Here is a 138057-nt window from a genome sequence, read left to right on the forward strand (position 1 = left end):
CAGCCCAGAAGCAAATGTGCAATAAGGTAGCAAAGGGGTGGGGGGACAGGATGGGGACACAGTGCTTGGCTGGCTGATTGGGGACAGCACTACCCTTACTCCAGGCCCAGGAGCTGAAGGAGCACAGAGCAACTCCAGGCACGATCCACACATGCTTCACTTTGATTTCTTTTAAGTTTATTTTCCTCCTCTTTTATTTTTTATGAGATTATTTTCCTTAAATTGCTTGTTGAGAAAGAAGCTGCTACACTGGGGGGAGGGGGGGACCTGTTTCACAGGGGAGTGTGATGGTCTTTCAGGGTGGGAGGAGTGGGTTTTGTACAGAGGAAGGCACAGGTAGCTGGTGGTAGGCTGCCTGCCTGTATGTATGTGTACATATGCACATATACACTTAGTAGTACCTGTACATTGAATTCATACACACGTATACATGCCCATACACACAGTGCAGATGGTGTGCTTAAAAGCACCTTGGTGAGAATGGGCATATGTATAGCATATATTTTTACATGTACTATATCTAGATGTGTGTAAAAGTGTGTGTAAAAATATATACCCTGTGTGTAATCAGATGACTATTTTTTCCTTATCTCCCTGCTCTCTGGGTAGAGGAAGGATTGCTACATATTTTTTAGCTCATTTTTCCCCTTTGTAGGTCTCCTTTTCAGCCTGGCTTCTTGAAGCCACATCTGCCACCGCCAAATTCTTTGCCACCCCCTCCAAAAAGCAGAGCGTTTGGCCTCATTCTGAGTGATTCTGGTGGGGTTTGGGGTGTTTTTTCCTTTGCTTGAAGGAGTTGGGAGATTGTGTGTTACTTTCATGGGGGTAGAATCCCAGAGATGAAGTCTGAATCCCAACAAGGGTATTGGTGATCCAGAAGGCAAAAAGTAAAGGGAAATTGTGAATGATGGCTGAGTTACCACTATATACTGTAAACTGTTGTCCATGCACAGATGCTCTTAGAGATTTACTCTCAAATGTGAAATTGGGTTTAATGTAACTCAAATCCTGCATTGGTTTTGATGGTTGTGGGTAGAGATACTGATGTGTTGGGTTGCACTGTTGTAAAGATGCTGTTTTAGAGATCTCTAGCATTGAAATGGGGACACAAAGGAAAAGGGTGGTTGGTTTGTTTGTCCTTATTTACTCCTCCAACCGTGTCTGAGGCTGCTGTGGGGGGAGCTGGCCTGGAAGGCTGGTTTTTCTGGGGCTCATTTTGTTTCCTGCTACCTTGGAGGAGGAGAACTCGCAGCAGCAAGGGCAGCTGGCTGACTTACCATACAAACCACAATAAATAAACAGATGCAGTCTGACTTTACAGCGCCTGCTGGTCTCTCTCCCTCTTTATTCCCAGTGGGGTGTGTGGTGCTGGGCTGCAATGGGCTGGGGAGGGTGACTATATATATTTATTTAATCTTGACAGCTTTATAAATGTACATATATATATTAAAATATCTACAAATATAGATGTATATGTCTGAAAATGATGTGTTTATACATATTCATAAATCTTTATATAGATAATTTTCTATATATAAATATATATAGATATAAATATATATATATATCTATATATGTATATATAGATGTAAATATAAATATATCTATATTTATATATATATATAAAACTCTATTTCTACTCTTCTGGGTCCTGAGGCGGCAGCAGCCAATCACGGGAGAGCCTGACCGCACGTGATTGTCCAGAAGAGTTCTCAGCCAATCAGAGCTGCGTGACGTTTAACAAAATGGCTGCTCCCTGCTATAAGATGGCGGGTGAAACAAAATGGCTGCGCCCAGTGTAGAGAAGGGGTGGGCCTTCTGTGTTAAATGCACTTCCGGGTAAGCCAGTAGGCGGGGCGGCTGGTGCGAGCAGCCAATCACAGCAGGCTGTGTGACTGCTGTGGCAAATGGGATGTGTGCGTGCTGGGAGTGGGCGGGGTTTGCGGTGGGGGCGGGCCTCAGCTGCGTGAGGCGGGGCCGCTGCTGTGCCGGCGGTGGGCCAGGGCGGAGCGAGCAGCGAGCAGGGCGGGGCCGGGTCCCGGTGCCTCCCCCGTTGGTGCCCGCAGCTCCCCCCAGGCTCCAGCGGCTGAGCCTGCGCTGGGCACCCCTGGCGAGGGCTGGGCTGGCAGAGCCCCCGTGTTGTGTGAGGGCAGCACAAGGAGAGGTGTCCCTGGTGCAGGGGGAGCTGTGTGCTGTGAGGGACTCTTCATTAGGGACTGCAGTGACAGGACAAAGGGGTAACCGGTTCAAACTGAAACAGGGGAGGTTTAGCTTGGCTATAGGGAAGAAGTTCTTTACTGTGAGGGTGCTGAGGCACTGGAATGGGTTGCCCAGGGAGGTTGTGAATGCTCCATCCCTGGCAGTGTTCAAGGCCAGGTTGGATGAAGCCTTGGGTGACATGGTTTAGTGTGAGGTGTCCCTGCCCATGGCAGGGGGTTGGAACTGGGTGATCTTCAGGTCCTTTCCAACCCTGACTATTCTATGATTCTATGTCCCTGTCCGAGGCTGCCTGCTCCGTGCTGCTGCCTCTGCTCAGCTCCGCGCTGCAGCCCAGAGCGGAAGGCTCTGTGTGAAGAACCAGCCCTCACACTCCCAGTGCACACAAGGGTCTCCCTCAGCCCTGAGCCCAGTTCTGCCGCAGTGCCTGTGCTGCCCATATCCTCTGGGTCTCTGCCTCTGCCCACCTCCCAGGCTCCAGCCCCAGCAAGCGGTAAAGGAAACCCCACTGACATTGCTTCTTTCTTCCCTTTCCAAGGGGCTGCTTGTCTCATTTCCCCAGGGCTGGCCAGGAGGAGAGGAGACACAAGCACATCAGCCCTCTGCTGCTGCCAGATGCTCCCTGGCTCCGGCTCAGATGCTGTGGGAAGCGGACACATCACATCCCATCAGGCCAACTGATGGAGCACTGGCCTCGCTTCTTCCACACCCAGCACGTTGCTCAGGCCCCTGGAGCAGCTTTGCCCAATGTCAGGAGCTGGTGGTAAGGGAGGAACAAGTGAAGCCAGCGCAGATGACACAGTCCAGGCTCACACACGGCTCGTACTTAAAAAACAAGAAACAAACTAGAAAACTTTTATTTGACAACGGAAGAACAAACAAGGTATTTACAGCAGTTTTGTTTTGCTCCGTACGTTTCATTCCAACAACCCCTGCCCTCCCCTCGTGTTCTGGTCCATCTCCAGGTCCATGGCCCAGGCAGAGCTGTAGCACTCCTGCCCTCGGGGAGGAAACTGCTTTGGTTCGACTGGGGCAAAGTTAATGGGAGGAGACCAAAAAGCCTCTCTGGGGGGAGGAAACTGACCTGCGGGGGGGGGGGGGGGGACTACCTACAAATAAGGGAGGGAGGCCTAAAATTCAGGAAGGAGGCAGAGAGCAAAGGCTGGGCATAAAATGCAGCTGGGGGAGAGGAGGAAGGGGATGTTCACAGCCACCCCATGAGCATCCTCTGCCCATGCCAGTGCCGGAGCCACCCCTGTGCAGCTCAGGGGCACCCAGCCTGTGACACAGCACTGGCACAAACCTCCTGCAGCCCCAGCAGCACTCGGGGGCTCCTCTCCCCATCACCTTCTCTCTGAAGGGAAGGGCAACACCAGCCACTAGAACCAGTGCTGCTCCCTTCCAAGCCCCATCACCCGGCAGGGCGCTGCTCCCCCAGCACCTCTGGCTCCAACCACTGCAGAGCACCAGGTCCTCTGGACGTTATTCACCCTAACCATGCAACTCAACAGTCAGGCTAATTTCCTAGGATTAGTGTTTCTCAGGGTAGATAACATAGGTGTGCACCGCTCTTTAACTTACATTTTGCAGTGAAACAGCAACAGTCGGTGCCAGGACCAGCGCAGCACCCAGGCTGTTGGTCAGCAATGCCCAGGCAGGGGCACAGGCAGCTCCCAGCAGGGACCAGCTTGTCACTAGAGGTCCCCAGCAGCGCGCAGCCACCAGCCCTGGAGAGCAAGAGCAGGAGGAAGGGCACAGCGAGCAACAGGCCTCATCCCTCCGCTTCCCAGAGCACTTGGTGGATGAGGCAGCTCTGTTTGCTGGGAGCCCATAGGCTGCAGGCTGTGAGTGCTGCACTAACAGGTCACCACACAGGCCCCTGCCCACAACATGCCTCTTCCCACACTAGTTTTTAACCAAAAAACGAGAAAAATCAAGAAGTTGGATATAAAGTTTTCACAGTCTCAGCTTCACATCCACCCCCAGCAGCCGCCTGCACTCAGCACCGCGCAGGCTCCGCACCGTGCTCTCTGTTCCAGGGCACAACACTGAGCAGGAACTGGAGAGGAACACGGGGGGGGCTGTGGAAATGCTGAAGAGAAGAAACAAAAACGTAATAAAAATCATATAATAAATCACAATTAAAGGGAAAATGTTTCAAAAAAAATGCTAAACAGCACCATCGAGATTTCTACTGGCAGCATCTAAACAAAAAAAAGGAGGGTCCCACGTTTTCCATGTGGAAAAACCACCACAGGCTCCAGGTTTCCAGTTCAACTGTGCTTTGCCCCTCTCTGGGCAAGGCAGGGCTCTGCCAGCACAAGGTACCAGGAGGGCCCTCTACAAACAAAGAGGAAATAAAAGGGGGGGGGGGGAAGAGATGAGAGATTTGGGAGGAAAAGCTTTTCATCCACAGTCCTTAAAACAGACACCAACTTTAAAACAAACATCAATTCTCTCTTTCTCTCCCTGAAGAAGCGGCGTTGGACCCTGGTTTACAGGGCAGAGAAAAAGAAGTCAGCAGGTTTCCCAAGGGGAGCTCCACAGTAACCTCCGTGGCGGCAGGGAGAGGTCAGTAAAGCTGCAAAGGACTTTTCACAGCGGCCACATCCTCCCAAGGGCAGCAGAAGGGAGCCATGGCACAGCCCCTCCTCTCCCCGTCTTGCCTGGCACGGACACCAGAACCCCACAAAAGGCAGGAATCCTCTTCCATGACGAGCTGGTCAGGGGGTGCAGGCAGGCGGGTGGCACCGGGGGGGGGTCAGGCACCCCAAGGACCTGGCCATGGGGTTATTTGGAGAGGGCGGCTGCGGGGGGCTCAGTCTGGGGTGAGAGGGGCAGCTGCCCCCCCTGCCGCTGCGACTCCAGCTCGGCTGCCTTCTGCAGTGCCACCTCCACCAGCAGCTGGAAGCTGCTGAAGTCGTCCCCGAAGAGCTCGGGGGGTGTGGGGGGGGGCGTGTTGAAGAGTCCGCTGGTGGGGCTGGCGGCCTCGGCGCGGGCCAGCAGGGTCATGGTGCTGCCGGGGGCTCCCAGCGCTGCCTTGGGCACAGGGTCCGGCTCCGCTCGCTGCGGCCCGGGCGGCTTCTCCCAGTCGGGGCTGTGGGCGCTCACCACGGTGAGGCTGCTGCCCAGCGCCTGGGCAGGGTGGCACAGTACCTGCGGGCACACGGACATGGACAGCACCTTGGAGGCCCCCGCGGCAGTCACGGGGGGCACCACCAGCACCCCGGAGCCGGCAGCAGCCCCCCGTGGCAGAGCCATGTCGCCAGCTTTGCCCCCTCGGCGGGAGATGGTGAACTGGTTTGGGTCCTTCCCGTCCTTGCGCAGCATGTCGGGGAGCAGCCGCCGCCGCGCGTTGATGAACCAGTTGCAGATCTGCGAGGAGAGAAGGGCACAGCACTGTCAGTACTGGTAGCCAAAGCCTCCCCAGACCCAGCAAGCAGCTCCCACACTGGGTCTGCCCCCCCCCAGCCCTGCACCTCCTTCCCGTGGGGCTCTGCAGAAGCAGAGCTGCTCCAGGCAGGGCTTGCCCAGGCACACACGGAAACCCCAACGCCGGCTGCTTCCTGCCTAGCACCACCAGCCCCTTCCTCTCTGCAGCCCCATCCATGCTGCCTGTGGCACAACGCTCCCCCTGAGCCCTGCCGGCACACCCTGGCAGGGACCATGCATGGTGCCAGCGCCCGACACCACCACTGGCACCTTCTCATCGTGCCAGTATCAAACAGAGTCTTGGCAGTTCTGGGGCTGAGCCACCCCATGATCCACAGCAAGGCTGCACCCTGGAGCTGTGCAGCCCACTTCCCCAGGCAAGGATGGGCTCAGTGCTGACACCCCAAAGTCCCAGCAGCTGACAGTGCTCAGCCTTGTGCAGATGAAGCGGGGTGCAGCCTCCAGCACCTACCTGAGGGTCCCTCCTGCCCCCCAGCCAGAGGCTGGGGCACTGCACAGAGCCAGCGTGGAGCCCAACAGCATCCAGCAGGTGTTTGTTCCGGGGGGGTTTTCCCCATCTCCAGGTGCCAGCCTGGATGGGAGCACTGAGGTTGCACAGAGCAGACAGACAGCAGCATGGATGGAAAACCCTAAACCCCATCAGTTCACAGAGCTGCAGCCCCCCATCCCCTAAGGGGGCGGCAGGGATTGCGGCAGTACATCCACACCTTCCCGTGCCTCCTGCCAACGACGCTACAGCCAACTTTAAACCTCTTCCAAACATCTGCACACCAAAGAGGAAGCCCTTCAGAAACGCAGCAGCCGTGTATTCAGCCTCGGCCATGTCTTGTTTCAGCATCTTTCTATAAAATGCTACATTAAAATAACTGCTTTCTTCGTAGAAAACAATTAGAAGAGAATAAATCAGGGGGAAAAATGACTGATCTTTGCTAAATCAACAGCTATGGAAAATATTTCCCCCAGGGAGAGAGAACTCACCACAACGTCGATCACAGCAAGATCCCAGTTGTTCTTTGTCTTTGAGACAGTATTTGTCATTTAACACCCTCACATACACCCATCTCACCCCCTTTTCACTTCCAAACCCTCCCTTGCGAGCCTTAGCTGGGTCCCCATGACATAATCTTGTGATCCCATGGCCATCAATCGCTGTAATTCCCAACCAGAGGGCTGGACTTCCAACAAAAACCCCAAACAGCAGCGAGAAGCTCCTAAAGTCCTGTGGGGCCTCAACATCTCCTTCCAGCTTTCAGCTCCCTCTGGAGAAGGCAGCACAGAGATGGGCACAGGCACCAGTGACACCGCATGGATCAACCTCGGCTTTGAAGCAAGAAGCCTTTTGCTTCATTCCAAGCCTGGCCATCGCTTGGCCCCACCACAAGCACACCCTGGGCTGTCACTCTGGACAGTGTCTGCCTCCACCACCACCACCACCACAGAGAGCAGCATCCTGTCTGCAGGGAGGAAGAGCCCATCCCTACAGGAGGGCACAGCTTGGAAAGCTGCTGTTGTCTGGGAAGCCTCACCAGGAGCAGGCACTGCTTTTGTACCTCCCCACTTTCTGCCCTGGAGATCTGGGGGTGCTGCGCTCCCGATCCCTGGTGCCAGCACCCGGCTCCAGCTCCCTGGATACACAACTGAACAACCAGGGGTGCGTGGCCCATGGCAGCAGCAGAGCCCCGTGCTCAAGAGCCTCCTGGAGGTGTTGGATCAGCACTGATGGATCAAACCCTGCAGCCAAAGCGTGTCCCATGCCTCCACCCAAGAGGCTTCCCCTCCCAGATGGAGCAGCCCCACTGCAGCCTGTGGGGTCACCCCAGACTGACACAAACCCCAGTGGGAAATGGGCCTGGAGGGGACCCCCAGCCTGGGGGGCACTGGGGCAGCCTCTGCAGGGACAAAAAGCCAGTACACGGCAAAGCCCCACCTCAAAACAGGCCCATGTGCCTGCAGCATCCTCCATGGACCCAAACCGCTCAGGACATAAACACCTGCAGTCCCACTGACAGAAGCCTGTGGGTAAACCTCTGTATACCAGAGGCCATATATCTGGGTTTGTCCTGTCCGCACCAGCCCCGATCCATGACAATCCCAGACTCCTGCAGCCCCAAACCCATTGCTGTGCTCTGCCTCGAGCCCTCCCAGGACCAGCACCTCAGAGCAGCTCAGACATGAACCTGGTGCAAAGCCAGGACTTAAATAATCCATTAAAATGAAAAGAAAGTTAGCCTTGGCCAGGAAGATGGAAACTGCACATGGCCACTGCCCACACACTGGTGTCTGCCTGGCCAGGGCCATGCTGAGCTGCAGGGAAAGAAGCCAGAGCTGCAAACCCACTGCCCCTTGCCTGCTGCCCTGCACACAAGAGCTGTTTCCTACCCTGCTGTCACAACCGGAGCATCTCCCTCCCTGTCAGGAAGGCTGCTGGTGTTCCCATGGATCAGCGGGACAGGCAGCTCTTCCTGACACCCTAAGAGCAGGCAGAGTGAAAGCCAAAGGTAAAAGGAAAAGCACTGCTCATCCCCACTGCTCCTGGCTGGGCATCCATCACAGCACCCCAAGAACATCAACCCACAACCAGGAGCAGGGCAGGGGGACTCCTGCCCCAGAGCCCTCAGCTGGGCTGGGGTTTCCTTAATACACCTGGTGTAACTGGGGGCAACTGGGCCAGGGTTTCCTTAATACACCTGGTGTAACTGGGGGCAGCTGGGCCAGCCAGTCCTTGGTGCTGCAAATGCCCACCCTAGGGTGGTTGTTCCCTGCCCAGCGATGTGTGCAGAGGGGCAGTAGCCCTGGCCCCTTTATGGGGGGTGTCCAGGGGAAGAGGATAAAGCAGCCCCCCCAAAGCCCTCCCACCCGTAGTGGCTGTCACTAACAGAGTACTGCTGAGTTGGTCCCCATCCCACTCTATCCATCTTCTGGTCACCAAAAAGCTCTGCTCCAGCACTGCCATGAAACTGGTCTCCAGGGCTCAGACTGCTTCCCAAAAGGATGCTGCCATGTGCAGGTTCCTTTGCTCCCCTGCGTTCCCTCCCTTGCCTCCTCACTGCCCTTCAGAGGAAAGCGATTCCAGCATCCCTAATCCTTTGGGATCTTCAGCAGGGCTCTCACAGTCCGACCCTTCCCAAGCACCGTGGCACAGGACCCAGCAGCACCCCCAAGACGTGGGCACTGGTTCCTACCTGCAGCACAGAGAGGCTGGTCTGCCCCGAGAGGCTGAGCTTCTCCTGCTCCGAGGGGTAGGCATTGAAGCGGTGCTCGTACAGCCAATCCCGGAGGATCTTCACTGACTCCTTGGGGAGGTTGCCCCTTCTCTTCCTCTTGTTGGGCTGCGAGGGGTCGGGGGACGTGGCGCTGTCGTCCTCGCCGAGGTCACTGTCCGACATGGTGGAGCTGCCCGCAGACCTCTCCTGCTTAACGCCTGCCCAGGGGAGGAACCAACAGCGGGCATCAGGCTGGGAGTGCGGGGGGGGCACAGCCACAGACCCCCCCGCACCTCGAACATGGGGGGGCGGCTCCTTGCCCAGCTTTGGAGTGATGCAGATGAGCCCCCGAGGGGGGAAGAGTTAAAGGCACCGCTGAGCACCCCCCCCCCCCCGCTCTTTGCGGGGCTCGGGGGAGCCGACAACAAACGGAACATTGGGGGGGGGGGGCTCCAAGTAACTCAATCTCGGCCGGAGGAAGAGGCCGGAGCCACTGCGGGGGGAAGGCACCACGCGGGGTCATTGTGCGGCCTCCCCGCGCCGCTGTCACCGCCGGGCCCCCCGCAACAGGTACCGACACAAAGCGGGGGAGCGGCGAGCGCGGCCCCGGCACCCCCCCCCCCCAATCCCGGAGCCGGAGCCCCCCCCGCGGCCCCACAAACTGCACCCACACCGGGGCCGGTCGGAAGGGGCGCGGGGAGGGAACAAAACCCCCGAGCGCGCCCGGCCGCGGCTCCCGCAAACTTTTCACTTCGGGGGCGGCTCCCGGCCCGGCCCTGCCCGCACAAAGGCGTCGGGACCGCGCCGTGCCCGCACCCCCAGCCCGGCTCTGCTCCCGGTGGGTTCGGCTCCGTTCGGCCCGGCCCGGAGCCCCTCGGCTCCGCTCGGCTCCGCCGCGCCGCAGCCCGGCCGGGACTCCATGTTTGCCGCCCGCCCCGCTGCGCTCTTACCCCCGGGCCGCCGCCGCCGCCGCCTCGGCCCTTGCATGGGCCGCCCCGGGGTCGCGCCGCCGCCGCCGCTCCGGTGCCCGGTGCCGGGGGTGCAGCGGGGCCCTCCCGCGGCCGCGGGGCGGGCGGCAGAGGCGCAGCGAAAAGTTTTGGGTGGGCGGCGGTGACAGATGCCGAGACAGAGCTCCCTTTGTTCCCGAGGAGGCAGGAACTCGGCCGGGCCCCCCGCCCCCGGCCCCGGCCCGCCCGCCCCCGGCTGTCACCGCCGCCGCACCGGGCAGCGGCACCCGCGCCCCCGCCCCGTCGGCACACGGGAAGGGAGCTGGCGGCAGCCCCGCGGAGGGACACGGTGTCCAGGGAGGAGGGGACCCCCAGCACAGCACCCGCTGGACGGGGCTGCACAGGGCAACCCAACAGGGAGACCTGAACAGGGAGACCTGAACAGGGACATTCAACCAGGGGCACCCTAACAGGGACCCCTGAACATGGACACCCTAACAGGGACACCCGAACAGGAACACCTGAACAGGGAAACATGAACAGGGACACCCGAACAGGGACATCCACACTGGGACACCCATGGGACACCCAAACAGGGACACTCAACCAGAGACACCGGAACAGGGACACCTGAACAGGAACACCTGAACAGGGACACCAGAACAGGGACACCTGAAGAAGGAACACCTGAACAGGAACACCTGAACAGGGACATTGAACAGGGACACCCATGGGACACCCGAACAGGGACACTCAAGTGGGGACACCAGAACAGGGCCACCCACACAGAACACCCAGACAGGAACACCCAAATGGGACACCTCCAGACACCTCACAGGACATCCACCTGGGACACCTGCATGGAACACGTGTACAGGGACACCCGCACAGGGACACCTGAACAGGGACACCAACCCAGGGCACCCGCACAGGGACCTGCACCCATGGGTATCCCACAAGGCACCACACAAGCCCCTTCTTTCCCCCGGCTGTGTTAATGCTGACCCCAGTACCTGAGCACAGAGGGGTTACTGGTGTCTGCGGGCAGGCACTGGTTGCAGGGCCAGGCCCTCAGTGCCATGGGTTAGTGGCGGCCTTGGCAGTGCTGGGGATGGTTGGACTCAATGATCTTAAAGCTCTTTTCCAGCCTGGTTGATTCCATGGTTCTGTGACAACCTCAGAGACCTCAGAGCACTGAGGCATCACCGGTGCTCCCTTTCTGATGTAGTAAATAGGAAACCACTGCTCAGCACATCACTGCTGCCATCAAAGAGGAAGGTGTTTCAAAGCCAGGGTGATGATCCCATGAGTCATGCATGGACAAGGCAGGCTGGTCCCCTCCAGCCTCTGCAATGGAGATGACTCTGACCAGCAGCATCCCAGCAAGGAGACCTCCCCTTTAGGGATATCCATTCCCCCAATCCCTGAGGATTCCCACACTCATCCTCACCAAAGCCAAGCACAGCATCCCCAGGGACCTTTGTACAACCCAAGTGCCTCAGGTCCTGCCCTTCTCCAGGCAGAGCCTGTTTGCAGCTCTCCCCTCCCAGGCCGTCCTCACAGGCCATGCTGCAGCTCCCTTCCCTCCCCTTATCATGGGTATCCCTTTGGGTATGGAGAGTGGCTGCAAAAAACCCTCTATGGTAGGGGTTTGGCCCATCCAAAGCAGAATGTGTGGAGCAGTACGGGATTAAATAGCAAGGAAAACAAGAGAATTCCTTCAAGCATTTTAGTTGCTGCTAAACCTTCACTCTCCTGAGTGAAACTGTACCCCCAAATTGCCACTGCTCTGTTAATGCAAGCGTGGTGTGGGGCCAGCCGTGCAAATCTGCCCTTCCAGCAGCCTTTGGGAAAGGCTGTACCAAGTCTTGTGTCCAACGGAGACACCAGGGAAACGGTCCCTGAGCTCAAATACCTGCCCTGGGCTGCAAATGCCTGCAGATACAGGCAGCTGGGAAAACCCCACTGGGTGCCTGAATCCTGGGACAAACCCAGCCTGGAGCAGGAGCCATGGAGCCAGGGGTGAGGGGCCAGGGCCTGCCTTCACTAAGGGCTTATGCAGGGCCCATTGACATTATAATGCTGTTAAACTTCAGCGATTTGAAAGACAATCGGGCAGCGAGAGCCTCAGGAGGGATGCTGGAAACCCCAGGCAGCCTCCCAGGGCACTGACCTGTCCCAAGCAGGAGCCCCTGCTCCCTTTGCTCACCCTCAGATACTTAATCTGGGTTTGGTGCCCACCAAGCCCATCCCACTCCCAACACTGGGAGAATCCGGTCACACAAACTGGTCCTTTGGGGTCAGTCCTGTGCTGAGCATCATTCCTGGATGGAGACCGTTTGCCCACAGCACAGCAGAGTCCTTGCAGAAGCTGGAGGCCCTTTCCCACACCATTGGGTTTATCTCCAGCATCACCCCATGTGCCCCAAAGTGAGTCATTCACTTTGGTGTGTGTCCCGAGGAAGGGGGCTTTTCAAAAGCATCCTGTCCTGTGGCAGCCTTCAGGGCTGGGACATAGCTCTGGAAGTGGGAGAACTGTGGGTTATTCCCTGATGCAGCAGGGAATTAGGAAGGAGCCTGGAGGTGAGCTCGTTTGGGGCTGTTGCTGCAGTTCCCAAACCCACCCCCAGTTCCCCCCGGGAGCACAGCACCAGCCACACGCAGTACATCTCCATATCACACCCATCAGGTTTTATACACCGCTTCGGCCTCCCAAACCCCTCAGATCACAGGCTCTAAGGCCACAAAACAGGCAGGGAGGAGGAAACAAAGTGGAGGAACCATGAAGAAAGGGAGTGCAGGAGGAGAGGGGAGAGGTGCTTTCTCTCTGTGCTATGGTCCTGAGATGGGGATCGCTCAGGCTGGGTCCAGCCAGAATCCCCACAGGCCAGCGCTCGCCTCGGATGCTCACCCCAGGGACCAGCAGCTCGGTGGCTTCGAGGGGGGGGTCACAGCCAGGCTGGGGGTCCCAGCGGAGCGAGCCTGTGGGTGGGAATGGTGCTGGGGGTCCAGGGCTGATGAGTGGGCACACAGCGGTGCAGTGATGGGAGCGATTCTCCTCCAAGCGTGACCCGATGGGGGGTGCTGGTCCTGGGAGGTGCTTCCCATGGGGGGAGCCTGCTGTGGGGCAGCAAAGGGGAGCCGAGGGGCAGTGGGGGTGTGCGCAGGAGGGGGCAGAGGTGAGGCTCTAATCGTCCTTGTCCTTGGCTCCGTGCTTCAGGATACGGGTGAACTCCACGTAGTTGAAGTTGCCCTTCTTGTCGATGGGCGCCTCGCGGTACATCTCATCCACCTCCTCGTCCGTGAACCTGTCTCCCATGGTGGTCAGCAGCTCCCGCAGATGGTCCTCGTGAATGAAGCCTGCAGGGATGGCACAGGGTGGTGTTAGCAAGGGGACACTGGGGGAGTGCTGAGCCAAAGACACCGCTGCGCATCTCCCACCCCGGAGCTGCTTGGGGCCCATCCCAAAGGCTTTGGCCCCAGCCCTCACCATGGGGCTGTGCAGGCAGTGCCCGTACCTGATGCCTCCTCATCGAAGCAGGCGAAGGCGTTGCGGATGACGTCCTCTGGGTCGGTGCCATTCAGCTTCTCCCCAAACATGGTGAGGAACATGGTGAAGTTGATGGGTCCTGGCGCCTCGCTCATCATGCCCTCCAGGTACTCGTCGGTGGGGTTCTTCCCTGCCAGACACAGGCAGAGGTGTGGGTGCAGCGTCCCCTCTCCCCCCAGCACCCATCCCGAGGCCATGCACCCAGCTGGGGTGGTTTTCATTGCAAATGAATCTGTTGGTGCATGTCCACCCACCCCACCTGCAAGGGAGGGGGTTTCTGCAGTGCCCAGTGCTCCGCACTCAGCACCTCTCCCCATGGAATCAACCAGCCTGGATCAAGACAGCCACTTGAATCAAGCTCTGCCAGGCTCAGCCTTGATGGAGCTGCAGGAATTCATCTGGGGGTTGCCAGGAACTAACCCCATGGCTTTGTCCCATTCCCCTTGTGCTGACACCCAGCACCAGCAGAGGAGAGGGGCAGCTCTGCTCCTGCCGCAGCTGCACCGGGGATGGTTCAACCTCCTCTGCTTGCCCCCAGCGCACGGCCCCTTTGCTCCCATTGCTGCAGCCCAGCAGGAGGAGGGCGCGGGGCCAGGCAGGACCCCCAGAACAGGTTTGGCTGCCGGGTCAATCATTGACAGCCCCCCCTGAGCGCCGCAGGCAGCGGGAGCTGGGAGCAGGGCCTGCAGCCAAGGAGAAGGGCTCGGATGGGGAGTGCGGCCGGACCTGCGAGTCCCAACCGGCCCAGTTATCCCTGGGGCAGGGACCAGCCCCTTCTGCTGGGAGCAATGGGAGGGCTTTGTCCCAGAGGGGATGCTCAGGGATGAGGCTATTCAAACACTCCATAGCTGGGGCTGGTGGTTGCTCATAGCAAAGCTTCTCCACCCCCGAGGGTCCCTTCCCTTCTAGCACTCACAATGAACCAAGCTGCAGCCCTTGGGTGTCTCCACAAACACCTCCAGTCAACTGCTGCCAGCAGAGAAATCCCTTTTCCTCCTCCCACCCCAGGTTTGCAGCCGGCACTAGGCTGGCCCAAAACAGGTGTGTGCCTCAATGCACCCCACCAAAGGCAGGCTTCAACACTGGGTCACCAGCAGCAATCCCCACGTCCCCCCGGGGGGCCGGGGCACACGTGGGGCAGGGTCTCCTCACCGAGGGAAGCCAGCATGTCGTGCAGGTCCTCCTTGTCGATGAAGCCGTCGCGGTTCTGGTCGATCATGTTAAAGGCTTCCTTGAACTCCTGGATCTGGGACTGGTCGAACATGGCGAAGACATTGGAGGTGGCGCGCTGCGGGCGCTTCTTGGTGGTCTTGGCTTTGGCGCGTTTGCTGGACATCCTGGCGGCAGGGGGGGCACCTGCGGGCAGGGCAGGACACACACGAGTGAGTGGTGGCAGGGTCGGACCGGACAGAGCTCGCTGCCTGCACCGTCACCCCACCAGACTGCTTCCTGCCGGTCCCCTTTGCACCCCATGCACAGGGAGAGATGCCAAGCCCAGCACCCAGCATCCCCCCACTGCCATCAGTGCCGGGGAGCCATGGGGATGGGCAGAGCTTAGCAATGCTCCCCCCCCATAAGGCATCCCCTCCTCTGTCAGGGCTCTCCCAGCTCAGCTCCTGGGCTGAAGGGCTCCCCAGCATCCTTCATTTCACTGTGCAGAGCAGCCCGCAGCCACCTCCCCGGGAGGTGGGCTCAGCACCGCACCCAGCACCCAGCGGGAAGGGGTTATCTGCTCCGGGCACATTCCTTACATTCCACTGCCTCCCTTCCCCCTCCATCCATAATCCTCCGTCCATCCATCCCACCATCCATCCCACCTCCGACACTGCTGGCTTCAGCCCAGCCAAAGGCTCCCTCCTGCTGCAGTGCCCAGTGAGCCCCATGCTCTGCCCAGGGACCCACTGGAGGGCCCCGACATAGGGGGTGAGCAATGGGGTGGGCAGTGGGGTGAGCAGTGGGCTCCTGGGGGGGCAGCAGTGGGACCGTGGGTGCTGAGGGCTGGTACTGCTGTCCATTATAGGTAATGAACACCACGGGAAAGGACCAGCCCAGAGGGGCAGTGGGATGGACAGACCATTGGGACACAGCTGGGGCAATGACTGAACAGCGGGAATGACAAAGGGACCACTGGGATCCCAAACATCAGCAAGGCAGGACTATGGCAGGAAAACCTGGACTGGGGAGTCCTGCCCCCAGCCCGTGCTGAGCCCATTCCCACCCTGAGATGGTACCCAGGTTCCTTCACAGCCTCTGAACAGGGTTTGGTGACATCCCCCACGCTGCCAGGCTGAGGGAAGCAGCCACCATTTCAGGCACCCTGGGCCATGGATGCTGGGCCCCAAATGGGATCCTTATGAGGTGCTCAGCACCTCCAGCAACCACTGATGCTGCCTGAGAGAGGATGCTCAGACCTCTCCCAGGTGAACCCTGCCTGGCACAGGGATGCTGATGGCTGTTCCCATACAGCCCCAAGAGGAAGCAGGGGCAGGGTCAGCCCAGGGGAGCGATGCTGCTCAGAGCCCTCATGTTCCTACTGCAGCCACTGCTCCCTCATAGCCCCGTGCCTCAGTTTCCCCATCTGGGTCAGCATCAGCCTGGGGAGCAGCTCTTGGAGGGCAATGTTAAATTAATGGAGTATGAATGAGCCCAGGGTGCTCCTGCTCTGTGCCCTGTGCCTGGGTTCCTGCCTTCTCCGCAGGGGACAGGAGCCACATTGCATTGAATGAAGAGCACAAAGCAACACCCGCAGTGAGCTGCATGCCAGCAGCAGGTCTGGCTGCTCTGTGTGTGCTAAGCCGGGATCCACTTCCCAGCTGGATCCTTAATGCTGATGGACCCAAGGGACCGCAGGGCTTGGAGAGCATCCCTCCAGCGGGACCCCAGCATGGGACAGGCTGGGGCAGAGCAAGCAGCCTCCTGAGATTCCTGAGATCTCCATCTGAGATTCCCACTCAACACCCAGATCGCTTCATGCCTGGCCATGATGCCCTGCATCTGGGATGAGCTCAGCTGGGCCAAGCGGCGCAGCCACCAAGCCTTGGGCTTCCTCCTTGGCAAGAAGGAAACCCACAGAGACTGGTCCTGGTCTTGCCACCTCCTGCTAAAGAGCCACTCGTCCCAGTGCTGCTTCCACCCAGCAGGCAGCAGACCCAAGGACATTAGCACTGGGTCAGACCACAGCCAGCCTCTGTGACCTCTGCCTCCTGCACCACTGGGCTTGTGCCTTCTCCCTGCCCAAGAGAAGCTGTGGCCACCCGGGTTGTGCTGCTCAGGGGTGCTCCTCTGGAGCTGGCTATGCAGGAGGCTCCTCCAGCAGTGCTCGCAGGGTGCTGGCAGGGGGCTGGCAGGGTGCTGGCAGGGTGCTGGCAGGGGGGCTGGCAGGGTGCTGGCAGGGGGCTGGCAGGGGGCTGGCAGGGGGCTGGCAGGGGGCTGGCAGGGGGGCTGGCACCACGCGGGGCTGCCCTGCAGTCTCCAGCACAGCCGGAGAGGGACCTCATCTGCTCACAGCTCCTCTCCACCACAAGCTCCTGGCAGAGATCTCGTGATGTGCATCCGCTGGCACTGGAGCCAATGAGTGGGTTCCATGTGTGGATGGGAAGGAGCAGGGCAGCACCAGGAGCCAGGGACAAGTGTGCAGTAACCCCAGGACAGATTAATCCCAACCCTCCCTCAGCTCCTGCCTCACACCAGAGACCCGGTGGGGCTTGGTCCTGAGCATTCAGAACTAGCTCCTTCCCACCACATTCAGTGAACAAGGACCCCACCGTGCCCATGAGGCACCAGCAAACCCCCAGAGCACAGCTTCGGGGGTCACCACGAGAAGACCCTGCACAGACACCATCCATCACCGTGAAACAGACCCAGCACCCAGCACCCTTCTGGTGCCCGGTGGGGCTGGGAGACAGGACCCCGCAGCAGCCGGTCCTCAGCACAACGTGCCCTGCGCTGTTGATTCCCAAGGGAATTACAGGGCTCACCTCAGTGGGGACCTGGTCGCAGCGCCTCAGAGGGGGAGGTGACCACAAACTCCTCCTACAGCCGCACGGAGCCTGCCAGAGGCGAGGGGAAAAAAATGAAGTGAGAGGAGAAACGCGACCATCTTTGGTCAGCTCTGGCGCCGGTTGTTGACACTCGGCATGTTCCGCTCCAGGAATGCTGCTCCGGACGCCGCCTTCTCCCGCACATCCGTGTTTTAGAGCCCCTCTGGCTTTTATCACAGCCCTAACGTTTGGTACCGAAAGGGCACGCAGGGAGGGAAGCCAAAAGAAGCTCAAGTTTTCATGGCCAAGGCTAAACACACACAACGTTCCTCCGTGTGTAAGGCTGAAGGGAACCAGCTAAGTAAAGCTTTCCTGCCTTACAACAGTTGATTGCCTGCAGTTGCTCGCAGGTCACTGGGAGATCTATGGAGCATCACGCATACAGCTGGATCTTGGCTCTGGCCATCGGCAAATAAGACTTGGGGGGAAAAGCAGTGTTCCAGACAGGAACAGCTCTCCCAGACCGGAGGAGGGTGAAGCCCCGGGCGCAGGATCTGCTCCTGCAGCACCAGGCACGTCCCCGCTCCAAGTCACTGCAGACGGTAACGGAGCGCTTTGCTCAGGACCGATCCTCGCCTCCCCTGGCTGGGACATCCCTGCCGGGCTCCCCGGGCAGGAGGGGGACGCCCCGGGGCTTCTCCTGCCACCGCCTCGCCCCACTCCTTCTTCCTCCGTTCCCTCCGGGGCAGCCGCTCCAAGTTCACCCCGCTCCATCCCTCCCGGTCCCTCCATCTGCTCCCGCTTCCATCCCGCCCCATCGGCTCTGCCTCGGCTCCATCCCTCCCGGTCGCTCCCCCCGCGCTGCCGCTGCCCGTGGCCGCTCGGCTCCGGTCCCGCACTGGAAGGGGAGCCGCGGGTCCGGTCCGCGGCGGAGCCGCCTCACCTGAGCCGAAGCGCGATGCTGCGGGGCGGCCGGCGCTGCTCTGCCGGGACCCGGCCCGCGGAGCGGCCCTAGGGCGGGCAGCGGGGCCCGGGGCGGTGCCGCCCGCCCCGTCCCGGCCCGTCCCGGCCCATACAAGGCAGAAGAATGCGGCGGGGCCGGGCGGCGGGACGGACCCCGGCCGGTGCTCCCGGCCTTATATAGACGAACGGGCAGCGGGAGCGCCCCACGCGTGTCCGCGGGGAGATGCGCAGCGCGGGGCTGCCCCGAGGGGCTGGGAACCGGCGTGTCCCGGGGTCCCCGAGGGCGAATTCCGGCCCCCAGCCCGGTGGCACCGGGGATGCTGTGTGATGCAGAGCGGGGGCACCCATGGGTGATGCCGGCCATGGGGCCAGGGGTGATGGTTCATCCTGGGCCATGTCCCTGCCAGCGGCGGGGGGAGAGGCTCTGAGGTCATCCAATGGCTGCACCCAGGCAAGCCACAGGCCAGGGGTCCAGTGGGATAATGCTGCACAGGGAATGGTGGCCAATGGGTGCTGAGCCCTGCTCTGCCTGCAGCTGCAAGCCCACAGAAGGACCCAGTGAAACAGCCCCGTGAAAGCTCTCTAGAAAGCAGTTTGGAAGGAGAACAGCCAGGGGCCTGCCCCGCTCCACATCTGGGGTCTGGAGCTCCCACCCCACACCTGAGGCAGGAAGGGCACTGCTCCCGAGACTCCTCAGGTCTCTCTTATGTTTCCTTCCCATCAGCAGCCCTGTGCCACAACCCAGTCCTGCAGCCACCTCCTGATCCTGTGGGCTGCCCACTGGGAGAGCGGTGCCTCCCAGGCATCATCCCAAGTTTACCTTTGGTTCATGGGAACCCATGAGGCTGGGGCCAGAATTCAGCCTGCAGAGGAGCAGGGAACGGGAGAGGGAGACACCAGGAGTGTTTTGGAGACACACCCCCTGCCCACCCCGTGCTGGAGGAATCGCTCCTGATGTGGTTTTCCATGAGGAATTCAGCTGTTCTAAGCTGACCACTGCTCTTGTGAGGCAACAGTATTGAAACCCAGTCGTTAGGACTCCACGTGTGATCATTTCATTCGCATACACTTCCAAGAGCATGACTCCTGTGATGTTTGCCTGCTGCAGTGTCTCGGATAACAAGAAGCTGCAGTGCTCTGCAGAACCGTGGTGTGCTTTAAAGGCTGCCCTGCTCCAAAGGCCCCAGTCCTGCAGCCCATCCCCGGAAGGAGCGATGGAGAGATGCAAACGCACAGCGACAGGTTCCGAGCAGAGAGCGAAGCACGACAGAGATCTGCAGTCAGCACAGCCAGAGAGCAGGGGAAGCTGTGCCCAGGGAAGGGACCTTAAAGCTCCTCCAGCTCCAACCCCTGTCACAGGCAGGGACCCCTTCCACTGGAGCAGCTGCTCCAAGCCCCTGTGTCCAGCCTGGCCTTGAACACTGCCAGGGATGGGGCAGCCACAGCTTCTCTGGGCACCCTGTGCCAGCGCCTCAGCACCCTCACAGGGAAGAGCTTCTGGGCTCGCCCATCAGCTCCGCGTCCCTCTCGTGTTGCTGTCCCAGAGCCGGACCCGGCGCTCCCCGGCGGCCGCAGGAACGGGGTCCGTGTCCGGGCTCAGCGACAGACACGGGCCCGTTCCGCCCCGCGGGCGCCGCTGCGCACCCACCGGTACCGAGGTCGCTGCTCGGTACCTGCGCTCCCGGCTGACCCCTCTCGGCTGCCGTAGCGGGGCGCGGCGCTCGCCGCTGTCACGTGTGACGCCGCACGCCGCCGCCGCCGCCGCGATTGGCGGAGCGGGAGGCGCGGGCGGGTGACGCCGCTCGGTGGCCGCTTCCGGGAGCGGCGGCGGCGGCGGGGCCGGGCTCGGGTCCGGTTCCGGTTGCTGTCGGGACGATGAGCGGCGCCCGGCGCAGGGAGGAGCCGCCGTACGCGCAGCAGCACGCGGTGGCCAACGGCGGCGCGGCCGCGCGCGGCTCCGTGTGGGGCAAGGCGCTGCGGAGCGACTCCGCGTGGCACGACAAGGTGGGGGTGGGGCTGCCGGGGGGGGGGCACCGGGCACCGGGAGCTGCGCGGGGAGCAGGCGCTGGGAGCGGGGCTGGCGCCTCGCCCCGGCCAGGGGGAGCGGGGGTGCCCGGCTCCGTGCGTGCGGTGGGGCCGGGGCAGGGTACGGGGCTGTCCCTGCCGCGTTCCTGCGCTGGATCCGCTGGTGCTGGAGCAGAGAGCGCGTCCTTCCCGAGGGCGGCTGTGGCCCCTCGGCTGTGGCTCACAGCAGCCCTGGCTCTGCTCTGCCCCGGGGGTGTGAGCCGAAGGAAGCACAGGCCGTGTTCGTACTGGGGTACTCGCGGCTCCGTTTGGACCGAACTTCTGTAGGATTGGGTAGAATTATACTTGGTGTAATTAAAACCAGAAGTATCTACTGTGAGAGGTACGTGTGCAGATCCCGCTGAGCTGTCAGCTCCGAAGGGATGGGATGGCAGCAAGAACAGGTCCACTGTTACAGTGTGATGGCATAGGTCTGCTCTGGCAGAGGACTAACCTCCCGACAGTTGTTTAGCTGTTGTTTGGCTTCCCTTGGCCTCAGCATCTTGTGTGTCTTTTGGTTTCCACACAAGTTATGTGTGTGCTCAGCCTCCTGTTTGTCAGCAAAGCTTCCAGGTTTGCCACAGACTCCCTGGAGGGTTTAGCACTGGTGAAGTCTTTCCTGTGCATTCCTCCCCTGTGCTTTAATGCTCCTGGTCAGTGCCTCTTCAGCACCCACCCAGAGTGCTCCAAGCTCCTGCAGCACCTCAGGGATGTCCACTCCCTGGTTTGCTGTCTGTGCCTTTCACTGGGGAGAAGATTCGTTCCCTGCGCTTCCTTCAGGGGCAGGCATGGATCTGTGTCGCTTTTCCTCATCAGCTGCTCCTGTGCTTGCCCTCATCCCCTTCTGACAAACTGGGCAGGGTTTTCAGTGTGAGCAGGGCTGTGGCAGTGTTTTGATGCAGCAGGATGTGAACTGAAGGCTAAAATGGCTGAGAAATGTAGTCACGGAGAGAAGTGGCCATATCTGACATGGATTCTAGGCTTCCACGTGGAGGCAAACAACTGCGTGCATCCCGCAGTAAAACCACAGCGGTGTTGGGGCTGTGCTGGGCAATCCTTGGGGAGGAAAAAGGATGTGAGCAGAAGTGAACTTTAACACGTGAGTCAGCACTGCCCAGCTGTGTGCTTAGAGCTGTGTGGGCCCTGTGCACAGACAGCACTGACAGCTTCACTGCTGCTCTGACAGACAGCGCTGGTAACACGTGTGAGAGCTGGTTTGTGATCTGGAGCTGGCTGCTGGGAGCGTTTGCCCCTGGCACGGGGAGGGCCTGGGGCACTGAGAGTGGCTGTAACACTCTTAAAAGCATCAAGAGGTCTTTGAACTTCTATTGCAGTGAACTGTTACAGAACTGGATCTTTACTTAAGCTGGGGCCTGGATGCGTGTTGCCTGTGCAGTTGGCCCGTTGGAGGACAAAGCTGTATACTTAATTTGGAAGCAGGGAATCCAGCGTGTGATGCCATAAGCTGCTTTTGTCTGCTCTGAGGAGAATATCTTCTGCTTGAAATGGAAAACTAAGTGTTCAGTAAATTTTCACTGTTAATTGCATGATGCTTAAAAAAAATGATACAAAGTAAATGCCAAAATCTTTCTTGTGCTTTATCTCCTCAGGACGAGTTTTTAGATGTGATCTACTGGTTCCGGCAGATCATTGCAGTTATTTTGGGAATCATCTGGGGAGTAGTTCCACTGAAGGGATTCGTGGGAATAGCAGTGTAAGGTTTATTTCCTTTTCTGTCTCATGTACTTTCCCACATTTGGACTTGACTTTGTGTCTGGTTTAAAGCTGTGCTATAAACAACAGGCTGCCAAATGCAGTCTGAGAGCCAGCGGTGCGTTCCAGGCTGTTATTTGTCATGAAATTCATACAAATCAGAACTTGTCTTTGTCTGCCTCTTTCTCTCCTCAGCCTGATGAATGCTTTTTAGGATTACTATTGATGTTCTTATTTTATTATTATTAAAGGGAGTAGGGTTAGAAGAAGGGAATGAGAGGTTCAGTTGAGTTATGAAGTGGCCTGTTCCTTTATGTGTGAGCCAGGGCTATGAGTATGGTGCCTGCCCTTGGAGGGGAAGGTGTGGTAGTCATCCTCTCTGAGTCAGGAGCCCTCCTCAGAGAGGGGGGTCTGTAAGTAGACAAAGAGGGGCAGCTTCTCTTTGGTAAAGAAAAGGTTTCTCCCAAACACAAAGACCGCAGGTAGCGAGCGGATGAAGCAGCACCACTGGCAGTGCTCCTGCAGCTCCTTTCTAGGCAGTGCCTGGAGAGGCAAAAGCTCCCCACTGAGACATGGGATTCAGGTCACCTCCCTGCTGGTGTCCAGAGGCTGCAGTGAGCAGAAATGAAACTGGTTGACTCAAAAGCCTCTGGAGGGACACCAGTGATGGGAAACACGGCCCTGCTCTGGGGTGTTTCCTTCTGCAAGTATCTCTGCCTAGTCAAGGTCTCCTGGTCAAGCTTGCAACCTCACAGCTTTTCTTAGGCAAAATGGGCTCGTCTTCTTGTCCCTGCTCCTGAGTGTCCTGGCTGGGGTAAGAAAGGGGAGGGAGTAGCATCAAGTGTCTGAGAGGGGGAGAAGAAAAAGTTTGAAGTTTAGGGAAGAGGGGCTGTGAAGCAGGGATGCTCCAACAGGAACTCCATAGCTACGTGCAAACAGTTAACTCTAAAGTGCTCCCAGTAACAAATGCAAATAGCTGAGAAGCATTGTTCTTACTTAGTCATCCATTAATTCACAAGGCACCTAAGCCAATTCCTGTGCTAAAAGTGAATGAGAAATAGAAGTGATTTGGTATAAGTGGAAAAGCTAAAAGCTTCCAGAGCTGTGTGGGTGCTTTCTCTGTGGTGTGCAGTCACGTAGCTGCTTGCAGCTTGCTGCCACTCACCCAGCTGGTGTGTGTGTCTTCCTGTATTGCCCTTCCTACCCAGCCTGCTTTCCAGGGAATGTACCTGTCACTCCCCAGGTTACCCCAGTCCTAAGCTGAAGCCAGATGTGTCTTAAGGACAAACAGGAGCTCATGGGTTTTCTCTCTGTTGCAGTGTAACTGTTGGCACAGCCTAGAGACTGCTGAGTTGTCTCACATTGAACCAGAGAGCTTTGCTCTAAGAGTGCTGTCGAGCCTTCCCTGGCTCCCTGAGTCACTGCATTTGGCCATGGGACACTAATGGTGACACATTGAGCATGGAGGCTAACAGTTTTCCCTCTTAGCAGCCTCAAAATCAAATAGGACATGCAAAGAAATAGGATCCTGTGTGGGAGCAGGACTGCTGCTGATCTGCAGGATAGGGAAACCTGCAGGGTTTGCAGATCTGCTGATGCTTCCAGCTTTTAACTGCTGGGGCTGGAGCCTTACTAAGAGTAGGTTGTGCCCTGTGAGGTGAACTTCATCCATACCTGGTGTGCCCTGACAAGCTGCTCCCAAGGTGCTCTTTTAAGGAAGAGGACTGAGCTGCCTGGGAAGTGTTGCAGGAAGAGTGTTCCTCTTTGTTTCCTCTCTGCTGAGGATGAAAGATGCTTCAGTGCTACTTTGCTATATGGCATATTGGTTTCATGTGTCCTGTATCACCAAATGATGGTTCCTAATCTCTTTCTTACAGATTCTGCCTGATCAATGCTGGTGTTCTGTACCTCTACTTCAGCAGCTTCCAGCAGATAGATGAGGAGGAGTATGGTGGGACGTGGGAGCTCACAAAGGAAGGATTCATGACATCTTTTGCACTGTTTCTGGTAATGCCTCTTGATTTCTTTGATTAGTGATTTGTATTGGTACACTTCCTGAGGGAAAAGACCTGGAAGAAGAGCAGGTGAGGAGCTGATAGAAGAGAGATGTGCTCACATCACCTTGTAAGTGAAGTTGATTGGGAAAGCAAATGCCACAATCTGATGGCTGCTGGCAAAGAAATACAGTATCCTGGGACACATCTGTAGGAGACGATGTAGGAATGGGCAGCTATACTTCTGCGTCTACCACTTAACTTGTATGTCTCCCCAGCCTGCTGGAGTCTTGTCTAGTTATGCCCAAACTGATGCTTTGGGTGTCTTTGTTTTTCCCTTACCCCCTCCATGAGTTTGAATACAGTCAGTGCTTGATTTGGGGGTGTTTCTAGATCACTAGAGGGATTCTGGTGGGACGTTAATGTGGAGACACCCTAAAGACAAGCAAGCTGAATGCCACTGTTTGTGGTGCGTGGTGGTGCTAACATCTCTTAGACCATCTCAAAGCTGGAATTCAGTCCCCAGTCCTCTATTGAGCACACAGGCTTTCTTTCTGCATCTGAATCCTCTCCAGAGGCATCGAAATAACCTTCACTTCCTTTCCTCTCCACAGGTTGTTTGGATAATCTTCTATACTGCCATCCACTATGATTGACACAGTCTGCAGCCTGTTAAATCAGCGTCAGTAAATCAAGAAGGTTTTAATAACTCATAGTCTTTAGTGGACTGGTGGGAAGGTGGGGGAAGTCAGATCACCTCCTTTCTGTACCAGCAGTCTGATTAGCCTGGAAGAGCCCCAACTCTTCTACTGGAGAAGTCCGTCTCCGTTTTATATACCCATTAATTGTTGGAACTCTTATAAAGCCATTGGAATTTTTGGAAGTGGTTCAAGACTGTTCAAATTTGGAACTTTCTGTGACTCTAGCCAGTAACTCTATCAAACTCCTCTGTACTGAAGGTTGAGTCTGTTAATTTAATGTATGTATGCCCTTCTGTTTGAAGTCTCATGAAGTCCAGACATGTCTTCCATTGTTGTCCTTTAGACAAACACTTTTTACAAAGCAGTGGTAGGATGTGTGTGAGGAAGGCCCTGGCAGCATCCAGGATGGGAGTCGTGTGGCCGTCCTTAGCATGGTTTTATAGTGTTCAGATCTGATCTGATTAAGCAGACAGTGTTGTTGCTGTTTCTAATACTTCTTTGTTTACTTGCAAATTGGTTGGTGACCAGAATTTTTAAATGGTCTTTGCTGAAGACAAGTTTTTAAGTCATTTTGCTCCAAAGAATTGGGATTCATTTGGTTGACAAAGGTGTATTCGGGAGGGTTAGAAACTCCGCTGCATTCTGCTAGCCTGACTGCTGAGCTGCCATCACATACCTCAGAGCTTAGTGGTCTTGAAGGACTGTCATTCTGGAGATGCCCTTTTAAACGTTAAGCATTTAAATTCCCTTTTATTTTTTAAACTCTTGAATTCAGCTGCTCCTTGTTATTAAATGCAGGAGGCTAAGACACAACTGAGGCAGCTATTATCTTAAATGCAGAATTACTAACTCGCAAACTGGGCATGGTGCATAGCCCGTGGTTTGGGAGGCAATCACCTCAGAGCTCAGTCCTGCCCTGGTCATGCCCTTTTTGTGCATCAAAGGGGGAGTCTCTGCTTTAAGATATTTTTAAGGCGGTGTCTTTCAGAAATAGCTCTTGGGAAACACGCACAGTCCTTCTTCTCGTCAGAGGACCTTGTAGTCTCGTTGCCATGTGGTCCTTGCTTTTCTAAACAACAAGCTCAGGCACCCCAAAAGCATCCCGACCTACAGCTGCCTTATAGTGAGGAGTTGATAGTTTTAGTGTGCTCTTGCTGAAAGTCTGCATTGCTTCCTCGCTGGTGGAAGTCCAGCAGCCTGGTTCTCGTGTGAGCATGCAAAGCCAGGGATCTAAATCTCTTTAAGTGCTGAGCTAGGATTCCAGAAGCACCCAGTGGTGAGGACTCCATTCTTACCAGGGAAAATGCTGTCTGTTCTCAGTGGAAAAAGCACACCTGAGGTCCTTGGGATGCCAAGGGAAGAGTGCAATAGCAGACAGCTTCTGCTACTTGTAAGTTGCCAATTGAAGTGATCTCAAATAAGAACTTCTATACTTTCTCCTCCCCATCCCCAAACTTACTCAATCTTTTAATCTGATACTTTCTTTTCCTCTTCTTTCAGCTGAAAGCATTAATTTCCCACATTGATTACCTGCTAGTTCTAGGTCACCCTTTCCTACTGGCATCCGTTTGCATCTTAGCTGCTCACAGCCATCACTAAAGTCACTGTATACTTGAAATGCTCTAATAAATGTTGCCTGTTAATCCACTGTGCAGCTTCTGTATCCTCTGGTCTTCAAAGCTGTGTAAAATGGTGGGAGTGGGGGATTCCTTTAAGAGTTTGGGTTTTGGTAAATAAACCAGCAGCAATTTGGGATTCTCAGGTCTCCTGTGCTGCAGGCTTGAGTCGTGCACTTCTAGAAGGGGCCAGAAGCATGGGTAGTGGGAGAAGTTGCTAATGCTTAGCCCCATGCTTTAGTGGGTGATTAAGCAGGTTAAGCCAAGCGTTGCCTCTGAGCTGTTCTCCTTCAGCAGCTGTTCCTGCCCTGTGACAGGCAACCATGGCAGAGCCGCTGCTGCGCTGCAGAGTGCCCACGTCTGGTCGGGAGCAGGGCTTTAAGCACTGCTGTAAAACGTGCAGAACAAGTGTTGCTTACCTGCCCCTTTGCTTTATGCCTCACTTGCCTGCAGTCCCAGCAGCCAACTTACTTGGTCTTTACAGTTCTAGTGGCTGGAAGCTGAGGCGGAACCTGAGTTGGGAAGGATCATGACTGTGTGGAACATACATTGGTCTCTGGATCTCCTCAAGGTTCCTGGTGAGTTAGTGATAGCTGCCAGCTTTTATTCTCTTAAGGTTTCTGTTTTAGGGGGGAGGGAAGCACGTATCCTCAGTGCTGACCACCAAGAGAACTAAAGCTATGGCATTAGGTTAATTTCTTTGGAGGCAGCCCATAGAGTGGGGCTGAACATTTAAGGGTGATGAGCACCATAAAAACAAGGGGGGTTTGCAGAAACTTGAGAGACTGATACAGGGATGGTCCAGCAGAACATGAAGCTGTAGGAGCTGGTGCTGCTCACAGGAGGAGAAGCAGGGGACTTGACTCACTTGAGGCTGAGAAAGTAGGACATGTACCCCTCAGGTGACTTCACCAGAGCCAAAAAGCCCAGAACTGAATGCGCTCCAACTCCCATCACACCAGATGTCCAGGATACAGCAGGGCAGAGGATGGGTTTTTTGGCAGCCAAGCGCCTGTGCTAAGCTGAGTGGGAGAGGCCAATGTCAGTGCAGGGGAGGTAATGGGCACAAACCTGATGGATTTTGTTCAGCCCCAAATGGAAGGACTTCTTCCACCCCCCAGGGATTTTACTGGGGTTTCTGGGTCAGCCTCGGGAAGGAGCATAGCAGGGTTTGGTTTCAGAACTGCCCATGCAAACCAGGACTCCCTCGCTGGGTGTATTTCAATCAAAGCTTGCCATAGGGGCAGATGGCCGTGCACAAGGGATCCACGTTGGAAGGTTGGCCAGGAGAGGGGACACACCAGGCTGATGGTGTCCCGGTGGGTGCCGGATGCACTCCGTGCCCGTGGAACTGGTGGAACGGCAGCGAGTGCTGCCTGCTGACAGAGCCTGGCGTGAGCCCCGGCTCCCGGTGCGGACACCGCTGCTTCCCGGTACGGACACCGCTGCTTCCCGGTACGGACACCGCTGCTTCCCGGTACGGACACCGCTGCTTCCCGGTACGGACATCACTGCTTCCCGGTACGGACACCGCTGCTTCCCGGTGCGGACACCGCCGCTTCCCGGTACGGACACCGCTGCTTCCCGGTGCGGACACCGCTGCTTCCCGGTGCGGACACCGCTGCTTCCCGGTACGGACACCACTGCTTCCCGGTACGGACACCGCTGCTTCCCGGTACGGACACCGCTGCTTCCTGGCCCGGCTCTGCCCCAGCGCACGGACGTGGGACCCGCGGAGCTGCCCCAGGACCGGAGCCCGCCCGGTGCAGCCGCGCCCGCCGCGGGGAGGAGCCGCGGGCCCGGCCCCTTCCGGCGGCGGCAGCGGCGGCCATGGCGGTGCCGGCGGCGGCCGAGGCGGGGGGAGGCCGGCAGCGGGCCCTGGCCGCCGGCTCGCCCGTGGACTACATGAGCATCACGAGCTTCCCCCGCCTGCCCGAGGAGGACGCGGCCGACGGCAGCCTCCGCGCACGGAAGGAGGAGGACGCGTTCCTGGGCGAGCAGGACACGGGTGAGGGGCGGAGGCCGAGCCCGCCCGCGGCCCCGCATTGCCCCCGGCCCCCCCCGGGCTCCGCTCCGCCCGCGGCCCCTGCCCGCCCCTCGGGGGTCCCTGTCCCTGGCTCCCGAGGCCCCCCCGGCCCCTCGGTCCCGGTGCGGGGCAGGGCACGGAGGCACCGGATCGGCGGTCCCCGGGAGCACGGCTCTGGTCCTGCAGGGAGCCTCTGCCTCCTTGGAGGCGATCGCTGCCTTCTCAGTACGGGAACCGGTTCTGTCCCCCAGGTCGTGGTTCTCCCAGCAGTGCTGCCCTTAACCCCCCGCTCCATGACCCACGGGCAGGTCTCTGCCTCACCCCACACCCCGTGTCCTTCACCCTGTGGCACTGGGTGACGTTCCCAGTGCCCGTTCTTACCCCGCACCATCGGGTGCTGCTGGGTGAAGCCGCACATGCAGGTTTGCAGGAACAGCCCTTTGTAAAGCACGAGGTCCCTCCATATGGAGCACGAGCAGGGTTTGGTGTGGTTGGGCTGTGCAGGTGTCTGTGGAGCTGCTGCTCTGCATCCATGTGGAAGCTCATGTTCATTGACGCTGTGTGTACATCGCAGAAGCCGCCCGTGCTTCTTCATGTCATGGTATCCACCAGTGCGGCCAGCAGGGAGGGACCCCAGACCTTTGGTTTCTACTGCCCAGAAGAGGAAAGGAAGAAGCCCCTGTTGTGCAGTTCCTGATGGGGACAGACCCCACATCACGGTGCCTGCCAGAGCCTGCTCCTGGCTGACTCCATCAGTCCTGTCCCCAGACGACCTCCCTGCTGTCCCCATGCAGCACCAGTGGTCACAGAGATAAGTGACTTGCCCAGGGCCACTGGGCTGTCTGTGGCAGAGAACAAAGGGACTTTTGCACGGGTGGGAGAGTCCTCTCCCATGGTTGCTCCCTGGACATTGATGTCCCCTCATGCTATTCTGGCCTGTCACAGCGCTGCGGGAGCAGAGCAGTGGGATCGTGTCCTGGAGGGGTTGTGTGGAGGAGCCCAGCTCACTCCTCATTGCTTCTGCACCCACCAAGGGTGCCAGGGGCTGTATGTGACATCCCTGTGCACCCCAGCTCATCACCCCCAGCCAGGCCCCCCACTCTGCCCAGCTCACTTGGATCAGATGTGCCGGTGAGGGGCTCTGTGTGTACTCGGAGGTGCAGTTTGGGAAAGCTGAGGCTTTCCCAGTCATGCTCCTAAATCACTGCAGCATGAATGAGACTAAACTCACTGTGTGGGGATTCCCTGGCTGCAGGGGATTTGCTGCTGGTTGCAGCATCACTGAAATTCAAACTATGTCCCTGCCTGGCCCAGGAGAGCTGCACCCCAAAGGTCTCTGTAATGTCCTGGTAAGGACAGGGCTGCCTTAGCATGGTAGGGTGATGGGGATGCAGGGTTTCCTGCTCCCTTAACCCAAAGCCAGGACACATCTCCTGTGTGGATGTTTCCCGTCTTCCACTCAGTGTTCCTCTTGCTCTTCTTCCCACCACAGATGTTCAGGGCACTGCAGACACCACTGGCTCTTGGCAGGACCCAGAGAATTGATCCAGGAGCTCTGGGTGATGCCCTGAGCTGTTTGATTACATTTGGTGCCCGGCAGGGCAGGTCCCTGCTCCACATGCCCAGCAGCTCCATGCACAGGCAGGGCACGCTCAGCCAGCACCTTCCCTGCCACAAAGGCAGCAGCTGAGATTCAAGGCATCTTTCCAAGTAAAAGAGAGACTTTCCCATCCTGCTGAGCATTGTTCGCTGTCGGGTGGATGCCCAGCAAACCCTGCCCCATTGCCTGTGCCTTCTTGGAGCTGCAAGCGACTTGATTCCAGAGTGGTCCTCATCCGCTGGAGGAAGCATGAAATTAAAGCAGAGCCTTCCCTGCTGTCAGAGCAGGTGGACACCCCGAGCTCTCCGGTTTGCAGGTTTGCTCCTCCCTGCCCTCCCCTTCTTCTTCAGCAGAGGTATTTGTTCCCTGCGCTCAGGCCGTGTGTTTTGCTTCACCTCTGTCCTGCTCCGGTGCTTTAGCTCAAGCATAGCTCCAGATAAGGCTGCTGGATTCTCTCTTACGTCTTCTTAATTTCCTCTTCTGCACTACTGCTGCATTTCAGAGACCTCTTTGCAAGTCAGTGCTGTGTTAAGCATCCCCCCAAACAGAGCAGTAACTGTGTGCCCATCCCTGAAGACTCATGAATGGACTGAAATGGAGCAAAATTCAGGGGGGGTTGTCCCTCTTAATCTCCAGGGAAGTCAGTTTGGAATAACTAGAGCTAAAGGAAAGGAACAGTAAAATGACCTAAAGCAGCATATGAACCAGAAAGTCTCTTGAGAGCTGGGATCAATAGGGAAGGTAATAGCCTTGCTGGAAGGGGCACGGTGTCACCTTAGTGCTGGGTAAACACTGCAATAAGAGCTCCGTGTTGCTCAATAACTAACACTTGTTTTCTCCCTGCTGCCCACAAAGACCCGGACTCCTTCCTGAAGTCTGCGCGGCTCCAGCGCCTGCCCTCATCCTCATCCGAGATGGGAAGCCAGGACGTGTCTCCTCTCCAGGAGACCAGCAAGGACCCTTTCTCTGGAGACTGCAGCTGCCGGCAGGACGGGCTGACCGTCATCATCACCGCCTGCCTGACCTTCGCCACGGGTGTCACGGTGGCCCTCATCATGCAGATCTACTTTGGGGACCCTCAGGTAAGACACAGCAGTGGCTTTGTGGCTGGGCTTTGTCTCTGGAAACAGGAGGAGCTTCCTGACGTTCCTCCTTGCCAGCAGTTTAGGTGAGCCCCTGGATGCTGATGCTGCAATCCCACCCCGCACTGTCTTGAAAGAGTTTTGCTGTGGCTGGGGATGTGCTTGGAGAGGCAAGTGGGGCTCTTTGTGCCTGCCCCAGGCTGTGCTGGGCAGGTCTGGGGGTGCTGCCAGGGGGAACCAGGCAGCCCAGTTGCTGTGGCTCCAGCTGTGGTTTGAGGCAGATGTGGATGCTCACTGAAAGCAATCCCTACTTAAGCAGAAGGCGTCTTTCATATATCTGCACTTGGAGAGAGTTTTATGGATCTCTATGTCCAGGCTCACCTCTGGAAGGATCCTTCCAGGACTGAGCAGGGGAATAGCTGAAAACAGAGAGGAACCTGCTGATCTGTCCCCCAGACCAGTACTAGATTGCAGGGCAAAGGCAGCATGGCCATGGGGTCATACCTGTGATTGCATTAACCCTGGTGCTGGCACCAGTGAAGAATGAGAGCAAGCTGTGGTATGGGGGGCATGCTGCATTCTTTGCATCTGTATTCCTGTTTCCAGTGACCGCACTGCTGCAGTGCACTGGCAGCACACTGTCACCTACTGCTCTTGAGGATTAGCCCAGCCCCACTCTGGGGTTGTGGAGGATAGGGTGAGATATGGCCTACCAGGTTAGCCTGACTGTTGAAAGCTGGCTGAGCTGATGTCCACAGCTGGTGCAGGGATGTGCCAAGGACCACATTACTCTCACTGGCGTTTGGGGGCACCTTGAAATGCACATCAGCCACAGGCCTCAGGCTTCAGGTCTCACAGAGCTGAAGATCGGGGTGTCCCCGCTCCCCTGCCCAGGCACTGCTCTCCTCTCCCGGCAGATATTCCACCGTGGTGCTGTGGTGACGGATGCTGCGCGCTGCACGGCGCTGGGCATAGAGGTGCTCAACACACAGGGCTCCTCAGTAGATGCAGCCATTGCCTCAGCCCTCTGCGCGGGAGTCGTGAACCCCCACACGTCAGGGATTGGTGGGTAAGTGTTGGTCACTCACTCTTGTGCCCGTGGTTGTCCTCAAGCAGGTGGGCTCCCCACCAGCTGAGATGTGCCTTCATGGTGGCCCAAGTACCAACACATGGGACCATGTCTCTGATATCAGGTAGTGGCACTGGTCCTGTGCACCCAGTTAACAGCAAGGGACAGAGACACCCAGGGAGGGAATTGCTGCATCTGCCTTAGTGGCAGATAAAACAAGTTCAGGCTCAAGGGGGTTGAAAAAGTGACCACAGGATGCCAGGTCCCAGTGGGACTGTGCCAGGAGCTTGCAACACCCGGGCTCAGTCCCAGTGCTTTCAGTGACTGAGCTCTGCTCCTGCTGCAGCAGGAGGCTAGGATCCGAGCCTGGCTCTGAGCAGCAGCCATAGGAGGTGTGGTGGTGAGGGGTGGCCTCATCCCAGCCCTTATTCCCAGGGTTGGCATCCACATGAGCCTGGTGCTCTCAGCTCTGCAGGAGGTCTCAGGAGCATTGCATAAAGCACTGCCATCTGATAGCTTCTCCAGGCTGTGCCACCGATCGCTGTTGTAAATCAAAACCCTGCTTTGTTGCAAAACTGCTTGGATTAAGAAAGAAAATCCCAGGTAGTTGCAGCCTGGCAGTAGAACAGGGCCAGGGGCCCTCTGGCCAGTCTGGCAGGGACTGATCCAGCCTTGCTGCATGCTCAGCATGGGGGCTGCCTGCTTCCTGCACCAGCCCTGGCTCTGTTGTCCTGGCTGCTCCTTGGGGAAGGGCAGCAGCATTTCCCGGCACCACTGCCCAGTCCTGGGTCACTGCTGAGCCTGGTGACCTGCCCCATCACACTGAGACTGGACCCAGCCCTAGAGGCATCCCTGCTCTTCATTTTGGCTTTGTCCTGTGGCAAGGACAGCCAGTGCTGTGCCGTGACCCCCATCTTGCTGCAGGGGTGGGGTGATGCTGGTCCATGACATCAGGAAGAACAGGAGCTGGGTGATCGACTTCCGTGAGGTGGCTCCCCTGGGCATCCCGCTGGAAGAGGACCTGCAGAAGGACACCAAGGTGAGGATCAGTGACCCTGTGGCCAAACCCTGTAGGGCTGTAGCTGGCTGATGTCTACAGCTCTTCTCTCTCCACTACTCTTAGGCCAATGGGGAGATGACGGGCAAAGTATCTGATAGATCCCAGGTCCTATAGACATGGAGAATCTAGAGAAAATGCTTCTTTGGCATGTCCCTCAGCAATGGGGAGCTGGGAGAATAAGCATTCCAGGAAGGAGCACAATCCTATGTCATTCTGCTGAGTTGTTTCTCCAAACTGGGTTGAGACCAGGAGTGAATTTGCCTCTTTCCTTCTAAAAACTTTCATTCCTAATATGCTGTACTGCTGCAGACCACTTCCCCAGTCCTAGAGACCATGCAGACACTCCCAATGTCAACATAAATTGTGTCTCCTCGACTTGCAACTGGGGACCGTGTCCTCGGGAAAGGAGATTATTCTTCCTTTTTGTCCTTCCCATTGAACAGCCAGGTCTGCTCGTCGGGGTGCCAGGCATGCTACAAGGAATGCACCAGGCGCACCAGTTACATGGGAGGTAAGAATGAGGCTGGCATGGGAGGACTGTCCTCATGCTGCATAGGCTGTGCCCTGGGGTCCCTGTGGGGAGCTGGAAGCACACAAACCCTTGTCATCAGACCCTGTTCTTTGTCCTTTCTCCTTTGGCAGACTCCCATGGTCCAAGCTGCTGGGTCTTGTGGCTGGTGTCGCCCAGGATGGGTTTAATGTCACACATGATTTGGGTGAGTATCTAATGGGGAGCCAAGGGTGACTGCTCAGCACAGGGGAGCACACTGGCCACTGCTCTTGGGTGCAAGGCAGCTGGGGATGTAGATGGCTATTCAGGGGGAATCACGGCTCCTTGGACCTGGAGATGGATGGTGTTGGGAGCTATGGTCTGTGAGGGAGAGTTTGGCAGAAGCAAGACTGGAGCCCTTTCCTAGGGCTGGTCAGGGTCAGGTCAGAGCAGTCTGTGCTGGGCAACTGCCCAGGGACCGCCAGGAAGGGCACTGGGTTTCTTTGGTATCCTTCCCAGCTCTAATGGGTGTGTGATCCAGCCTCCCTCTAGTTGTGGAACAGGGCAAGAGCAGCAGCAGGTCTCCAGCATCCCCGTCAGGCACGGTGATTCCATGTCCCCTGTGCATCCCTGCACCCTGCCTTTTCTGGATGTCCTTCCCCTTCTCGCCTGCAGCCAAAGCCGTAAGTGAGCTGAAGGACCTGAACCACTCTGACAAGTTCCGGGAGATCTTCCTGCCGGATGGGCAGCCCCTGCTGCCCGGGATGTTCATCAGGCGCCTGGACCTCGCTGCTGTCTTGGAGCTGCTGGGAGCACAAGGGGTGTCTGCTTTCTACAGTGGGAACTTGACCCAGGAGATAATCTCTGAGGTGAGCCCTGTTTGCCTCTGCCTCTGCCCCAGACCTCACAGCACAGCCTGGGTCAAGGTGACAACCTGGGGATAGGCCATAGCCAAGTGTCAGCACAGTGACTGGGACTAAGGTGTGGAGCCTCCTTTTCCTTTCCTGCTCCCGCTGCTGCAGTGGTTTAAGAGGCACACGGGTCACTTCCACAGCCCGCAGTGAAACCTCTTATTTCCTCTGTAACCAGGACAGACTGGTTTTTCAGAGAAAAAGGATGTCTCAATTTCAAGCCCCCTCTGTGCTGTTTTAGGGGTTTTAGCCTCTTCAGGCTGGTTTTAGCCTTTTCCCCATAATGAGGGGTGCCCCATGGTTGAGAAGCAAATGTGTGTTAATGGGACTGTAAGGTACAAACTCCAAGAATATGGTTTAAAAAGAAAACTGTGAGCCTTGTGAGCAGAGCATCAGCCAGGCTTGGCCCCACTTCAACTCCTGTGGTTAGAGGTGCTCTTGGAAAAATAGCAACAACCAAGTACTTATACTGGTAAAACAAACCCAAACAACTTTCATACCTGTGGAGCTGCAGTCAGGGTGGTTGGTGGCACCAGTTCTCCCTACCAATGTGCTTCAAGTGATGCACCTTTGACATGTCAGTAATCTGGAATGGGTTCATTCAGTGCAGGCCTTGGATATTTGTGAGTTCCCTGTTTGGAAATTTGCTGTGGTTCACCCGGACCACAGCAGAGGTGGAGAACCAGGAATGGGAAAAGTGGAATGGAAATCAGGAATGCACCAAGCTCATGGTGCATCCCCGCTGCTAAACCTGCTTTATCACCCCATTCCACTGACTGAAGGGTGCTGCAGGGAAGCACAAACTCTCTGTGGAGGAGGAAACCCCAGGGTTGAACGCTGAAGCTCCTGGCCATCTCTGGGATCAGGTGCACAATTCCAGCTTTGGTTGCAGAGCAGAGCAAAGAGCTGGCTTCCCACAGTGTTCATAGCTCCAAGAAAGGGAGGGCATTGATGTGGTGAGATCAAGTAAAGCTCCAAAACACCCTGCCCTTTGTTTCCAGCCTGTGGCAGGAAGGCACTGGTTCAAGAATGTGCTCTCTGGGGAATTTGAGATGGTGTCTGCAGTGTGTGGCTGACCAGAGCTTCTCCCCTTTCCGTGTCATCAGGCTTTTCCTGCTCCACTCCCTGCTGCTTTGCTGCTTTTCCATTGTCTGAGCTCCATGGAGCCTTGGGTTCGGCCTGGCCTGTTCTCTGGGACTGCTTTAGGAAGCAGGCAGGGATCCTGAGTAGGGGATGCATCTTACTTTGCAGCTTTTGGGTGGTTTGATGTGTTGTCTATGTTGTCCCAACATAGAATCATAGAATGGTTTGGGCTGGAAGGGACCTTAAAGATCAGCAAGCTCCAGCCCCCTTGTATTGGCTTTCCTGCTCCAGTGATTCATCCATTTCTGCCAGAGAAGGAGTTTTCTTGCCAAGTTAGCTGCCTAGTTTAGGAACCAGAGCATGCACAGGTTCTTTGTTCTTGCCCATTTTTAGATGGAAATCCAGAGGACTCATATCAGCAACTCACCCCAGCAGAGCCTCTCACAGGTTGTGTGGCTTCTCCTGGGTGGAAGGAAAGAGTTGGCCCATTGTTCTGCTGCCAGAACAGGCATTCACCTGGGCCAGCACAAGGAGCACAGAAAACCTGAGCCCAGCTTTCTCAGTGTGCTCTGCTTTGCTCTCCTATGCAGGTCCACAACTACGGAGGAGTCTTGGTGGAGGAAGACTTCAGCAATTACAGTGTCACAGTGGAGAATCCTGTCCACACAGTCTATCGAGGTACACACCTCACCCATGGCCATGCAATTCCAGCTACAAGTTTGCTTTATCTGGCATCATTGGTGGTGACAGTGTTTAAGCAGAGGCACTGAGGTGTCTGCAGGGAGTTTTCTGTTCTTGCCTGCTGACACTGATGGTCTTAGGCAGCTCAGGAGGTTTTCAGTACTTTGAAATGAGCCTGGTTTTCCTTATAGAGACCAATGGTATCTTGATACTTTTAGAGTGTAAAGATGCAACATGATCATATATGGATGCAGTGTCTAGATAGAAGCTGGACCCAAGGCTAGTGGCTACATCTGAAGACAGTTCCCAAAGCTGTCATTCTTTTCTAGAAATCCCTGTATTTACTCTCCTTACAGATATAAACGTTGCAAACCCATTTTACCTCCATTCTTCCATACTGTGGTTCAGAAATCAAGCAGCCAACCAGCAAGAACTGAATTTCGGACTGAAAAAAAGCATTCCCAATTTGGTCTTCCTTCATCCATCCATAAAGAAACAGAAAGCTACAAGAACGTTTTGGGAAATGCTTTTCAAATCATGTTGCTTTCCATCATTTCCCCTCAGATTTGGAAAGATTTCCCTGTCCTCAAGGACACTAGCTTGTGGGAAAGTTATCACTGGACAGTATCTGACTAAAGCAGCTTCATTCTTCTCCTTTTTCCTTCACAGGTCATCTTGTTTTCAGTCCCCCGCCTCCACATGCAGGTCCTGCACTGCTCACAGCACTGAACATCCTCGAGGGCTTTAACATCACCAGTCAAGTACCCAGGGGGAATATCTTGCACTGGATGGCAGAGGTAGGAGGAGGTTCAACATTTGGCTGAATTCCTTGTGCTGCTAGAGAATACTTGATTTATTCCTTGGTTGTACAAAAATGTTTGTAGGTAATTCCCAGAGGAGAATGAGCAAATAGACTGCTAAGGTGTAAATCTGAGCTGTGCTGCTGCCTCAGGTAGGTGCAGACGCTGGAGCCTCCTCTTCAGCTGAGCTCTTTCTTGCTTATGCAGAGCTTTTTCAGAAGAACAGACTGTGGCTTTTGGCCCTTTCTTGTACGCAGTCGTCTCTTCAGAATGGCCCCGCAGCAGCTGAGCCTGGTCCCATCTGTTTCCTTCACCTCCTATCTCCAGTGGCCCTGGCCATACCAGAGCACTGCTGGGGCTCTTCAGGGGGTCAGCAGTGTGGCAATGACAAGGAAAACTGACCCAACACTTTCTGTATCTTTTAAATCTCTTCATTTTAGCCTACCTTATGATCTCAGTGGTCCAGATCATTTTTCCAGGTTTTAGAGCTGTCAGCCCTATCAAAACATTGCAGCTTCCTGGGAAGTCCAGCAAGTGCTCCGTTTCCTGCTCTGTAAGCAGAGCTGTGTTCTTAGATGCTTAACTGATCCAGAGCTGGGTCTTGTGAGGTGGGAATTTTAAGCAAGGATGTAACCACATCCCTGTAGCAGTCAGGTGCTTGGAAGTTACCACCTCTCAGCAGCAATGCAGCAACTGGAGGTGTTACATGCTGTAACTGCCTGTGCAGAGGCAGAGTAATAACTTGACTCACACAAGTTATTTTTGAGTTATATTCTAGAAGCTTTGAACGAATCTGTGTGCTCTGCATTCGCACCAGGCCAAGAGTTTCACCCCTTGGTTACGCAGCTGAGGGACAGCAACCTCCAAATAAAGGGGCAGTGACTTCAGAAGATGTGTAACCGCAATTACTGGGGACCACATGGCTGAACACGTGCCTGAGATTAAGACAGTCCAAGATGTCCTTAACCTGTGCCTATGGAGTGAACATGGTCTGCTTATTTCAGTGGAGCTCTTTCTTGGCCACCAAGCCTCTTGTACATCCTCTGCATGGCATGGTGGTCAGGAGGCTGTTTCCTGGAAAAGGCACCTTCTCCAGAAGTTAATCATGTTCTACACTGTACCTCAGAAGATAAATGTTGATGCTTCAGGAGAAGCTGTTGATGTGTGGCACATACCAAAGCAGAAGTCACGTGTAGCTAGTGACCTGCAGGGTAATGTACTGTCTTGAATCTTGAATGACAATGGCATGAGCTGCAAGCTGAAAGTCTAGTGCATTTCTGCTAGGCACAGGCTGGCTAGATTGAAGAGAACATTTCCTCTCGTGGCTGTCCTCTGGCTATGCACTGTAAAACCAGGGCTGGATAAACTGTCTTTTGAAATTGCATCTTCCCATTTTTAATAGACTGGCTTAGGCAGGATTCTGCATGTATGAGTCACCAGACCCCTTCCTCTTCACACCATCATTCCCTTCAGTGTGCTGGGACTAACGCTTTCTCTTCACACACTTCTGATGACTTACAACTAGGAACATGGGTAGCAGCTTATGAGCAGAATAGCTTGTTTCTGCTCAATGGTGGTGCTGTGCCAGCAGAGCTTCTGGCCAGAGGCAACAGTGATACCTCTTCCTGTTTGAAGTATCAAAAATTACATTTCCAGGGCCACCTAAACTTTTTTTCCCTTTTCTTTGTTCTTTTTTCTTTCTTTCCTTCTTTCTGTGTTCAATTTAGACATTAAAAATAGCCCTGAGCCTAGCTGGCAACCTGGGAGACCCGTCTGATGATGTGTCCATCACTCACGCTGCAGAAAGCATGATGAGGTAGGTCTGAGGCTAAGGGGCATGGTACAGTGGGAAGGTGTGTGGTTTGGATATCATTCCTGGATTTGCTCTTTGGAGTGCACAAGGAAACCTGATTTTTCCTACCTATTTTACTGAGGACAGGTCAGTCCTTTAGTATCCTTGTAGGGTTCACACTTCCACAAGGATCACAGCTGATGCCACAGGGCTCTGGGGACAGATTGTGGGATGTCCTCACACAGATGTTTCCTGGAGTCAGCATGATCCTGAGGGTTCCTCCTAGTTTCTCTAATGTTCCTTCTCAGCAGGTTGGACCAACAGCTGTCCATGTGGTCCTGACCACACAAACAGTTTCTGGCTCTCCCTTCTCACCATGGGCTTGGTGCCTTTGCAGCACCAAGAGGCCAGGCCAGGCCTGCTGCTTCAGCCCAGGCTCCCACATCAGAGCCAGGTTTAGCCACAGTTGGTGGCCAAAGCTGAACTGGATTTATCCTCCTTCTGAGGGACTGCATTCAGCTGGGTGCTGCCACCCCTTGTCCTTCAGGGAGGAGTTTACCCTGTAGACAGAGCAGGGAGGTCCATGGCATTGCCTCTCCATGCAAACAGTTCTCTTGTCTCCTTCTATTGGGTGAACCAGAGGAGCTCCTTGCCCTCAGTGCCAGCCCTCTGAGGGAGACACCACCAATAGATGGGTAGATGTACGCCAAGAGACGCTCAGCTTCCTAAGCTCATTCCTTGCTTTCTTCTTTCTCTCCCTCCCTGCTGAAGTAAATTGGAAGCTAATTCCCTGCGCCAGCTGGTTAACGACTCGCAGTCCTTCTCATCTGATGTCTATGTGCCTCACTTCTCCATGGAGAGTGGACCTGCTGCTAGCCAGGTCCTTGTCATGGGACCTGATGACTTCATTGTTGCAGTTGTAAGGTAAAGGATTTTCTTCTTCCCTCTGTAATGTGCTCAGAGGGTGGGAGCAGGGAGAAGAAAGCAGGTTCAGCAGGGCAGAATTGGACCGGACCTGGAGCTACTGGTCTGCTCTGTCCCTGTTAGTCCTGCAGCAGCAGAAATGGGGAACATGGGGTGGAGGTGTGTGAGCTGGTGCTGCTGTGCCCTGTGTAATCCTGCAGCCCTCTCACAGTGAAATGTGTCTGGATTGGCCTGAATCTGATCCTGGAGAAGAGGTGGTGGCCAGATTTGAGGACTGATGAGGGCATGGGGACAGATCCATCACCTAGAGGGGAGTCATTAAACACAGAGAGGGACAGAGCTGCTATCACCCACATGGTTCCTGCTCCTAAGTACATTGAGACTTTCACTCCTCCCAGCTAGCCAGTCCTAAAGACCTACTGAACTTGGCTTTGTCAAGCCAAGATGGGACAGAAAATCAGAGCCCTGAAAGCCTTGAGGTGAACAAAAACCCCTGGGAGGACTTTGATGAGATTTCTTCCTATTTCTTTTCAGTTCTTTGAATCGTCCCTTTGGCAGTGGAATAATGACACCCTCTGGAGTCCTCCTGAACAGCCAGATGTTGGACTTCTCCTGGCAAAATAAAACAATGAACCACTCCATTCCTAGGCCGGTAATGAATAACATGACACATTCTTTATTTGAGCTGTCTGTACTGGGTTTTATTTCAATGTTATTCTCATCTCCAGAACAGGAAGGCTATTTAATGCCTTATTAATAACTGAGAGACAACAGTCTGTAGAAAGCTCCTAATTTTTCATTATATGAGCTCCTGAAACAGAGGCAACAGAAGGCTTTGTGTGTATCAGTTGTCATTTATAACGCTGTTGTACCAAACAACGTTGTACATCTCATCTGCCTATTTTTCTTGCAGTCCAGATGCAATTTAGAGCAGCCGCCCTTTTCTGTGCACTCAGATTAAGGACTCCTTTTATACCTTGGGTCTCTGCATGTTTAAAAGTAACAGAGAGCAGAAAAAAGTCTTCAGGTCTTGGAAGGAAACAATTACAGACCAGTACTGGTGGCTTCCAGTGCTGCCTTCTTGTTTCTCCTTGCCATGTGTTGTAAAACCATCCCACTTTGCTGGGTTGGTACTTCAGAAGTGGGTGAATGGTTCCATATACCTTCTGGAAGAGATGTGGCATGAAACAGGACAAATCCTGTTAACATTAGAGAGCATTGATGTCAGTGAGGATGTCAGCCTAGAAAAAACACGCAACTGCAATCCTGGCTGCAGCATAAAGTGAACCTGCACAGCTTGAGCAAAACTTCAGTTGACTTGTTGAAGATTTTTGGTGTGTCCTTTCTTCAACTGCAGCAAAATCTCATTCAGCCTCGGAAACGGCCCCTGTCTTTCCTGTTGCCCACCATCGTGAGGCCATCCGAGGGGATGTGTGGGACATACCTGTGTCTGGGAGCCAACAACGGGGACAGAGCCTTGAGCAGCATCGTTCAGGTCAGTGCTGCGCAGGGCCCTCCTCTCTTGCACCTTTCCTGATGGCACCACTCATAGTTGTAGAGTAAAAGCATCTTGGCAAAACCTGTAAGTTTGTGGTGTTCTAATACCTGTTCAAAGCTCGTCTTAAGGATCATTATGGGAAAAAAGGAGCATTTTGTATTCAGAGAATTGCAGGAGACTCGCAGCCCTTTAAGCCCTTTTCCCTGTGAAAAGCTCCTTTTAGTGCACTCCCAACTGAATTCCTCCCTGCTCAGCACTTCTATAAACTGGGCAACTCCTCCTAATTTCTGATTTGTAATGAGGTGAAGTTCTTGCCAATAGCTTGATTGCGTGCACAGCAGCAATGGGTTGCTAAAAAGAAAGGCACAACAAGAATGGCTCCCATTTTCCTTACCTCTTGGAAGGCATTATTCCCAGCAAAACTAAAGCCAACCATTGCTTCCTAATGCTTTGTGTGGAGAAGTCACGTGTTGAGCTTTTGGCTGCAACAAACACGTATTTAGAGATTACATCATGTTCCAGACACACAACTCTCCTAATTTAGCAGGAAGTCTGTGACAAAAAGCCCATGCAATCCTCAAAAGCTACCACGTGTCCACCAGCAATATACAGCCCATATCTCAGGGGCCTCTTCATATGTGCAGAACCCTGTATTAGTTCATGCAGTTTGGTAACAGTTCCTAATCTTCCTTACCTGGTGCATCTGCAGATGCTGGAGTCACCAGTTAAGGGGCTGCTTAGGAAGTTGACTTCTCTTTTCATTACTGTTTTTATGATTGAGGATCTTTTATTCTCTTTCAGGTTTTGGTAAATGTTTTAACATTTAACAAGAATCTGAGTGAAAGTTTGTCACTTGGTCGCCTTCACCCCCAGCTTCAGTCCAACACCTTGCAGGTTGACAGTGAGTATGGACACTGGCTGGGTTGTCTTTAGAAAAGGTGCAGGATTTTCTTAGCACAGTGCTGTGGAAGTGGGACAGCCCAGGGCACTGCTCACCCTGTTCCAGGGTACCCAGGGTGTGCGGAGGGTTTTGGGGAAGACAGACAGCAACAACCAAGCTTCTTCAAAGCTTGGGGCACTTGCTGAGCCATGTCTCTCCCTCTTGTCTTGGGAATGCTCCCTGGCTCCTCCAATACCTCCTGTCCAGATGCTTTCTGGTGCTTCTCCCCAGCCTCTTCTCTGTCCCAGCTCACCTCCTCATAGCACCCTTATCCTGTCCTTAAAACCTTTTTGCAGTCTGGTGGCATTGGGGGTATCCAAATAAATGGGATTGCAAGCACAGCTTCATCCAGATAGGTACTGAAGCTAGCAGCAGATCTTCCTGCACTGCCATAAATGATACCCTTTCGCTTTCCAGTCCCTGTTCCTTAACTCCACCAGCTGGGGAGCAGGCAAAGCTTATGGCAGGGCTTGTAGCTTTACAGTGCTGGAAGTGCAGCTGACACTTTGGAGACTGTACTGCCAGCTCTTGTCCTTGTTGGTAAAAGTCTTGGCCTAATTGGTGTTTTTCAAAAAGCCCAATATCTCACCAGAGTGAACCATAAATGAAATTCCATTCTCATTTCACACAAAGTAGCCAAATTTTCTAGGCCTTCCTGTTTCAGAGGAACATCTGAAAAAGTCTGTCAAATGTAACCTGCAGACTTGGAAACCAGAATGTAATTAAAACAAATGCAAACCTCCTGAAGGTTCTCATTTGTGGGTTTGGACATTTTGCATCAACAAGATAAATGTTAAAACACATCTGCAGTGTGTATAGCTTAAATAACGGTGGTGTGCCTGTTTTGTCCAGCTGCATCCCAGCTTCATGTCCTCAGGCACTTCCATTCATGCAGAAATTACAAAACATCAAATAAACAACATAAGAACAGGAAAGCTTTTCCAGCCACCTAAGGTAGGTGGCTGGAAGATGAAGAGATATGTGAAAGGGAAGTTGGAAGGCCTATCACAAAGTCAGTCATTTGGCAGTGTTTTACTGTTGTTTGTTTTGAACTGCCTTGCATCTTATTTTGACTAAAAAGTGTTAATACTATGATTTGTAACTAAGCTCTTAAGAGCAGGGACTGCCTCTTCTGTATGAAGAGTAACTACAATAGGTGCCAACAACATATTTTCCCCATTTTCCAAAGAGGAGGATCTTCCACATCTTTAAAGGGTCTTCTGGATCCTCTCATTTCCCCCACCACACAGAGCACTGCCCAGCTCTGAGCAGCCTGTGGGTGATGCTCACCCATCTGGGACATCCTCTGAGGAGGCTGCAGGCAGCTTCCTTCATCCTGCAGAATCCAACAGGGTTAGAACAAAGCTTTGCCTCAAAGGCAACAGTGGTTTCAGTTACAAACTCCTCTTAAAATCCCTACAGGTGGGTTTCCTGAAGAAGATATTGAACTTCTTGTAGCCAGGGGCCATCAAGTGGATAAAGTCAAAGTGCTCTCCCTAGTTCACGGGGCCAGGAGAACCAACAGTTTCATCATTGGCCTGAAGGATCCCAGGAGTGTGGATGCTGCCGGAGCCACGATATTGTAGCACCTCCCAGACAACATTCACTGAACAAGGCTGAGACAAACCAACCCACATGATGTGCATGTTCTGAAACGGCCCCTTCCCCACCTGGGCTGGGAGCTACACACACACACTGCTGAGTACTTTCTGCATTCCCTACCCAGGATGGCACTAGAGGGGGTATAGCACCAACATACAGCACTTCGACTACTTCTATGGTTTTCTTTTTTAATGATTTGGATGGCAAACAGCCCAGTCCTTGTCACAGCAATGCAGGAACACACGTTTCTTTCAGCAGAGTCTTGCTAATAATACCAGGCTTTTCAAAAGCCCAATTCTAGCCAGCATCTGAATTTTAGTGAGCAACAACATCAGCGAAGGAAATGAGACCTGATGATGGTATTGTCATCTTCATCTCCCTGTCTTTCCCAAGGTCATTCTTTGCCTCTCGTGGTTTAGCCTATAGTTAATACAGGCTAATGTAGTGTTTATAGGTGCCTGTAGCTGGAATATTGAGGAGTCCTTTAATGCTCTATGGGCCAGCTGGTTTTCACCAGCAGGCAGCCTCCTGTGTTACTTCCTGTTCTCACATCCCAGCATACCTTGAATTTTGACAGTAACTATTTTGAATCAAGTCGCTGTGCAGAGTCACTTCAGTCTGGTTTTGTAACCAGAGCAGTGATTTTAAGTATCTTAACAACTTGTGGGCCCCCCAGTATTTTTCTTATAGAGGATCAAGCCTCCTCCATGGTGAATTTAAGCTTAGTGGTAATGGGCTTAGTTCTCTTAGATATGTTTTGGAGACATCTTAGCAGTAAGTACTGCACAGACCTGTAAAAATCAAAAGACCATGGAGTGAAAGCCACACAGAGTTTGGAGAGGTTCAGGGCTTTCCTTACACTGCCTTGTCTCAATCTGCCCTGAAAGCCTGAATGGTGTAATCCCTATGGAGAGGCTTGGGATTTTCTGCTTACTAAATTCATGCCTGTAAGTCAGCTCCGTACTTTGATACTGGTGCCTCTATTGGAAAAGCTCAAGAGAGTGAGAGAAAAGGTACAAACCAAACACTACTGAGAGAATTTTCTGTCCACAGCATGTAGTGCAAAACACAAGAATACTTCTGCATTTCTTGTCTGAAATAGAGTGAGGAAATAATACCACATCTGACAGCTGAACTGCTTTGTTCATCCACATTTGGACATTTCCTTCTTTTTTTACTAGCAAGTCAGAGACAAGTGGCACTAAATTCCGGAATTTTATCATTTTCTGTGGTCTAAAATTTTATTATGTCCTTCATGGTGCAAATGCATATATATGTATTTATGTCTGCTTATGGTTATCTTGGTCTCTCATTCGATGATTACACCTCCTCCTGAGGGAGCCCATAGCACCCATCAGTTTGTACCACACTTCCTGACACTTGTTGCCATTTGACATGGGCAGTGTGTGGGTCACTTTGAGGCAGTCAGAGCACTGTGACAGATAACTGGACTAATTGCACCTGCCAGCTGAGGATCTCAAAGCATCTTACGTGAAGCCCTGCACGTTGCACCGAGGGAGGACAGAGATGCTTTTATGCTCCACTGAAGTGCAGCCACCCGTGAGAAGAGCACAGCAGCAGATGAGATCAATGGTATTTTCTGTTACAAATGAATCAGTGGCCTCAGCTGAGATAGGGGGAAGTACAGTGTTGTCTTTGGGAAATTGCCTTCTATACCACCACACTGCCCGTGGGGCAAGACAAGACCTTCTTCACTATAGGGACATCAAATCTGTTTGGCTTTCTGTCATCAGCACTAGAGTTGGTCATTGCCTGAAGCTGTAATGTTCATGAAACTTCATGTGTCTTGGAGCAGAGCTCTTCAGGTTTCATGGGAAGGGAAGGATGCAGTTTTGTACATTGAATCTCACTGGTGGAGATCTGGGGGTTTCTGGTACAGTACAGCAGTGATCTGTCCCCCGGGCAGGGAGGTTTGCTGTGCACAAATAGGTGGTCAAGTCATCATCACTGCAGTACTTTCCACAGAGCCTCAAGAAACACTTTGAAAGATAAAATTCCTCCTTATTAACTGAATTCACCAACTCACTCCTGATACAGGAATCTGTGTATTCATCTGGGAGTTAAAGACACTGGCCTTGATTCAAAAGGGCACTTACATGCCCCAAGGAACAATTTCACAGCAATTATTGAGAACCTTGAAATAAAGTGTTTTCCAAAGTTCTCTGCTGGGTCATGGCCTATGTGGCAAAAAAGAGGAATTGGAAGATGGACTTGGGCCCCTAGGTCATGGCTGAGAGAGGTAAAAATATTTTGAATGAATTCCCATTTTCTCAGTTTAAAAACAGCATCAGTATAGCACAGATGTATTTGATACAGAAACCTGTAATCTGCTAATTGGCTCAGTGTCTCTGATACTTTGCGTCCATCTGTTGTGATGAGATCTGATGGGTTTAAAGTGAGGTACCAAGAAATACCTGATTATACTGTAAAGGTGAGCCTAACATTGTGAAATAAAAGGCCATATTCTGGAGACACGTGTGCGCACAGTAACTGTGTTGATTTCAGCCTGGCTATTGCAGTGTGAGTTCAGTTTGCCAGTATTCTCACAAAGACTCGATGCCATTCATGAGCACAGGTAACAAGCAAAGCTTTGCTCGATACTGCTGCTCCCTTGGTTGCATCCAGCACTGAGTGCTGTGTATAAATGCCTAAAGGGGAGGAAGCACTGCCATCCTGCAGTGGTGGGGATGAGGATGCTCTGGCCCCTCGGTTGTGCCATTCAGGTTGAGGTCCTCAGTCTCCAGGGATGACAACCACTGTCCCACACCTCTGCTGCAGCTCTGCCATTGTCTCTCTGGGGGTTCTCTCAGCTGGGGGGGCACATTCAAAAGCACCTGTTCAGCATCAGCCAGGCTGCCAGGGGAGCTGGACCCTTCGGTGGCTGCTGGGACACTCTGGCTGGACCATCTTGGAGCCTCCTTCCACAACCCAGCAGGCTGCCATGGACTCATCCCAGACGCTGATGTGTTGGAGAGAAACGGGAGTCAGGCCTTGGTAAACACCGTTGAGAGGAAACACATCAAAACCACTGACGATTTTGTAAGGCTTTGGAAAGGATCAGGTGGTGTGGGAAGAGCTCCTGTAGCACCCAGATATTTCCCTCACGGCAGTTTCAGAAAGCTCTTCCATACTTCAGCAACAGACATCCACACGCTAGCCAGAGCAAGGAGAGCTCTGACGGGCAGAGCTAGGGTTTGGAGTGGCAGGGGACTAAAAGTGTGCAGAGGGCAGGAGAGCCCATGGGGTCGGAGCGCTGGAGCACCACAATGCACTGCCCAGGAAGGGCCCTCCAGTGGCCACAACATTTTCAGCTGCAGTTCAACAAAATCCCGGATCAGAAGTGATTGTGACTGCAATGCAACAGGTCGCCCCTCCTTTGCTGTAAGTGAGCTTTGTCCCAGTATTAGAGGAGAACTTACTTGTTTGAGTCATTGTATAATACTTGAGTTTGGAAAACCCTGAAGCTAATCATGAGTCTACCAACTTTTCTGTACGATACCTTCCTTTTGAACATGCTGTCATATGAAAATGCACATAAATATAACCACAGTTTTGGTTTCCCAATCTCAGACGCCTTTCTCTGTTCTGTTTGTGGACGATGAAGCAGCTCAAACAGTTCTCTGTGTGTTGCACACAGCCCTCCTTCTCTTTGAGTGATATTGCATTAGGGTGTCATTTGTTTTGCAGCAAAGCTTCAGAATCAAAACCAAATCAAATCGGGGTCTGCTTATGGAGGGGCTCCACAAACACAGACTGACGGGATAGATTGATCCCCCCAAATCTCATCTTGATCACGGTGTACAAAGGCCCTCAAGACCTAGAAATGTTACACAGGATGGACCCGGGCTCTGTGGGGAAACCCCGAAGGATGACCTTGCAAAACACACACAGCAGCTGGTGGGAAACACGGGGATTTTCTGGAAGCCACACTCGGATCTAACTGTGCCAGAATGGGAAACACAGGAGGCTTTTGGTGAAGGCAGGCAGAGGAGGAAGCTGAATGCAGCTTGGTACAGAAAGGTCTCCTGAAACAGATGAAAGCATGAAGGGAAGGAGGAGGGAAAGGTAATTCTCAGGTACTGAAGAGCTATTCTCTAGGCTTCCTGTGTTTCCAGTCTGTTTCTGATGGGAGCAGGTTAAGGCCGAGTGGGGAATATCCACACTGATGCAGACAGAAACTCCCCGACAGACAGTTGGATATGGGGAATGTTCCTCATTACCACCCCTGCGACTGACACCCTGTCACCTCCTCTGACCCCTCTGCGGGTCTCCTGGGGTCTGGGGAAGGGCTTTTCTCCATCCATAATGCAACAGGGAGGTGTTGGCAAGAGGGTCCCTGCCCCAGAAACTGGTAAAGAGCAGGAAAAGGCACCAAGGGAATGATCCTTTGGTGAAGAGAAGCTCAGTGCTCATCTGCCAGCAGGGAGCTTTAGAGCTGCAAATGCAGAGGAAACACGCAATCTGCTCACAGCTTCTCACACACCAACAGCATTTAATCATTAAGGTAAGTCATATACTAACCATGATGTTCATCGTTTTGGGTCCTTTTGTGGAATGCATTGCTACAGCAGTTTGCAAAAGGAGATGTGTGTGTGGTGAGCTATAGTGACAAATGAGCTGGGGATCATCCTATTGACAAGGTTTTACAGAATAAAACCCCATTTTCCTCTTTCCGCGTTGTTCATCCCACAGTGATCTGGGATGAGCACCCAGTTTGGCTGGGAGGGCTGGAGCCACCAGAACTGACCCATAAGGTATTTCTGCAGGACCAAAGCCTTTATTTTCCTCACAAAGGACTCCTGGTTCTCTTACGAGCCTGAAGCAGGCATTGCCATGTGTTTGCTGTCCTTAACCACTGCCAGGTAACAGGTTTCTGCCTAAAGCAGAGAGGAAAACAGACATTTGTGCAGTGGCACCGCCTTTGTACGCTCATTTATTGCTTCTTGTATTAATAAAGGCTTGTGGGAAGAGGGGAGCCGAGGGCTCAGTGCTCTGTTCTGGGAGGACCCCCCGTGTGCCGAGGGGTCTCTAGGCAGCAAGCACTGCCCACTGGGCCTGTGTGGTAACCAGGTAAATAGGCTTTTAATTAAAGCCCAGTACTGAGGCTGTGTCCGGTCCCTCTGCGGCTTCTTTCCCCCCTCCCCAGCGCAACACAAAGTGCAGTCCAATTCATGCCTCCTTACGAAGCCCGAGCCCTCCTTCCAGAGTTCCTCTGGTAAAACTCCTCTGAATTACGAACCTCTTTCCCCAGCAATTCCCTATAAACGCTTTAATTACTGTTTTGTGCGGAACTCGTCCAGGAAACGCTCTTCATTCGCCTCGGAAGCGCCCGCTCGCCCCGCAGCCCCTGGGGCTCTCCTCAGGCGGCAGGACCGGCCGGACCGCGCTCCCACCGTGCGGGAAGGAGGGTCCAGCGGGGCCGCTCCCGGGGCGGGCCCAAGGGGCGCTCCCCGCCGGGGGGCTGCGCTGCTCCGGTACCGGGAGCCGGTGCCCGGGTACGGGCTCACACCGACCGCTCCCCCCCCCCCCCCCCCCCCGCCCCTCACGGCTCCCCGGCTCCGCGCGCTCGGACGCAGGCGCGCGCGGGCGGCGCGGGTCACGTGCCGCGGCGGCGGAGGGAGGCGGCGGCGGAGCGGCGCTGGGTGTCCCGGTGTCCCCGGGCCGAGCGCGACACCCCCCCCCTCCCCCCGCTCCGCTCCCCTCCCGCCCCGCTCCTGCCCGTCCGCGACACCGACCCCGAGGGCCCCGCTGGCCGAGGCGGCCCCGCTCTCCTCGCGGCGGCCGTGGCGGAGGCGGCGGCGGCACCAACAGCGGCGGCGGCGGCAGCGCCAGGTGAGGGCGGGGCGGGCTCTCGGCAGGGCCTTTCCGCCGGCCCAGGGGGCGCGGGGACCCGGCGGCGGCGGCGGGCGTGACACGAACAGAGGGGCGGAAGCGGCACCCGGCGGAGCCGGGGCTGGCGGCGGCCCGGGCACCAAGCAGGCCGGGCGGCGCGGCGGGAAGGGGCAGCCGGGCCTGGCCGGGGAGCGGAGCGGGCTCGGGCCGGGATGCGAGGCCGCGAGGAGCTGGGGGCTGCTGGGGCCCGTGGGGAGCGTGTCAGCGGGCAGCGGGGGCCGAGGCCTGGGCCCCAGTGCCCGGTGAGCCCGCCCGGCCGCGGCCTGCAGCCTGCCCCCTGCTGCTGGACGGAGCTGCCCCGCCGAGGGCTGTGGGACCGGTCCCGGCTCCCCCTGAGGTTGGATCGCGGCCTCTGCCGCGACCTGTTAGAGCCGGAGACAGGCCCGCGGTCGAGGAGAGGGGCGCTGGGCCGCCGTGCTGAGGGCAGCGCTCGGTTCCCGGGGAGGGCAGCGCTGCCGGGCCGGCCGCGGGCAGGCACCGGGGGCCTGTCAGCAGCGGGAGCGGCTTTGGGCTTAGGACACTGTTTCTGATTGTAGTTTCTCAGCCCTGACCTCACGCGGGCGTTTGACGTCTTTGTACGATGTCAGCGACAACGCGTTGACGTTTCCCTGAAGCCAGGCTTTTGTTTGAGTTCCTCGGTGGCTCTAACGCAGCCGGAGGAAGGCTGCGCACGTCGTTCCTTCGGCTTGATTTCTGCACCTACTTCTAGAGCCCCTCGGGGTTCCGATTCCTTCAGGGAGTGGGAAGCCAGGAGCTTTTCTGTCGCTACCTCGGTGTGGTTCTGAAAGCTGCGAGCTGTAGCGTCGTGGTGAGCTTTGTCTGTTCAGAACCCCTCGGCTTCCGCACACGCACGCCTGTGTTCGTGCCCCGAGCTGAGAACTGCACCAAATCCTGTCTCATTTGAATTTTATTAGAGGACAACCAGTGCCTCGTTGGTGTTTGTAGTTAATGTGTGTCGTAGGCTTTCTGGCTGGTTCCTTAGCTAATGCATCTTCCAGTGTTTCCGTATGAGAAAACAAGCTCAAGAGAACACACTTTGCGTTTTCATAAAAGGTCGCCAAGCACAATAACCACAATTTTTTGGCTTTAGCAGCTCTTTTCCAGTTACAGGAAGTGTTCCTGGCTTTTCTGTGTGTCTGGTGGGGAGAGAAACAAAGGTCTCAAGGCACATGTCCAGAGTGGCTGCATTGACAAGCCTCAGGATTAAGGGAGCTACCTGCAAGAAATCTGGAGAAGGATTTTGGCAAGGGCCTGTAGGGACAGGACAAGGGGGAATGGCTTTAACCTGCCAGAGGGAAGATTTAGGTTAGATATTATTAAGAAATTCTTTACTGTGAGGGTGCTGAGGCGCTGGCACAGGGTGCCCAGAGAAGCTGTGGCTGCCCCATCCCTGGCAGTGCTCAAGGCCAGGCTGGACACAGGGGCTTGGAACAATCTACTCTAGTGGAAGGGGTCCCTGTCCGTGACAGGGGATTGAAACTGGATGAGCTTTAAGGTCATTTCTGTTCTCTGTTTCTGTGGTTCTACAGTGATCCATCATGGTGTTTGCTGGCAATTCATGTATTCCTCAAATATTCCTTGAGCCATATGGCCTCCTGTGAGAGTTAACTGCCTTTACCAGGAAGGCTTTCACAGTAGTGCTGTATCTTGACTCTTCTGCGAGAAGAAACAAAATCACTGTGGGTGAGGCTGCACACAAATCTGATCCTCTATTGGGAAATGACATTTTTGAGTATTTTGGACCTATGGAAAGGTATTCCATTAGGTCTCAGATTTTGGCTGGGAGAGCTCCCAGCAGTGCTCTCCTACCACTGTCTCCAGAAAGCCTGTTCTTCCGTAGGGCTTAGAGGGAGCCATGGTTTACAACAGGCTTCCAACTGATGCAGTAATTTTACATTATTCTAGTAAAAGAATAGGTGTTTCCTTGAAGTGAAAACCAGCTCTGTGTGTGGAAACTTGAGAAATGCAGCCTTCCCCTGAGCGTCACTAAATTGTCGTTGTTTTCACTTTTCAGTGGCAATAATTTCATATTTTCTGATACCATATTGATGGAAGCTGTAGTTACAGCCAAGTTACATAGACATACTAAATTGGTTTGTGGTGGCAGGGGGGTGCTGCTAAAGATGTTGAAGAGTTTTTGTGGCTGTGTCGGTTTGCATTGCCGACAGTGAGATTTTATAGGTTGCTTGTGTACCTCTGATGGGCAGGAGGCATGAGGGGTGTCTGATTCAGAGTCATAGAATCACAGACTGGGTTGGAAGGGACCTTAAAGCTCATTCAGTTTCAATCCCCTGCCACAGGCAGGGACCCCTTCCACTGGAGCAGCTGCTCCAAGCCCCTGTGTCCAGCCTGGCCTTGAACACTGCCAGGGATGGGGCAGCCACAGCTTCTCTGGGCACCCTATGCCAGCGCCTCAGCACCCTCACAATAAAGAATTTCTTAATAATATCTAACCTAAATCTTCCCTCTGGCAGGTTAAAGCCATTCCCCTTGGCCTGTCCCTACAGGCCCTTGCCCAAAGCCCCTCTCCAGGTTTCCTGTAGCTCCTTTAGGCACTGGAGCTACTTTAAGGTCTCCCCTTTATGAGCCTTCTCTTCTCCAGGCTGAACCAGCCCAGCTCGCAGCCTGCCTCCAGAGCATCTCCCTGGCCTCCTCTAGACTTGCTTGAGTAGGTCCACATCTTTCTTGTATTGGGAGCCCTAGAGCCAAATGCAGCCCGCCTGGTGGAGTCTTCTGAGAGCAGAATAAAGGAGAAGAATCCCTTCCCTTAACCTGCTGGGTCATGGGGTCTCTGTGATAAATACCAGTGCTGTGGTGTAAGGAAGGTGCAGTGAGGAGAATGCCTGGTGGTGTGCAGACCATTGACCAGCAGGACTTAACCACATGTATTGCAAATACTGTGTTCAAGCATAAACTTGTTCCCTAATGCTGGGCCAGAGCAGAAGTAATGGGAGAGCATGTGTTGTACTGGGAGAAGTTAAGCAGCAAAAGTGGAAGGAGAAATAATCCTACATGACATGGACTTGAGGCAGGGAAGATGCATCCTCAAACTCCAGGTGAGATGTTTTCCACGTGTCATCCAGGTGACCAACTTGCCTTTACTTTGCTGGAACTGGATACTGTATGTTTTGTCTTGACATTGCCATGATGTCCCTTCCAGAGCAGATCACTGATGTTCTTGAGCAGGACCTGAACATTTTGGCCATGTAGTCAGTGTGTTCCTTAGTTCATATATACTGATTGTTGAAGGATTGACATAAGCTGGTGTTTGAAACTTACCTAGTTTCTTGTCCTATGTGTAGTGTCCTGGCTAATCAGAAGGAAAGAAAAAGTCTTTCCAGTGATGCTGTTGCAGTTGAAAGTGCATCTGAGTTTTGGATTACACAGGAGGATAATAGTGAAAGTTTTCCAGAGGCCTTGGAGCCTGGGATTTCTCTCAGTCCATTGGGTATTGGGGGGTCATTTTTCACCCAGTGTGTACTCTGTCACTGGGGCTGTCAACAGCATCCTGCCTGTGCTCTGAATAACTGATCAAAAATGGCTATTGTCCTAGTTAAAAATAGAAGGAAGAAGTGAATTCTGTCACGTATCTTTTGTAGCCTTGAGGTTGTGCCACAGTAAAGAACCCTTCCTTATGTTCTTGGGGAAAAAAGAAAGGCAACCAGTGCTTGTCACGGTGGGTCTGGTCTCGTGTGATGGGGGGATGCATGCAGGGGACACCACAGCTTGTGAAAGCTGTTGTCTTTTGGTAACCAAGAGGACAGTTGCTGCTTCTCCAGCTAGAATGAGTGTTCTTGGAGCATAGCCCTACACGGGGATTGGGATCAGATCTGTACAAAACTTGAAAAGTTGGAATAATGAATGGTGCCTTGTCTAAAGTAATTTGTCAACATGTCAACTGCTAATCTGGGACAAGGAATTGCTTATACTGAGTTGCTTATGTGGGAGCCTGAGCATTAGGTTTGATGGAGGAAAGGGGATTGATTTAGTTATTCCCACCAAAAGATGCACGCAATTGAATTTTCCAAGTCCTATACATATCATTTTAATGTTATAATTTTTGTTCTCTTAAAACTCAAGCTGATCCAAAGGGTTGCACATCTGGTGTGAGATTGGGTTTCCCATCATGGTTTCTGGATAGCACTTACAAAGATTGGACTAAGCCTCCGTCTGCTCATACATGTGTGTAGGCGCATGCTCGCAAGCCTCCCTCCTTGCTGGATGACACAAGGAAAACATGAGGAGTTATTTCTGCCTTGCTTCCTGATAAATTCAAAGGTTTAGTGTCCGTAGTGACATATTTTTTCGCTGCAGTGAATGGAGAGCACGTGAGAGGTGAGATCCAAGGGTTGTATTGGCAATTCTGGCAGGTCTCCTTCCCAGAGAACTTGAGGAGCAAGAAGGTGGAGTTCTTGGGACTATGGCTGTAGGAACAGAACCTCCCAAGGCAAAACCTGGCAAAAAAAGCCAGGTCTTCTAGTGAGGCTCAGTTAACAGTAGTACTGGACAAGAAATGGCACCTCATGTTCTGGCTGCAGCACTGGAAAGTGTTCCTTCCTGGGGTTTTGAGGGTGCTCTTCCCACCCCTGCAAGCACGCATTGCTGTCTAGTTCTGTTGCATCCTAGTTTTACCAGAAGGTGCAATGTTGATCAGTGATTAAGAGCAGCAGGGGCAATAAGTAACACTTTTGAAATGTGATTCTTCCAAAAGCCCAGAGCAGCACAAAATAAGCTGCATGTTTTTATGGAATCAGGAAACTCTCAGAACAAGCGTGATTTTTAGCAAAAGCTATACCTGCTTGTGTTACATGAAGATGTTGTGGTCAGGGGAAACAGTTTCATTATCGGGTGTCGAACACCAAAGGAATTACTTTTAAGCTGTTTGTTTTAGCTTAAATATTCATATTTTAACATCTAAAGATTTTTTTAATTGTATTGAAATTTCCTAGTCTTTTATTACCAATAAGAGAAATAACTGCAGAAAACAAGCAGTGCAATTTCTCAGACAAACCGCAGTTCAGAACTAATAATCACAAGAACACCTGGGCTGGTTGTAGGAGCATTTCTGAAGCTCAGGGAGAGAACTTGGTGGTGATGGAGTGCCTGTGGGGCATGCCCAGCAAGGTTTGGTAGTGGTTAAGTTCAGCTTCAAATGAAAACCTTGTTGCAACACAAACAATGAATTGATTGCTTCTCAAAAAGGAGTTTTCTCAGCCTTTAGAAGGCGAGATAAAACAGAGTTTCCTGTCAAGATGCATCTGATTTCAAGTAGTATCTCATTTTACTTGTTCACTGATTGCATTGAGGGGTCTTTGTGAAAGGTTACATACTGTGAAGCTCTATGTAGTACTCGTCTGTTACCAGCTATGGTGTATTGCTTCCAAATGGAAATATCCTTAACACATGAAATTAACAATTCAGCTGATGATTGGTCAAATTTTACACCCTGTAGGCTACAGCTTCCAAAAACTGCTGATTTCAAGGTAACTTGTGACATGGGGAGAAGGCTGGTGGCCTTCTGGTGTTGATATCTGGGCTGCTGCAAGTGGGGGTTTCTCCATTGCTAGCAGGGCTGCAGTTGAAGCTCATTCTGGAGTTACCATCTTGCTTTTTAAAGTAACCCTGATGATCTTGTCAGCCAAATTCTGTTGAAATAAAAATTAATGGCTCAGTGGAGACGTGTCCATTGCAGCTTGGCAGAAGTTGTGGGGTTTCAACAAACCAGTATTCCTCTAAACCTGCTGTCAAAATACATCAAGATACCACTGCAAAAGGTCATGTGCATTACAAACTGTAATTTTCTCCTTGTCGGATATACTTGGCTTTAGGTGTTTTGTGCTTGAGGGCATTTTGAAGGTCTCTATCAGATAACTTACTGTAATGAGAGTTGCAGTTAATGTACTAATGTTGATTAGTTATTTCCCTTAACCAGGTTTGGTATTGTCACATAGGTGGAGACAAGCAGCAGCTTGTTGTTCTTTCCCATAGCCTGGGCTTACCATCCTGTTTCTTCCTGGAGCTTGCTAGGGCTGCCTGCCTCTTATCTGGAGCCAGTGGATGTCCACAGAGCATCACTGTGGTGAGGGTACTCACCTCCACTTCTCTCTCGGAATGGAGATTTGGAGGAACACATCCCCCCTCAGTTCCTTGCACCAAAGAGTTCAGATGGTTTTTGCCTCCAGTTAATCACCCTTCAGTAAGACTTGCCTCTTAGCCCAGCCTTGCCAGGGCACGGATGATTTGAATGGGGCTGAGTTCTGTCAGCTTTGAGGCCTTCTTTTAAGCAGCTTTTACTGGGCAAGTAAGGACTGTCCTTTGGCATGAGCTCTTAACACAGCTTTGGAGGCAACCAGCCAGTTGTTACATGACTCAGTTTTAGGCTGTCTAAAATAGTCTGTGGAACATCATTTTATAAAAAGGGTGAAAAAATAGAAGTAATGCAGTATCTGCTATGAAATGTGATTTTCCACATAAAATCATTTTGTAAATGATATTAACATTTCAGATTCTGGGTTTTGGTTTTGCTTGTCCGCTCTGTGTCTGGTCATGGTGTTTAGGCAGGTTTATCTGCTGCTGCAAACAGCAAATCTGCTGCTTATGATTAAGCTGCTCGTATCTTCCACTTGGTACTATGCTTTATACCGCTTTTTGAATTAGAGTGCCTGTTTAGAAATACAAGAAGATACCAGAGATTGAAAAGTCGTAAATGGCTACTAAAAGAGCTGCAAAGCATATATAAGCATATATGACCTGATTTGCTGTGAGTGCTGCTTCCGTCCCTTCAAGTTGTTGGACTGGTGGAAGTGCAGAGGCTGTGGCACAGTGCTAAGGCTTTTAAAGTGATTTTACTTTGTTGTCTAGATAGAAGATAGCAAATTTCTGCTCCATCTTTGAGTCTTTTTCCCTCTTCTGCTTCCCCAGTTTGATTTTGGGTAGTTCCCTTCCCCACTAAGGAGCAGGCTGGCACATTAGCAGTAAAATTGCTTGAAAACCAGAGATGTTACTAGAACTCCTGTTGATTTGAGGGGCGGTGTTTTGTTTTCACTTCAGCCATTAGCTTTACTGCTGCGTTTTCATTACCCTGAGTGGTTTGAGTGCAACTTGATGAGACTGTGAACAGGAGCAGGTTCTGGGGCTGGGTTCAGCTCGCTTTGTTGGCCACCTACAATAAAAATGTCTGTCTGAGATGGTTTTGCGTGCTCATAACGTGTTTCTTGGAGGGAGCTTAACCTGAGCCGCTTTAGGCGCCCACTTAAGATGAGCTGAAGTGCATCCTAGTTGTGACAGCTTCTCTTTTCTGAAGATTAATTCAATCTAGAAGAGTTTATCTTGACTTAAAGGAATACATTATGGTAGATAAAACTTGGCCTGTTTAGAAGATTAAAATGTCATTTCTAGCCAAAGGGAGTATTCCATCTTTTGCCTGTCATGAAAGCTTGATTTTTCCAGATCCTCAGTTTTTGCTGTTAATATTTGAATATAGTAACATGTACTAAGCAGAGAGTTGGATTTGGTGCAAAACTTCATCTTAAAAATCATTTGTGATATTTAATGATATTCAGTATTTTTGTTACTTTATGTCATTTTCTGATGAAAAGTGATGGTTTTCTTTCAGGATTACATTTCTGGGAGTTGCTGTTCAACCATGTTCGCCAGTCTGGAATTACCTGAAGACCTGTTGCATGCCACGAAGTACTGAAGCTGTGGTTTTCTTTTGGTAGGTAAGATAAGCATATGATGTATCTGAATAGCTCTTGTTCTGTGTATAATCTCCTCCCAACTGTCCTGCTAATAGGTCCTGGCCTCTAATGTTTGTGTGTGTTTGAAGGGCTGGCTCCAGACTTCTCAGTCTGCCATAGGGGGTTACGGGCATTTGCCACAGCTAAGACTATGTTTCATGGTGTTATCCCCCTTTAATGCCAATATTTGGAGTTCCAGATTACTAAGTTTTGTCAGAGGAAATTTTACTGCATGTTTAAGTTTATTTTTAGATGTTACCATAGATTGGTTTGGGTTGGAAAGGACCTTAAAGATCATCTAGTTCAACCCCTTACCATGGGCAGGGAGTATTCTTTTGTATTCTAACAGAGATTCTTAACCTTATTTAATCTCCTTGTGTAACAATGTGACACGAATGGAGAATGTCTTTAAAAGTCTTTTGGGTGTATTTTTGCCCAAAACAATTAGTCATTTTAGTCTTCGTGTCATAGAACGGTTGTGTGTTTATAAATTTATTCCTTTGTCAGGTGTAACTAGGACCCCCAGGCTAGGCAACAAAGCAATTGAAACAGTTGTATTAGGACAATACACCTGGGAAATTATGTTGTCACTGCTATCAAAGGCTTTTTCTTCTCACTGTCAGTTCTGGACTCTCCAAGGGACTTGACTGCAGTCTCATCTCTAGGCTGTTTTTGCATTCTCTCCCCTGTTGCAGCTCTAAATACTGGCCAGTGTGAGGATGAGGACCTTGCTCAGTGCTAACTCCTGCCATTTGCTAGTGAAGGACATCAGCCCATCCTTCCTTCTGCTCTCACCCTTTCCAGTGTTTTATGTGATTTTGAAGAGTACCTTTTCAGGCATAGAGCAGGATTTTAGTACTTTTTATCTAATTGGGCTCCCTGCATATTTGTTTTGAGAGGGTGCATGTTTTAGTGTGACATCAGTTGTGAAAGTGTTTGTTCTGAGTTGCTTGAAATGCATAAACAGCTGGTAAATCAATAGGCTGTGTCACAGAAAACCTCTGACAAGCTGTTACACCAAGCCTTGTTTTGCTTTACTCTCTTTGTGTAGTGCAATGGTTAGAAGAAAGCAACACAAAAGTTATCAAGTTCTGTGTAAGAAACAAATGGACGTAACCTAATGTTTGGATCAGTTGAGTGGAACTTGGAATGGGGATACCAAGACACCTGTTTGATTTTTCCCTTTCTTTGTCTTTTTTAACCCCAGAGACCAGCACTTCCATGTGGTGGTGCTGACACTCCAGAGCCTGCTGGCTTTCCCATGTTCAGCTGCTCCCCAGCTAGTGACAACTGGACATTACAGAATTTGCCTTAATCCTGTCTCTCGCAGGGACTTGACAGGATTTTCCAAGTATTGCTGATCACATGGCACTGGATTTGCTGTGCAGGCTTCCTTTTCCTGTAGGGCTGTTGGTGGGGACAACACATGGCATGACACATGGCTTCTGGGTTCCCTGTGGGGTGTGCTGGGACCCAGCTGTCTATCAGCACGGACCTGGGCTGTAGCATTGTTGTTTCCTACATGAATTCTTCCTTGGGGGAGTATCCATAGAATCATTGAATGGTGCAAGACATGTAAGAATTCATCTTGCGCATTTTAGTTGGTCTAAACCCAACTAAATTAGTTGGGTTTATCTATATACCAAGTGTACCTGGGAGCTCCAGGGTCCCAAAGCCCAGAACGGGCCTGATGTCCTTTGGTTTGGACACTCTGATCTTCATGAGCTGCCCCTGCCACCCCCTGCCCCCATATAATAGTGCAGGTGCATTCTGGTTGCTGATCTGTTACCTGGCTTCTTATCACCACCTTTCTGCCTTCAGTAATGTATTTTTAATATTAGGCTATACTGAACAAGACCAACTTTATATAATAAACAGGCATAACTTTTCCTGCTGCCATAGCCTGCCCCAGACCAGGTTCATGGGCAGGCGGTTGCCACGTGGTAGCACTGGGTTTGCTCTGGGTTTCCAGAAGTGGCTGTGTAATGGGAAATACTAAGTTGGAAACTCTAAAGCAAGAGGGTCCAGAGGCAGGAAGGAGGCCACACGTGTTTTGTGAATGGAGGATGATGTTCAGAGACCTGTTTGTGCTGCCACATGAGCATGAGTGCTCAAGTGCATGAAATGTGCTGTTATGCAGATCAATTTGAGTATGGTTCTTACTCTTCAGGGGTACTCTACATCCCCCTGGGGGTGCATCTAGTTCACAGGAACTGTTAATCAACCAGAGTTTTACCTGTGTGTGCTTCTGCTAATGGCTTTCTGTGTTTATGTGGAAGAGTGTTGAGCAGAGGTACACGCTGATTATGGTCATTCGCTGGCTCCTGATTTATGGAAGTCAACCCTAGAAGCAGGAGATTAGAGAATTAGTTAGGGCGAGGGATGCAGCTGGGATTCATCTGGTTTCAGATGGATGGCGTGCTGTGCTCTGCCTGAGGAGGAAGCTTTCACAAATCATTATTTGCTCCTGTCATACTTGAGATAAATTACACCTGAGTATAGGAAGAGACTAAACTGTGTGTGTTTGAGAGGGAGAGAGGGAGGATGGATGCAAGAGAGACCCTTAGTATCATATGAATGAAAAATGCAAAGGTAGCTGTAGTAACGTGTTCTTGTCCAGAAAGGAAAATTTAAAGCTCAATCTTGGAGGTTTTTTTCCCCTTAACTCAAGCTTTTTCTGCACTTCTGTGATTTCCTAAGTCAAGTGAAACAAGACCTGTGGTCCTTTGGGATTTAGTAAGCTCTGTTTTAATAGTGGTCAGGAAAGGCCATAATGTCAATAAATCCTGACAGATTTTGTCATGTTGGGGTGAGGTTGGTGGAATGTGGTCTAAGCTGCAGCATTTTCATGGAGTCTTTAAAACTATGGTTTAAGCAGTCTGGGTGACTTCTGCTCTTTCACAGAGATGGATCCTTCAGAAACTTCTGTTCAGAAAAAGATTTGAAATGTTTGTCTTCTTACAGAGAAATCGGTATTTCTTTGGTGTCAGGGATTGTCAGGAGTCCTCGTGTTTCTTGCTGCAGGTGGAACATCCCATCCCCTCTAAGTAGTTGTGCTTTCTCAATAGGTAAGAGCCTGGAGCTCTTAGGTGTTGGAACACATGGAGCTGAGATTTCTCTCCATGAAAATCTTACTCAGGATTTTTCAGATAAATAGTTTTCTATGGAATTTTCTTCAAAATACAGTGCTTGTGTTTCACAGGGTGCAGAATAGTTGTGTCATTAAAAAGACTGTGTAGGACTCCCAGCATCTTTCTGTCTGAAGTCAGTGTATGTGTAATGAATGATGTAAGAATGCAGGAGAAGGGATTCTCTCCTGGCTGGTGTAAAGCCAGTTTTGGTTTGGTAAGGAAATGCCCTGTCCAAAAAATTAGTTTGAAAATCAATTAAAACAGCTTTTTACAGGTGCTTATTAATTGTAATTTCTGTTTTCTGGGCACCTGACATGGACCTTAATGGAGGTGCTGAACATTCATACCTGTAATGTAGATACAGACCCCAGAGCATCAAAGAGTTTGGGGTCTAAAAGATTTGTCTCCATATTCACCCAGTAATGAATGTTTTCAATTTTTATCTCTATTCCACATCATTAAAATTTCCATGGTAATGAGTAACTTATGAAAGCACCATGGAAATGATCAGTGGCTGTGAAACATTTCTACTTACTTTGTGTTGCTTGTGAGACAAAATCAGCTTAGTTAATCCATGTCGTGTTTGGGGATGAAGGCCTGATGCTGCAGTATGAAGAAAGTAACTATATGTAAAACAGGTGATTATTCATTAATGCCATTTAGCCTGCCTAGAGTGTAGGGTTGCAAAGGAGCACAAAAAGATGTATTATGTAAAATCACAGTAAGTGATTTTAGACTTCCTAGAGGCATAGAGACATGACCAAAAGCTGAGGGTATTTTGTGACTTCCGAGTCGTAATACTGTCCCTTCAGCAACTTGATGCAAGTGTGCCAACAATGTGGAGTTGAATCTAAGCTTGTCTAACATAGTTATGTATTTTTATTAAAAAAGGCTGTTTTCTGGCCGATATCTGCAGCTCACCTTTAATCTCAGAGTTACGGTTTTGCTTTGTGTTGGGAGCTTGAACTACTGCCAAAATCCCAGGCTGTATCCTGTTCAAGGGGATTTTGTCCCACATTGAATCGTTTGGATGGGTTGAGCTGAATACTGACAGCTTTGGAGTTATGAGGTCCTGACAGTCCTGGCTGCTGAATTGATTTGCTTTTGACAGTGGTGGTCAGGAATAGGTCCCTTTTTTGGTTTTGACATGGTTTTAATCTTTAATCAGTGCTTATGAAGCTCTGAGTGTGAGGATGGATGTCTCATCTGGAGGAGTGAGCGCCCTTGTAACGGCTTGTGGTGGAGTGGGAAAATGTGTATCTTAACTAAACATTGCTCACCGTAGATGTAGGGATAACTTTTATCATAGGTTGTGCTTCTGCACACATAACATCTTAGATTACTATCATCATGCCAAGTAAAATGTATTGCAAAAGCTACACATCTTAGAAAGTAAAAACCCATCAGGTGTGTATGACTTGATTTACTGAATTCATTCTTGTCCAAGCTCAACAGGACATGAGGGGAGTTGTGGGCTAGCCCAGAAGGAGCAAATTTCAGGTTGTAATGTGCATAAGCAGCTGAAAACACCAACATCTTTACAGTCTTTTAGAAAGAAGCCATAGTATACCTGAGATTTCCCTGGATGTGAGTAAAGTATTTGTCAAATGCTGAATTTCTCCTGGTAAAAATGTGCTACAGCATTCCTATTGCTCTGCTGGACAGAGGAGTTCTATTGCATTTGCAGTCCCTAAAATTAAATTTGTTAGTTTTTCCTGTCTTTCTATAGTGAAAGTTGTGCTGTGAGTCTTACAGCTGCCTGCCAGTCAGGCACTGCAGAACTGGTACCAGGTGCTTGCTTGTCCTCTGGACCATATGGAGATGAATGTAATTGATTTTTTGGTTGTGCTATTTTTTATCCCTCTACCTTTCTTTCTACCTGTCACTTAGGTCAACTGGAATACTTCTCAAGTCACGTGCAGCAGGATTCTGTGAGGAAACCACTTCTGTTTGTTCTAGTGGACAAACAGCTCGGATACTGCCATGGCCCCCATTTTCAAAGTGACACAGTTTGTCTTGCATACCCTAGCACTGGGTCACCTGGTAGGTTTTTCCATCATTTATCTTGTGAGCTATTGAAAGCTGTTGTTAATGTCTTTAGACACTTACTGTTACACTTATTATAATTCTTTTTTTTTCATACCAAGCATCATCTGAACGTCTGACAGGCTCCCTTTGTTGGAAACGATGGTTTTGGATGGTCTACCTAACTTAAAGGATACATATGCCTCCTTGTACTCCTCAGCTATGGAAGACTTAGAGGTGGATTTTGATTCAGGACTGGAGGAAGATGAACTGAAACACGAGGCTGCTCCTGAGGATTCCACGATCTTTGTAGCTTTTAAAGGAAATATAGGTGACAGAGACTTTGAGCAGAAACTAGATATCATACTGGAGAATGTGCCTGGCCTTTTACACATGGGTAAAGTACTTTCTTCTTGTTCTTCAGCTGTTCTCAAAATGTTTATTTGTGTAGTCAGGGTGCCTGCACAAAGTAAATGGGTTATATTATTTTCGGGTTATTTAGTTTGTAATAGGATTTGTTGGGGTTATTGTTGTTGATGCATTTGGGAGCTGTTCTCAGAGACACAGAGTACAAGTTTCTGCAGCTGTTTTGTTGTTTAAGACTGATTTCATTAGTGAGTTCATTTATTCCTGTTCCATTCCCATGCTTAATTTGTTTGCATTTTTTCTGTTTTATTTCCCTTCATTGCACATGTTGTGTTATAGTCAAGTGAAACCAGGCTTGTCCACACCCAAGATGTTTTTTACTACCAAACCCATGCAATTTAAACCACTGCTTTTCATCTGTGAGTAGGTCCACTCTCAGGTAACTGTGTCAGTTCAAGACATTACTGTCCCTTTGCTGCTACACTGACATACCTACCTGACTTCTGTTTTCTGATGGGGGACATGGAGTGCTGTCATATACCCCTGTGCACCCACTGAGCTCTGGGGTTATGTAGCTAGTGATTGATAACAGGCTTTTGGGACAATAACATCTTCCACCAGCATATCTAGATCTGGACAAAGACATCTGTCCACTACCTGAGTATCTTTACAAAGAGTCTTACAGTGATTACTTAGAGCTGCTCAGTTGTGTGGTCTTGCTTGCTCAAGTACCATCTTCCCTAATAGACAGCCTCCCTTAATAAGGGTGCAGCATTGTGATGGTTTGGAACTTTCACAACTATTCCTGTCATGTTTCCAGCCAAAAATATGTTATGGGTTGAAAGAGGATTACATTTAATAATATAATTTCTGTAGCAGCAGAAGGGACTTGATGAATTAGTTAAGGACAAGGGATTCCAAAACAGGAGTGAGTTATTTGCATTCTTAAATGACACATGCTTCAGAATGAAATGGTTAGCAAACTCTTAGTAAATGTGATGTTCCAGTGGGAGAACTGGCTGATTAAACTTTGGGCCAATGCTTACTGTTTTCTAAAGGATTTCCTTTTCAGCAAGCTAGAAACTGGAAGATTATAAACCTATGTTAGGAGAATGTTTTTAATCATCCTTAAGTGCGTTTTGTAGCAGTAATTTAGTTAGCTGCCACTTCAGAGAAGTGCATCCGACATGAGTGCCATGCCTTTTTGCTAATTTTACCTGGGACTTTTAAACCAACTGCGTCTACATTGAAATGTTAATTTGTGGAAAAAGTGCTCGGAAAACCTGCAAGTTAGTATTCCGAATGACTTTAATATGTTCCTTTTTCAGTGGATTAAACACATTTATTCAGAAAAACTAAATAATGTGGTAGAAATTAAGGAAATCCTGGTTTCACAACCATTTTTAGAGCATGTATTTCCAGAATGAGGATTTCATTCTTGTAGTCAGTTCTGTCACTCATCCATCTACATCACTAATGGATTAACTAAATCAGTTTCATTAGGTATTTTTATATCTTTCCAGAGTAGTTTATCCACAGCCTTTGAGTGATGTTATCAAGTGCTTGTGTTGGCTGTTGGGTATCAGTTGGGTAGTTTTCATATTGCTGATTTTTGGAAGATACCTGAAGTGATTTGGCAGCATCACTCACTGTCTGCCTGTGCTGGAGATACCTCCTGTACCTGAGATTAACCACTCATCATTTTCAAAGCCAAATAATCGTTTCCATGTTTTCAGTTGTGCTTTTTCCCCAAGTTATTTCGTCGTATGCATTGAAAACTGCCTTTGCTCTGACTCTGACCGTTCTTCTTTCAAGAATCCAACAAGTTAAAACTGCAGAAGATCGAGCCTTGGAACAGTGTCCGTGTCACCTTCAATATACCCCGGGAAGCTGCCGAGCGGCTGCGAATTCTGGCTCAGAATAATAACCAACAGCTTCGTGACCTGGGAATTCTCTCAGTTCAAATTGAAGGTATTTCACAGCTCATCTGCTTGCAGAGGCAGTAAGCTAAAATGTCAGTATACTCAAGAAGTGATTCTGTGTGCTTGGTTAATCTTGTAAACCTTCTAATGTAGTCATTTGGAGAGTGGCTGCAGTGGAAAGGTGGCTCAAGGCTTTTATCCTTTCAAGAACAGGATTAATAATAAAAATGAGAGTTGAACATGCTCTGAGCATCAGGAAACCCCCTGAAAAATGGTCTTTAAGTATTAGCTAGCAAATGTGCCAAATTCATTTTATTTTCTCCTAATTGTTTCATAGGAAGCTTTCTCAAAACCGGTTTTCAGTGGATTTCGCAGTTAAAATATCCATTCTGCACAGCTGTCCAATAGCACACTCAGGCTGAAACCAAGGGCATTTAATACTTTTCATGGTCTTGCTTTTTTTTTTACAATTGAAATCCAGAAAAGAAGTGTAATGTGATGCGTAACTGTCCTCCTAAAATGTGCCTTGCAGATAAAATCTGTTCTCTGTATTCTGCTTTTCTGTGTGTCATTCAGTTCACCCAAACTGTGCATTACTTTTAGGGGAAGGTGCTATCAATTTAGCTTTAGCTCAGAACAGAAGCCAGGATGTCCGAATCAACGGACCCCTGGGAGCAAGCAACTCGGTGCGAATGGAAACGGGGTTTCCCATGCAAGGGGGACAAGGTAAATGAATCCCTTTGGTTCTCACTTGTTTAGCTTTATCACTTTGGAATTTGTTACCAAGCTAATCATAAAATTCCATTGGTTATAGCAACTGTTGTTTGGAGAATTAGTTGCCATTTTAATGAATGAGAGTTCTTCTTTCTGTACTGTCAGACCATGTCCTGCTTTATGTAAACTAGTCAGCTGCATTTTGTCCCACAAGCACTGGTTTGGGATTTGGTTTTGGGTTTTTTTTTACATAAAGACTGTTAAAGCAGAAGAATCTAGTAAGTGAATTCATAGAATCAGAATGGTTAGGGTTGGAAGAGACCCTAAGATCATCTAGTTCCAGCCCTCTTACCACAGGCGAGGATACTTCAGAATGTGCACAAATTATCCCAGTTTTCTGTTATGAGGTTAAACATAAGCCTTTATTCAGTGTGCAATAATAAACTATTTTAGATTAAATCCATTATAATTATGAGGAGAGGACACAGTCGTTGTTAGTCTCCCTTTATTTTCTCATAAACTTTTTGTGTGGCTGCTGATGAGAAGGAATGAAAAGAACATTTTGCCTCTGTAGAAGGCTGATTAAACAGCAGTGAAATCATTGTGCTTGACAGGCAATGTAAAACATTTAAAGAAAGATTTACTTTGAGAGCAGCTGCTCTTCACTGTGATCATCATGAGCTTTGGGTCCTGCCTGCAGGTCAACAGTATGGATGTAAACAGTATAATTGTAACAACCATGTACCCAACAGGTCAACAGTATAAACCATTCTGTAAAGTAGCAGCCTGGGGAAGTGAAACATGGTAAATTTTCTCTCTCACACCTCCTCAGTTACTTTCTACTATCAGGTTATACAAAACCCTTAGTATGTGTATAACTTTGATACAATCTTGTCACTTGCTGACTTTAGTGGCAAGTCAGACTCATATAATTCATGAGTCTACAGTGTTTCCATCTATAACCCCTTGAAAGCTTTTTTTGCCAAAGGAAAAGTTTCATCATGACCTTGTTTGTTTTATACCAGGGAAATCTAAGCTTTCAAACAGAAATTATGTGTCCTCGGGTTATTTTGGACAAACAAGAAATGCTTTATTAACAAATATATTTTTTTTTCTTCTAAAAATAACCTATAAATCTTCTGTATGCAAAATAATTCAAGACTTGATAATTTTTATCTTTATCTTTTAAGGTCTGATAAGAATGAGCAGTGCAGCAGCTGTCATGATGTCCCAGGGTGGAAATGTGCCCTCCTCTATGGTGGCAAGTGGTGCTAGTGCTGAGCTGCAGCCAAGAACACCTCGGCCTTCCTCACAGCCAGGTGGTAAAATTTAGCCACAATCCTGACCTGAAAATGTTCTTGAATTCTTATTTTCAGCACACAGGCATGAGTGTGGGCTCACAGGAGTACTCCAGGATTGTCCTAGAGTATTTCCCCTGCCCTTTCTGAGTGTTACTCTTTCTGTGGAACCTTCCCTGTCCCCATTAATCTGGTCAAGTGTGTCAGTTTGGGTGCCTGTTACATCCCGGCTTGCTTGGTGGGTTGTTCAAATGCTTTGAGTATGGTATTTTTACAGTAGAACTGTTGTGACCGAGCTTTATGTTTAAATGAAGGTAAGAGGATTGTGTGAATGAGTTGGATGTCTCCAGTAGGAAGCAAATGGTTCAGTTTTAGGTAATCCTGCAGGGAGTTGCACTCAACGATCCTTAAGGGTCCCTTCCAACTCTTCTGTGAGTTTATGATTCTAAGGATATAGAAGGCTTACATTAGACTGTAGTAAGAAGTGCTGTGGAGCTATCATGCATTATTGTAGAGGTTATAAATTGATAAGTCCTGGCTTCTCAGGATTCCCAAACATGTTGAAAACTTTCAGAGCATTGCTTATTCTGTTTATTGGCAAAATTGGAACGCTGGAGCATGAGTGTTTATGCAGAGTAAGCAAATGCAAGCAAACCATTTACTCTCTTGCATTTTGGGGAGGGTTTTGTCTACAGTAGGTTATTTTTTTTTTACTTTTCTTTGCTATTTTAATAGATGCAATGGACCCACTCTTATCTGGGCTAAATATCCAGCAGCAAAATCATCCATCTGGATCTTTAGCTCCCCAGCTCCATTCAATGCAGTCAGTTCCTGTAAACAGGCAGATGAACTCAGCCAACTTTCAGCAGCTACAGCAGCAGACGCAGTTGCAGACACGTCCTCCCCAGCCACATCAGCAGCCACAGCAGGGTATTCGACCTTCATTTACTTCACCAGCACAGGTTCCAGTTCCTCCTGGCTGGAATCAGCTTCCTTCTGGAGCGCTTCAGCCTCCTCCAACCCAGGGAGCACTGGGTACATTGACAGTAAACCAGGGTTGGAAAAAGGCCCCATTGCCTGGACAAATGCAGCAGCAACTTCAAGCAAGACCATCTCTAGCAACAGTGCAAACTCCTACTCATCCTCCACCTCCATATCCTTTTGGAAGCCAACAAGCTTCCCAGGCTCACTCAAATTTTCCCCAAATGAACAATCCTGGCCAGTTTACTGCTCCTCAAATGAAAAGCCTTCAGGGAGGGCCCTCACGGGTTCCTACGCCACTACAACAACCCCACCTGACCAACAAGTCTCCTGCATCCTCTCCCTCCTCCTTCCAGCAGGGATCTCCTGCCTCATCTCCAACAGTTAACCAGCCACAGCAGCAGATGGGACCAAGGCCTCCCCAGAGTAGCACGCTTCCCCAGGGATTTCAGCAGCCTGTCAGTTCTCCTAGTCGTAATCCTATGGTGCAACAGGGGAACGTACCCCCCAACTTCATGGTGATGCAGCAGCAAAACCAAGCTCCACAAGGTTTACACCCTGGTTTAGGAGGTAAGAAGTACTGAGACCTTCATTTATTTTAAAAAGAAACATGAAATGGCTAGAACTGGTGTTGCTGTTAGTTTTGAGAGGATCCTTTGAAGGACAGAATAAAGGCATAGGTTGAGTATACAGTGGCTGTGGGTGATGCGGCATCAGCATCACTTCTTTCTGGTACCTGTCTCTATCAGGCAGTGTCACTATGATAACCTGAATGTAGACTCTGGGCTACAACAGAAGGAAATTGCTGAATGCAGTTGCTGGTTAAGACTGCCAGTTATCACCTTGACAATTCTTCTGTTGCTTTTAAGCAGATTCAGGCTATTCAGGGATGGTGTGGGGAGTTTTGGTTTAGCTTGGGGCTAATTGCAGAGGGTGAGGGGAGGAAGATTTTTGAGAACAAGAGTGTATTAAGAACAAGTGAAGATTCTCTCTTCAGCTTCCTCTGTCACCATTTACATTTTCTGCTAAAGAAGTGAGGCATTATTTTGCATCTTCCTAAGTTGTGGATGTTTCTTCTTGACTCTGTCTTTATTTGTCATCTCATTCTTCCAATATAAAAGAGGAGAGAGCTATTATTGCCATGCTGTTGTACTCCTTGTTCTAAAATTAAGAGGTCAAGGGATGTTTTAACATCCCCTTTGCTTGTGTTGTCTTTAGTTTTCTCTTTGGACCTCCACACTTATGTCTTTTCCTTACCACTCCTAGAATTCTTCTCTAACAGTGAATTTCATTTGTCAGTCCCAAGATCTCTTTTGTGTCCTTGGTGTTTTTTTCCCCTGTAGCTCTTTGTAGTTCTGTGCCATACTTGTATCACTTCTCTCTGCTCACTCTTGTTCATCTTTCTCTTGGATGGCTGCTCTCAGATACACATACATAAGCTCTTGCTTAAGCCTCTGAAATATTTTCTTTCTATGAGAATATAAGCCATATTCTTTGCCCACCTACACACACATATATTTATATATATTCTTCTGTCTTGTATTCTCACACTGTATATCTGAAATCTGTCCAAAAAGCTGTAAGCAATACCTGTTTCTTGGTCTGCTCATCTGGACAAGCTTCTTGTTTTCACTGTTTGTACCATGAGTTTCATTTGAATTCAGATGAATTGTCTCAGTTTCAAGGTTCTCCTCTTCCAGACTGTTCTTAGGCTCTGCCAGTGCCCTATACTTGGCATATCTTATCTTGTCTCCATCTGGAAGCAGTTATTTATTATTTATTATAGCCACAATTCCCTACACCTCATCAGCCATGTGTCTCCATCAGGAATCATTTCCTCTAGGTAGCGTAGCCATGACCTCTAGATAGTATAACCTCAGCATTCTTCCTTTCTAAGTAAACCTACTACAAACAAAACCCTACTTTTTTGAGTTAAAAATGATACCCCAAATAAGCTATCAAGGTACATTATTTGGTCTCACTGTGGGATCTTATTGCTAAAGACAGGAATCCTCCTGTGCACTATGTCCTCATATGCTCTGAAAAGACAGGATTCTGCTGGTTTCAGCAAAGCTGTGTTGCTTCCACTTGCTGAGGCTTTTGCCTGGCTTCTGTGCATGCTCGTTCCTTGCTGTAATTTATGTGTTAATCAAGATGTAATTAATGGTGCTTTCAGGTTTTAAGCCATCTTGCCTTTAAAGGTTTGGTGTAAATGAATACATTCAAACTCCTTCCATTTCACCTAGTTCATTCAGCAGACCCAAGTTTATACTAGATAGGGAATAGGCCAAGTTAATGCTTCTTTATTCTCAGTTCAAGCATTCCTATGTATAAAACATTCCTAAAAGTTGAGGAGAACTAAAACTAGATCCCAGTGATGTGATGCTTCAAGAAGCGTATGTTACATAGTTGGTTGTTTGATCTGTAAACTTAATTATGTTGAAATATTAACGACAAACCTAAGACCAGATTAATTAACACAAGCAATACAAGTAGGTGTGCTAGAAAGCTGTAACTGTAAAAGGAACCAAAGTCAAATTCTGGCAGTGTATTGTGGGTCAGAAAAATAAGGAAGGACAGGGTTACTTCTAGGTCTGTGGCATCATCTATTCGACAGTGAATTCAAAAGAAATAGGTTCTGTTAAATCCATTTATGCTGCTGCTCACGTTGGTAGGTAGAGGGAAAGTTTTCTTCTCTGTCCCAGGGCAGTGGTGACATTTAGATATGTCAAAGTGCCAAGTAGGAGCCTGACAGAATTACTTCTTTTGCCAGTAGGAATAGCAGGGCTATTTGAATGAGCAGTCACTGTGGACTGTGGACCTGCTGCTGTCTCATGAAGTTGCTCAGCCCATTCTGGGGTTGAGAAGTTACTGTGAGGATGCGTACACACAGCAGCAGTGCAAAGGACTGCTAAGGAGCATGTACCTGATGTGTTACGGTGAGAGTTGTTGAGAGGAGCACATCACTGTAACAGAAACACCAGTTACTTGTGTTTGCATACACGCAGTAAGTTAAGGGCCTGATTTAGAGCTGAGATGCAGTAGAGAAGAAAACAGCAAACTCTTCCCTTAATTTCTAGTTTCTAAAAAGTCAAACATGAATACTTTCTACCTTCTCTGTGGGGTAAGTTTTGTACCCAAATTACAGTTTGAGCTGAGTCATAGTAGCTTGCTAGGCAGAATTATTGCACAGATAAGAACTTTAAATGCCTTCAGTGGTTTTGTCTATTGGCAAAGCGCACTTTCTGCCTAAACCTGTAACATGACAGTACAGACTCAAAGGTATTCTTCCATCATACTCCAGTTATAGATTTTCTGTTCTTTTTCTTCCCGTTTTCCATACTTACTAATAAGAAACCTTTTGTGTTCAGGAATGCCCAAGCGCCTCCCGCCAGGGTTCCCTGCAGGCCAGGCCAACCAGAACTTCCTGCAAGGTCAGGTGCCTTCCACAGCTCCAGCTCCGGCAGTGAACAGCGGTGCACCGCAGCTGCAGACCAGCCAAAATGTGCAGCACACAGGTCTGTCTGAACTGGGTTCCTCAGTTCTTTATGTAGAAAATTGCACCTTTACTTGTGTAACATAGATACCAAGACATTAAACTCTTGTCACTGATAGGGAGTTAGCTCCTTGGGGCTGCAGAGGCATTCTGGGTTGCTAAATGAGGAGAAGAAAAGGAGGAGGCTGCTCAAATTTATCAAACAACCCAACTGTTATTGATTAAGACTGTGGTACTAGGATCCAGGATTAAGAAATTGAATGGAAGTAGCCCTGGAATGTCAAGTGCTACTTCCATTCAATTGAAAGTGCTGCTTCCATTCAATGAGGGTAATAAAGATGTAACACAAAAAGAACTTGTCTGGAGAAAAGAGAGTGTTATTATCTTAGAAGTAGAACAACAACATAGTCTTGTTCTGCTTTGAAAATATTATTAGCTCTTTTAGAAGTCTACTTACTTAGTCCTGTACATTTGAAATCTTTAGTTCCCAAAGGCCTCCATTTAACAATTCAGTTATTAGACTTTTGTCTGGATTATGGATACCCTGATAATTTCATTTCATTAGTACTCCATGTGTGTTTATTCTTTAACCCATTATAAAACAACCTCAAAGTTTGGAGCTTATTTTGGTTAGGAATTACTGTGTTGTGTTAGGTGATATTATGCAAGATTGTCAAACTTACCTACAGATAACAACTGATTAAATGTCTGATATGTCTTCTGCAGTGGGGTACATGGGAAGTACTGGTCTAAGTGTTTACTCTGAAAAGTATGGTGATCTGTTTTAACTACTAATATGTATCTGTAGCATCAAACATTGCATCAGGAGGCTGCAAATATGTCAGATATTCCAGTTCTCTGGAAAAGGGAGGAAATCAATGTTGGAGTTGTGGTTGTAGTGCTCCAAACAGTTTCTTACTGGCAATTATTTATTCTGTTTTAAGGTGCCCAAGGATCTGGACCTCCCCAAAATCAGATGCAAGCACCACATGGCCCACCAAATATGATGCAGACCAATCTAATGGGACTTCATGGAAATATGAACAACCAGCAGGCGGGTGCTAGTGGGGTGCCACAAGTTAACATGGGAAACATACAGGGACAGCCTCAGCAAGGACCACAGTCTCAGCTTATGGGAATGCACCAGCAAATTGTATCCTCTCAAGGACAGATGGTAAACATTCAGGCTCAGGGATCAATGAACCCTCAAAACCAGATGATACTTTCTCGAACTCAGCTCATGCCGCAAGGCCAAATGATGGTGGCACCACAAAACCAAAATCTTGGTCCTTCTCCCCAAAGGATGACCCCACCCAAACAGATGATTCCCCAGCAGGGACAACAGATGATGTCTACACACAATCAAATGATGGGACCTCAGGGCCAGGTCTTGTTACAGCAAAATCCAATGATGGAACAGATGATGACCACTCAGATGCAAGGAAATAAACAGCCTTTTAGTACTCAAAGCCAGTCCAATGTTATGACGGGGCCAGCTCAACTGATGAGAGGACCAACCCCAAACATGCAAGGAAACATGGTGCAGTTCACTGGGCAGATGATGGCACAGCAAGGCCCTGTGAATGGTAATCCTTCTCAGGTTATGGGAATTCAAGGGCAAGTGTTAAGACCCACTGGACCTGGTCCTCATATATCTCAGCAACTTGGGGATACTGCTACTACAACAAATAATGATGTGAACTTGACCCAGATGTTACCTGATGTCCCTGTGCAGCAGCCAAACATGGTGCCTTCTCATATGCAAGCAATGCAAGGAAACAACAACTCTTCAGGGAGTCATTTCTCCGGCCATGGGCTGCCTTTCAATACGGGGTTTAGTGGAACGCCAAATGGGAATCAGATTTCCTGTGGGCAAAATCCTGTTTTTCCTGTCAATAAAGATGTTACACTCACAAGTCCACTCTTGGTTAACCTTCTGCAAAGTGATATATCAGCAGGACACTTTGGCGTGAACAACAAACAAAATAATCAGAATGCCAACAAGCCAAAGAAGAAGAAGCCTCCAAGGAAGAAGAAAAATAATCAACAGCTAGAGCAAACAACGTAGGTTTATTATTACATTGTTTTTCTAAGGGGCATAGGGAAGCTCCACAGGCAACTTATCAATATTTTTTCAGCAAATATGGGGTAAGAAAGGACCTGTATTATTTCATATTCTAGCAATTTCTTGCAAGAGTTGAATGATAACCCACTGGCAAGTCTGCCACTGGAAAGCTCGTTCAAGACTTAAAAAACCCATACAAACATCCTCAGTTAGATAAGCACCATTCCTTACATTTACTGGGTAAAGGAAGTGTAGGATGTGGCCGATGGTGTCTCCTTGGAAGAGGGGACTGCCTTTTGTAAGCAGTCTGACAGCCGTAATCAAAGGTTGGGAAGTACTTTCAGAAGAATTAGAAACCTCCATATAATATGTGCAATAGAGATTTTTGGGGGGTTGTTTGCTGAATTATATTTATATCCTGACATTTTTATGCCTGGAATTGGGCTGGACTTCTCTTTTAGTTGAAGCTGCAACTAGAATTCAGAGGGAAGAATCCAGTACTTTCTGGATATGAGGATAACAAAGCCCAGCAGTGCTGATCTTCCTGGTGCAGGAGAGATTAGGAAGGAAAAAAACCCACAGCTCTTGAGAGGGAAGAGGCAAATAGGTAATATTGAGAGATAATGAATGAATGTACTCATTTAGTGGAATGAGATTGCTGAATCTCTTTGTTCCTTTTTGGCCAGCATATTCTCTATTTGCCAGCTATCATGTGGCTTTTTGCTGTTGAGAGTCTGTTAATATCAGCACAGGGTGGTAGACTGTTGCTGCTCTACCATTATTCAGCTGAAATGGTAAAGGCAGAGCTGCTCTATCTAATTACTCTGCATTACTAACTCTTAATCACTCATCTGCTGCAGATGAGCCACAGGGGCATTGACTGGACTCCATGTGATGGAACATCTGGGGGTTGTTTCCACTTTGCTTTACAAAAAAAAAAGGAAAAACTTTGCACAGCAAATTAGAACCCAAATTTCAAAGTTAAATTGTTAAAAACAAATGAGGTAGCAATGGCACATTAAGTTACTGGTGTGGCTGTGGTTCCACCAGTCCCATTCCTTTGAATAATCATTGTAAGTTCTTAACCTGAAGTTTATGCCACCTTTCCCAGAGACAGATGTCCAGCTCGGTGCAAGGCATGGATGGCATTTGATTACTAAGCAACTGTTCAATATTTAATGTTTTCCCCAACCTGCATTTTCTGTACAATGTCAAGATTATTTCATGAAGATGGAATTAAATTTCTCATGGACCTGTTAGTTGTGGACTGAAGCAACTCGCATCATCTGTAGCAAGAGATCTTTTGGGACAATTGTTAATTGGCTGAATTAGTACTAAAATAAAATGCAGGAGCTGTTATGTGCATTTACAGGTACAGGAATGCTGCATGGGGAAGGCCACAGGTGACAACATGCCAAGCTTTCTAGCTTTGGTAGGCTGTGGCTACATGGAAGAGAGGTGTTTAAGGGCATGAAGGTGTCTTCATTCACCATTCCAGAAATTTTAAGTGCAAGTAATTTGGCAAGAGTGGGTTCTACCAGTACATTGAACAATGTTCTGTGGTCCAGTTGTAAAGAATGGTAGAAGTGCATCTTCCTACTTTTGATAGCTTAGATCATGCAGAGTCTTAAATAAATAGCAAGCAGCTATTTTCCTGTTTGTTGTTCACTTGACACTCAAAGCTATCCAGATGTCTTTCAAGCAAGCAGTGTCATATTTTTCCTTGTATCAAAACCATTCATGTTGCATAGCTACTACCCAATAGCAATTTGGATAGTACCAATAGGCACTGCTGATCATTGTAGCACAGTAAAATATGCAAACCTTGTGTCACTATTGGTCATCTGCATCTTTCATAGAAAGTTCGGGGTTTAGGGGTTTTGTTTTGGTGGGTTTTTGTTTGATTTGTTGTTTGGTTTTGTTTTTTTCCCAAATCAAAGATGAAAGCAAAAAGGCCTTTTTATTTCCAGGTCAGAAAGATCTGGTGCTATGTGTAAAAGATCAAATGCTTCAATTCTCAATAGGTTCCAATAAAATAATAGTAGCCACTACTGTAGTGAGCTGTGTGCCATGGAAATGACAGAGGAATTGGAGTGACAAGTCGAACTCTTGTGAAAAGAAGATCCTTTAATTGTTAAAGAAAAGCCTTGTTAGGATTTTGGTGTCATTGTTCTTACTGATCATCACCCAGCTTCATTCCCTGTGGCCAGGGAATGGCAATAAGCGGGTATATAAAGCTCTCCTCTGAGCTTACAAAGCCCCACAAGACTGTTTGCTTGTTAAAAAGTTTTCACAATAAAGGAAGCCTAAATTACAACTTTTCTATTGAACTATGACAATTCAAAAGAATTTTTAGCTCTTAAATACGACTTTTAATCAGATTTCAGTGTACTTAAATACCACTCTGGACTTAAATTTTCAGTGAATGTTCCATTGCCATTGCTACCTGCAGAATGCTGTGTTGGGACCTGGTAGTGATGAGCATTTCGTTTCTTAATGGGGCTGTATATTAGTCACCTTACTCTTGCAGGACCACTGAGAAGGGAGCTATACTTATGAAAGTTGAGATTATTCCCCAGCAAAAAGAGGGCTACTGCAATGCAAGCTGGCTGTAATACCTCCCTGCCTCATTGGCTCCCGCCTGCCCTAGCATCATTAGGCAAGCTCAGCATTTTCCTGTCTTGCCATTGCTGATTGTATTAAATCTGCTTTGGGTCACTTTTGTGTCAGAAGCAAAGGGGATGCTTTCGTCTCTGCTTCTTCCCTGCCCTTCTCCCTAAGAAATGTGAGAATTCAGAGCAGCAAGCCTCGTGTGGAAATGTTTGGTAAACACACTAAAAATGGTCCTTTTTCTTTCTTAGAAATAATTTCTGAGATGTAATAATACAGTAACGAAAGTATCATTAGTAATATGGTTTGTAGACTGAGCCATCGTGGAATGTAAATAGGATAAGTGAGCTATTGAAAGAGTTTATTCAGCTGAGTCTAAAATAGTTCTAAGTTTGCTTAATTGAGCAACTCAGCATTAGAATGAAAACCAAGACATTAAGTAGGATGTTCAAAAGCGATTGCTTCTGCTTTCTGAACCTGGAGATTGTAGATAATGGGATATGCTGGATGGAATGTTTTTGTAGATAAAGTGTGTTAGTTAATTCTAAATACCTGCACAAACAAGCAGTTCCATGTTCCCCTGTGCAGGGACCATGGACATCATGAGTTCCAGCAGAATAGAAAGAACATGCTTGGTGAAGCTCCTGCAGGCTTTGGGGTCTGCAGCACTTCTGGTGATGGGCACTGGGCAGGGGGTGCTGGTGCTGCAGAACAGCACAGGGGATCTCAACCAGATACAGAGAGCTTTAACCACAGATCTGGTGGTGACAGTTTCCTGTACACTCAGAAATGGAACTCATTTAGCATCACTACAAGTGCCCTTCTATAAACACAAAAGCTCTGATGAAGAGCATTTTACCAAGTCAATTGTGCTGGTTCTGCTTGCATCTGAACTGTGACTTCATTTTTGCACACCTTATCTCAGCATCTGCAGTGCTTTTTGGTGGGTTTTTTGTTTGGGGTTTATTGGTTTGTTTGGGGATTTTCTTGTGTTCTGGAGTTCTCTTTCCACTTTGACAAGGGCTTTTGTATCTGAAGGTTGTGCTTGAGGATGCAGCTGATGGAACAAAGACTTCACTTGTGACAGTATGTTCTGTACCTGATGTGCAGTTGTTTGGGTTTCTTATGTCCAGAGCAATAGGAAAGAAGACCAAATAGAGAATATTTGTCTCTCACAAACTTGCTTATTGTTTGTATTCAGAATGGGGGTGTTTTTGCTGGTTGCTGAACATGCCCAGTGAATTTCAGCAACATTCAACCTGTTTAAATTGTCCAGCAATTACAATTGCAGTTTTTCCTACAATAAGTGCTGCTCTTTGCTGGCAAACAGCATTCGGGTCTGTTTGCACAGTTTGTACATGCCTGACCAGACCCATCTGGCAGGAGATGTTTTCTAAGAATTCATTTTCCACCACCATTGTTTTCTAGGTTAAACCTGTTTGAGCTGTGCTGCTCTGCACCAGCTTCTCTCTGATCTTTAATTGTAGTATTTTCAATCTCCCACCATTAGAAAGAAATCAGAAATGGCAAAATCACAAACCTAAGATTGTAGTCACAATTTTAGGCAGTTGTTCCAGGTCACGTTGCTGGCACCTACCTCAAAGGCTGCAGCTCCTCTGGCTGATTTTTGGTGCCAATATAATGGCTAATATAATGCTTCTGTATGCATTTTCACTGTTCAAATTCACTGTTGTAGGCAAACAACCCAAGGACTGGGGAGTGTGCTGGATTAGACAAAAGGATTAATGCATTCCTTGGCAGTACTCACCTGCTCAGCAGCACTGTTTGAGCATTCTGTGTTTGACCCATATCTTACCTTTCTTCTCCCTTGGATTGTTCTCCCCAGTTTTGACCAACAGACATTCAGGGACTTGCAAGTCACAAGCTACTTTTTGAACATGTGTATCTAATAGGACTATAGGGATGCTGGTGAGGGACTCTTCATTAGGGGCTGTAGTGATAGGACAAGGGGTAACAGGTTAAAACTTAAACAGCAGAGGTTTAGATTGGATCTAAGGAAGAAATTCTTTACTGTGAGGGTGCTGAGGCACTGGAATGGGTTGCCCAGGGAAGTTGTGAATGCTCCATCCCTGGCAGTGTTCAAGGCTGGGTTGGATGAAGCCTTGGGTGCCATGGTTTAGTGTGAGGTGTCCCTGCCCATGGCAGAGGGGTTGGAACTGGATGATCGTAAGGTCCTTTCCAACCCTGACTATTCTATGATTCTATGATAAGGACAGGCCTGGGTCTCTCCATGTCTGCTGTACATATACAAGAAACACTTACTCTCAAGTAACATTAAATAAGATAGATCTCTCTGCCTTTATTTACTACAGATTCTTATTTTCCTGAGAATTTCTCTGTCCTTGCCATTTGTGAATGTTTCTGCCTCTTTGTTGGGAATGAGCTAATTTTCATGTCTTTAATTTTAACTTGGCGTTTTTATCGTATAGTCCTAGAGAAGGACTTTGGGGCACTGGTGGATAAAAAGCTTGAGTATGAGCCGGCAGTGTGTGCTTGCAGCTCAGGAAGCCAACTGTATCCTGCATGTATCACCAGCAGGATGACCAGGTTGAGGGAAGGGATTCTCTCCCTTTGCTCTGAGACTCCTGCAGTCCTGCATCCAGCTCTGGGATGCTCAGAATAAGAAGGACATGGACTTGCCAGAGGAGAAAGATGCTGCGAGGGCTGGAGCAGCTCTGCTCTGGAGCCAGTCGGAGAGAGCTGAGCTGGTTCAGCCTAGAGAAGAGAAGGCTCCTTAAGGGAAGAACTCAGAGCAGCTTCCAGTGCCTAAAGTGGCTACAAGAAATCTAGAGAGAGGCATTTTACACAGGAATATAATGAGAGGACAAGGGGGAATAAGATTTTAAGCAGAAGCTGTTCCCTGTGAGGGTGCTGAGGCGCTGGCACAGGGTGCCCAGAGAAGCTGTGGCTGCCCCATCCCTGGCAGTGCTCAAGGCCAGGTTGGACACAGGGCTTGGAGCAGCTGCTCCAGTGGAAGTTGTCCCTGCCCGTGGCAGGGGTTGGAGCTGGATGAGCTTTAAGGTCCCTTCCAACCCAGTCTGTGTTTCTTTGATTCCATGATAACTTGCAGAGCCCCAGTATCCCACAAAGATTTGTGCTCTGGTGAGTGACATAATGTCCAATGCATCGGTGCATTTTGCTGTGATGTTTATGGAGGTCTCTGATACCCTGAACTTGTTACTTCTGTGTACGATGCTGGAAGAAGTGTTGCTACCATTGAAATACATTTCTGTGTTTCTACCCATGATATTTACTTACCTATACAGGTGTCACAGCAGTATTAGAGAGAAATCAATTTAGTTTGGATATGCATATCTATATCACTTGGAATATCCATTGGCATTTTCCGAGTTATAAAACTCATTCAGGGTAGAAACAAAGGGGAAAAAATGTTTAAGATCAGTAGAGCACCAGGTAACTTCTTTCTTCTTTAAGTGTATTTAGGGCACAGGAGTGACTGACAGCAGACCAGAGCTCTGTGGTCAAGTCTGACCTTTTACACCAGAGGCAGTGGTGCATTGCAGGGAGCTACTTGCAGGTCTGTGAAGAGTGCAAGGAATTGATTCCTTGAGTTCTGGCAGCAGAGGTCGAGCACTGACATGAGGCTGGATCTTAATTACAGTTATTTTTCTTTCAGTTCTTCAGAACCACGTCCAGCTGGCCTGGAGGAGAGCGATCAGTCATCATTGTCTGGAGATCAAGGAATGAGTTTAGATAACTCAGGTCCCAAGCTTCCGGATTTTGCAAGTAGGCCACCAGGTAGCTGGATTTTTCTGTGGATTATCTGAATGTAATAACTACAGGAGAGCCTTTAACTCATCCTTGTGACAGATCTGTTTTGTGTCATCACATAATCAAGCCCAAAGCTTTTTTCCCTCCTAGATTGGTACCATTGTTAAAATGTTTTCTTTGAATTAGCTCAAAATGAAGAGGTATCTACAGTCCCATGTGTTGTCCTGTAGGTATCATACTGAATACTGCAGTTATTCAGCAATAGTATAATTAATAAAAAGATCTGTATTTCTAGCTGTAGCACAGACTGATGCTTTAAGAAGTATTAACCAAATAGCTGGTTTTCAAGAATTACAAAGTAGAGACTGCAGTTGGAATTACGCTTTGCACATAGGGAGAATTAAATCCAAAGTCTGCAAAGGAATTTGTGTTATAAGCTACATGGGTGGATCTTAGCACTGTTTTTAGCCAAGTAATACACGGCAGATTCTACTTTGTACGCTAGAAGATGTCAGACCTGTCGCATGTATGCCAGGCCATGTTCAACAGTGCCTGTCAAACTCTTTAAGGTTGTTTTGGGGAATATTAGTGAAAGTCCAACTCTGCAATTGTAGGAGCAAGCAAGCCCATGGACAATTGCAAGGACTTCAGCTGGCATGAATCTGGAGTAATAGTAGCTGGTATGATACACTAAGAGATCTCCAATTGCATGTCATACAAGTCATTCATACACTAAGTAAAAATACTTCTGAGAATTCAGTAGTCCTTGTACTTGTTTGTAAAGCCTGTTTCATTGATGTGGCTCTTGCATAAGACAAACAGGCTTCTGGCTATACTTCCTATCTGATCTTGTTTGTTACAGAAATTATGCTTTCTCTGATCTTTGGTTGATTTTAATGAATGCATTATCTTGTTGTCTTAGGTTATCCATCTCAGCCAGTGGAACAAAGACCACTTCAGCAGATGCCACCTCAACTCATGCCACACGCGCAGCAGCCACAACCACAGCCCCAACAGCAGCCACAGCCACCACCACAGCAAGCCCAGGCAGCACCACAAACACCACAGCAGCAGCAGCAGCAGCAGATGATGATGATGCTTATGATGCAGCAGGATCCCAAATCAGTCAGGCTTCCTGTACCACAAGGAGTTCACCCACCTAGAGGGCCTCTGAATCCAGATGCTCAACGAATGCCGATGCAGCAGGGTGGTAACATGCCAGTAATGGTTAACCTCCAGGGTCCTGGATCAGTGCCTCCATCTCCTGATAAACAAAGAATTTCCTTGCCAGGCAATCCTCCTCTGGGAAATAATGCAAGAAAAATGGTTTATCAAGATAATGTCCAGAATCCTTCCAGCTCACCCCTTGGAGAGGTTTCATCAGTTTCCTCCCTTCCAGAAGGAGGTGGAGCTGAAGGCCCCCCAGCATCAGCAGCTCAGAATAACCTAACATCTCATTTAGTAGTTTCACAAAACCAACTAATGATGACAGGACCCAAAACTGGACCCTCCCCACTTTCAACTGCCCAAGGTACAAGTCCTCAGCAGCAGTCGAATTCTCTGTCTAGTGCTCTTACACACCATTTTCCAAATGTTGCCACCCCATCACAAACTGCAAGGCCTAAAACCCCAAACAGAGCAAGCCCGAGGCCATACTATCCTCAGACTCCTAATAACCGTCCACCTAGCACAGAACCATCAGAAATCAGCTTGTCTCCAGAGAGACTCAATGCTTCTATAGCTGGTCTGTTCCCTCCCCAGATTAATATTCCTTTACCTCCCAGACCTAATCTCAACAGAGGATTTGATCAGCAGGGTCTTAATCCCACTACTTTGAAGGCCATTGGACAAGCCCCATCAAATCTCACCATTAACAATCAGTCTAGTTTTGCTTCTCCGCAGTCACACAAATTGGAAAGTGTGGTCATTAATTCAGGAAAACAAACCAACACTGGAGGAACAAAGAGAGCAAGTCCAAGCAATAGTCGAAGATCCAGTCCTGGATCCAGTAGGAAAACTACCCCAAGCCCTGGCAGGCAGAATTCAAAAGCAGCTAAATTATCATTGACAACTCCACAGAATCCATCTCTCTTGCAGAACATAGAATTACAAAGAAATATGATGGCTGGTCCCTCTTCTTTGCCAACACCTGTGACTTCAAGTTTCCAAAACAACAACATACTAAGTAATCCGAATCCTGCAGTTTCTGTACCTCCTGTGACAGGCATTCCTGAAGACAACAAAGAGAGCCTTAGTGTGCCTCAAGATAACGAGTGTCAGAGTGCTCAAGGTGTCCAAGGTAACAAAGACCAGCCCAGTATTGAACTAAAAGCTATCCCTACTCCAGAAATGAAAATGTTGGTTCCAGAAGAACAGCCAAAAAAAGAAGGGCAAGCTTTGGACTCCAGTAAGCTTCCAGTCACAGAGGAAAGTAAACCCATGGTGTCTCCAGCTATGAGGGAGGCACCAACTTCCTTAAGTCAACTTCTTGATAATTCTGGAGCTCCTAACGTAACCATTAAGCCTCCTGGGCTGACTGGTCTTGAAATGGCACCAATAGTTACCACTAGTGAGGAGCTAAAGAAGATAGCTGTCATTCCTCCACTGCAGGATTCATCCTCGAGCAAAGAGCCATCCAATTCACTTAGCTTGCCTCAAAATAATGAGCCCTGTTCAACGCCAGGGCACCAGGAACTGGGAGAAATAAACTCGAGCGTTGCACAGAGTGTTCCTCCAGTAATGCAGAGGCCTGTCAGCTCTTCTTCTATTTCAGGTCCTTTGCCTCCCAACCAGATAACAGTTTTTGTAACTTCAAACCCTATTACATCTGCTGCTAATACATCGGCACCATTGCCATCTCACTTGCAGCCTGCATTGGTGTCAACTGTTGTCACAATGCCCAATGTAGGGAACAAAGTCATGGTGTCTGAGGGACAGTCAGCAGTTCAGTCGAATGCCCGGCCACAGTTTATCACACCCGTGTTTATAAACTCATCATCAATAATTCAGGTTATGAAGGGCTCTCAGTCAAGTACGATTCCAGCAACCCCCATGACTTCTAACTCTAGTCTGATGCCTCAGTCGGTTGCAGTTGTTGGGCCTTTGCATATACCACAGAATATAAAGTTCTCCTCCGCACCTGCTCCTCCCAGCACATCATCCAGCAGTCCTGTTTCTACCATTCCCACCAGCAGGCCACTGGTTCTTAATCCCTTGGCACCTCCTGTTCAGCTGCCTTCTCCTGCTACAACTTCTTCCAGTGCTCCCTCAAATCTCCCTCCTCAGCAAGGCAAAGACTTCAGCCCAGAGGAGACTTCTTCTCAAAGTGGTGGGTCGAGTGACCAGTGCTCTGTTACAGCAACACAGTCAGGACCTGTTGTTTCACCTCTTTTGACAAGTAGTCCGGGATCTGGGAACAGGCGCAGTCCTGTTTCATCAAGTAAGGGGAAGGGAAAAGTAGACAAGATTGGCCAACTCTTGTTGACTAAAGCTTGCAAGAAAGTCACTGGCTCCCTTGAGAAAGGGGAAGAGCAGTATGCTTTGGATGGCGAAGCGGAAGGTCAGGGACTAGAAACATTGGTCCCAAACAGTTTGGGAACAGAGCAGTCACCAGCAGAACTAGATAATAAAACTGTGACACCGCCAGCACCCAGTCTTCTAAAACAGAGCACTTCTGGGCCTGGCAGTTCGGGTGCCAGCACCACAGCTGCTGCTCCTGCTTCCACGTCTCCGAGCACATCAACAAGCACTCCTCCTACCAGTGTACCACCGGTTGTAACCACTCCTGCAGCCCCAGACCTCGCACCTGCAGCACCAAGCACTAATGGCAGTAACCACGGTGCTGCACCAGCTGAGCAAACCGGGGCTGGTGTGGTGGAGGAAAAAGCAGGAGCACATCAAGAACTGCTACAGAATGCAGGTAAGTCCAGTGCTGCCCTATGTAAATGTAGGGTTGCTTCTGTAAGCTTCCTAGGTGCTTTTCTCCATGAACATAATAAAAATTAGACCCCGTAGCCAAGTCTGACAACTGCTTTCTTGTTTCTGAGTGTCATGGTTTAAGCCCAGCTGGTAACTCAGAACCACGGAAGCACTTGCTCACTCCACCCCCTTCGCTCCCGGAGGAATGGGGAGGAGAATGGAAAGAATGTAAATCCCACGTGTTGAGGTAAGAACAGTCCAATAGCTAAGGTATCATACAAAACTACTATCAATAATAATGATAAGGGAGATAACAAGGGGAGAGAATACGATTGCTCACCACCAGTTGTCAGCCCGATTTGAGCAGCGATCTGGGCCTTCCAGGTGACTCCCCCCAGTTAATATACTGGGCATGATGTGCTGTGGTATGGAATACCCCTTTGGCTGGTTTGGGTCAGGTGTCCTGTCTCTGCTTCCTCCCAGCTTCCCCTCCTCCCTTGGCAGAGCATGAGACTGAAAAGTCCTTGATCAGAGTAAGCAGTACTTAGCAACAACTAAAAACATTGGTGTTATCAGCGTTGTTCTCAGGCTAAAGTTGAAAACACAGCACTGCACCAGCTACTAAGAAGAAGAAAAAAATGACTGCTACAGCTGAACCCAGGACAGTAAAATCCACAGAAGTCAACACAACTGATAACTTCAGCTTGAACATGACTTCCCTGTGGCTGTTAGATGTTTGTCATAGCTGTGTGCCATTAGAAAATGGAAATGTTTCCTTTAAGCTTCACAGAAGGAATTCTGATTTGTTAGGAGAAAGATGGAAGTGGATATTCTTCATTTAAACAGGAATGTTTAACTTTCTGTCTTCATGTTCTTCCTAAGTTCATTATCACATACAAGAGTAGACCAGAAGACAGTAGCCTGACAAAGAACTGGTTTTCCATCTTGTGTTTTAACTTGGCAACTTAAGAAGTGTTAAGTCATGTCATCTTGTTGCCAAAGGGCTTCAAGGGAGCCTCTGGAGCATATTTTGCACCCTTGCAATTGAAAGAGTGAGGGCATTGATTCATTAACAAAGAAGCTTGTTTTCCCCACCCAGAACTTCTGTTGAAATGAGCATTAATCTAAGAGAGACTAAACTCTTTAATTTCTAGGACTTCCTTTAATTTCTCAGTCTGGTAAAAAACTGTTGCCATTAGAAAAGGGATTTATGATATTTAATTTCATCACTTTTTCTAGTTTGAGAAAACTTGGGATAATTCTGCCAGAGTTTTGTTCTTAAGCTGGGGAGGTGTGTGTGGTGGGGGGAGAATAGAGCGTAGGTGAGCAATATTGCATCTGTAAATGAAAACCTTGCAGTAAGCTAGAAGATGCAATGTTCTGTAAGAGCAGCCTGATTGCACAATATAGAAAGTTTGTGACTCCCTTTGAAAATAATGCTTTTTCCCCTTCACTTTTGTTCTAGCATCCTCTCAACCTTTAACACAGAAAAAAAGTTCAGTTCCAACATCAGAAAGTACTGTTCAAAGAACAGGTAAATCTTACTTTGGAAAAGCGGACTATAGGTGAACTAAACTGTTTGTAACTGAAAATACACTTAGTTTAATGCGTGTTTAATGGTCACCAACATGCTTGGCAATTTGGGGGTTGGGTTTTTTGCTGTTGGATATTCTGCCTGTTCAAATTTTGGGTAGGAAGAAAAGTAACTCTTTCCTTATGTTGCTTGGTCTGTATTTCTTTTGTTACCAAGATACTTGTTTTTCCCAGGCAGTCTTATATAGACTTACACTGAAGAGCCTGATGTTTCAACCATGCATATTGTAAGGGGCATTTACCAGAAGAGGACAGATATCATCCATTTTCTTACCCTTTTTTTTATACCTGTATTCCTTATCTACACTCTAGCAAACTTTAGGTACTAAATTGATCCTAAAGGCAAAGCTACAGTTCTGTGCAGCAGTGTCCCAGAGGTTCGAGGGTGTTTAAGGGTGAGATGGAGCTGTTATAGGCACCATGACAAATGAGCAGTGAGTTAATACCTTACATTGTGATGGTGATCCCTAAAGAAGTTTCTCACAAGAGGTGCCATGTTTAGGTATAGATAATCCCTCTCAACAAAGGCTCTGGTGGATATGAGGAGAATAAAAAGATGGGCCAGTAAAAGTATGAGAAATCTGCATCATCTCCTGAGAGATTTTCCAATGCAGCAGAAGTGTAACTGGGCTTCAGAAGATTGCCTGCTTTTGCATTAGAAGGTCTTGCTGTAAGAAGTGGTTAGGTTAAGGTAAAATTTAACATACATAATAGATCCAGATTAGTAGTTTTAAGGTTTAAAAAGAATAAACTCTAGATGTTTTAGAAGTGATAAACTGTCTAAAATGGGAGCTAGAAAGGGAGAAGACTGTAGCTCTTGTCAGGAAGTTTCTCCAGAGTTTTCTTCTGCAGGGTTCCTTTTAATTTTCCTCTGCTTTAGCTGGTGCAGGCCATAAGCAGAAAGAGCACTTGGCTGACCTGGTACTTGTTTGATATATTAGTTGGCTTTGCAAGAAGCAATAGATGGGAGAAGATTGTTCTTCAGAGCTAAAGCATAATGAGAACAATGTGAGATGGTTGTGCCTTGACAGTGGATTTTAAAATTATCTTTTTCTCTTGTAGAACTTGACACAAATGCTCCGGTAGTTGCTGGTCAAAGGTAAGGAGATAGTTTGTGTAGATGCAGAATAGATGTAGCTTTCATGGGAGGAAGTCCCTTTCTCTTTGCTTCAGTTGCACACCTTCTGCTACTGCTTTTCATTTTCTTGTCCATACCCTTTCTGTCCTGCTAAGAAATTGGGCTCAACTGTGTTCCAAAACATTGCTGAAATGCAGAATGCGAGGTAGCGTTTCCCAACTCTGTCTTCATGCTTTGGGCTTTTCCTCTTATCCCTTCAGGCCTGTTTCATGTCCCAGAAGGGTCATGATGGTTCTGTTTGCTATTTTCTGAAAACAAATCAAAGCTAAAACCCCCAAAGCCTGCAGCTTAGTTCTCATGTGAAATTTTGTTTTCTGCTCTTAAGCTTTTCTAAAGTTTGGGGGTTTCTGCCCTTGTGACTGTTTTCTCCAGATTTCTTCTTTTTGCTTGTTGACACTTTGCCAAAACTTGATAGGAAAGTCAGGTCGAAACTTCATCGTGTCCCAGTTAAGACACTCAGTAATTAAAAAATCAGATTTCAAAAGGTTGTGTTCTGCCAGAAGAAAATGCAGTTTCCAAGGTCTGTTTCTGTTAGATTCTAAATCCGCCAGACTCTTAAGCTCAGCGTAGGCAGCTGTAATGATGAACCTTTGTAAGGTTTTTGGATAACAATGTAGGCATGAATGGCTGAGTTTTTGATGCTCCCCCATCAGTGGAGTGATACCCTAAGCCAGGACAAGAGGTGCAGTTGACTCATTTGGTTGATCAGGAAGGAGGGCAGTGTCATCTTTTGCAAGGGAGGGAGCACAGTACATTCCTTCAGATCAGAAGTGACTCCACATTGAATATTTGACTGTATTTACCATCACATGGACTGGAATCTTTCTACTTGTATCAAAGATGAACTGAAATATCAGTACAAGTTTTCTTTAGGGTGCAGTTTCTCTGAAAAGCTGATGGTGTGACACTGAGCAGATGAGCACATTCTCCAAACGAAGCACTCTTGCATGACCCTTCTCCACACTCCTCAGCACATCAAATGACCACGAGTGCATTTCTGATTGCATTTTTCTGGGCTGATGCTTTCTGAGCAAGACAAGAAAAGAAGGGAGGTTTTCAGGCAAAATGTGAATCTAGTGATGGCTGATACAGTGGCCAGCACTGAGCTCCTGGAGTTCAGCACCATTTGGTACAAACCTCAGAGGAACTTGCAACCTAGAAGGCACTGGGAATATTTTTACTTGGGCCAACTTGATTTCCTGCTGTAAAAGAAGTGATGTGTTGGTTCCTGTGAGACAATCCAAGCTATGGATTAGTCACTAGATCTGTTAAAATTATCTGTAATAACTGAACTTCAGCTGATGATGCCTGTTTGCTTGCCTCCAAGTATCCCCTGAAGTAGGTGGCTGCTACTGCAGCTGCCTACATTACTGACCAGAAGAGCAGCTTGTGACCTGTTTGGGGGATTCAGTTTATAGATTGCCTATGATCCTGTCTATGATTTGTTTTGTATCTGAGACAGTCCATGTGCTTCAATATTCTCCTCTGCTGTGTGTTTCCTTGCTTGAGAATGTTTGTCTCTCATTGAGAAACTGTCTTTTATTTTAACTAGTTAAAACTGCAAGTGTTTGTAGTAGGTTTTCCTCTCCAAATAGGTCTTCCTCTGAACCAGTGGCAGTGTAGTGGAGCCTCTGGAACGCAGAGATCTGCTCTGTGTGTTTTCAGTCAGTTCTCTGATTAAGGCAGCATTTCTTGACATCTCACAAGTATCCCCCAAAGGGCATGAAATGAGTTGGGTTTCTCCTTTTCCAGTATCAGCAGAGATTTATTTGATTAGTTACTTACCTTTGAATTCACGGGAGTTAAGTTTAGTGTAATCTTCAGAAACTACTTAGTCATCAGAAATTGTCTGGCATTAATGCATTAAGGAGAAAACACCCAAACCTCAGGAGGAATTCCCAGGGTAAAGAGTTAATTACAAAGTGTAACACTCTATCTGTTGTCTCAGGGACAGGAAACGTGGATTTCCACACTACCTACAATTATTTGATATAGCAGAAAAAGCTTTCTGTTATGAAAAGAAAATGTTTTAACACCAAGCCTTAAAGCTTTAAGAAAGTTTAAAATAAGCCTTAAGCTTTTTAATATTGAAGATCAGTGGAGTGAGTCTTGTAAAAGCAAAAGCTGGCATACTCACTGAAGAGTTCATAATGCCTCCTTATGTTCATCTGCAATTTCAACTCTGTGTTCCCATATCGTAGCAGTCTCTAATGTAACTTGTTTGCTTTTCCTAGACTTCAGTAATGGTGGCACCTGTGGAAAACAGAGCAGACAATTTATAATGCATCTAATTTCTTGGTCTTCTAATGTTGAAAATATTCTCTTTGAGGACTTCTCAATTCTGTATCCTCTGATAATTTTTAATAGAAACGGACTATACTCTGGCTTACTCAGGTCATTCTGCATCTGATAAAACTTCTGGTATCTCTAGCATTTCATATCTTCAGTGCTAATAGTCCGGAACTGGTACCTGTGTCGGTCCATCCTCCAGCTTGTCTGAGTTGCATAGAAAAGCATAATCCTTCTTACACTTCATCAGAAATATTTTGTCCCACTTTATTAGTAATGAGACAAAAGAGAATTGTGAAAAGTCTAAAACTCCAAGTAGAAGAAATTCAAGAACAGAGGATTCTGCCGCTCCACAGGAAACTGTAGAGAACGGACAGCGCAAGAGGTCCTCCCGACCAGCGTCTGCATCCAGCACTGCAAAAGGTAAAATCCACAGCCCTCATTTCTCTGGAGAGGGCAGGCAGTAATGTACTGCCCCAAGTAATAACCCTGGCTCGTAACGATGGTTTACAGCTTCTAAGTGTGCTTTTAACTCTAGTTTCAAAGATTTAGACACAGGTTGGTGTTCAAGTATTGACTGACATCTGTACTGGCAGTGAATCTTGTATGAATTTCCCATTGTTAAGTGTGTGGAACTTGTTCTCTGCAGTACTCAACAACGTAGCATTCAGCAAGCTTGCCTAGTTGCAGTTGAATTCTCTTGACAGAAATGTGTTGCCATTGACAGGACTGTACTCAAGTAAAAAAGTCACTCTTTTTGTTTTCCTGAAGCCTGAAAGACACAAGACAGATGCTAACGTCTTCCCAAGTGCACGGTCAGCTCTTGTGAGGCCAAATGCTGTGGTTCAGGCATGTTCACAATGCTGCCTGGATGGCAGCCTGGAGCACCAAGGAGTGCTGTGTGCTAGCACGGAGCCTCAGCTGTTCTTTCCAAGAACATGTGAAATCCTAAAGTTACAGATACTAACCCATGGCATTAGCAGTTGCTGACGTGCCTTATTGCTACCCAGGCTTCAGTCTTGAACAGAGTATGCAGTATTTGTGTGAAACACATGGTCATTGCCAGAATGCACGGTCTGTGGTGCCAGTCTGTGTTTCTGAAGCTAAACTCTGTCAGCTCCATATGGTTAAGGGTCAGAAAAATTCTGATGGACAAAATTTGTTCAGAAGGATAGAAAGAACCCAGCAGGAGGCAACATTCAACCAATATATTAAAGATAACATACAGAACAAAGAGGTATTGATATAAAATTCTTATAAAAGGAAGTCAAGTTGAATTCAGCAACCATTTTCCATACTGAAAATACTAAAATTGGATGGTAAGAATGTTTGCATTTTAAGAGTTTCAGAGAAGACTTCCAGCTATACATAATTGTGCGATGAATCTCAAAGATGCCATGGAGGGACCCGTATGTTCTGCACTTTTGTGGCTGCTGAATTTAATTAAATCTACTTCTTGTGGCAGGATTGTGCAGAAGAACCTGAGTCTGTGTTGTAAAAATCAATTCTCTTTCATGATTGTGAAGAAAAGCTTGAAAACTGTGAAGCCAATGTAAAATCTTTAGATTTGGTGGTACTGTCCTGAGTGTGAAGGGACCTGAAATGTATGGGCCTGCCCCCATACTGTAACGAGTAAACCTAAAGATGACAACCAGTGGCACATCAAATTCTGGGAATGTGGGAACGTGAAAGTACATCAAATTGAAATAACACCAGAACTCGGAGGTTTTGTACTGACTGTATTTATTACCTCTGTAAGTAAAATCACTGCTTTTAAAACATGCACCTGAAACTCATGCAGTATCTAAGGGGTTTGCTTGAAAACACTGATCCTGCTTACAGTGTGGTACCCTGGGCTGTGGTTACATTGCTTCATGCGAGCAATGCCTGCTTCCAGGTGGTAGAGCAAGTGAGCAAAGCAAGGCTCTCTTGTGGACAGGGACAGGCTGGAGGGTTAGTGAGGAAGCTGGTGTAAGGAAGTTTGCCACTTGTGCCTACTCTGGTCTGTGTTTTTGTTAGTGAATCAGAGCTTTCGAAGGCACACTTGGTTTGTATGCTCCTTCTAGACATCTGCAGTTATCTTGTCTGTGTCCTGAGAAACTCTCATTAATGTGGGGCAGGGAGAAGCTCCTGTTAGGTAGGGGTGGATTAAGGCCACTGTATAAATGGCAGTCAGGAAAACTGAAACATAGCAGGGAGAAAGAAGTTAACTTTGACCAGTTGGTGTAGGAATCCCTTTGCTAAGCATCAGGAAGGAGGAGGCAGAAGGGTAACTGTAAGAGGAGGACCTCACAGCAGCAGGGCTGGCTATAGCAGCTGCTGCCTGAGCTGCTTCCATAGTGCTGCTGCTCAGAGGGAGCTCTGGTAAGTGGGAGTCGTGTCTGCTGAGGTGTTCCACTTCTGAAACATGGTGCTGTGTTGGTGTTGCCACTTCTTGGAGTATTTCCAGCAAGGGCTGTTGCAACATTTACTGTAGTTTCCAGTTTGTTGAATTTTATAATGCTGCTTTGTTTTGGTTTTTAAATACAACATTTAAGAGCCATGGAATTGTACTGTCGCTCCTCTAGCTTTAGATGTCTTGGGTGTCTTGGAAATCTTTTCCCTATTGACTCTTAAAATACACACAGCTCTAATAGCTTTTGGAAAATACTGTCAAGAGCCAAAGATACATTGCCAATGCTTAAAATCCCATTTTTGAAAGATCTAAAGATGCAAACGCCTTTGGTCCTTACTCTGTTTTGTTTTGAAATGGAAACGTTAGTGCCTTGGTAGGTGCACTGAACATGTCATCTGCTTTCACTGCAGCTTCTGCGAGTGCTGCTCCTCGCAGTGTTTTGTACCTTTCTGCATAGCTGCTTCTCTGTGAATCATAATGTACATTCAAGAGACTTGTTTTCTAATGATCTGACTTCCCAAGGACTCAAACAACTACATTTGTAATTCATGTGGCAGACTCCAAACGATCTTCCGAAGTGTTTTTTGTAGCACCATTTCCATGATGCTGGCTCCCACTGCTGCAGTTTCTGCCCAGTGCCCATTTCACAGAGCACATCTGAGCACATTGTGCATGTGGGGAACTAACACTGAACACTTACACATACAAAACCACACAGATCTTAAGGCTGATACATTGCGAGTTCGGCAATGCTTGGAAGTCGTGCCCTACCAGAGCTGGGGGAAGGCTGAGCTGTGTCACAGCATTGGTGTTTGTGTTGTGACTTGGTGAAGAGTCAGTCCCGGGTCTGTGGGAATCCTGCTCCTCCGAGGTTTCCACTCTGGTGTGATTGTGGAAGGGCAATCTGTGCACCTCTGGTGAATGGCTTGTCGACTTCGTATCCATGCTTCTTTTCTTCTCTTAATTTCAGAAACGAGTGCCAGTGCAATGCAGTCAAAAAGAAGAAAATCCAAGTAAATTACTGCATGGAAACATGAAACTTGTAAATGAGTGTGAATTTACCAATAGCAATTTTGAGCTGTGATTTTTCTTTTTTTAAATAAAATTCTGTACAGTAAAGTCCTTTTAATATTCTCCTGTTCCCAAAAAAAATGATTTTTTTTCTAAAAAACAGATAAATAGATATAAAAAGTGGGTTCTTCTGAAACCCCTGGACTTACAAAGTGAAGCCGAGGGTTAGCACATGAGGTTAATGTGTTTGTATGAAATGGAAGGGGAGGGGAAGACAATTGTAAATTTATTTGTTTCCACTTTTCATAAATTAGAATACAGGGTTGTCATTTTTAGGTATTAAAAATAATGTATTGTGCTGTTGTTTAAGTACTGTATGTGAATAGCAGTAAGAGGGTTTAGAAACAAACCCAATCATGTTTGGAAATGTAAATAATTTTATTATATAGTAGATCTGATGTATTTGTTGTAGAAATGGACCAGTGAAACAAAACAGAAAACAACATAAATGTAAGGGTTTGTATAATGTGGAATCCCTCATGCTCTAAATAAATGTTATTGTCCTCTAAGTTGGGTTGAATTATTATTAGCAACAACAACCGCATCATTCCAAACAGGAAGATTGAAGGGATTATTTAGAGCTCGAGGCCTGCAAGCTCCTTATATGGAGCTTTAGAGAGGAATTTGTTTAACCACAAACGAGTTAACTGATGCAGCTGTTCTTGCAAAGCAGGAAAACACAGCACAGGCCACGCTCCTGCCCTTGGGCTCTGCACAGGGAACACATACAGGGTGAGGAGGCCCAGGAGACAGCGAATAAAGCTGCTCAGCAGGAGCATGGAGCAGAGGGAAAGGGCTGTATGGAATGGGTTGAAGGCTTTGTGAATGCAGGAGCCTGCAGTCTGTTACGTGGATAACCAGCAGTGCATGGTTTGTACACAGGGCTGCAGAAAGTAGGTCAGGCCCCTTGTTCCACGGAGCTCTCGCTGGTCCTTTCAGATTACTCATTGCTTTGTGCACACAGACACTTGGACCTGTTTTCTTCTCTTACATAGTTGTAGAAACTCATTGATATGTAAAAAGGCTGACAAAATTGTAGTTAAATGTAAATCTTTACCTTCTGTAATGGAAGAAATTACCCATTTGTGCACAAAGTACTAGACACTGAGTGAGGCTCCTGTCTCTGGTCATCCCTGTTAAAGTGCAGATGCTCTGTGTCTTTTGCAAGGGAAAAGTTAGATGCTGGTGGAATACTGCCTACCCCCATGCTCCGAATCCCCAGCTCTCCCCCAGCTGCTTACACCTCTCGCTTTACAGGGGATAGTATGAAGTTGGTTTCCACAAAAAGCATCTAATCCTTTAGGATTATAGATCCGTACATACACATTTATGTGTGTGTGTAGGATTATGGGTCCATGCACACACATTTCTATATGCATGTATATATTTTATATGCATGTATATATTCTGTATGCACTCACACACATGTAAGTACAGCCAATAGGAAGTGGTTTCTGAAATGGCCCATTTTACTCCTCCTGTCCTCCGCGTTACATTTGCTAACCCTTGTCTTTAGATAGTTTTATTCCACATCTGTGCTAAGGACAAAGTGGGATCATCCCATGCCTATCAGAAGGTTTTGATAAGGCAGGAGGGTTCCTATCCCCTCTTGCTCTTTGATGTCCTCGCCTCCAAGTCTGGCTGGAACATGAGGAGCCGGTGCGCAGGTAACGTGGTGATCACCCTGTGCTGTGCTGTTGCCAGTGGGGAAGTTGTGGAGCTGGGACAAAGTCCACAGACCTGGAAAGTCACCTTCAGAGGCAAGGTCCATGGACCAATAAACTGGGGAGGAGAGGGGATGTACTCTTGGTTGTGGAAGACACCACATGGGGGAAGCAGATGTGCTTGAAGGCAGGGTCACTACAGGAACATGGGCCTCGGGAAAGGACAAATGCAAGATCCTGCACCTGGGAAGGAGTCTTGGAAGGAGCTGCAGCCTCTTGCCCTTGTGCCCACTGGCAGTGACTGGCAGGGAGCAGCTCTGCAGCCCTCGAGGTGAGTGAGCTACCTCTGGCTTGGTGCAGGGATGGGGCTGCTGCATTGAGGGAGGTGATGGTTCCCTTTTCCTTGGCACTGGTTAGATCACATCTGGAACATGATCACCTGCTACCCAGCACCACCACTCCCTATGCACACAGTAAAGATGTTGATCACATAGAGGAGACATAGTAGAGGGTCACCAAGGTGGCCAGGGGCTGGGTGGCAAGACAGAAGGTTGCCCATGGCTGCATCCACTCTCATTTTGGGTGTCTATAAGGATGGAGACTCTTCCCCTGCCCTGGGCAGCCTGCTCCTCTGGTCAACCACCCTTGCCGTGAAAAAGCATTTTCTTATGTTTAAGCAGAATTTCTCTTCTTTTTTGCTTCATTTTGTGCCTCTCATCCAGCCCCTGAGCTGAGAAGAGTCTTTGTATCCCCCCCCTCCCCCATCAGGTATCGGCACATGTGGATGGGATCCCCTTGAGCCTTCTCCAGACCTCTCCTCATCTATCAGACGCTCCAAGCCCTTAATCACTTTAGAGGCATCTCTCTGCCTCTCAGGTACAAGGTGGGTGGTATCAGGCTATTGTTTATGTGCTCGGAGAAACAGCTCCAAACTGTTGAGCTGCTGATGCTGTAGAGATTGGTACATGAGGTGGCTCTCGCCTTGCTCAGGGCCATCAGCACCTGCTTTAGCTCTTGCAGTCATCTGCTGAGCTTCAGGGTTTGGTAATGGGGAGGGGGGGGAAATCCCCTCAAATGACTCTGTTTGATCCCCTCCCTTTGCTGTCAAAAGGGGCTTTTTTCCTACTGGCTTGTCTGATAGTTACAGCATTAAAAGCTTGCTTTAAAAACCAAAGCTTTTTGCAAACACATGTTTAGAGAAATACACACAAAATAGTTTAAATATATATATAATTTTTTTTTATTTCTTGTGGTTTTTTTCTTTATATTAGGTTTTTTTTTCAGTCAAAAGACAGCATCACAACCTAACAACCAGAACCAGGTTACATACACACAGGCACACTACATAACGTATTCCAGGCAGTCGTGTCCTTCAGTCTGTTGACACACAGCAAATGTTTAAACAACGTCCTACAAGAAGTAGACACCTTTCTCTACCGACCTTGCTTACACCGATTGAACATGTAACACACACAAAAAAGGACAGGTTTTGTTAGCTTCGAGTTTCGGACGAGGTTTCAGTCCTACAGCAGAGGTGATGTAGAAAAACGTGGGGCTTCTGGTTCCTCTTCTCAACATCCCGATGTGGAAGTTGTCCCACTGTTGTAAGGCATTCAGCAGAGCACGGCTGATACAGAACTGCTGCGTGGGCATCTGCTTGGTGGTGTGGGTCCTCTGCAGCACCCCAACAGGGTCAACCGCATACAGGGCTGCGGCCGGGGGCGATCACATTCTCCAATGCATGTTAGGGAAGGCTTAAGGCAACCTTTTCCGACCAAATAGCACCTTCTTTTCTCACCAGATAGCACTTTCTTCTCCTTTCTCTTGGAAGGAAGCACTGGCTATTGAACACGCTCTCTCCGGGTCAAGTGCTGATGCTCGTACTGCTCACTCTCCCTGCACAAACCAGTGGGGAACTGGGGTTTAGGCTGAGCTTTCCAAAGCTGCCTAAGAGATTTAGCATCTGAAATGCTTTTTAGCTAAAACAACAAGAGAAGCTCAGTGCTTTCCAGGGCATTCATTCTGTCAGGCTTCTCCGGAGAGCCCAGCATCTGCTTTTGAAACAACGTAGAAACACAGATATACTGAAAACTGCCTCCCCACTCATCTCTTGCATAGGACTTTTAACTGGAGTTCACTGGGTTATTCAAGTTCTGCAGCTGCGTTAACAGAAAGGATGACAAACCATGACGAAGGGTGAAAGGCACATGTACAGTCAGTCCAGCATGGAGGGATGAGGCGCGTGGAGGAGTCTTACAAGCAGAATACCTCGGGTTTATACATACAGCTAAAATATTGCAGTGCTCAGTGGCTCTGTACAGGTGTGTTTGTGAGACAAGAGAAAACACAACTATTCCACTGTTACACCATGTGCTGTTCCCTCATCCCTGCCCTTCCCAAAGCACAGCTGTGTTGATACAAAGCTGAGGACACGATTTCAGTGGGACTTGGGCACAAGAGGCTCCCGGCTTCCCTGATGTGAATACATGAGGTGAGCACAAAAGAGTGGAGAAACCCTGGGCTCCACTGTGCAACCCATTTTTAAGCTACACTTGAAATTTACTGTGCCCCTTTCCCCCCTCTGTTTGCAAGGGATGAAACCTTCCTCCCGTAAAAGTGCTGGAACATGAGCAGGGGGGAAAGCAGAGGGATTTTTGTGGTTCTCTGTAAGAGCCAAAGCTTCACACAGTGTTTTCATGCACCAGGGCATGTGATAGCATCCCTCCAACAGAGCCTTGCACTTGCTGTGGGTATGGGGCTGGAAAAGCAATCCCAAGCCAGCCCTGGATTAGCTCCAAATGAGTGTAAGGGGGACACAGACCTCTGCATCGCCTCTGAATAAGGACTTTATACAGGACTACACCTAAGAGCTGCTCATCTTGGTGGGGTGAGGACTGAGCCCTTCAGGATGCTGGGAAATCATTCATGACACCAACATTGTATTGAGCAGATGTCAGCGAAATGGGAGGAGATGGAAGCTCCTTGAAGACAAGCCCTGAGTGACCCAGCCCATTCAATGCCCTTTAATGTTCCTGGCTGGTCTCCTGGTATGGAGATGCCACAGGTGTGGTGGGTACCAACAGTCCCCAGTGGCCAGAGCCACCGGGGCATCAGCTTCTTTTAAGCCCAGACACTCAGGGAAGACTCATGGATCACCCCTTCCCAGCACAGGGGAGCAGGGCTCTGCGCTGCCTCTGGCAGGCAGCAACAGGCGGATGCTGAGAACCATTTTTCTTGGCTTGACGTGTCCCATTGCTTTTTGCAGCTCATTTCCCAATTATTACACGGTTTAATCTTTGAGGACTTGCTGGTTTTCAATAAGTTCACCTGAAATATAATTCCCACTTTACACAGGGCACTGGAAGTGATGTTGATCCTCCACAGGAAGACTTGAAGATGCACGATTCAAGTCTAGAACCTCACTGGAGTATTTTCTCATCCTCTTTTTCATTCTGACGGGTATAACAAGACAACTAATGGGGAGTTTTATCCCCAGTGGGGCTGGATGGAAGAGGAGAAGGTACCAGCAAGATGTAAATTTAAATCGTTTCTTGATTAGAAACATGCTAAAGGAAGAGCGAAGATTCCCACAGCAGTGATCTTTGGGATGCTCCACACGTTTACGTTATCCATGACGGAGAAGAAACAGCTACTCCCATGGAAAGCCTTTTGCTTCCTTCAGATGGAGCTTTTACAGCAGAGCCTTTTGGAAAGCACATTTGTGAGTGCAAGTTTCAGGGGTGACAAAACCTTTTGCCCCACTGCCCCTGGCAGCTCTCCTGGGCCTCGCAGAGCCAGAATTTGATGGAAGGACTTTGCTGTGGCTGATGCAGCTGCCCATGAGGTGTCCCTGGGTCTCCCAGCATGTGGATGTTCAGATGTGTCCTGACGTGTTCTGGTGCTCACCTCAATAGGACTCCTGGTCCTGTCTTGATGGCTGGGGCAGCCTCAACACTCACTTCAGGGGTTCATCCATTGGACTGGGATGGAGGCAGGCTGCCCTGCCCTGTACCTGATGAAGACCACTGAGGTCCAGATCCCTTGTGCTCTGTTTGGAGAAGATCCCCTACACCCTGGGGTCTCCAAGTGGTGGAAAGGATCTTTCCGTCATAGAGGTCTGCTGCCTCATAAGCTCCAGGCAGTGCTGCCGCAGCCTGCCCACAGTGTCCTGATGTCCCCAGGCCTGCCCGTCCATGCTGCTCTGCGCTGCGATGCCAGCACAGGGCTGGGATGCTGCCAGGCCCAGGACAGATTCACCCAGGTCTCTCCATTGGGGAATTCTTCCTTTTTCTCTATGCTTTCATTACAAGAAACAGAGAAATTTCCTCCCCCAGATCTGCCTGTGACCTGCACCAGCATTCCTCCATGTGATGGCTCGGATGCTGCCCCCCATCCCAGCTGCCTTCTGATCCCAGGGACACAGTGGAGCCAGACCAGCTGCAGCTGATGCAGAAAGCACGGCTTCGCTTCTCTTCCCAAATCCTCAGGGGCTCACTGCTTAAAATCCATATGTGGTTATCCACAAACGAGCCCAAGGAAGGACCAGCCACATTCCAGCAGCGTTAAGGTGAATATTCGGGACATAGGCTGCTGCTCAGGGATGGATTCACCACAAGTGGCCACAGCTCCTTTTCCACGCAGACACTATGTCAGAGCACCAAACCCTGCAGCTCTCCCAACATGCAGCAGCCTGAGCAGCCTCTCACCAACAAGTGCTGACAAAGGCTTCGGCTGCATCCCTGCAGCATCCTTCAGGACCACACAGCCAAAGGCCTCACAGACAGAAACAAACCCACATCCAAACAGAGAAACCCATAAAGACCACATCGTTATAGACCCCAGCACATTTGTTTGTCCCTGAGTCCATGCTGTAGTTTCCCCTCTGCAAGTTAAGAAGAGAAAGCAAGACTCATCTTAGCCTTTCAAGCAGGACACGAGCCCAAGGGCCTCCCTGCCAGCCAGCACCGTGTTTGCTTCACCTTCCCATTGGGAGCATCACACAGCGAGACACAAGCTGAAAACACTGGGTGCAAAAAAACCCCAACAAACCCCTAAAACACCAAACCCCACACCCAAAGCAGAGCCCTCTGAACACCCGCACCGTGTCTTGAAGCATCTACACGTGCACACTTGTGCACACAGGGAAGTTCTCAGTTTTTAAGCACCTTTTGTTTGTTGTAAGATTTGAGGAGGCTCACAACCTCAGGGTAAAGGGGTTTTCTTGTCTGGTAACACTGGGCAGGAGATTTGGTTTCAGGCCAGGTCTTGCATTCACTGTTGGGCAGGAGAGGAGCATTGCAAGGCTTCTGCAGAGCGCAGGATGAACACACCTTTGCCATAGCATAGGTCACTGGTGGGTCGACAGCCTCTTTGCATGGGGTTGATAGGTGGTTACTGGATGTTAATACACAACCAAGTGTGCCGACAACAGGGAGGGTCTCAGGAGCCAACCTGTGCTGTGGTAATTGCACACCATTGACCTCCAGGACTCTGGATTAACCTCTTCATTAAAACGTTATTAATAATTTATTAATTCTTTATGAACATACTTTTGATATAAAGTGTGATACTAGTTCTGCTGCATGTCCTGGGCTGGCTGGGCACAGCCTGATGGAAGATGTCTCAGACTGGCATGGGAAGAAGAAAGGGGAAGAAAACAGTTTGTATTTGCTTCTGGAAACCAGGACGGAACAACAGCATCAGCTGTTTGAAATGGGTGCTGGGGCCACGACAGCGCTGAGCCCCTGGGAGCACGGCCAAGGGGCTCCGGTTCACAATGGATGAGCAGGATGCAGGAGAAGGTTTCCATGAGGGGGTTCTTCTATTGGGGTACCATTTGTGAGCAGACTGATGCGCATGGGAAGGCCTGGTAGGACAGACCTGGCAGGATGCAGCCTTGCTGCTCTCCAGCCCTGGAGCTGCACAGGGGATGATGGTGTTACAATCAGTCTCCGGTGTCCTAGCACTCCAGAGGGACCGGTGGCATCTCGGATGCAATGGAGAGAGGGCTGGCAGGCAGGTTGTTGCTTGGCTTGTCCACTTCTTGGTGTACATTTGGGCTAAAGAAAAGATGCTTCCTCTAATGCTGTTGCCCGATGGCCACAGAGTGTGTCACCAGGGATGCGGGAAGGAGCAGCAGGGAAGGCAGCACCTCATCCTGAGAGCCTGGGCTCAGCCCCTGCTGGTCTTCACAAGTACCTATGCCAGCATCCACGCTCCCAGTTCATACCAGGCATCAATCCAAGGGGGGAAAAGGCCTTTAATGTGAAGCCCAGGAAGCCAAAGGGTGTAAACGTTTCCATCGAGTCAAGGAGTCATCAATCCAATGGGAAGAAATGAGAAACAAGGCGATCTCCAGCGTGGTCTTAGGCTCAAGGGCAAGGGCTGGTGACTATGACTGCAGCCCAGGCTCCCCGGTGCAGAGCTGGAGCTGGTGCTTCCAAAAGGGTTCGTTTTAGTTTTAGTTTTAATCTCATTCAAAAATGAACAAATACCAGCTGCCTGAGGCTGGGCTCACCACAATCCCTTCAGCCTCAGTCCAAAGGTGATGCTGAGGGCTATAAGATGGTGAATGGCAGAAACTCATGTGAAATCAGCATTCTGGAGGGCAGGGGTAAGGGCATGAGGGGTATTTCTTGCCTCAGAGGGTGGGAAGCCAGGCTGTGAGCTGGCTGTGAGCAGGACGGATGGCCAGAGCTGCCCCAGTGCATGGGGTACAAACCAGTCCCTGAAGGGAAGGAGTTAGGGGGGGAAACAACAGATTTCTGCTGGGTTTGGAGCCATCTCAGCTGGTGCTGGAGCCAGTGGAAAGTCTGGACCGTGTCATTTTGAAGGGCAGAATGAGTCCATCATGGGGAGGGGAGGGATTTGCATTACAAACCAGTGCTGCTCACAATGGAATTTGTCCCTTCCCAAGGGAAAGGATGCACTTTTTAGTCAGGGGGGAAGACGTTCTCATTGCAGCTCCAGTGCAGCAACCCTCTCACCTGGCCCCACTGCCAGGGCCTGCCCCATCCTGTCTCTTAGCAGCTGCTCCCAGGTTCACCTTCACCCTTACTTCAGTCTCTTCCCTCAGGCCTCCTCTTCATCATCCCTTCACCACCAGCTTCGACGTGCTTTTGCCACCTTGGGGAAGCTGCACAGGTCCCTGCCTTGATCCCCTCCCAGGGACTGAGCAGCCGATGCTCCTTGGCTTATACCTCTTCCAAGGATAAAGGTACACAGGGAAACACATCCACACACGTGTATGCATGTTTATAGCTGTGATTCGGGCAGATGAGCGGCTCCAGGAGGAAGGGGCTCGCAAGGACCACCAGCCATGGTGATGCTACCCCTGGCCCTGGGCTGGATGCCCACCCCACAGTGTGGTGGCCAAGGGCTCCAGTGAGGCGCTGGGACGGTGCTTTGGTTCCTGAGATTGCTTTAAGGTTGTCTTTAAAAAACACCATGAGGCACCACGAGCTGCCCAATGACCCGGCCAAGGCTTCCACCAGCGCTTCCCCATGGCAAGGACCAGCAGTGGGGTCTTATAGCTGTAAAAGTGTAGGTAAGAAATGGAGGAGGGAGGGGGTGTTTGCTGGTTTCAGGGGGGAGGAAGCATTATTTAGTGTCATTGATGAGATTTTCCTAAAAAATCCCAAATGTTGTTGCTTCGTTGCTCTTTTCACGGTGTCTCTGCTTGTGACATCCCAGTCTGGCTATACGTGGAGTCAGGACATCCGGAAGAAAGGCACTGATGTCACAGGCTCATCAGGACAAACAGGCTTCGGCGCAGGGGATCTCACCAGGAATACCCAATTCCCATGTGAAGGCTGGCCTGGCTGCCAGGTGGAGCAGACAACCCGGCCCTCCATGCTGGAGCTGCGGCGCTGTGGCGGAAGGGCGTGGGGATGAAGATGAGGAAGATGCTGAGTGGAGGCCTGGGTGTGCAGAGGGATGTGTGTGAGGGCATGGAGTGGAACCGCAGCCCGGCTGCACCCGCGGTGCCGGTGCCGGGCGTCCCGGTGAGGTCAGTAGTTGCAGTGGCGCTGGCAGGGCTGGTGGACGAAGGTGCCGATGTGCTGCTTGGCGCGGCGCAGCGGGCGCTGGCAGGTGCGGTTCTGCCGCTGCAGCGCCTTCTGGCTCAGCCGGTGCTTCTCGGCCAGCTGCTTGGCCCGCTGCACCCGCCGCACCTGACCCACCTTCTCCAGGATGGCAGCTTTCACCGAGAGGGACCTGCTGTGGTGCGGAACGTGCCGCTCCAGCCGCGGCTCCGGCACCTCCCTGCGGGGAAAGGGGCGGTCAATGGAACCCCAGCATTGATGCTCCAACCCCTTCCCCATCAGCCCCCTAGGATGGACCCAGCCACCTCCCGCTCCAGCCAGGATATCTGGGATAGATCCAGACACCACCAGGAATGGAGACATCCATCCCCACCCTCCTCACAATGGCCAATTCCTCTAAGCCCAACAATTTGAAGTCCCCGTTTCTATCCCGTTTGGAACTCATTTGAGTCTCCCAGCCCTTTTCTACCCCCCTTTCTGCACCCTCTCATGCTGAGGGTACTCAGAAGCTCTTGAGATCAAGCTGCAGCCCTCAGGGAGACTGTGCAAAGAGAGGAGTTCTGGAGGAAAGGTGTCCCCAGGCCTGAGGGACATTCACCCCAAACTATCCCTCCTCCTCTGCCCCGGTGAGGGGCTCCTGGGGGAGATGCTGGAGGTCTGGGGGGCTGTGGGGACCCCACAGCACAGTGGGACCCCACAATCACTGGCAGCAGGGCACAGGCGGCCCTCCGAGAGGACCCCGCTTGGGGCAGTGGAGGGGAACGCAGCCCCTCTCCACTGTAGCACAGGGATGAGCTCATGATCCACCACCCACAGCCACCTCACCACGGCATTGAGACCCCCTTAGCAGGGTATTTCAGGACACAGAGGCTGCCATCCTTGCACAGAGGCACCCTAAGGTGGAACATGGGGACACAGAGATTCCCCACAGCCCCACTCTGTCTGTGGCCAGAGCACTCCTGATCATACATAGCAATGTGGGATGCCAGGACTGACTGTCCACCACGGTCCCCTGGCTCCAGCATCCCCAGGTGAGCACCCTCAAGCTATACTCACTCAGCAGCATCATCCTCAGGGCCCTCCCCGTCCACCTCGAGGGTGCTGGTGACATAGACAGACATGCTGGGGTGCTCGATGAGCAGGTCCTCCATGGGGCTGCTCCCCACGCCGTCGGGGCCGGGCCCCTCTGCAGTAAAACAGGGGGGAGGGGTGACAAACCAACTCTCGTCCATCAAGCAGGGACCGGCTGGAGCCGGGGCAGTGGCCGGAGGTGGTGACGGACCGGGGGGAGCCGGGCGGGACCGCACCGAGCGCCCGGTGCCGCCAGCACCCCCTCGCCGGGCTGCGCCGGGGCGGGCACGGCTGCCTGGGGGTGGCGGGGGTGCAGAGCCATGCGGGGCACAGCGGGGACACACACACATACCATGTACAGTGGGGAGGGGAGGGGGGAGAGAAAGGGGCATCGTTAGTGCGACAGACACCCCACCGCCGTCACCACCGCTACGGACCGGCTCGGTGTCAATGCGGCCTCATGGGGAGGGAGACACCAGCAGTGCCCCCACTGCACCCCAACCGGCACCCTCTGCACCGGGGCGGCTGCTGGGGCTGTGGGATGAGGCTTTGGTAAGAAATGTAAATCATAGAGAATCAAACACAGCCTGGTTTGGGTTGGAAAGGATCTTAAAGCTCATCCAGTTCCAACCCCTGCCATGGGCAGGGACCCCTTCCACTGGAGCAGCTGCTCCAAGCCCCTGTGTCCAACCTGGCCTTGAGCACTGCCAGGGATGGGGCAGCCACAGCTTCTCTGGGCACCCTGTGCCAAGGAAGAATTTCTTCCTAATATCCAATCTAAACCTCCCATCTTTCACCTTGAAGCCTTTGCCCCTGGTCCTGTCACTACGTGACTTTGGGAAAAGTCCCCCTCCGGACGTCTTGGCAAAGCAGTTCTGTTGAGGCAGTTTAACCAAAACCAGGCGGAAAGCAGCAGGGTTTTACTGCAGTGATTTTATTTTACCCCTTCTCAAAATGAAGGAGTAATTCAGCCAGCAGAAACACTGCTTTAGCCTGTCCTTATGGCCCTGGGACCAGGCTGTGCCACCCAGGAGGAACACTGGCCTGCTTGCACTCACAAACACCTCCCAGCACTTTGCAGACATGGAAACCAAGCACACACAGAGGAAAAACCACTCACACCTTTTCTTCTGGAAGGAAACAGGAATGCATTCTTCAGCCAAGGTTCTCACCACACCTTCAGCTTCAGTCCATTAGAGGCCAAAGTTGGAGTGGTTGATCCAGGAGCTGCCCCAGCCTCCCTTTACCTTCCCTTCCTTAGCTCCACCTGGCAAAAGCATTTGGGCTGGTGCCTTTCTGGGCTGCCTGTGCTTGGAGTTACTGCTTAGGTTATGGGAAGGGAGCCTGCACCTAACTTCGGGCTCAGTATCCAGAGCTGTTCCCAGCCTCATCAGGGGATGTCAATGAACATGGTCTCAGGGAGCAGGGGGACACAGTGTAGTGTATCTATGGACACAAATGACCCTGCAGCTAGATGAGGGTGCAGGACAAATCAGAGGTCAATCATAGCATCACAGAATGGTTTGCTTTGGAAAGAACCTGAAGCTCCTCCAGCTCCAACCCCCTGCTATGGGCAGGGACACCTTCCCCTAGAGCAGCTTGCTCCAAACCCTGTCCAACCTGACAGGGACAGGGCAGCCACAGCTTCACTGGGCAATGCATGTGCTCTTATGGTGAAGAAATAGAGTGCATGAAGCACGGGGCCAGCATTCCCCATCCGCATGTCCCTGACTCCTCCTGCAGACGATGTCCCAGCCCGGGGCTTAGGGCAGGCCACAATTAGCCTTGCAAACACAAGAGCATCTTTCCTCAGGTCAGTGGATATCAAGCTATTAATAGTTGTTGGCATGCTGGGCTGGAGATTGTTTGTCAGCCTGGAGACAGCCACTGAGCCCAGCTGGAGCATTCCTGGTCCTGCAACAGGGGAGCAGGGGACCCAGCACAGCTGAACCCTGCCCCACTATCCTTGGCAACCCATCCCCATCCTTTGCCAATGCAGGTTTCAATATCCCAAGGAGTATTCTGGGATCCTGAAATCCCTGGGTTACATGCAGCCATACTTCTAAACACCGGGAAATGGTCTTTGCTCTGTCCCTGCATGCCGAGTAGAACCAGGCTGGGTGATGGGACAAGAGGAGCATCCAAAATACTCCTGGGATCTCTGGTCAATTCAGGTGCGTTTTGCAACACATGGGTCGAAGACCTGGCTGAGAGGGAATGAGGCTGGAGGCTCATCAGGCTGGGAGAGAGCCAGACTGAGATGCTTGTCAGCTGCTGTGGCTCAAAGGTGAAGGATGAGGGCTGGAGCCAGCGGGTTTGGTTTGTAAAGTGCTTTGTGTAACTCCAGCCTCAGAAATAGGGCTGAAATAAATCATTCCTTCACCAGCCAGGGAATGCTATGGGGAAAAGGCAGCAGCAGGGCTGGTGGGGATTAGCAGTGGGGTGGCACACCCCAGGCAGTCACCCTGCTGAAAGGCAGCTCTGCACTGAGAGCGTGGCGGCTTGGTTGGGAAAGAGAAGGGAGCCTTTTGTCCCAGAGCCATCCCTGTGTCCCTGCTGGGCTGGCTGCAGTCTGGGACCCAGGGGACCAGGGCACAGCCCATCTCTCTCTGTCTGGGGAAACTCCTGGCTCCTTCTGGCTCGCTTTGGGCACGCTGCAGCCGTTGCCAGCTGGCCCAGGCAGGAGGCAGCTGCATGCGAGTGGTTCCAGGGACCTCCTTCCAACCATCCTCCTCCTGTGTCACTGCTGTGACCCCCCTGGGCAGCCCAGAGGACAGGGAATCCTCGGTGGCTGCCCGTGCCCACACCACCCATCCACCTCCACCAGCGCTCCCAGCAGGCATGGGGCTGTCCCTGTCCCCCATCCCAGGCTTGCCCATGCTCCGGTCCCCTCTCCACCTCACTGCATGGGGGATACCCTAACAAATGACTTGTATCATGAAAACCAGCTCTGCTCAGTGAACAGGGGACAGGAGCATCTGATGGGACAACAGATGCCTGCAAGAGGGAGGACAAAACCCTTCTCTTAAACCTGCAGGATGCATTTGTGGTCCCCTGGGCTGGAGCACCACAGATAACCAGAGGCTGCAAAAGCAGACCGTGGGTATTGAGGATCTCCTGCACAGGCAGGCTTGTTTGTCTAAGCTTGCTGCTTGATTTGCAAGCAAAAGGTCATAAAATCATCACTGCACTTGGTTGAGTCATCAACCCTACAATAGAAATGCCAAGGTCTTAATAGAGCTGGAAAAGCTCTGCACACAAGGAATTTGATCCGCTTGGTTGGTGTCAAAGGGGACTCAGGGCGGTTGCTGCCATCCCTGGGAACAGGGAGCCCCTGAGACTTTGTGCCAAACATCCCTTATCTGAGTGCTGCTGGAATTGGTGCTGGGAATGATTTGGGAAGATAAGCCCTCTGGAGCTGAGATTTGCTCCCCCAATGCACTCAAATAACCCAAACATGGCCAGATTGCTGCAGCACATCCCCAGCTGGAGCCCCATGGTCCCCACCAGCACCCCGGGACCACGGTTCTCCTCTGGGAACAGGCCCCAGTTTGGTCTTACCATGGGCATTATGAGGAGAGGCCGAGCCCAGCTCCCCATGGCAAAGTGCTGCCCACAGCAACAGGTCAGGAGCTGCCACAGCAGCCACAGGGCTGGGCAACCATGGGAAGAGGGACGAACAGAGCTGAGCACACGTGGTGGAAGCTCCTCTGCTGTCATCTCCAAAGGTTTTCCCAGCTCCAGAGAGCCAGGGTGCAGCAGAGGCTGTGGGAAGCCAGTCCCCACTGCTTTCCTCACCTGCAAGGTCAATTATGAGCCAGCCATCCTCCTCCTCCTCCTCCTCCACAAAGGGTTTGGGCTCCTCAAGGCCTTCTGGAGTGCTGCTGTCACTGAAGAAGAGGCTGGTGAGACGCTGGAACATGGTGGGGAGCGGTCCCGTAGGAGGGATGTGAGTTAGGGTCCTGTGGAGCACTGCCTTTCAGACGTGGGAACGGGAGCAGTGGGCAGAGAGGGTTAAAACCAGCACTCAAGGTCTCAGTGGTGGTGGAGATACTTTGCTGCTAGGGAGCTCGTAGCTGAGTTAAATGGGGTGCAGTGCAATTCTGAGGTTCTTGGCTTCAGTGCAAAGGCCTGTAAAAGGGAAAGGAAAAGGAATAATGCATGTGGAGCGGTTGGCAGCATGGTTGTCCTGCATCCTGGGGGCTCGGAAGGGCTGCAGGGGATGGCTGAAGGGCTGAGTGCCTGCACCCCACACTGAGCCCCACATTCCATCCCCTTCCTCGTGAGCAGTGTGTGTCCCAGTGGACCCATCTGCTGGAGCTGGCCAGGGCAGAGCCAAACATACCACTGTTTTATCCCTGGGGAAACACATCCCTGCCCAGCTCAGGGGGAGGTTTGGAGTCACCAGTTCTGTTAGTGACTGTAGGGCTCTCAAATGGCCCAGACAGGCGGCAGGCACGGGGTGCAGCGTGTTATTTGTGCAGAGGAAATGCTTTTTGGTCCAGAGACATTAAAGGGCATTAAAACACCATCAAGAGGCAGATGCAGGGAGAGGGCAGAGCTGCACCCTGCCTTGCCTGGCACACTGCCTTGGGAGCATTCAGAGGGTAAAACCCCTGCCACGGCTCTGGCAACCAGGGTGATGTAGAGCCTGCAAGAGGCCCTGGACCCTGCTGAAGCTCCAGCTGCCCTGGGCAACATGGAATATGAAGGGTGAAGGGAGGTGCAGGGCAGACCACATGGCTACAGCCATGGCTCCAGATCCCAGTGCTCAGGGACCCAGGGTCCCCACTCCATGTGGGACAGCATCCCCCCATTGCCATGGTTCATCCTTCCACTCCTCACACCCTGCACCCAGATCCAGGCTGGGTCCTGCTGGGATGCTACATTAGGAAGGGGTTTGGCTGAGACTCACAGAGCCCTCCCCACAATGAGAGCTCCCTGCTCTGTGTGCTATGGAGGCTCCTGGCTTCCCCTGGAAGCACCAAGCAGAGGGTTTGGGGGCACTGAGATGTGACAGAGTCATTTCCTCTGCCTGCAGCAAGAGCAGCAGGCTCAGCTAAGGCAGCTCTCACCTCCCTGTCCCCCATCACTACCACACCTGTAGCAAAGCCATGGCCTTTCTGTTACCCCCCAGCACACCCAAGGATTAAACTATCCAGACCTCCCCTTTCCTGGAGCATTAAAGCACACTAATACAGGGAAACAACACAGAGAGGGGGTGATATCCAGCTGGGCAACAAACAGAAACTGGCCCATTGGGCTCTCTGGTGTACTCTGTGCTGAGCACAGCAGGGATTTCCCTCCCACGGGATCTGTGTGTGCATCCATCCTCCCCAGGGCCAGGCTGGCAAGCACACCCAGGGCAGCCCTGAAGGTTGCATTACACACCAGTTCTCTCTGCCTGCAGCAGTTGTCTATTAAGTGGCTGTCTTGTAATATTACATTAATACATTATTAAGCACCTAATTGTGGCAGAAACCCCATTGCTCCAGGTACCTGCTGGTGATGTCTCAGGGCTGCCTGCTCTTTGCTTGTCCCCAGGCAGGAGGGAGAGGGGCAGGAAGCACCCAGCAGCCCATAGCAGGCACAGGGGAGCTCCAGTCCCCCAGGGCTGCCATGGCCCTGTCCCAGTGCAAGGCCAGGAGCAGATTCTTGTGTTTTCCAAGCTGGAGCAACTCTGCCTGCAGCATTCCAAGGCCCAGTGTCAGCGTGCAGCTCTGCAGGGTGACACACCAGGGTGAAGGGGGCTGGGGACAGCACGGCATCCTGTGCTGGCACACGGGGGACAGGAGGAGGCTGTGGCTCCAGCCTGGCTGCAAGGGGAGGGAGCACCCATAGGAGCACCCAAGCAGCTACCCCAGGCTGAGCTCTGAACTAGATGGGGATTTTCCCTGTTGTCTCAGCAAAGCTCAGCCCTGCTGAAGCGCCCTGCCCGGATGGTACCGAGCGCTCCCCTCTGCTCTGCTTGGCAAACCCCCAGCAAGGAGCTCATCCTCGAGTGAGCTCAAAGCCAAAAGAGATTACAGAGAATGGAGATCAGAAACCCTCTTGTCTTTACGTTGTTAAAACGTGACAACAGTTTTCAGTGCACAGGAGCTGGTATTTGTCCTCTCCTTCTGCTGCCCTCAGGAGCAGCATCAACTCCCCAAGCACCCACCTGCTTAGGGACTTAGTCCCCCCAACAATCACAGGGTACAGCAGCAGGAATGTCTGGAGCTGAAGTGTCTGCCACCCTAACCTGCAGACAGCTTTCCTGAAGACACACGACACAGCAGATGCTGTTAGTTTCAGCTGTCCCATCTCCCATATTTAACTTCATTCTCCTTATTTCTGTAATGAAAGGCTCTGGGAGAACCAGACTTCCCTCACAGTAATGGGCTGCCAGGGGCCATCCTGCTCCAGAGCAAACCCACAGCGTGCCAAGAAGAGTGGGGTGATGGGAAGGGGGCTCCCAGGAAGCTGTCATGGCTCCAGGGACAGCAGGAATGAGCTTAAAGCTCCCCCAAGAGCCAAAGTTGAGATGGATCCTTTTAAAGGATCATTCCCCAAAGAATTTATATAAGCCACCAGCGATTCCCCTCTCCATGCCAGGGAATGAAGGCATGGGGACCCATGCTCCACCAGGCTAGGTGGACAGGGCAGATCTTGTAGGATCATCCCTTTGGATGAAGCAAGCCTGCCTCACCCCATAAGCTCCCACTACCTAAAGGACATTGTGATCCTACACAGGACCTTGGGGAGGTCAGTTTGCTGCAAGAGCAACCATGGCTTGGTGGCAGCGTGGCCAGGGCTGGCAAACACAGAGCGCTGAGCCCTGATCCTCATGGAATAGCTGCCAGGGCTGCTTGGCCACACTGTGCCTTGGCTGTCTGTCCTGGCAGGAGCTGGGCAGAGGGACAGGCAGCACCAGCAGACAGCCTCATGGGGAGAGCAAAGGCTTCCCAGGAGCTGGAGCAGCTCTGCCAGGACTGGCTCCGGCAGAGCTTGGGCAAAGCCTTCAGGATCAAACCTGCAGGTGGAGGCAGGAGCCTGATCCTGGCAAGTGAGGACCAAAATGAGCTTTAATCCTCACCTTCACTTTATCCTGTCTGCTCTGGAATCCTCAGCAGCACTGGGTTAAAGGGGCAGGATCAGGCTCTTTATTGCCAAGGTGCACCCTCAGCAAGCTTGTGAAGGCCACCAAGCTGAGCACTGCAGCAATCGGGTGCCACCCAGAGGGACCTTGTTAAGCTGGAGAAGTGGCCCCCTCCAAGCAGAAGGGGACAGCCCAAGAGGTAACACTTGACTTGAGGACAGAGGAGTTTCTTGCTTAAGTTTCTCAGGACCCCTCCAGAAAGCCCAACAGCCTTTTAAAACCAGCCACAGGGTATTAGATATTAGAAGTTAGGAGTAAGGAGACCAGAATACATTGAGTTCTTTTCTCCCCCCTTCAGAAACCTCGACACAATAATTAGTTTTCTGAGTCACCATCACTACAAATAACCCCAGGAGCTAAGAATAGGTGAAAGGCTGGCCAGGATGTGCCAGGAGCTTGCCGGGGCAGGAGCCACAGCCTTGCAGCTCCCAAAAGTCACCGGCTGCAAGGACAACAGCAACTCCGCTTGAAAATGGCAACAGGCTCCCTGAAACTTTCCATAAATACATGGTGGTGGAAGGGATGCTGCTGACAAGTGGCAGGAGCGGGTCCTTCCTTGGCAGGGCTAAGAATACCGCAACACAGTCATCCCGGTAGGCGTTGGAGGTAGAAATCAGGTGCCTTCCTCCAGCCCACTTGGGAAACGTAATTTTCAACTCATTTTACCTAAATTAGACAAATGTTTCACAGGCTGCTCTCACAGAATCCTAAACCTGGCACAGAGCAAAGGAGCAAGGGGTCTGGCAGCTCCACAGCCTTGCTCATCACCCAAACATGACCAGTTAAGCATCCCTGTGCTGTCCTCTGTCCATCTCTGTCAAGGAAGGGACCAGAGGTGGCAAAGACCTGCCCAGGACAGTTCAGTGAGGCTGGATTAATGCATTTGGTCACTCAACAACTGCACTACAGCTCCTGCTGATCCCATTGCTTCACCTCATTCACAGGGCTCCCTGGGGAAGCTGCTGCTGGCACGAACAGGCTGAGTCCAGCAAATCAGAGGCTGATCCACAGCCAGAGCCTCTTGCACCACAAAGCAGGGAAGTCAAAGGGGCAGAAGGCAGAGGGTGGTTAGAAACACTCCCCCAAGAAAATAAGCCACATCTTTATCATGATGCTCTTATCAATAGCAGATAAAGCCAGCACCTGAAGGGCTTTCCTTGGCTAGTCCAGCAGCTCAGTGTGGACTGGAGTCCCCATGTGCTCCCACCTTAAGGAGGGGGACATGGGGGGTCTTTTCCTGGTGCTGGTGTCCCCACGTGCACCAGCTTCCTTGTGTAACCACTGCAGGAAGGTCCTTGCCCCAAGGACAAACCCAACCTCCTGCTATTTGATGTCGTCACACAGAACCCTGGAAAATCCGGCAGTGGCTGCAGGATCTGAGCAACCAGGACATTTTTATGAGCTGTCCTATGAGATTTCAGGAGTCTCCTGTCTGGGATGCTCTAGGTGAAACATCCCAAGGGCCATGCTCATCGCGAGGGGAGCAGCCCCAACATCACACCATCCATAGGTCACAGAAGGCTGAATGCTAACTGCCAAGTTGGACTTTGATCCTGCAGGAACCCCGAGCTCCCCACCAGTTCCTCCTGAGCCTGCCCGGAGCCACGTGTACACTGGGGTGAGACTTGCCTGTGCAGAGCTCATGGTGCAGCTCATGCTAAAAAGCTCTTGGATAAGAATTCACATCTCGGGTTTTTCCAGTCCTGCTAAGAGCAGGTGTTATCAGTGTATCCTCGTAGATTCCATTATGTTTTCCCTTTTGTGTTCGGCCGGATAAGCATCGATTTGATACAACGGGTTCCTAATGGTGACAGCGAGCTACAGCACAAAGCCTTTGTCTTTTGGTTTGGATGTTTTCTTTGGAGAAGGGAGTGGGAATATAAAAGGAAAGATTTATTTTAGAGCAACAAGAATTGTCCTTGGCACTTTGCAGCCTGAGCCCAGTGGGAAAGAAGGTACAGCATGGTCCTGTACTGGGGCCCAGCACCTGTTTGTGGGATGGTTTTCTATCCCAGCAAAGCCTTGGCCAAATCAGTGACAGCCCCTTGGCAGCCACCCAAGCCAGCCCTTGCGGGTGCCACTGTCAGCAGCTGGTGTTGCTGGTCCCAAGATGGGGAATTTAAGCCAGGATTTTGCTCAGGCTCTCTGGGCAGGGCTGTAGCTCCCCTGAACACCCAAGACATAAAGGTATAAAAACATTACAAAACCAATAACGCCCTTTTTAGCCTGTTTCTCCAGTTACACTCCACAGAGTCCAAGTTTCTGAGCTGATCAGCCCAGAGCAGGTTTAGTGCCCTTGAGGCTCAGCCAAGCCACTGAGTTCCTAAGGGGGGAGGCACGAAATCCATCAGGAAGTTGAGCTTTTAGGATTCCCAACGTTTTTGAGCTGTCCCAAAGCAGGTGCACTTAGAGCAGGAGCAACAGTAGCTGCTCCGGGTGGTACCCGATATACTCCACATCCCAGGGCAGAGCGCCGCACCAACGCGCGTGTGGCACGGGATTTAGAGGGGGAATCAGGATGGGAAGATGGAGGTAAATGGACGACACAGCTGCAGTGATTTCTACATTCTGTATCACACCTTCCCTGTTCAAGAAGCACTGGGTTTTGCCCGATTAGCCCCGAATAGGCACGGGGAGAGCGCACACATTTGCTGCTCGCCCGGGGAAAGCTCCTGTGGAGACTCGCGGGGCGATACCGGGCGAGCAGCTGCGGGACACGACGAGGGGAAGTGACACCGGGATGGGGTAGAACGGACACCGAGAGGGGGAACGGACACTGGGGAGGGGAACGGACACGGACCCCGAGGAAGACGGAGGGGAAGGCCACGTTGTCGCTAACCCACACGCCCGTCCCAAACCGGGGTCACGGCGGGACAAGCGCGCCCGGAACGCGGGGGAGACGGGGGGGGGGGGGGGGCAGCCTTATGACGTCTCAATGTCATATGCAAATGAGGCATACGTCACCCTAGCGGAGCCAATGGGAGGGGAGACCAACCTCGAATCTTAATCCGGTGATGAAGAAACAAACAACGGGCGCGGGGGGGGGGGGGAGATGGGGGGGGAACTGACAACGACCCCGATGCCTTCCCCCATCCCCACCGACGCCGATCTCCGTGTCCCCCCCCCCGCGGAACGCACAGTGTCGGAGCTGCCCCGCTCAGCCCGAGCCCCGCCCGCCGCCGCTCCCCCCCCCACAACGCCCAAGCCTCGATCGCTGCGGACTCACCGTGCCCGTGGACGGCACCACGGCGGGGAGCGGCGGGAGGCGCGGAGCTGGTGCCGGTGCCGATCGCGCTGTTCTGCCGAGCGCCCGCCGCTCCCCCGCACAAATCGGGACCTTCCGACAGCTGATCGTGACGTCACAAAGCGGCCCGCCCGCAGCCGGACCAGAGGCCAATGGGAGGCGGCGACGGGAGGGCGGGGCCGGCGGGGAAGGAGGGCTCCGCCCACCGGAGCGCGGGGTCCCGTGGCGGGGTGGGGGGGGGTGAGAACCGGAGCGGGTCCCGAGGCGCTGCCCCGGGACAGGGCAGGGAGCGGATTCACGGCGGGGCCGCATCGGGACAAGGGTGCCCGCGGCTGAACCCGCGGGAGGGGCCCTAGGGTCAGCCGGGCTCCGGGGCCGGGGTGAGACGGGAGCGGAGGGAGGGAGCCCCGGCTGGTGCCAGTGTCAGTGCCCTGTGTCAGTGCCTGTACCGGTGCTTGTGTCAGTGTCAGTGCCCTGTGTCAGTGCCTGTACCGGTGCTTGTGTCAGTGCCAGAGCTGCAGCCTCCAAGATGCTCTGCAAAATTCACCCTCATCTGCAGCACGGGCTGACCACGGGACCAAGGTTTGGTTTGACGCCGTGCCAAGCTTGTCACACAGCAGGAAACTGTCAGTTTAAAGATAGAGCATTTATTAAAACACTCATTGAATAAAGCAGTTTGCGTGTCTGAGTCAGGCATGGTACAGTTAGGACTCATCTGGCATCACAGGTGAGAATTCCCCATCGCAAATTCACAAGAGGCAGAATTTAATTGAGTCTTATTCAAGCCGCAGTCACAATTAAATAACACTTAGTCCTCTGTAATTGAAGGATCTTGCAGAAGGGTGTAAATCATCTCAGGAGGAGAGCTGCCACCCAGCAGAGCTCCTGCCCCGCTTTGCCAGGAGGGAAGCAGAAACCCGTGGAGCTTGAAACGCTTCTGAACAGAGAATCTACTCATCTGGGAGGTCTGTGAAGGGCTTTTCCAGGCAGTGACTGCAGTTTCCACTGATGCCCCACAGAGCTGGAGGTGCTTGGCACTGCTCGGTGGGGGCATGGTCAGGAGACTCCCAGAAGTTATGGTGTAGCTCAAGCTTGACCTCCAGCCAGGTCCCTGCTTGAAGACATCAGCTTATGCTGCTGCTGGGGTTTCATTTTGCTGCTTTGGTTAGTATTGTTTTGCATGGAGTGATCACAACATGTCTCATCCTGGCTGCAGCTGGAGTGCAGAAATGAACTTTTAATCCTGCTGCTGTACAGGAGTGGATATAAATAAATGCACTGCAACAAATCTTGCCAGGGTTAAGCTTATCCCAGGGTAAATTGTCCTGTTTGCACTGCCATGTCTCCTAAAGGGCTGATTTAATGGGACGACCCTCTCTGCCCATCAGGATGGGAAATGCTTTGGTGTCTGTTGTGCCCTGCCCTGCTCTTTCACTGCAATAAGAGTGAGGCAGCTGCCTCCCAGGGCAGTTTTTAGCCACAGTGATTTATTGCTGGGGAAAGCTGTTGCACACACGATAAAGCAGAGGAGTGAGCTTTGCACCACCTGCGGTGATCAGCAGAGATTGCTGGGCCCAGCCCTGGGCCCTGCGGGTGGTGGGCTCAGGCAATGTTGGCAGTTGTGCCTCTGTGGCAGAGGGAAATGACTTTAATCTCACCAGTACAGGGTACAGAGACAGGAAGCTGTGGTCACCCAGCTCTACTGTGCTTGTGAGCCTGTGGTGACCGAGCTGCCACCCTGGGCTGGGGTCTACATCACTCTGCCTTCTGGCTGTGATACAGGGGTACCAAGGAGAGCTTTCCATTCCCAGGAACTGCAGCATCTGCCACACTGAGGAAGGGAAAAGAAACCAGAGCAACTTCTCCGCAGCATCCTATGGTAGGATGTACACACACACACCCCAGCAAAAGGATTGGCCTGGTTTTGGCTCCTGGGTGGTTGCTGAGGAGAGTCACGCTGACCTGCATGGCCTGATGGCTGCACGAGCCAGCAGCTGACTGCACATCACCTGCCCCCAGGTAATGGAGTTAGCTGGAACCTGGGTATGTCACAGCATGAGTCTGCACCTACAGCGGCCTTGGGCTCTGCTGCTCAGCACTCTATGCATTTGGGTGACTGTCAAAAATGGGATGATGATCACGCTGGGTTCTTCACCTAAGAGGTTTTGGGAAGCAGCGCTGATAGCTCCTGGCAAGGTGCGGGGCCAGCATGGAATGCATGTGCTTCATTTCACCCAATACATGGCATGCAAATCAGTCAGGGCCCTCATTATTTACCTGTCCTTTATTAGAACATAAGGATGCTGGGTCCAGTTACCTCAAACTTCTGAAGAAATAAGAGATTAGGAAGTAACAGTATGACTGGTTTTCTGCAAAGCCCTCCAAAAATATGTCTTCAACATTTGGGATGGACTGAGCAAGGATGTCCCAGAGCATCCCTCCAGTTTCCCACCTGCTCCAGTTTATCTGCAGGTCCCCAGGGTCACCTTGCTGCATCCTGAGCAGATGCTGCTCCTCCATCCTGTCACAAGTTTTTCCCCAAGCCCAAGGAGCACTATGTCAGTCATTGCTCCTGGTGATGCTTGGGTCACACAGGAAACTGCTGAGCCATGATTTCACAGCCCTGGCCCTGCATGTCCTGGGGGTATGGATCTGCAGCAGCAGAGGTACTCACAGTGCCTGCAGACCACAATCCGTTTGAGACGTGGCTTGATGCTGTAGTGTGAGTTGTGTGCTCGTGCTGGGGCTGGGAGGAGCAGTTAGTGAAAAAGTACATTTGTGATGAATGGAGACAGACCTTAGACACGCGCCCTGCACAAAGTAATAGAGAACAGGAAAATGAAATGAGTAGAAGCTGCTCTTTCTCCTCCCCCAAAGGACACCCTGTCCTGGTCACCCCCGTTCTGCTGTGAGCCCTCAGGGCATTGACTTTAAGACCTGGGGATGCTCTCAGAAACCCTGACACCCACCCAGCCCTGGTGAAGTGGACTGGGAGGTGCCACCAACAACCCACATCTCCAGCGTGCCTCAGCTCCTCAAGCTGCTGTTTTCATGCTGCCCATCTCTTGGGATGGATTTGCCTGGGAGCTCCTGCCTGAAGATAGTTTTCTGTGTCATAGATCAAGAAAAGGCAACATATGCAGTTTATATCATTAAAAATCCTCATTACTGCCTTTGTGAGCAGCTCTGGCCCCGTGAGTGGTGGCATCAGAGACAGGAGGTGTGGACATGTGTGATGTGGGTGTCAGCTCTTCCTCTACTCATTCTTCTTAAAATTCACTTAAACTGGTCAAAACTATCAGCCCCTGAGAAATCTCATTGGAGTCTTGCTGTAGTTCAGTGTCCAGAGGAAGCTCCATCAGCAATGGTTCCCAGCACGGCCTCTCCCATCACCCTGCTTCCCCAGAGTTGCCCAAGGATAGATGCTGATCATGCCCATGGGGCAACCACAGCCTCCCATCCCAAGAAGCCTCCTTGTGCCACCAACAGATGCCCACAGCCTACATGGCACCCGAAGGTGCAGGGGAAAGACAGGGACGTGGCTCACCAGCCTTCCCCAGCAGCCCTGCCCCAGGAGCAGGCAGGCTTCAACCCAGAGGTGGGGATGCTCCATCACAAGAGCCTCAGGCCTGGGATTTGCCAGAGGCTCTGAGAGTGGCTTTCCAGCAGTGAAGGAGCATGGAACAGTTTACCTCCAGCAAATAACCCTGAGGTCACTCTGAGAATGACCACAGTGAGAACGGCCAGGAGGTGACCTCAGCGGAAAGAAATCCACGTGTTCTATTTACGAAAGGACCCATTTTCCAGAGATGAATGTGGTGCAGTCGTTTTGTGTTTGCTACATAAAAAATGGACTTGCTTCTATATTTAGAATTTGGGTCACCAGCAGCTTTCTGCCAGGAAACACCAAAACATCTTCTGAACAGAGGGCTGCAGACCGGCTTGCAGCCAGGCAGCGGCGTCCCATTGGGAAGGCTGCCCAGGGAGGCAGATACTTTGGGGGGAGTCAGGAGGGGAGGAGCTGGCACCCTTCCACAGCAGCACCCAGCCGGGTTGGGGTGTCCCTCACAGCTGGGGACGCTGCAGAGAGCCCCAGTGCCACCAGCAGCCCCTCGTGACGCCAGCCCGGGAGGTCTCTGACTCACAGCACCCTTTGACTGACACGTTCTTGTTTTCCACAGGCTCCTCGCTTGGCTTTGGGACAGAAGGAAATAGCATCCAGGGAGATGAGCCCAGGAATGTAACCCAGGGCGATTTTGGGGTGTGTGTCTCAGCGAGCAGTAACCTTGCCGGCTGGGGTGCAGGCAGCGAGGGTCATTGCCCCTGCAGCCAGGGGCTGGCACAGGACCATGCACGTCACCACCCCAACAGCCTCGACTCCCCTCCAGAGCCTCACGGTGGGTGCAGGCAGCTTTCATGGGTAAGGACAGCAGCAAAGGTTTGCCCTCTCCCTGCCTGCACTGTAGGAAAAGGGAGTGGGGAACCTGCCTGCTGTCCCATTAAGAGGCATTGGCCATGGGTTATCTTATCCTTAGTGGTATCTCGGTGATGGCTGTACCTGTGGTTTCCAGCAGCAGCAATCACTTCTAAACTCTCCCCCATGAGCAATACTGGTGGTGTGTTCTCCATAGTGGGCAGGGGACCTCTTTAGGGCCTTTTCAGGGCTTCTTTAAGGTCAGGGTTAAATCCTGCCTAAACTGAAAGGGCCAGTGGAAGATCAAGCCTGCTCCCACACAGACTGCACAGCCAAAGCCTCATCATGGCTTCATCTTTGTCCCAGAAGGTCTGAATAAAGTGGGGAAAAGTGAACCCATTGCCTCCTCCTCCTGAGTTTGCTATCCTGCAGTTTGGTTTTGTTCTGATGAGGGGAGAAAGGGCTCCCCAGAACACCCAGGAAGGAGCCAGGAGCCTTGTGCCAGCAGCGGCTGGTGGGAGCATCTTTGGGATGGCCACTCCGGGTCACCAGCACCAACTCTGCTCTGCTTTCTCTTTCCTCATTAGTGAGCTCTCTACAGCCTAAGGAGTTCGTGCTGGAGCAGGATCTCCAGGACAAGGATGTGTTTATCCAGCACCCACTGTGACACTCAGCCTTAAATAACAGCCTCGGAGGATCTGTTCCAGGCAGTGTCTCAGCCATGCTGGTGCTTGTCCTTGCAGTGAGTCACCTCAAAGCTTTCTATGGTGTCTTCAGACTACAACGTGCAGGCCAGGAGAGAGGGCAGCTCCCACCTCAGTGTCTCAGCCCCCAGCTCCTTGCCTGTGGTTAGAGGGCAGCCAGGCAGGGACCTGCTCTCTGCAGCTGCCCTGGGGTGAGAAGGGACTTTGCTGCTGCAGCTGCAGCCCCAAGCCCTGGCTGTGCTCTCCCCGGGGCACTGTCTGCCTGCAGTTTCCCTCAGATGCTGCCCATGATGATGGAATGGTCCCTGCCCCTTCAGGATCCTTCATTGGAGAGTCCCTTGCCCTCGGGACCCTGTTGATCAGCTCTTTATCTGCTTCTTGAAGCAAGATTGTAAACCCAAGTGTGAAAAAGGGAGAAGAGGGACCCAAGGAGCTGATGGAGGACCTGGAGCAAGTTCACCAATTTGCATGTGGCATCTCTCCAAAGGAGGGACTTTCCTCCTTATTGAGCTCCTGTAGCTTCAGTAAAGACTATGAAAGCACTGAGCAAAGTCTTGTGGCACAGATACCTGCGATACCAGGCCAAGAGATCTGCCCTGCCTGCTGCCCATAGGGGAATGAGGAGGACGAGGTGGGTGCTGCAGGTACCAGTGGGTGTTGCACAGCACCAGCTCCAGCCCGCAGGGACAAGGGGCTGTGCAGGGCAGGAAGACTACAACCTCCTCTAGCTGCCTGCAGCAGCACCAGGGCACACTCCCAGGTGTCACCCAGGAGTGAAACCCAAGAGAGCTCCTGATAAGGGAGGGCAGCTATAAATGTCCTGCCTTGGGCAGGTTCCTCTATATTGAGGGGAGGAAGGGAACACTAAAGTCTTCTCTTAATCCCCAGTCTGGTTTTGTGCTGAGACAAGGGGAACAGATCCCTGCTATCATACCGAAGGGTGCCCACCCTCAGCTTTAATGTCAGTGCAGATGCCCATGTGTGCACATCCCTGCACACACCGTGCCCCGTGCTCCCCAGCACCGCTCCGGTGACCTGAAACATAGAACACTGCCGAGGTTAAAATTAGCTTCGGGTTATTTTCAGCCAGGCTATAAACACTACTTGGAGGCAACACCAGTGGCATGGCTGGATGAAGGCTGGAGAAGGAGCACACGTGAGCAGTGTGGAACCTGGGAGCATGGCTCAAGACAGCCAGGCTCTGGGAGAGACGGGTTAAAAACATCCATGCTCCACAATAATAGAATCCCAGCCTGGTTTGGGTTGGAAGGGACCTTAAAGCTCATCCAGCTCCAACCCCTGCCACGGGCAGGGACCCCTTCCACTGGAGCAGCTGCTCCAAGCCCCTGTGTCCAACCTGGCCTTGAGCACTGCCAGGGATGGGGCAGCCACAGCTTCTCTGGGCACCCTGTGCCAGCGCCTCAGCACCCTCACAGGGAACAGCTTCTGCCTAAGAGCTCATCTCAGTCTCCCCTCAGGCAGGTTCAAGCCATTCCCCTTGGCCTGTCCCTACAGGCCCTTGTCCCAAGCCCCTCTCCAGGTTTCTTTTAGAGATTATTCTTGTGGATTTTCTGTGCTCCTGAGAACATTTAAAGTCTCTGATGAATCTCTTGGGCTGAGCTACATGGGAACATGAGCCACAGCCGAGTGCATGGGAGCAGGGCAGGCAGCACCGCAGCACACTGCCTCTTTAGGGACATTGTGGAGAAACCTCCCACCCCACCACTGTGCGTTTGGTGCCTGATATGAGATGAGCTGATTGATAGGCATCAGTGCCTATAGGACCTGAATGAACTGGACAAGGGAAGAGCATTCAGGACGAGCAGAAGGGCTGAGTTCTGGTCTCATCCTGGGTCACACTGTGGCTCTACCAGCACTGTTTGGGTGATGCAGGACTGAGGTCACCCAAAGCCAGAGGAGAGATGGCAGCTGTGCCTTTCCCTGAGCCCTGGGCTGACCCTGTGCAGCCGGCCTGACCACACGCAGGCTGGGATGGTGATAAACAGCACAGAGCTCAGTGACAGAGGGCTGAAAGCCTCCAAGGACTCGGTGGCATTTAGACAATCCTCTCCCAGATGAGTGATGCAAGGCAGCATCTCACTGTGTGTACCTTGGCACTCTCCTGAAGGAGCATGGCACCCTTCCTGGAGCCAGGAGAGGAGGTAGGGTCACGGTGACACTGGAGATAGGGTTCCAGATTGGAGAGGATGAGAGGATAAGGGAATTTTTCTCTTTGCTCTTTGGGCACCATCCCAAGACCTTTGACAGGTACAGGAGTTTTAAAATGAGTACAATCCCTGGTCACCCCAAGCCTCTGGGTCACACTCTTTGGATCCTGGTTGTGGATCAAGCACAGAATGCGGTGGGATGCACAGGAATACACAGCTCTGCAGTGACTGCCCTGCCTGGGTCAGTGCAGTGGTTGGACTGGGCTGGTTTGACTTGCAGGAGCACTGGCTGTGCCTGACCTGACTTCAAAGCATGGTGGCTCCACTCCCCATGGCCTCAGGAGTGGAGCTGCTTTTTGAAGCCTTAGAGAGCTCTGGCACAACGGGGGAGCAAAGCTCCCCCAACACGCAGGTCAACACATTGCTCTGGCCATCACTGGAGGAGAGAGATGTCCCCATACACCCATATGGGGCTGCTGGGGACACATGTCCCTGTCAGTTTGCTCCTTGGATGGTGGCCTGCCCAAGCACGGTGCTTTCCAAGGAGGTGACCTTAAAAAGAGCAATCACAGCCTGTGTTAAAGGTTCCTGCTCTCAGGCATTTCCATTGGGTCTTGGCAGGCGCCCTGGTCCTTCTGGCCAAGGGCTCCCACTGAGCCTAGCCACAGCAGCCTTATATGGACCCATCACTGAAACTGCTCTCAGACCCCTCTGCTCTCCATGATCCACACGGAGATGAAACCTTCAAACCCACCCAAGGCACCTTCTCTCCTTCTCTCACACATGAAGCCCAGGTTTGTGATCTCCTGAAGGTCTCATTGGAAGGCAAAGGCCTTTTATGGTTTCCAGGCTGAGCTGCTCCATCAAAATCCTTAAAAAATAATTTTCTCACCTCTTTTGGTATAATAAATAACCCAAACTCTGATTTTCGGAATAATAAAGAATCCAAAAAGCCCATTTGCTTGTATTCTTCTCAAACCCCTTCCAAACATTTGGGTGTATGAAAATCCCAAACCCAGAAAGGCTTTCAACCTGTGATAGAGCTGAGCACAAGAGCAGAAAGGGGCCCTAAGTCAGCATATAGCCCAAAAATAGAATAAGAGGGTTATCTGAAAAATGCACTAAATATAGACAAAAATGTTTCAGGCCCCAGCTGCAGCTCTGGCCATCAGGCACATAGCAAAGTGTCACTTGCAGACAGACAGGCTTTTTTAAGGTCCACATCTGTCCCAGCTGATGTGCTCAGAGCAGGTTCATGTCATACATCTGTTGAACACAGACCCATGTTGCTCTCAGAGCTCAGAAAGTGGGTGACCAAGATTATCATCACTGCAGAAGCATCCCACCCAAGGAAAGCCTCAGGGATGTCCCCTATGCAAGAGATTTCCACAGGGGATCTGCAGTGGCTTTTTGAAGGCAGAGGCACTGGGTGACCCAGCTGGGATGGTATCAACCAGGTTCCACACTGTGGTGGCAGCAGTTTGCACAAGAATCCTCTCCTTTGGCCACCAGATTGCTCAGATCACCTTGAACTTCAGCTTTGAACAACAGCTTTGCTGTTGGTTTAACCCAGAGGGAAAGGTGCAGGCAGGGGCTCCTTTCATCCGAGGCAGGTCATGCTGCTCCATTTACAACACAGAGTGGGAAACCTTCCAGTATTCCAGTCCTTTGCAGCCCTGTAAAAGCCTAACCCTGCCCTCTGCCTTGCACACCATGGGACAAAGACATGCTGCAAGAGCTTTTGGGGGGGGGGCGGGGGTAGCAGCATCCCTGAACCCAGCAGCATTCCTCAGCACAGGAGCATCCCTCAGCCAGAGCCAGCACTGTTGCTTTCAGCCCTTTGCAGTTGAGCTGTCCCCAGTGGGTCTCTGCTTGCCCTGGTTGGGGCTTTAATACCAGACCCAGGGGGTAGCATCCTCCTGCAGCCTGCCAGACCCCTGCCAACATCCCAGCCTCATAAACACGCTGCTTCCCCATCTCTTTGCCCATTGAAGTGCACATAAGTCGCAGAGGAGGATGAGCATGGCCAGGGGGAATAGAGGTGAACACCCGTGGGTGGAAGAAGGGGAGGAAGGGAATTTTGCCCATACAGCTTTGCATGTTTCTGAGATGCAGTGATTTCTGGTCACCAGCTCTTGCGATTAGAAAACCCTCCCCTGAGCATGAGGACCAAGACAAAGGCAGAAGGATGCTCATAAGATGTATCTGACAGGGCCAAACCTTGCTGCCTTTTTGAAATGAGATAGCAAAGTCTCATTGAAAGAGGTCCATGACCCTTTGAAGTCCTCACAGTTCATTAACCACAGCCTGAGCCAACGGCAGATCCAAGCTGCCAAGAAGCAGCCTCACCTGTGGCAGTGGGATCTTCTCTGGGAACAGTCATGCTGGAGCACAAGACTTCATCACCTGATGCTCGGGGATGCATTTTATCCATGGATCTTTAGGCAAACACACACTTTGCCAGGCACACCTTACACAACCGGCTCAGCTCATAGAGCACGGGAAGAGGCACCGCTCCCCATAGCATTGCCCTCGGGAGCTAAGGCCACTCCTGCTCCCAGCACACATCAGCCCTTCCTGACCTCCCAGTTTCAGCCACCGAGGAAGCTGGTTGTGCAGACTCAGAAACACAAACACGCCTCTGAGCTCAGGGACCAGATCTGCATCAGTGCCCTGGACCTTCGCAATGGCTTCTTTCATGAAAACTGTGTCATGGTGCGGTACAGATAAGCTCTCACAAACAGTGTCAGGCGTTCCCATCCTCACCTGTCTGTCACGGGACAGTGACAACCCATCATTATAGTTGAGACCAGGAAGGGGATGGAGAGGCGAGGTCACCCCGGGGCATGCAGGGCTGGTGGCTGAAGGAGAACACCAAACATGGAGAAGGAACCCAGGCAGGCCATAGACAGGGACTTTATTTCAGTAAGCTCTTACCCTGGTGTCATCCGAATGAGAGCAATGACACCAGGGCAGCAGCAAAAGAGCATGTTTAGGAGCATCACTGCTTTTCTGGCTGCAAACCTCTTCTCTGAAGCAACACACACTTAGGTTCCTGAGGAACTGCTTCTCCTGCAAACCTCACTTTGCCCAGCTGGATAAGCTCTGTGTGTGTTTGTGTGTGTGTGATGTGTGATGTGTGATGTGTGTGTATGTATGTGTGTGTGTAACCTGGGTTGTTAAACAAGCAACAACAGCTTTTTACTTCCTGCTCTTCAGGAGCTCAAGGCCACCAATGAGGTGATGCAAGAGCTGGCTGTGATTGCAGAGCCACCAGTGCCAGTGCTGTTCTCCTGCCCTGTCTACACAGAGTGCTGTGCAAGAGGGGATTTAGTGACCTGGTGTGAAGGTAAAGCTGGAGGCAGAGCCTGGCCTCCAATGCACAGCGGGGAGGATGGGGAAAGGCAACAGAGAGGATAGAAGCTGTGTTATAAAGTGTTAGATGTGCCTGGTTCAGCATCACAAATGCTGCCATTGGGATGGAGGCAGAGTCTCGTCATTCCACCCTTGGGGCTGGCAGCAGTGGGGCAGGTTCAAGAGGTTGCCATTATAGAGAAGCACTTACAGGTGTGCTCCAGCTCAGAAAGGTGCTTCTCTGGTCAGTGGGACTCCACCTGATTCTGTGCTGCCCTATAACCAGGAAACAAAACGTGATGTTTTCATCACCACCTCTTTCCATCAGGGACCTGAAGAAATAAAGCTGGAGTGGAATGAAGATGAATGTGACTGACACACTGAGGATGGTGGCACATCCCCTGCCCTGCCTCCCTGAGTGCCAGTGGCAGCAGAGGTGAGTGAACAGGAACCCAGGCCTGGATCCCCTCTGTGCCCAGGCTGACACTGCATGGTGCTGCTTGGGCTGTGTCAGGGATACCAGCAGCAAGGACCATGTCCAGCAGATGTTCCCTGAGTGCAGGCAGCTGAGCCAGGATGGGCACTGGCCAAAACAGCAGGGATCATCCTGGGGGCAAAAAGTGGGGAGCGCAACCCAGCCGGGTGAGTAGAGCCAAGGGTGGCAAAGAGCTGGAGAGACGGGTCTGGGAGAGGGACAGCACCTCCTGGGAGCTTCCTCCACACACCCCGTGCAGCCTGGGCTGGTCCCTCCATGGCCACATCATCTGGATGTACATCCCCACCATGGCCATCGAACCCACCACCCTACAGCAAAGCAAGAGGTGCAGTGAAGAGGGGAGCAGAGAGGGGACCTCCAGGGTCTGTCTGTCCTCCCAGCCATGTCACCCAGCACCACCCTGACCTGCTGGGTGCTAGGATGATGGGAGCAGTGTCCTCACCCTCCCTTGGCGTGCCACAGACCACCATGGTCACTATGGCAGAGACACCAGTGGTCTCTGGAGCATGGCACACAGGCAACAGAGATGCCAGGGTGGCATTCACACAGCCCAGAACAAGCAGGGGGGATGTGAGCCCTGGCCCCATTGGAGCTGATGTTCTTCTTCCCCTGCACCCTGGGTCCCTCCCCATGAGGACAGGAACAGCCACCAAGGGTGGGTAGCAGGTGCTCCTCATGGACAGGGTCCATCCCAGAGGGACATGGGGGGAGCATGCCTGTAAGTGCTCCTCTATTATGGCAATCTCTTAGGCCTACCCCACTGATGCCATCCCCAAGGGTGGAATTATGATATTGTGGCTTCATCCCAATGGCAGTGTTTGGGATGCTGAACCAGAATCCAGAGCAGAACCGGGGGGCATGGGTGCTCTGGGTGCTGGGGTGCTCCAGCATGGCAGCAATGGGGAGAACATGGTTTTCCAGATGTTGGCCATTGCTCATTGCTTCCAACACAATGACAGCATCAAAACCTTCTGCCTTGTTGAGCACCCCATGCTCTGCACCCATTGCCCAGCCATGGGGTCAGGAGCCCATGGGGCTTGGTCGGCAGCTCAGGCAACGCGTGACGGGCACGAGGGAAGGGTCCCTGGGGCAGCACTGGCCGAGTCACTCACCACAGGACAGGCTGGGTGTGACTTCAAAGAGCCAGGTCCCACAGGACAAAGCAGTGGGGTGGTGACTCCTCTTGGGGAGCCGGTCACAAGGGTGAGCACCCAGCAGCCACGCTGAGCATCCGGAGCACAGACAGGCGCAACAGGCGAGTTATGCATCAGGGAGGCTTCAAGCATGACCACGAATGGCCCCAGGTTCAGGTGGGAGGAGCAGAGGTCACCGGCTGAGTCACCGGCAGGTCTGAGCACCGTGGTCCCCAGCACCAGCCACCGGCTCCCCTCCAGCCCAGCTCCCCAGAGCATCCTGCCAGCACCATCCCACCTTGACCGAGCTTCTGCCCTCTCCCTGGGAAGCCTTGACCCCTCCTTTTCATCCTGACACCCCCCATCTGTGACAGGAGGCTCTGCACTGGTGCCATGGGGACACCCCCAGGGTTGGGGTGCCCTGTGCCCCAAGGAGCCAGCCCTCAGTGCTCACCTGGCTGGCTCCAGGAGAGGGAGCTGGGAGCCCTCTGCTCTCAGCACCCACCTCACCACACTGTGGCCTCCCCATCCCAGCCCACCCGGTCCCAGCAGCCCCACACAGTGTGGCAGGGCTGCCATGAGACACAGGGTACAGGTACCTCCTGCCCTGGCTCAGGCAAGGGAATGGGCTGTGCTGGGCAAAACATTCCCATGTGGTTCCCTGAGCTGGCTTCCTCATGGCCACCACCTCGCACCAGGGCTGGAGGAGGGCACAGATCCCTTTTTTTAACCCTGGTTTTCCACTGGCCTCCCATAGAAGATGTGCAATAAGAGTGTGATACACAGAGCTGCTTTTCATAACCCACTTTGCCTTTCCAGTCCCTCTTTGCTCCAGCTGTTACAGACCTGCCTGGATTTCTTTTGCTTGAAAAGGAGGAAGGAAACAGTGATGCCGGCTGTGAATGCTCAGCCTGTATCCTCAGTGTCCTGGATCTGACCCAACCTTTTGGTATAAGGGACTTGAAAGCCAATATTCTACTCGATCAGAACAAGCCCCATGTGTTTGTTATAAAGGAGTGAATCTACACGGTCCGCAAGTCTATTCAATTGCAAAAATACTGCCTGGAATACTGCAGACCTGGCTGTAAATTTGCTGCCACATTAAAAATACTATTGAGCCCTTTGATATATTAAAATGAAAGAGACAGGCAGAAGGCAAAGTGCTGAATGTACTTAGCAGAGCAAACACCAACTGACTGCACACTGCAAGGAGAGGGAATCGATAGCAATGTGTTTCATTACTGTTTCATCAGCCAGGTTAATCTGCCACCAGGATGCAATCGATGTTGCGTCCAAATGCATGATCCCATTGTCTGGGAAAGCACGAACGGCTTCAGGGCTTATCTAGATGCGATTAGAGCAGCAACCTAAGAAATGCTGCAGTGACAGTTAATAATGAAATCTGTGAACCCCAGAGAGCTCCTGAGAGGTCTCAGTCTAACCAAGACCAGCACAATCACTGCAGCGCTTCTGGCTCTGCGATCAAGGGACCTCTGGTGATGGACAAGGGACAGGGGTTGCTGTAACTTTCCAACAGCCTCATTGCTGTCTCCCAGCCACCTCCATCCACAGCACTCATACTCCTTTTATCCCCTTTGAAATATCTGGTTTTCCTTTGGTTTTTAATGACAACAAGATGTGTATCTTAAGGCGGCTCCTCACTCCTCTCAATGGGCAGCTCTAGCCAGGATTTGTCCTAAATCTCAAAAGAAAAGGTTTGAGCTGTCCTTGGCTAAGCTTGCTCTGAATTTCAAGCTCCTGATGGCATGTGGCAGCTGTGTTCGGCCTAATCCCTCTATATCGAGTGCTTCAGTCGGTCTCAGCTCCAGGCTGTTATTATGGCAATGACATACTAACCTGATCTACTGAGTGGTGAATAGATGACCTGGACTTGCACCAGTAACTGGTGGGCAGCTGGAGATGGGAAAGCTTCATACAAGGTGTGTTACATTCTTAGTGCTTCCATGCAAAGAGGTGAAGACAATTCCATTCCACAGATGGGTTTCCCACTGCTAACCATTCTCCCACAGCCTGGACAATGTAAACATCTTAACAACGTGGTACCTTTGCCCACTGAAATTCCCAACTAAAGGAATATCCATCTTTTTCCCTGAGCCATGAGGCTCCTGGGGAATGTTCTGTATCCCCACTGCTGTTTGAGAAGGCCCTGTCACCTTCCTGTAGGCTTCAATACCTAGGTTGAGGTGAAATGAAGGATTTGAGAGATGCTATGTAAAATGGGCCCCTCATAGTGAGACCTTTACTACGTAAGGGAGACTAAAGTGACAAGGTTTGTGCACTCATATACTGGTTGTTTAAGAGATCTTGTAATTCCTGGGATTTCTGTGCAAATGCAATTGTTTGAATGCCTCTGCTTCATACTACTCTCGAGTAGCAGTACTACAGTCTGTACGTAGATACCTATTGCTCAAGGCCTTGGATGGTGCTGCACAAAGCAGAGGATGTGACACTGCTCCAGACACGCAGCCCAGGAGCAGGGAGCCAGCTGCTCTGGACTCCCTCCAACGCATTGCTCTCTATAACAGCTCTGCGACAGGTCACTGCGAAGGACCCGGCTCTCGGGCAGCTTTCCATGACAACACCTCTCGAGGAAGGCAGAGCTCCAGTGTCGCTGCCATAAGCCCCCAGCGCGCTGGTTAACGTTGCAGACATCCCATTGCAGCAGAGAGCCAGACTTTAAACACTTGCATTCTCTTTCCCAGCACTTAACGACTTCCTTCTGGCTGGACCCTTCCCAAAGCTGAAAAGAGGCAGAACAGCTACAAATAACTCATCCAAATCATGCTGACAACAGCAAGCACCCTGCCTGTGATTCACTGCTGCAGTGGGGAATTCTGTGCTCCAGCATATGGCTTCTGCTGGAAGACATGGACTTGGTACCAGGGGAAAAAACACTGCTCCTACCACTACCAATGGACTCTGGAAGTGATCAGGTGAAACCTGAAGAGAAGTACAGAGAGGGGTGAAGGGGAATGACCTGGTTTGCAAAGAGTCTTGGTAACGCTCACTTCTTTCCCGTCTGATTGTAGGACACATCCCAGACAGAGACAAACAAGTTGGGTTAGATCTAACTGGGAAAAGCTGACAAGCTTCCAGGTGCACAGCGTGCTCTCCAAGTTCCCTCATCAGCCTGTTCCCAGTCCTCTTGTCGAGTGAACAAGGCAAAGGAAAGAGCACATTTAGTTTTAACAATTGCCTTTCCAGCCATCACACCCTGTTGGCTTCGTGTCCGAGTTCCTCACAGATGAAGAAAATCATGTTGGTTTGGAAATCAGTATTGTCAGCTTGGCAGTGAGAACATCCGAATGCTCCCTCCTCCCCTTTCTGCTTCTCCTTTTCTTTAGCCCAGCTGGCAAACACACTTCCATGACACCGGGGGTCTCTGCACTGTGGCCTTGGTGAGCACAGTACATGTAATAAATCATAACATAGGTTGTTACTACCTGTACATAGCCCTTAGCTGCTCCTCCAGTGGGTGCTGCAGACTGTTCACAAACCCCGTGAATGAACAATACTGTACCAAGGTAAAGCAATGCTGAAATCCTGGGACAGAAATACTCCGAACTGTTCAACCAGTGATCCATGAACTCACCACACCTGCAGTGTTCCTCATTGGATTAAGAAGACCTAAACCACCCACTGGTCTGCAAGTTCATATTTACCCACTGGTCTTTGCTCAGAATTGCCAGGTAAGGCAGCTACAAGGATGAGAAGTGAAATCACAATGAATCCATAAACCTTCACAAGCGTGGTATGAACAATCACTGCTGCCCAGCATGGGATTCCAGCCAGGGACCTTCCCAGCAGAAGGGGGACAGGTCCATCGTGGTGTTGTTATTGGGAGCTGATCACACACCCTGGTTATGCAGCCCTGAGTAAGCTGAGTGGAATGATGGCAAAGTCAATGCCAGCTGATGAGACAGCCTGGTTTAAGCTGCGGCTGTCAAGGTGAGTGGTTTGTAACACTGTTTAGACAATGTCCAAAGGTCAAACAGCGCTGTTTGTCAGAGGCTTTAGATTCATCTTGCCTAACTTCAGCTGTCCAGAGTTTCGGTGTGCAATTCACATAATCAGCTTGGCCCTTCTCCACCCAGGAGAGATGTCTGAGGGAAGTCTGTAGCCCTCCGGACAAGCCCATCTCTCCTTCATGTAGATGATGAGTTTCCAGTAGCTGCTTGTTGGAGTAAGTAGCTGGCAGGAATTACAGCTTTCCTCTGGGGGTATTTTCATTTTCTTAACATTGCCTTTTAAAAATCAAATGTAAACTGTTCAATGTGGCACCAGAAATGGTCTCCGGGGGCCGGGAAAAGCTGATTTCCTTTCTTACAAGGAGAGCTGCTTTTCATGTAAAGGAAGTTCCTGGCATATGAAGGCACTCAGAGAAACCTAATGTGGGATTTATCCACTCCTCTCTCTGAAGCCAAAGAAGAGCTGATCACTCAGGCTCCATTTTTGATACAGACAGCTGCTAACCTCCATAAAAGACCCCATCGCTCATGCTGTCTGTTGTCAGTCAGCAGCAGGAAGACTGGAGCATACCTGCACCACTGCTGCTCCAGCCTACCAGGAAAATCGGCTGTTTTCCAAGCTGGTAAATAAAAGACAAGCACTTTTATCCGAGCAATTTATAAAACCAGCAACACCCTTCAATTTACAGCAGTTTTAATGCAAGAATGCTGAAGAAAAGGAATAATGAGAACTCGTGGAGCCCCAGCAAACTAAATGCGTTTGAATTGAGAAGTGGGTATTTTTGCATTGGCAGAACAAAAAGCTGGCGGGGGATGTAACCAATGAACTCCAACAGGAGACAACGGAGAAAAGAAGAGGCAAAACCTAATGAAGTGTTTTATCAATAAAGGATCCTGGTGGGTATGAGTACATTAAAGTAGACTTCATGGGAAAACAAAACCCACCAAAGAACAGCAATGACTACATTGCCACTATTACTGTCTGTGGTGGGAAAGGCAGAAGAAGAGGACACAGTGTAGCACTGAAGTGGTTGACCATAAGGAAATGAAGCATGACAGCTTGTCCAAAATAAATGCTGGGTGAAAACCATTCCTCTGGGACATGGGGGTGGAGTGGAAGAGATCCCGTGAGAAGAGGAAGCATCTCTGAACTATGAATGTTGTTGCATAGGGCCCCGATGAGATCTCAGCATAATAGTTGTGCTCTTCCAAGAGCAAAAAGATGGAATTCCACTGGAAGAGCTGCCAGGAAGGATTGTAGGGTTTCTGAGGAACCAGAATGCCTTTTGTACAGTGAAGCTAGAAAAGGAGTGGCTTGTTTACCCACAAAAATGTCACCATTGCGTAATTCCAGCAGGGCACACAAAAAGTGCCCAAACCAGCATCTGTTTGCAAGAACAAAGATGAATCATCTTAAACAGTGTTTTATGAAAGTTCTGTGATGCAACATCACCAGGTTGTATTCATCATCTAAAGTATCAGCGTGGGTGCCTCATGTAAGCCCTGCAACCAATGGAGCAAAGGAGCTTCCAACAGCAGCCCTCAATGGCCTTTTGGGCTCCATCTAGAGCTGTACTTTTGTGTTAGGCAACAAACACTGGAAGCTTTAGGGTAGGTAGGGAGAATAGACCCCTTCAGAGCTGCATTTGCTGTTGGACCAGCAATCACTTCACTGTCCCACTGCAGGACTGCTGATGGTGCCACCATAGGAGATGCTCAAACTTCAGATGGTTAAACCACTCCCATGCTTCAGTATACCAAACCCTCTGCATGTTGGTTGACATGCATAGCAAGGAATTTCAGGAAGAAAGGAAAGCCCCTGATGCTGCAATGTCCAGGGCAAACACCAGGACATGGGAGATCAGGATTATATCTCTGCTGAAAACCCCCAAATATCAACTGAGCAAGCCCTGTTTAGTGAGTATTGTGGTTTTGTGTGTGCTGGCTTTGGGCTTCACAGCACTGCTCAGCTGCACAGTACGTGCTGCCAGGTGATCTGATGGCTTTCCCTAAACCCACAGCAGTCTGGGTCTCTTCAACCTCTTCCTGATTTTCACGAGGCTTGTAGGAACCCTGAGGTTTTTAGAGGGCTGCTCCTGTGTCTTCATTTGGCCAACAGTGGGTTCAAAAGTTACTGCCAAAGGCACACAGTGTGTGTGCTTCTTGCAACTCCTTACAGTCCCAGGCTAACGCCCCCAGTTAGCGTCCCTCTGAAGGCAGATCCCAAGGCTCTAGCACCTAACTCGCTCATATTTGCCTTACAGATTTGATGCTTTGAGAGGGCTGAACATGTGAACTTAGCTTACAAACTTCAATCCATTGCTGGCCTCAGGATCTCCTATTGGAGAAACATGTGAGCAAACCTATGCTCCAGAAACAATCACTGCATTTGTCATTAATTATTCTTTTGACCTTTCTTTTTAGTTGCCTTTTGCACTCCAGTTGAACACAGAACAACTGCAGGGGCACGGTTTCACATCTGATTCCAGCTGCTCTCAGAGGTTATCTGAATTTCCCCAGGGCTTCTATTTCCCTGCGCTGCCTCCGATGGTGCTGGTAAGCACATGGCACAGCTCAGACAGCAAAATCAGCATCTCAGAGCAGTGCAGCTTTAACTGCATTCCATTTATTCAGCAGAGCTCAGGCAACCGCTGTCAGTTGGATCAGAGCTGTCAGTTGGAAAGCAATCAGGGCTGGGAAAAAAGCACGTTTCAGCTCAGAAAGCTCAAGAGAGCTCTGTTCACAGCTGCAGAGGAGAATCACCATTCCTAGCTCCTTTCTTACAGATGCCTGCACAAATAAATTAACTTGAACAAATGCGGTCTGATTGATCAGAGGATGTGCCAACCCCATCAGTCCTGGGGCCATCAGGTCCCATGACCAGCTATAGCGCCCATGCCAATAGGAAATCAGTTCTACCACCATAACCAGCACTTTCATAGAAGGTTGAACTCGATCTTAGAGATCTTTTCCAACCCAGTTGATTCTATGCACGTGTTGAAAGCAGAGGAGTTGGACACTGAAGCTTCCCTTGCTGCTTCAGGACCAGATTTGCTGTCCTGCGGCAGTGATTCGAACACATTAGAGGAAAGCCCCGCAAAGGCAGCAGCTGAGCAGACGTTTCCTCACCCCGGCAAGGGCGTGAGCACAGGAGCAAACGCTCCTTAGCCCATCGGAAGGAGGAAGGAATCAGTACGCTCCTAAACGCCGCTCTACCCCCCTCACCCGGCGGGCGGGGGGACGCAACCTTCGCGCTGCGTTGCGGGAGGTCCCTCCACGCTCGCCGTAGCTCGGAGCGGTGTCGGGAAGCAGCGGCGCGGCGCGGGGGCTGCTGGGACATGTGGTCCTGCGGCCGGGCCGGCGCCGCCCGGGAACTACAGCCGGCGGCTGCCGGGGTGCGGCCGCGAGCATGGCGGCTCCGCTGGTGCTCGTGGTGCTGGTGGCCGTGACGCTCCGCGCCGCGCTCTTCCGCTCCAGCCTCGCCGCCTTCATCTCCGAGCGGGTCGAGGTGTCCTCCCCGCTGAACGCCTGGAAGCGAGGTGAGGCCACGCGAGACCCCGGAGCCGCTGCAGGGGCCTAGGCCCGGGCGGGTGGCGGTGGCTGCTGGGGGCCTGTCAGGTGCGGTGGGGAGGGCCCCGGGCTGCGGTGCCTCGGATGTGGCCGGGCCCCTCCGCAGCCGGGCAGGGGCCTTCGGGGTTGGAGCGTGGAGGTGTCCGGGAAGGAGCGAGCGCTCGGCTGCTGCCGGGGAATGGAGGGCACCCGGTCCGGAGGCGGGAGGACGGGGTTTACTCCGTGTATCCTGGCTGCTTCTGTGCATGCTGGTGGTGTCAGAGGTGGGCATCCGATGGGAGGATGGGAGACTTGGAGCTGAGTACGTGGTTTTGGCAGCACTGTTTTGAGTCATAGGGTTATAGAATCCCAGCCTGGTTTGGGTTGGAAGGGACCTTAAAGCTCCTCCAGCTCCAACCCCTGCCACGGGCAGGGACCCCTTCCACTGGAGCAGCTGCTCCAAGCCCCTGTGTCCAACCTGGCCTTGAACACTGCCGGGGATGGGGCAGCCACAGCTTCTCTGGGCACCCTGTGCCAGTGCCTCAGCACCCTCACAGGGAAGAGCCTCTGCCTAAGAGCTCATCTCAGTCTCCCCTCAGGCAGGTTCAAGCCATTCCCCTTGGCCTGTCCCTACAGGCCCTTTCCAAATCCCCTCTCCAGGTTTAGGTCCCTTTAGGCACTGGAAGCTGCTCTATGTCTTCCTGGAGCCTTCCGTTGCGTCCATCACACTGTACCTGCACACGCATGGGAGTTTATGTAGAGCTGTTAACAGTTTCATCTTCCTTGTTCAGTTTGTGCCCCGCGTGTTGTTACCAACGTGATTCACGTTCTTATCTGAGGTACAGTTTAACCAGGGCTTTTTGGTGGCATCCATCTCTATAGCAGTTAAGCTTGTGAGGAACCTTCATTTATTTTAAAGACAGCCCCCTGGGAAAATATCTAGTTGTTATGCAGGGAAAATTATTTGCAGTTTTAGGGTGGAAAACAGGGGCACAGAGTAATGAAGGTCAAAAGCTTGAATGGTTTCATGACCTGAGGGCTCTGCTTCTCAGTGCAGCACTTTGCACTTCACAGTTTCAAAATACAGCTCCCAAACATTCCCTTGCAGCAAAGGATGCTTTGTAAGTCTCATCTTAGAGCATCAAGGTAAGCATCGAGGCAGTGAGGAGCACAGGATCACCTGGAAGAGCCAGGCTGCTGTCATACAGGGATTCTGTGGCAGAGACGGGGTCTTCTCCTCCAGTGTATTGCTGAACCCAGATCCTCCTGTTGCTTCCTGCAGTCTCCTGCCTTTTGCCTCTGAACAAATGGACTCATTTCCTGAAGCTCCTTTCACTGCACAGTCCCCAGGGAACCTCTGTGCTCAGTGAGGTGGAGAGCCTGTGGAAAAGCCTGTGCATGCATTGCAGTACAAGCTGTAATTACATGATGACAAAAGATCTGGATGAAAGCTGCAAAATGTCAGCAATTTTCAGAACCAGATAAAGCTTTTAGCTTTGCCTGGTAATCTCTATTCATTTCTGCTCCTTTATGTTGGTTTTGGGTGTTTCAAGTCTCTCTACCTCCAATTAGGCAAAATAGTTCAAATTCTCTATTATGTCATGATTTGTCCTCTTAGAATAAGTATTTTTTTCAGCATAGATACCATGTGTCACAGCAATGGTGACATGAAATCCACCAATATCATACATGTGATTTATGCAAAACACTTCAGTTGTAATGTTTTAGCTGAAAGAGATTACAGCTGCCCATTCAGTTACCAAAGAGCTTTGCATGGCAGAAGTAAGGAGGCAGTCAGTCAGTTGTAGCTGGTTGTTGGCTTTGTGAGGTTTTGTGTCACCCACTGAGATGGTGATTCAATGTGAGACTGTTTCAAGTGTGGATGTAGTTTTGCCATCATGAGATCTTTCTCTTCCCACCTTTCAGGACTCTAATGCAGGCATTTTGTATGTTTCAGTGGTTGAAGGACTAGCTCTGCTGGATTTAGGGGTCTCACCATACTCTGGAGCTGTCTTCCATGAGGTCAGTATGCATGCTTCATTTTGAATGTGATATTCAAGTGCCATGTTTCTCAGTCTTGCTGCTCCAAGCTTGGCAAAGGCTTGTCCCAGAGACTTCAGAGAAATTGGAGTCGTGTAGTTGTCTGTGCAGTGTCTGTATATGTTGTGACTAGTACAGTGAGGAAATACAGTTCATCACAGAATAACTGTGCAGGTGATAGACACTGTAAGATTCCTTACGCTCTAAGGAGAGTCTGAAATAGGGAAAATCTGTAAGAAGGAAAATACTCTGTTCACATCCAGATGTTTCTGTGAGCAGAAGCCAGAGCAGGGAGAGGCAGTGTCATTGTGAATCTGAACACAGTTTTACTGGCTAGCAGCATCTTGAGTTTGTGTGTTTGCTGAAATACTGACATTAGCACAGGCAAGTAGTACGTTAACACCTCATCTTGAGAGCACTTTGTCCCTCCAAACACTTCAGCACCTGCAGGGTTTTGTGCCCTTGAGTCATCTGGTTGATGATAGGAAGTTACATTCATACCCATACCTCTGAAAACTTGCATCTCTTCCACAAGTTCTCCTCCTTTACACAGTGTTTTCTCTCCAGTGTTTTCCCTTGCTTATTTACACCATCACATTATTTTAAGAGTATTTCAAAAGAAACCTGTTTGCTCACAGTGAATTTACACCATGTCAATATAGTACTTCCAGATGAAGCTTTTCTGTCATAGGCATAATTCAGGAACATGCTCTTCCTCCTACCCTTGAAGGGAAAAGCCGTGAGAGTGAGAGGATGGTAGCACTGTAATCCCACTGCTTTGTGTTTTTAACATGCTTCTTTTTGCTTGATAAAAGGCTCATCTGAACAAGAGGCTCAACAGTGAAACCAGAAGTACCTGTGAACAACCTGAAAAGGAACAGATTCTCTAGGAAAAACTTACCTTCTAAAGCTGCTCTTTATATGCTTTCTATTGTAACTACCACTAGACTAGCAGAACTGAAAAGTTGGAAGGGATTTTCAAAGTCGGTTGTGTCTTTTATAAAGCGTATTGAGAACTTTGCAAGAGAAAAGATGAGTACATGTGCTTTGATTAATCACTTTATACTGAAAGTACCAGTGTTGTAGAAGAGGCCAAGGAAAATTACCTTTCCCAGTGTTTCATAGTGCTACTCCATTGTTCTCATCACATTTCCAGCTGCTTTATCTGGACAGTATTTGACATGGGTTTCCCTTCTGCTCTTTTTTAGACCCCGCTGATTATATATCTCTTTCACTTCCTGATTGAGTATGCTGAATTGGTGTTCATGGTAAGTGCCTCTGGAAAGCTGCTCTTGAAAGGTCCCATTCTGTGAAATGCTGAGTATGACTTTTCCTTTTACTCCTGCAAGTATCAGGGACCTTCAGCCTCTCTGTAGCTCAGGTTCCTGCTGAGTTCACAGTTTAAATAGAAAGGCAGCTTTCCTGTACAAACCTATGTTCAGGCTTTTCCTTTTTCTGTACATATTCCTGCTTTTTTGTGAGTTCTTGGTTAGGAAAGTATCCCCAAAGAGGGGCAGGAAGCTGGGCTTTTGGCATCCATTTCAGAGGTTAACTCTTCTAGGTCACAATATTTTGTCCCCTCAGCCTAATCCCTCCACTGCAGTGTTTCTCACTGAAACCTGCTGCCAGACCCCAGGCCTGCAGAGAGCACAGATGGGTTTGTCCTCCACATGTCTCTTGGAAGCTGTTCTCTGACTTCTGCATAATTCAGAAGGACAGAAGTACAACTGGCTGCATGTGACACCTGGTGGAGCCTCTCCCCAGATCCCTGCTGGGCAGGTCCTGTGCACACCTAAGAGCCATCTGCCTTGTGCTTGGGCTAGTGACTGTACTGTTGCCTGGTAAGCCTGGGACAGCTCGAGGCAGTGTCATGCTGCATTAATGGACAGGTGGATTTAGGCAGCTGGGCACTGCTCCAGTGTTGCCTTGTGCTCTAATTAGACCAATGATTCTATTATCCTCACATCTTTCCATGAACAGTTTATTTCCCCTTAATTCCCCATTCTCTCATTCTGTAAATATTAGTATCTTTGATACAGCTCATGACTTCAGGGTTAAGCGATGATGTGTGAATATAGTGTCCAAATCAGCAGTCCAGTGTTTTTAAAGCTTGTTTTGTCTTCTGATGAGCTGGGTCAGATCAGAGCCCTTATTCAGCACTGCAGTACTGTCCAGGATATTATTGTTCCATTTCTTGATTTTGCTCACAGTCAGTCTGTCTGTGCCTTGCTTTTTTAGATAACTGATGTGCTCACTGCTGTTGCCCTTTACTTGGCCATCCAGGAATTCAACAAAGTTGTGGTAAGCTGATTTGCCAGTGGTATTGGTCCTCTTCTCCAAGCAGGTATAATTATCTTGTACCAAAGAAAACACATGCCAGAGGATGCAGTGCCAGTCAGTCCTTGTGGTAGTAAATCAGATCATATCTGGATGATCCATAAACATGGGGACTGAATGTGATAAACAGCTGAGGTGTTGTAAGTATTGTTGTGGTGGTATTAAAGTGTGAAACAAATCAGTGTCTGCCATGCTGCACTTGAATGATGATGACAGCAGTGTAGGTTCTTTGATGTGAAAGAAGTATAAAGAATTTGAGGAATTAGTGAGGATGCAATAGCCAATGAAATGATAGGGTCGAGAGTCACAGCACACAAGAGGAGATGTGAGATCGTAGA

At 50.5% G+C, this 138057-nt stretch overlaps 7 protein-coding genes across 14 annotated transcripts in view; 4 read left to right on the forward strand and 3 right to left on the reverse strand.

Moving 5' to 3' along the window:
* Nucleotides 1-3057: 3057 nt before the first annotated feature.
* Nucleotides 3058-9860, reverse strand: TGIF2 (TGFB induced factor homeobox 2). Of its 3 annotated transcripts, none has more exons than XM_034067243.1 (3): nucleotides 9824-9860; nucleotides 8853-9091; nucleotides 3058-5592 (listed from the first exon to the last, which is right to left on the reverse strand). In XM_034067243.1, the coding sequence occupies exons 1-3, from the start codon at nucleotides 9858-9860 to the stop codon at nucleotides 5008-5010; spliced, it is 861 nt and encodes a 286-aa protein (XP_033923134.1). In that variant the 3' UTR covers nucleotides 3058-5007. The 3 variants fall into 3 exon arrangements, with proteins under 3 accessions (XP_033923134.1, XP_033923135.1, XP_033923136.1); XM_034067244.1 differs by lacking the exon at nucleotides 9824-9860 and adding an exon at nucleotides 9690-9741; XM_034067245.1 differs by lacking the exon at nucleotides 9824-9860 and adding an exon at nucleotides 9545-9601.
* A 2630-nt stretch (nucleotides 9861-12490) lies between these two features.
* On the reverse strand, nucleotides 12491-18376 carry MYL9 (myosin light chain 9). Its single transcript, XM_034067206.1, has 5 exons — nucleotides 18294-18376; nucleotides 17348-17419; nucleotides 14523-14726; nucleotides 13339-13500; nucleotides 12491-13180 (listed from the first exon to the last, which is right to left on the reverse strand). Exons 3-5 carry the CDS (start codon nucleotides 14704-14706, stop codon nucleotides 13008-13010), a joined length of 519 nt encoding a protein of 172 aa, XP_033923097.1. The 5' UTR covers nucleotides 14707-14726; nucleotides 17348-17419; nucleotides 18294-18376; the 3' UTR covers nucleotides 12491-13007.
* Nucleotides 18377-20113: 1737 nt separating this feature from the next.
* RAB5IF (RAB5 interacting factor) lies at nucleotides 20114-26433 on the forward strand. Its single transcript, XM_034067129.1, has 4 exons — nucleotides 20114-20317; nucleotides 21988-22091; nucleotides 23968-24097; nucleotides 24699-26433. The coding sequence occupies exons 1-4, from the start codon at nucleotides 20189-20191 to the stop codon at nucleotides 24738-24740; spliced, it is 405 nt and encodes a 134-aa protein (XP_033923020.1). The 5' UTR covers nucleotides 20114-20188; the 3' UTR covers nucleotides 24741-26433.
* Nucleotides 26434-28231: 1798 nt separating this feature from the next.
* On the forward strand, nucleotides 28232-46450 carry GGT7 (gamma-glutamyltransferase 7). 4 transcript variants are annotated; one of them, XM_034066841.1, is made up of 16 exons: nucleotides 28277-28409; nucleotides 29920-30343; nucleotides 30883-31109; nucleotides 32027-32178; nucleotides 33103-33217; nucleotides 33682-33749; nucleotides 33881-33954; nucleotides 34404-34597; nucleotides 36313-36400; nucleotides 37073-37200; nucleotides 38931-39019; nucleotides 39767-39919; nucleotides 40454-40571; nucleotides 41277-41414; nucleotides 42219-42318; nucleotides 43780-46450. In XM_034066841.1, exons 2-16 carry the CDS (start codon nucleotides 30277-30279, stop codon nucleotides 43941-43943), a joined length of 1875 nt encoding a protein of 624 aa, XP_033922732.1. In that variant the 5' UTR covers nucleotides 28277-28409; nucleotides 29920-30276; the 3' UTR covers nucleotides 43944-46450. The 4 variants fall into 4 exon arrangements, with proteins under 4 accessions (XP_033922731.1, XP_033922732.1, XP_030902844.2 ...); XM_034066840.1 differs by lacking the exon at nucleotides 29920-30343 and having other exon boundaries at nucleotides 28232-28409; XM_031046984.2 differs by lacking the exon at nucleotides 28277-28409 and having other exon boundaries at nucleotides 28541-30343.
* Nucleotides 46451-49777: 3327 nt separating this feature from the next.
* On the forward strand, nucleotides 49778-92885 carry NCOA6 (nuclear receptor coactivator 6). Of its 2 annotated transcripts, XM_034066614.1 has the most exons (16): nucleotides 49780-49812; nucleotides 57488-57589; nucleotides 62633-62785; nucleotides 62890-63164; nucleotides 64949-65104; nucleotides 65659-65781; nucleotides 66960-67088; nucleotides 67803-68618; nucleotides 71420-71566; nucleotides 72489-73608; nucleotides 79878-79999; nucleotides 80895-83891; nucleotides 85356-85424; nucleotides 86546-86582; nucleotides 89185-89333; nucleotides 92276-92885. In XM_034066614.1, the coding sequence occupies exons 4-16, from the start codon at nucleotides 62930-62932 to the stop codon at nucleotides 92320-92322; spliced, it is 6147 nt and encodes a 2048-aa protein (XP_033922505.1). In that variant the 5' UTR covers nucleotides 49780-49812; nucleotides 57488-57589; nucleotides 62633-62785; nucleotides 62890-62929; the 3' UTR covers nucleotides 92323-92885. The 2 variants fall into 2 exon arrangements, with proteins under 2 accessions (XP_033922506.1, XP_033922505.1); XM_034066615.1 differs by lacking the exons at nucleotides 89185-89333; nucleotides 92276-92885 and adding an exon at nucleotides 88856-89176 and having other exon boundaries at nucleotides 49778-49812.
* Nucleotides 92886-100500: 7615 nt separating this feature from the next.
* TP53INP2 (tumor protein p53 inducible nuclear protein 2) lies at nucleotides 100501-113649 on the reverse strand. 2 transcript variants are annotated; one of them, XM_034066713.1, is made up of 4 exons: nucleotides 113518-113649; nucleotides 106952-107284; nucleotides 103139-103268; nucleotides 100501-102302 (listed from the first exon to the last, which is right to left on the reverse strand). In XM_034066713.1, exons 2-4 carry the CDS (start codon nucleotides 107073-107075, stop codon nucleotides 102050-102052), a joined length of 507 nt encoding a protein of 168 aa, XP_033922604.1. In that variant the 5' UTR covers nucleotides 107076-107284; nucleotides 113518-113649; the 3' UTR covers nucleotides 100501-102049. The 2 variants fall into 2 exon arrangements, with proteins under 2 accessions (XP_033922604.1, XP_033922603.1); XM_034066712.1 differs by having other exon boundaries at nucleotides 103139-103448.
* A 19507-nt stretch (nucleotides 113650-133156) lies between these two features.
* The window catches only part of PIGU (phosphatidylinositol glycan anchor biosynthesis class U), a 13334-nt gene continuing 8433 nt past the window's right edge, over nucleotides 133157-138057 (forward strand). The window contains exons 1-4 of the mRNA XM_005146761.3: nucleotides 133157-133332; nucleotides 135300-135364; nucleotides 136591-136650; nucleotides 137621-137683. Coding sequence (XP_005146818.1) covers nucleotides 133203-133332; nucleotides 135300-135364; nucleotides 136591-136650; nucleotides 137621-137683 — 318 coding nt within the window. The 5' untranslated portion in view covers nucleotides 133157-133202. The remainder of the gene's footprint in view (nucleotides 133333-135299; nucleotides 135365-136590; nucleotides 136651-137620; nucleotides 137684-138057) is intronic.

Source organism: Melopsittacus undulatus, chromosome 10 (genome assembly GCF_012275295.1).
Source record: "Melopsittacus undulatus isolate bMelUnd1 chromosome 10, bMelUnd1.mat.Z, whole genome shotgun sequence".
Taxonomy (NCBI): Eukaryota; Metazoa; Chordata; class Aves; order Psittaciformes; family Psittaculidae; genus Melopsittacus; species Melopsittacus undulatus.

What these genes read in the sequence shown, in the direction of transcription:
- TGIF2 (XM_034067243.1), bottom strand. Translation starts at nt 9,860, where the DNA reads ATGCAAGGGCCGAGGCGGCGGCGGCGGCGGCCCGGGG. An exon ending in GCGGCGGCGGCGGCCCGGGG is followed by an intron (nt 9,092 to 9,823) that starts GTAAGAGCGCAG and finishes TCCCCTGGGCAG; the next exon opens with GCGTTAAGCAGGAGAGGTCT. An exon ending in CCAGCCTCTCTGTGCTGCAG is followed by an intron (nt 5,593 to 8,852) that starts GTAGGAACCAGT and finishes CTCTCCTCGCAG; the next exon opens with ATCTGCAACTGGTTCATCAA.
- MYL9 (XM_034067206.1), bottom strand. Translation starts at nt 14,706, where the DNA reads ATGTCCAGCAAACGCGCCAAAGCCAAGACCACCAAGAAGCGCCCGCAG. An exon ending in CGACATGCTGGCTTCCCTCG is followed by an intron (nt 13,501 to 14,522) that starts GTGAGGAGACCC and finishes TGTGTCTGGCAG; the next exon opens with GGAAGAACCCCACCGACGAG. An exon ending in CTTCGATGAGGAGGCATCAG is followed by an intron (nt 13,181 to 13,338) that starts GTACGGGCACTG and finishes CCATCCCTGCAG; the next exon opens with GCTTCATTCACGAGGACCAT.
- RAB5IF (XM_034067129.1), top strand. Translation starts at nt 20,189, where the DNA reads ATGAGCGGCGCCCGGCGCAGGGAGGAGCCGCCGTACGCGCAGCAGCAC. An exon ending in ACTCCGCGTGGCACGACAAG is followed by an intron (nt 20,318 to 21,987) that starts GTGGGGGTGGGG and finishes TTATCTCCTCAG; the next exon opens with GACGAGTTTTTAGATGTGAT. An exon ending in GGATTCGTGGGAATAGCAGT is followed by an intron (nt 22,092 to 23,967) that starts GTAAGGTTTATT and finishes TCTTTCTTACAG; the next exon opens with ATTCTGCCTGATCAATGCTG.
- GGT7 (XM_034066840.1), top strand. Translation starts at nt 28,232, where the DNA reads ATGGCGGTGCCGGCGGCGGCCGAGGCGGGGGGAGGCCGGCAGCGGGCC. An exon ending in ACCTGCAGAAGGACACCAAG is followed by an intron (nt 33,218 to 33,681) that starts GTGAGGATCAGT and finishes CCCATTGAACAG; the next exon opens with CCAGGTCTGCTCGTCGGGGT. An exon ending in TAATGTCACACATGATTTGG is followed by an intron (nt 33,955 to 34,403) that starts GTGAGTATCTAA and finishes TCTCGCCTGCAG; the next exon opens with CCAAAGCCGTAAGTGAGCTG.
- NCOA6 (XM_034066614.1), top strand. Translation starts at nt 62,930, where the DNA reads ATGGTTTTGGATGGTCTACCTAACTTAAAGGATACATATGCCTCCTTG. An exon ending in TCTCTCAGTTCAAATTGAAG is followed by an intron (nt 65,105 to 65,658) that starts GTATTTCACAGC and finishes CATTACTTTTAG; the next exon opens with GGGAAGGTGCTATCAATTTA. An exon ending in AGAACTGCTACAGAATGCAG is followed by an intron (nt 83,892 to 85,355) that starts GTAAGTCCAGTG and finishes CTTTTGTTCTAG; the next exon opens with CATCCTCTCAACCTTTAACA.
- TP53INP2 (XM_034066712.1), bottom strand. Translation starts at nt 107,075, where the DNA reads ATGTTCCAGCGTCTCACCAGCCTCTTCTTCAGTGACAGCAGCACTCCA. An exon ending in GCTCATAATTGACCTTGCAG is followed by an intron (nt 103,449 to 106,951) that starts GTGAGGAAAGCA and finishes CGCCACCCCCAG; the next exon opens with GCAGCCGTGCCCGCCCCGGC. An exon ending in CCTGAGGATGATGCTGCTGA is followed by an intron (nt 102,303 to 103,138) that starts GTGAGTATAGCT and finishes CTTTCCCCGCAG; the next exon opens with GGAGGTGCCGGAGCCGCGGC.